Below are 144,179 nucleotides of genomic sequence, written 5' to 3'. Positions count from 1 at the left end.
AAACAATGGAGGAAATATAATACATATAATAAAAGAACATGAATTTAAGTAGCAGAATTGTAAAACTGTGATGCATGTGATACTTTCCATGAATTCTCATAAACAATATATATCATTTCTTACAACATTGTACCCAAGTGGATGGTCACGTTGCATTAACGCCCATACATTAGTACCTCGTGATAATTAACCTATTTATGCATTAGCTGGTCAGACTACTGCTCTAGTTGTATCTCTGACGTATGTCCGTGCACACAGTTGTACTCATACGCCGTACACAAATGAGACTTCAAAGGATCCAGTGGGTTCTAAGGTCTTTCACCCAATGGACACAATCACCCTACTTGCTGGCTTTAGGGTCCTACACTCTAAGGACACGATCGCCATATTTACTTACATTACATCCAACATATAAAAATTGATGCTTAATGAATGCTAGACTTACATGTAAGATGAATCATCATTTTGTAATCGAAAGTATCAATAATATAAATTTTTATTTCTAATTAATAATTATAGATATAATTTTGTTGAAACTTTAATAACTACAACTTTTACATAAAATATTATTATTATTATTAGTAAATTTAGAAATTACTGAAATGTATAAGAAATTTATTTTAAATTCTAACTTTAATTAAATTAATTTTTTTCACTTAATTAATATTAAATATCAGCATAAATATATTTATTATTTTTATTCGCTAAATTAAGTTTTTTTATTATCACATAAACTTAACAAATACATACATACATACATACATATATATATATATACATACATACATACATATATATATATTTATATATATATGTATGTATATATATATATATATATATATATTGTTCATAGTTTATTATACTTTTCTTCCACTCATATTTTCTTTAATTTGTCAAGGAAATATTTTCTTTTATTCACTAAATTCTAAAATATAATTTTTATTTTAATTATCACATGAACTTAACAAATATATATATATATATATATATATATATATATATATATTGTTATGATATTAAATTAGAATTTAATAAATTATACAAATAAAGTATCTTTACAATTTAAGAATTAATTTATATTTATGTATTATTTTATTCACTAAATTCTAAAATTTAAATTTTATTTTAATTACCACATAAACTTAACAATATATATATATATATATATATATTTATATTTATATATATATATTTATATTTATATTGTTCAGATATTAAATTGAAATTTAATAAATTATATAATAAAGTATTTTTACAATTTAAGAATTATTTTATATTTAATTTTAACTTTAGATTTAAATCAATCAAATTATAATCTATTTTATTAAATAAATTCTAAAGCTGATGAATTTGATTATTTTAATAACAATATTTATTTAAATTATTAATTCCTAAAAGTTTAGAATTAAAAATAGATTTTATTTTATTTTTATCAATTTATAATTTCAATAATTTATTAATTAATCTAATATAATTAAGATATATATATATATATATATATATATATATATTTATATATATATATATATATATATATATAATTTGTTAATTTCAAGGTGGGCCAAAAAAGATCTATGAACTAAAGATTGTCTTGGCCAGCCGAGATTTAGATTTTTATTTTTATCAATTTACTAATTTAAATTCAATTAAAACTGCCCACATCTCCCACTCTTCCGCCTCGTTCCTTATATTATTAAAAAGAAAGAAAAATATAAACAAAGTTTCAATCGTATCATAAGGGAAAAATAATTAGATTATGTTTATTATTATATATTATATTTATTTATAATCCTACTTATTTATGAATTTATATTTTATTTTTATTTTTATTATATATATATATTCTGATATTGATTGTTGTTATTAATACAATAAACCAATTATCTAAGTTTATATTTTGATTTATAAATTCTGTATATAAAAATATTTATGTTACCATATGCCACATTTGCAATTTCAGAGTGCGTGCATGTCAATCATCGTACTCTACCAGAGTATCAAATAACTCCTCATGAAAAGTCAGGAGATGTACCATGAGAAACTACTTTAATGGAGAAGGTTTCAAGTCCATCAAGCTGGACCACAAGTTACGATCCACCTAGCAATAGATTTATGACATACTAAGCTCATTCAACATCCAACCCACCCAATACGTTTAAAACAACATGAAACTACAATCTTACTCGTCTCCACATGCGGAACATAGCACACATCTGTAAGTCTGAGAAATCTACCATGCAATCCACATCTTCAACGTGCCCAGATAAATAAAATAAATAAATAAATAAATAAAAGAGCACGGTCTGTCCATTTTCTTAGGCACCATGAATGAATGAAAGCTAATAACGTTCCTTATTCAACTTACAAGTATAGTCCACCTATTTAGTTTAGCTGCTAAATTTTCAAGCAATGAGAACATAAAAAACATGACCTCTCAGATGAATGGAATAGATATCACACACGTGTCTTGTGTGGCACATGACACACGAGTAGGATTCAAATCCTACTCGCGCGAGTAGCTTTCCCATTTTTCATGAATAATTGAATGGTGGGGCATTGGAGTTGCTGCATGTATTCTAGAAATCAACCAACGGCTCTGGATTTGTGCAAGTGGTCATGACCCCTCCGGCTCTGTAGTATATACATTCATCATATACCTGCATTTTTTAATTATTACTTTGGGTTACACCATTTACTCGGTTTGTTGTATGGATTTATTTCCACAATCTGCCTCTTTGTTAAATAACAATGTCATGCTAGTTTACTACCATTTTTAATATGGTGGTGACTCCTCAACCGTCCACCATGAACAGCTGAGAATGCGAAGGTAACCATGAATTTTAGTAGGCCCAGCCATTCAATGTGAGATTTATTACTTAAGGGTGGAGCTCGTATAGAACCTGATATTTTAACAAATTTATGCACCTCATATAGAACTTGCATTATAGTGTAGAAATTGAATTTATTAAATTTATTTTTGTTGATATTAGAATTGTTCATGTTATTCATGCTTATCTATTGATTATTTAAATTGTAAAAATATATATATATATATATGGTTGTATTAGCAAGTAGGGCGATCGTGTCCCTTGGGTGAGAGATCCTAAAGCTAGTAAGTAGGGCAATCGTGTCCCTTGGGTGAAAGACCCTAGAACCCACTGGATCCTTTGGAGTCTCCTTTGTGTACGGTAGTTGGGCCAAAAAAAGATGGAGCGTAAATTGACCATAACTTTTGATTTGGGTATCGTTATGGGGCACACAACCTATCAATCTTTACTGAAATGGGTCATCCGAGGTGAACCGACCCACAATGCGGGTTGCATCTGTCCGTTTCGTCAGAAAAAGCGCGCTTTCAGCTCAAAAACGAATTTTTAGGAAAATTTTACTAATTTTAGTAATTTTGATTTTTTAAATTTTTTTAGAGTTTTAGATTTTCTTTCCTTTTAGAAATAACTTTTAGTTATACTAGGACTCTTTTAGGGAAAGTTTATTTGCAATTTTTATTTTTAGAAAATAGGCCTTAAAAGAGTTTTATTAGAATTAGAATTTTTATTAGAGTTTGAATTTTGCTATTTTTTGGTAATTACGAATTTTAGTTTATTTTTTCTTTATTAATAGTGTAAGGAGACACATTAGAGGATTATTAATTATCAATTAATCAATTTCGAATTTATTAGAATTTATTTCTATTTCCTACTTTCTTTCCTGTGGATTCGAGAAGTCTCTGTGAGGAGCCCAGAGAAGTTTCGTGGATTCGGAATAGTTATCCTCTTGAGGAAGACGGTGCTCGACCTCAAGTCCTCTCCTGCGTCAGTTTAATTTATTTCTATTCCCTGCTTTTTTTTCCTCGTGGATTCGAGAAGTCTCTATGAGGAGTCTAGAGAAGTTTCGTGCTAGACCTCACGTCCTTCCCTGCGTCAGTAATTAAATTAAATAATTAAATAAATTTTAAATAAAATATCAATCACATAATAATTAATTTAAGCAATATTACTATTAAAATTTTGGAATAAATAACATAACAATTAACTGAAAATGTTAAATTTCAAGTTAAGATTACATACCTAAAAAAAATCTAACTGGCATGTTTCAATCTCTCTTTCTTGATATACAGAGCTTTCTCTTTTTTTTTATTCGATTGTTTCTTTGTTTTTTTATTTTTTTATTTTTTTTAAAGGAAGTGAGTAACGGAATGGAAGAGTAAGGATTATGGACAGTTTCAATTTGGTGGGAGACTTCGGTACCCATTACCATACGAAAAAGAAGGAAACGTGCGGAAGATAATTCAAATTTTTTAAATTTTAATTTTAGATATGGTGGGTCCCACTAATGATAATATAAATGTATTCCGTCCATCATCTTGGCTTGCCCATGAGAGGATATGAAGCAAAAAATGAGATGGATCAAAAACTCAGGTGGGTCACACACAAGCAAACGATGGGGTTGATTCCAAAGAAAAATGAGTTGTTACATTCATAATGCGCACCATAATGTTTATTTGCCACCCAACTTATTGATAATATCCAGCGGGCCTGGATGAAAGTATAAACACAAATAGCAGCTTGATCCGAAACTTGTGTGGTCTACAGGAAGTTTTTAATGGTGCTCATTCAATCACCACTTTTTCATATGGTGTGGTGTGGTCCACCTGAGATTTGGATACGATTCATTTTTGGAATCATGTCCTAAAATGAGCTGGAAAAAGGATGAACGGCGTGGATATATGACATTTACATATAGGTGGGCCCCACGGTCAGGGACGCACCAAATAGTTTACCGTAACGAACGGACTCGATTTGTGAATAACCCTGACAAATGTACCGCCGTATCATATCCAGTTTTAATTTTAAGGAAGCGGATTGGCTGCTGTACCTCACACCCGCCGTATAGCTGCCGTATTAAAGTCAGCAAGTTCTATGGGTCTTGATCACGAGGTATGTGTTATATCCAAACCGTCCATCCATTTGGCGAGCTCATATTAAGGCTTGAGAAGAAAAATAAGCCAGAATTAACTATCAAGTGGACCACACCGAAAAAAGCAGTGAGAGATTTAATGTCTACCATTGAAACCCTTTTTGGGGTCACAGAAGTTTTGGATCAATATGAAATTTGTTTTTCCTCTTCATTCATGTCCTTTTGACCTCATGAACAGATTGGATAGAAAATAAACGTTATCGTGAGTTCTACAAATGTTTTAGCGGATAAAATCATTATCTCCACTGCTATTTATGGTGTGGTCCACATGATCTTTGGAAATGATTCATTTTTTGGATAATGCTCTAAAATGATCTCTAAAAATAGATGAACGGTGTAGATATAATAAATACATCACTGTGAGGCCTATGTAACTTTGATCTCTTTTGAACCGTCCGTATAACTCGGATCTCACGGCTACCGCTGTCTCCTGCTCGGACGTGGATTAGCTACTGATAGGCTAGCGAGACTCGCTACTGAAGTGACGCCACGCCACCAAGTTCTATGGCCCACCATGATGTATGTTTTGTATCCACACGGTTCATCCATTTGGAGAGATCATATTAGGTTATTTTCCAAATAATGAGTAAGATCCAAATCTCAAGTGGACCCACCACTGAAAAAAGTAGGGAGAGTAACGCCCACCGTTAAAAAGTTCTAAGGGCCACGAAAGTTTTCAATTACCCTGATATTTGTGTTTTCCCTTGTTTCATGTCTGCGTTAACGTAAAACAGTTTGGATATCAAATAAACATCCTGGTGGACCTTAGAAAGGTTTCAATGGTAGGCGTCACTCTCCCCTCTGTTTTCTGTGGTGGGATTCACTCCAGCCATGGATCTGTCTCGTTATTTGGATCATGCCTAAAATGATCTATCCAAATGTGTGGACGGTGGGGATACAACACATACATCATGATGGCCCCCACAGAGCTTGGTGACGTCACGTCAGTAGCTAATCCGCGTCCCTCCTAATCCTACTCGGAAACGGATTGGCTACTCCCCCTGCCACCAGCCAATAGCTGGTGTTCGGTGCTATGTGGGCCCCACCATGATGTATGTTTTTCATCCATTCCGTCCATCTATTTTTATAGATCATTTTATGGTATTACACAAAAAATGAGATATATAAAAATCTCAATTGGACCACATTACAGGAAACAGTGTTGAATGAACTTCAACCATTAAAAACTTTTTGGGGGCCATAAAAGTATTGGATCAATCTGATATTTGTTTTTTCCCTTCATCTGGGTCTTTATGACCTAATCAACCGATTGGATGTCAGATAAACAGTACACTGAGCCTTAGGAGAATTTAAATGATGGATATCCAATCACTATTGTTTTCCTGTAGTGTGGTCCATCGAAGATTTATAACCCTCTTATTTTTAAAATAAAGCCCTAAAATGATCTTTAAAAATGGATGAACGGAATGGATGAAACCCGTACATCATGGCAGGGCCCACAGAGCACCGACCACCAGCCCCGGGGCTGGTGTCAGGGGGAGTAGCCAATCCGTTCCCATCCTACTCCGCCGGCATCAAGATAATTTCCCAACTTAAAGACGCCTAATGGCCGTCTACTTCGGATGCGCTCAGAACCCACGCGCGCACGTTATCTGTTTCAGGGATCTTCTACTTGGAATGCGCTCAGAACCCACCCGCGGGGGTTATCTGTTTCAGGGCAGGAAGAAGAATAGCGAGCGAGAGAGAGAATGGCAGTAGGAGCGAAGAAGGTCTGCGTTACAGGCGCCAACGGCTTCATAGGCTCGTGGCTGGTCCGAACACTCCTTGAAAAGGGCTACGCCGTCAACGGCACGTACCAGAAGGGCACCGACACCTCCCACCTCCTCTCCCTCCCCAACGCTAACGTGCGCCTCTCTCTCTTCGAGGCGGACCTCCTCGACGCCCCGGCCCTCCAGGCCGCCATCGATGGATGCTCAGGCGTCTTCCACGTGGCATCCCCCTGCACCCTTTCCGACCCTCGGGACCCACACCTGGAGCTCATCCTCCCTGCTGTACAGGGAACCCTCAACGTCCTAGAAGCTTCCAGAACGTCCAAGGTCAGTCGCGTCGTCATCACCTCCTCCATCTCCGCCCTCGTCCCAAACCCTAACTGGCCTCACAGTACGGCTCCAGTCGACGAGAACTCGTGGACCGACCTCGAGTACTGCAAATCCCGCCGGGTAGGATTTCATGTCTATAATATAATAGAAGACTTCGTTTTGCCTCTGTTGCGATTGAGGACCCAGCACGTGTGACCGCTCACTGGGGCCCACATTGCGAGATGGTCCCTTGATTTGAACCGCCCATATTATCTTTACTAACGTAATTAAGCTATTCTCCAATGATCACGCTTCAGGGGTGATCCCAGCCTTTGATTTCTAGAGTTGAATTCGAGCCGTTGAGTTCATAACATGGACGGTTCCGATCATGGAACCACTCAGCACGTGGGCGCGTCATATCTTGAATCGTGACAGAGGCAAAATGAATTCATAATAAAATAGGGTTTTGTTTCCTAAGGCACATCACATGGATGGATTATGTTAAAAGTTCACCTAGACGACAATTTCATCCATCAGGATCATTCATCACATAATTCGCATGTTGGATAAGACATAGTCCAAAATTCACACAAAATCAATGCCTCTAAACTTCGGCAGGTGGACCTTTTGTGGTCCACTGCCAAGCATCCAAGCTGTAGCAATGATTGAGCAGTTGAGATGATGAAAGTTGTGTTCTTTTTTTTTTTTTTTTTGGGAGGTGGCCTGTCAATTGGATGGTTCTGATTCGATGTGTTTAACCTTTTGAGAATAATAGCACGCTACCAATGTGGATAATGTATTAAACATGCATTATCAGAAAAATTATACAAATAATCTAGTAACTAAAATTGCCAAAAACATTACAAGGAATAGACCTATTAAAACTGAAGATTTCTATAACTGCACGTTGTTGATGGACTGGACGTATCTTTTTCCATCTTAGAGTTTTAATATTCGGTGTTTTCTTAAAAATTTCGTCTAATCATGAATGTTAATTTTTATGGACTGGTAATAATGATAAAGACATAGATAATGTAATTCAAAACATATGTTTAAAACCCTTTGGTAGTGAATTCATGATCGTATCTCTTTCTTGATGCTAGCACCGAGTTTTTCTAGTTCAAAGATGTATCACATTGTTCTCGACATGGGATCTTTGACCTTAGTCCCCTCAACAATTTTGGTGTTTCAGAACTTCTTCACAACCAGCTGTGTATTAGACCGGGATGTTCACCCAACATCTTCTCAAATCTGAGTATCATTTTGATGCTGTGATCATGCTCTTATGATGGTGTTGGAGGACATTCGACATCTTGACTCCTAAACTGTGATTTTCAGGTTATAGACAAACCAAGAGGTGTTTCATCTAGTGAACAGTATAGATGGGCAAGCATGCTCCTTGATTGTGTCCATTGAACTTAATATTCCAGCCGTACATCTGATGGACGTTGGAAAAGAAAAGCCCATAAAACATTATATAGATTCTATTTTGGTTTTATGATGGACGTTGGAAAAGAAAAGCCCATAAAACATTATATAGATTCTATTTTGGTTTTATGATGGACGTTGGAAAAGAAAAGCCCATAAAACATTATATAGATTCCTTCTTTTTTTTTTTTGTATCCAGTGGCATAGAGCTCGCTGATGTTTCTTTTGTGGGTTCTACAGAAGTGGTATCCGGTGTCAAAGACAATGGCAGAGAAGGCAGCTTGGGATTATGCAGAGAAGCATGGCATTGACATCGTAACAGTACATCCATCGACTGCCCTGGGTCCGCTCCTACAAAAGGGCTTGAATGCGAGCTCTGCTGTGCTGCTAAACCTCCTACAAGGTTTTCTATCTGTCTATTTATAGCATGCAAGGTATTCCATAATGGTAACGGTGGCTGTAACGGCCACCGCCGTTACCATTACGATATGGGCTGTTACGGCTCCTTAAAAAAACACTATTTTTGGACTGTTACGGGTTCATTACGGGACTGTTACGGGACCTTTACAGGCCGTTACGGCTTAATCTTTTCTGTAATGGCCGTTTCGGCTCCATAACATGTAAGGGTAAGTGGGTTACGACTATTACTGTTATGTAGCCATGATGTAACTGATTTGGTATATCATTATAGTATGCATTTGCAGATTGATAGTAACTTGGTGTAGGGATTTCCCTCTGGATTAATTCTCTGCTGGGGAATGATATTGTTAGAATTCTCTCATGGAACCTTCACTCAGAAATTGTTAAAATCCTTGTGATTGGTCCATCCGATTTTTGGATGGTAATGTTGACTGCTGCTCTATTAACTGTCCATATATATGTCACTGATTGGATGGTTAGTATTGTCCAATTTGAGATGGATTTTTGAGTTATGATAATCCCATGGTTGGGCTCACCCAGTAAATGCTCTGAACTCTTTGATATCATGTGGGTTGGTCCAATCAGAGAGCTGAAAGGAGTGGACTGTAGAAGCTCTCCTTTATCTTCAAGAGAAGCAAAAGAGCTTGGTTTGGTACTCTGCTGGAGTTTGCCTTGGCTAGAACTAGTGAATATAATGTAAGAACACCTTGACACAGATGTGCTATGCGGCCAGTGCCATTATAGTTGTATGCTGATTTCCTCATGGAACATGTGACAAACATGAATGGGGCTTAGGGTCGTTGAACTGGTGACTGCATGGATGGGTTGTAGGCTGAAAATAGTGATGATTGCCTTATTGGATGGCGCTGAAATTCCCCAGTTGTGAACTTTGCTGGTTGAGTGGACCACTACGCTATTTTTTCATTTTTTATGCGCCAATTGTATGGATACCACAGTCCAATCCCCTTGCTCATGGGATATGGCCTATTCATGAGGTGGTCTGTCAGATGAACTGTTCCAATTACGATCATGTGCTTACCAGTTGTCAAACATACCATTAGGACGGAGTGTAGTGCATGTATGATTTGAGCTGTATAATGGCATTCCTCATATTGATAGTATCATAATGCATACAAATCTTGGAAGAATAACAAACAGTAAACTGCAATAGCTGCCAATTATTTTTTTATCAATAAGCTGAAGTGATTGCTCAACAAACGATAGTTAAATAGATTCACATATACAACAAAAGGTGCTCCAAACAATCAACTTGCAGCTTTGAAGTGGCTTCTTTCTGTGACACGAGGAAAGTGCAAGAAAAGTTCAAGAAAGATGATTTTATCGCCACGATTCTTCTAGTTTTATTTATTTGAACTATGTTAAGGGTGTTCGTGTTCGCAATAAATGTCATCTTCTTACTCCTTAGCGTCTCCATGTGTGCCCCCTTTCTAGATCACATAGTTTGTGGAGGTGAGCTAATTGGATAGAGGAGGTAACCCAGATGTAACTAGGGGTGGCAATGGGTCAGGCTGCTTGGCCTGGCCCTGGTAGATTAGCCTTGAAGGGCAGGGTTTGGGCACATAAACTTATCCCAAAGGCTGGGCTCGGGCTAAAATTCTAGGCCCTTTGTCTTGGTTGATCTGGGCTTAGGCCAATGACAAATAGCCCAGCCCGACTCTTAGGTGCTAGTGCATACAGTATGGATTAGTATATAGATTTATAGTGATACCCTGGTAGAGTGTTGTGGCTAATACAGAGAAAGAAGTTATTTATAAATCACATACTTTGCATAGAAATAATTCAAATTATAGTGTCCAAATTATGGACCCCAATTTAGATATCGTGAATTTTTTTACATATTTGATTGGCTAACTATATGATTGGTGGACATTTATTGGACGGTTAAAAATAAAACAACTTTGCATAAATCACATACTTTGCATAGAAATAATTCAAATTATAGTGTCCAAATTATGGACCCCAATTTAGATATCGTGAATTTTTTTACATATTTGATTGGCTAACTATATGATTGGTGGACATTTATTGGACGTTTAAAAATAAAACAACCCAGTTGTCCTATTTCAACAAACAAATGTTTACAAATCAGGGGTTAGAATTTATCAACCAATTTAATTTTCAGGTGTGACATAGAGATAGTAGGTCCCATGGTTTACTTGGTTTCATTTGAATTAATTTCTCCCATGTGTACAATTTCTGAGTGCTTTTGTATCAAGCGTTGTACGCAACTGGATTGTAAAATAATTGCCTATATACTAATATATACACCTATTATAGGGTAATGATCTTGTGGGCTAAGCATGGGAACTTTTCCATTGACATAGTTTCATTTGGAGTTGCTAGCATCCACATCACCTTTTAATTTTCACTCTTTTAGCTCTAGGCTAGAGCCAACCTTGGCCTAGCCCAGCACAGTTCCACCCCTATATGTAACCGTGTTCATATAACGTTTTATCAATGCTTTGATAGCCTAATTTTTAGTCATTCTGCCATGAGAGGGTTGGTGTCAAGTCTTTCTTTGTTCTTGGGGATCACTTCCTATTCTTGTAATCTCAGTCGTATAGCTTTTTTCTTCATAAAATATATTACTACAGGTAAAAAGATGTTCTTTCTGTACATGGTGTTTGACTTGGTGCGTATGTGGATGCACCTAGGGTTGGGCAAACGTACCCTATTGTTCATAATTACTCTTAGCATTTACTATCTAGAAGTCCAAAAAGAAGGAATTCCTAGTAGCTATCCAACTCAAACAATACATACAAGCCAAATATAATTAATCTTCTCTGTAAAGTTTCTTGGTTATTTAATAGACCAAGTAGGGAACTCTTTACTTAACCTAACAACTCCCAACAAAACAACCTTGACTGCTAGATCTTGATCCTAGGGTAAAACCCCAAATGAAGATTGTAACACTCATACGAAACGAACTGACTGCTAATTAAAGAGGTCTTATTTCATTTTATGTTTTTCTTTGAAGGATCAATGGACACTCAAGAATATCATTGGCTGGGATGTGTGCATGTGAGAGATGTTGCCAATGCGCATGTTTTATTGTTTGAGAAACCATCCGCTTCTGGAAGGTACCTTTGCACAAATGGAATCTACCAATTCAGGGATTTTGCTACGAAGGTGGCTGAGCTATGCCCAGAGTATCCCGTGCACAGGTAACCAACAAGAAGCCCCATTTCGTTCTCTGTTCCTCTTCTTATCGTAAAAATTACTGTCTTGAAGTTTGCACCCCTTTTTTTTTTTTTGTGTGTGTGTTCGATTTATTGAGCATGGCCTGATTTTTTGCTAGTTTTTTACTGCCATAAATAAATAGGTGAATGGTTTTAGGGTTTGTTTGGTGCGCTTCATGGTGTTGTGTGGCTAGCAATATCAGATATATCTATTTTATGATGATTTTTGCTGTGATGACAATGTATATCTTGTATTTGGCAATATTGCTGACCATTGGTGTAAGTTGTTTGGATAATGTTGTCTGCTGTTTGGATGACACAAATTCACATGCCATAAGTTAATGATGAAAATGTAAGTTATTTCTAACTTCTCTTTAAAAATAAGTTACATTGAGATTTTCCTAGTAATTTTTTTAAGTTTATTTAATACACCAAGAAAATTTTTAAAAATAAAGAGTTGGCAGTGCTGACAATAAAATTTTTGAAACAACCATCAAAATTTTTTTTCGGAAAGGTGATATTTTTATTGAAAGACATAAAGCAACAACCGGAAGACAAAAACAGAAAGCCAAAAACCTAAACTCTCCTAAAGCAGATACAACAGAAGCAAAAACAGAAAAAAAGGAGAAAAAATTGCTAGTGTAGAATTAAAAAATAGAGAAAATAGTAAAAACTACGAGTACAACACCCATCCTCTGTGGGGCCCAATGTGAGTGACATCAGTTCCATGTATCAGGTTGATTTCCTAATGTTCACCGTACGAAAAAGAAAAAAAAAGAAGAACAAGAAGAAGAAGAAGCCCAATCTAAAACTTAGGTGGGCCACAGCGTGGGAGCAATGTAAAATCACCTCTAGTAGAATATCCACACCATGGTGGCCCCACACACAAACCAAAAACTACTCTTGTTTGATTGTCTGAGTATCAGATTGGTGGACATTTATTGGACAATACAAATATCATGTGGTCCCATTTTAACAAAGCACCCACAAATCAGAGATTAGGATTCCCCAACTGATCTTAATCTGGGACTATGACTTAGATATAGAGTATTACACAATTTAAATGGTTTACTTGAGTTATCCTTAAAAGGGAAAAAAGTTTTACTTGAGTTAATATTTTCCACATGTAGAATTACTGAATGCTTGCATATCAAGCGTGCTACTTTGCCAGGGTATCACACAACTTTCCTAAAGAAAAAAAAATGACACGTTGTACAAGGTTTCTTTCCCTTTTATTCAAGAGAGCTGATAACGTACAACTAAAGCACCAAACTTTGTGGTACGGTGCTAGTTATAGGCCCTTGCCCGTCATGGCCTCATGTTGGCCCGTTATGGGCCCGTAATGGTTGTTACAGGCCCATTATGGGCCTATGGGCCTTTTTTTTTTCCCCAGATCAAATGCTACACCACTGTAGCGCCTAATGGGTCCCATCATTACCGTTACATAACTGTCGTTGTGGCAAGCTTTGAAATGGGTATATTACGTAACGTATTATTCACTACTAATACCGTTGTGTGTTGCCCTATAGAGCCTTGTATCAGGTTGTTTTGGGCTGATATGTCCATATCATGTATGGGCAGTACCAGTATGCATCGGGCGTAAACCGTGCATCTAATACGTAACCGTTTTTGAATACCTTGATCCTCACATGAGTGAGGTCCATTGTGTGAGCCATAGAATTGGAGGTGTATTCCTTACATTTCATATTGGTGTTTGGAACACTCAAAACTGAGCTTGGTCTTTATGAGACTTGATTTCCAATTTTGAGTACTCTAGTTTTTAAGTACTTGCTCAAGTTTCCTCAAGTAACATAAAACAGATTATACGGATACCTTTGATTCACATTTGAGTGGTTGATGTAAACTCTATTATGTTTTTGCATGCTTGATCGATTTTGGAAGTATCGTAGAGGAGATGACTTTGGAAAAAAGATAAGAAACTTTGCTGGCTTCGATTGAAGCATATAAAGAGTTGTTTTAGCTCCTATTAGTTCTAGGAAAACGGTTTTATTTGCTTATGGTATGCTCACCAGGGGGGTGGGATGGTTCTGGTGATTATACCACAGCTACAGTTTGGGGGCATTTCCCATACTATACATATGGCATACGCCTCAAATTCCTACAGCCCAAATTGTGTGACCTGCTGTAGATTGGTCTTGTTCCCAAAATCACGTTTAATTAGACAATACTAACCACATCTTTTTGTTTGAATGTTCACTATTTACTATTTATAGTCCATTGAATGTCCACAAATTTGCTAGTTAGGATCATGCTTTCGGTGTAGATCCATAACTCATGTGGTTTCATTTGAGGATGTGAGTAGGTAGATCATCTGGCTGTGCCAGTTCTCATGTAGATCCATAACTCAAATCAGGGGATTCTGCGCTTTTCATTATGTATTTCTTTCATTACATCCATTGCGGCGAGGTGGTTAACCTTCTCTCTAACAAGGGGGAATGTACCAGAATCTGCAATTTGGTCGCAGCTTCTATTAACTCCATAGCCTTCCTCTCTGTACATATTACTCCAGTGTCAGTCCCTCCACCTTTATCTTTTGCTTTGTATCATGTTTGGTTCTCTTTCTGTTTTAATGAAGTGCTCCTACAAATCATAGAGAGATAACATGGCGCATTTGTGGAAAGAAGCATGAGATCGGAAGAGGGATTATCCATAGGAAGAAGCGATGGAATAGGTGGATTTTCATCACAACAACTAAATTATAAGGCCAGGTATTTTGTTCCCTGTTGGAGATGAATTCCTCCTTTTGCCCTTTACTCATGGTACGTGGATGAATTTGCAATCCAGTGAAATCCTTTAACATAACAGCCTTTATTGGCATTCTAATATTGTTGGCCTATTCGAGTTTTGGCATGCTAGAGATGGGGGAATGTAGGTAGAAAGAAATGGAGGATTGCCCTTTTAGCTGTCCTCTGGGCTATCTGGGGTGAAGGAAACTTCCAGGTTTTCTGCAACAAGAGAGTCTCTTCTGCTGGGGTGTTTAATCAGGTCTTGCTATTGCTTTAGGAATTGGGTGCCTTGATTGTATTTAAAGAAAAGAAAACAGCCTTCATTGACAGATTGTAGAGGACTAAGTGGCTGCCGGCTCATTCAAGGCATCACCCCCCCATTTACACCATTCCTTTGGAGTCGGATTCATCATAGCCTGTGGTCTTTGTGTAGGGTAAAGGGGGGAGGTGAAAAACAATGTAAATGAGGGAAGTTGGAAAGGATTGAAATATAGCAAACTGATTCAAATGAGAGGAACCCTTCTAGAAAGCTTTCCACACTCTCCCTATATCAATAAAAAGTTTCAGAATTTCCCTTTTTTTTTAAAAAAAATAAAATAAAATTTAAATTATATTTTTTTATAAACTAGGGAAGGCCTACATCTTATTACGAGAGGCTGCAGGAAGTGGGATCTCTATGCAAAGCTATTCGACGACCGGAAGATCTTAGGAATTATGGCACTCTGGGTAGTACTTTTCACCTCAGTAAAAAACTTCTGCGACTGGAGGTTTGTGGGAGAGGGTGGAGCCTGTGTGCTTTTGTCTCCCAATCATGAGATTGCAGGTTTGGTCCCAGGTCACCTAAACGAAACAAACAGAAAAGGTTAGGAAAAAAAAAAAGACAACTGGAAGAAAATACATCTGATGACCTGGATTCCTTTGTCCATACTCTAGTTCATGCATCAATCTATGGCCATATTTGACCCCTAGGTTCTGGAAATGCAGTTTGGGCAGTTTCGGCACATGCCAATAGACCTCATAAAGTAAGATAGCATCATCTGTAAAGCAGAGATGGGACATGCAGTTTCATCTCATCAATAATTGAGTCTGTTATGCCTATCCATTCTCCTTTTCCTATTCTCTTCTGTGATTGTCCTTTGCTGTTCCCATACACAAGGATGCTAGCTTCACTTATTGCAACTCCATTCTCTTTTGTTCCCTTGGTGTGGGAACATACTTGGCAGACTTGGGTGTTCTTGTCCTTCTACTGGCCATCTTATGTTTGGTGCATTATCAAAGTGGGGCATATGTTGCCTTCTCTTATTGCTCAAATACGTCCTCATTCGCTAAGAACCAACTGCCAACTCATCATTTGTCAATGAGCTTTACTCTGTCCACATCCAATTCGTTATTGTTTTGTTCCATCATGAAAAAGAAAACGTTGTTGACAGGTATTGCCATGTAGCTTGCTAACCCTTTCTAATTTGCCCTCAGGGGTAATTGAACTTTCTATACCCTTGTTTCTGTACAGGCATGCCAGATGTAGATGTGTTTATATTCGTGTGCTATCTTCACCTTGCATGTCAAGTTGAAATTCTATGTAGAAATTTGTGATTTTGATGTGTTTCGTGGTTATGTAAGATGTGGCAGTTTTAGACATGTTAACCTTGGAAAACCCCAACACACTGACACAGTCATATGGAAAGATACATTATTTTGCAAATATTAGTTCGGAAAAGTACAAGATGTAGAAAGTGGATCTGGATAAAGAAAATTGAATTAACATCATCCAAACAATATAAACATAAAATAAAAGGACCTGACTGCTGTGCACCATTGAATTAATATCATCCAAACAATATAAACATAAAATAAAAGGACTTGACTTCTGTGGACCAAGTTCTTTGACATGCAGCACAATGGTCCATGATCCAGAATGCTTGTTGGGAGGTTGGACAGATGGTCACAAACTTGCATGGATCTCATGAGCTTGGCCATCTGATTGGTGTATCTTTTCCTCTTCGATGCTGACTGCTGCCAAAATTCAGATGGCTAAGATCATTTGGAGAGTGTTATTTTCTAGGTGGGCAGATCCGCTGTGGGGCCGACACAATGAATGTTCTGGATCATTGACTATTGTGCAAAGTGTCCTATTTTTGTGGGAGTTTACAATGTACATCTGTGCATGGAATAGATAACCTCTACATATTATGCCAAAAATCATGGAAAAAAATGCAACTTGAGGTTACTTCTAATAGCCTCATCAAAGGGTGTCTGGCACTTGTGCTGGACAGGGCAGAAATTTTAGAATATGAAGTCTCCATGTTACATTGGGGGCTGTTTGGGGTGAGAAATTGGACAGCACTGTTTTCTTGCTTCTGGAAGAATTGTCATCCAGTGTGCTGTCCTTTGAAACGGGAACGAAATAGCATGCAGTTATTTCTTAAAATGGAGGAAATCACTCAGTTCCCATTCCATTTTTTTTTTTTTTTTTGCAAGTGGGATGCTTTTAGATGACGATTTAATTGCTAAGTTGTTGTTTGGCTTGTCGATGTGGAGGCTGTTCTAACCAGATTTCTGCCTAATGGTCCCTTACTTTCCTTAGATTTGCAATTTTAACTCCTGGCTATTTATGCAAGGAAATCATGATTAGAGCGAATAATGCTAAATTGCTAACTGGCATTTTAATCTCCCAGAATATGGAGATCTACTTGAGAAATTTTGTAAAACCATTGATCTGAAATCTGTTGTTCATCTGCTCTTTTAAATCATACGGATGATTCAAATTAGAAAGCCTTTAATTACTAATTAGTTTCCTTCTGCATTTTTATCTCCCAGAATATGGAGATTTACTTGAGAAATTTATTTATTAGTTGATGCGATGGTCCAACCATGGATTTGGGGGGTGGGGGTTATACATACTGGAGATTTCCTGTTCTGAAAGATTATAATTCTTTACGATACGGGGTGTAATGGCTGTTACGGGCTATGACGCAGGACAATTAATCAATTGCTCTAAAAGCTCGAACTGTTAGAGCATGGTGAATCAATCCCAAATCACATGGGTACCGCCTCACATGAGCCACCCGCCTCGAGTGTGCCGCTGCATTCCACAGGCAACCTCACTTGAGCCTGGTGTGAAAATGCCCCTGCATTAATCACCCCCGGTGAGGAGTCTCGAACACGAGACCTCTCGCTTTAATTCTAATTTGACACAGGACAATTAACCACTTGCTCTAAAAGCTCGAACTGTTAGAGCATGGTGAATCAAATCCCTTTATCTCGTAGCCTAGGCCCCACATCGCATGGGTTAGGACCTCGGTCGAACCCCCCTCGTAGGCCCCAAATCACATGGGTACCGCCTCACACGAGCCACTTGAATTGCATAGGTGGGGCCCGCTTCTCACAAGCCACCTGTCTTACACGAGCCGCCCACCCCGACTGTGCCCCTGCATCCCACAGGCAACCCCACTCGAGCCCGGTGTGAAAATGCCCCTGCATTAGGCTGTTATGGTCTCTCTCTCTCTCTCTCTCTCTCTCTCTCCCCTATTGATAAAAAATCTAAAAAACCTGTATCGGCCCGTAACGGTCCATTACGAGGCCGTTATGGTCTTTATGTGGGGCGTAATGGGCTGTTACAGGGGCTGTAACGGCTTTTACAGGTCTTTTTTTTTTCCCATAACAGCCATTAGGGCCTTTATAACCTCATAATGTGTAACGGTTGCCACCGTTACCTTTACGTAATGGCCTTTACGGCACGCCATGGTTGAATGTGGACCTTTGCTGTAATGTTTTTTCACAACCATCTGTTTGTATTCTACCATATTGTACGGTTGACATCATTCATTCTGGATGGTTCCTGGGCCTCCATCCCTGGAGGCACCCATCAGATCAATAGCTGATCCAAACCATGGATTAAATACTTTCCACACTGAAAGGTACTAATCCTTTGTGCTCTTCCATTGAATGTAGACCTTTGCTGCAATTTTTTTTCCTTATTCGTCTATTTTAGGCTACCATGTCAAAGAGGTTGAGATCATCCATTCTGGAAGATTCCCATCCATTCCTCATCCACGGAGGGACACATCAGATCAACAGTTAGGATCTCCAAACTGTGGACCCCTGACGTACTGACTCCTCTGCATCAGAAAACACAACTTGATGTTTGCTGATGAGCATGACCATATAATTCCCTTTCTTGATTGCCTTCATATGATCACTGTTTTGAAGCCTTTTTTATTGCTAGTTGACTTTATCCATAACCGAGCTCCTAACATTGATGATGACAGGTTTGCTGAAGAAACTCAACCCGGTCTCATGGATTGTAAGGACGCTGCGAAGAAACTGATTGATCTTGGCGTAGTCTTTACACCGATTGAAAAAACCATCCAAGATGCTGTGGCAAGCTTGAAAGCTAATGGACTCTTGGGACTCCCAAACCAGTGACCTTAGACCTTTTGCAGCCGGAAGATTTACATTCCATGTATATATGCTAATAAATTTTGCAAATAAGCTATTTACTGCCTTTATTTTACTTGTTTTTCTTTCATATAATTGGTTGTGAGAGCTGATGGTGTCCCTTTTTTCTTTTTTTATTTAAAAAATCTTTTTTTAATTAATTAATTTATTTCAAATTTAATTTTTTTACCACGATGGTTTTGGAAGATCAAACGGGTGAACTCTCAATGTTAAAGTTTGGATCCTAGCATAAATTAAGAGTTAGTGCTGGGTGTTTCTTACAACAGCAAGAGATTTACATTGAATGAATGGTATAGATGCTTGTTTTATATTTCCGTCGTGTTGCAAAAGCTTGAAGGGGAAACTGGTTTTCAGTTTGGACAGTGGGGCCCATTAGCCAGTGACCCATATCATTGATCTGTTGGGCTCTGCAGTGGATGAAACATGCTGCTCAGATCTTCCAGATGGGCTCTGCAGTGGATGAAACATGCCGCTCAGATCTTCCAGATGGGCTCTGCAGTGGATGAAACATGCCCATATTAACTAGCTAGTTGCAGGCCACATGTTAAAAAAGTTTAGGATGGTCCAATAGAGGAGATTTTTGGGCATTTTGGATCCCCAATAGTTGCTCCCATCCAACTAACGTTATGGATCAGCCACCATGGGCCCCACTTGTCCAATTTGAAAATCTGGGTGTTTCTCATCCCACCACCACACCCGGTGACAAGATTCACAAAAAAAATCCTGGGTCCCAATCCAGAACTGAGATGATGAATATAGATTACATTATCACTTCGATGTATATTTATATGTAGGTGGGTAGGGAAGGATGTGGGTGGATGAGTAATAACAAAGGAGCACGAGGGTCCCACACAAACATTAAGATCCATGACTTGATTGCTCGGCCCCATGTAGCGTGGCGGCCTCTGATGAGGGCACGTGACACATCATCAGGCATTTGAGTTTTGAATTGGTTGTTGCCACTCCATCCGGGCAAAAGCAAGGATAGTATCAACGGAAGCCTTTTGGATTTGGGGTTGGGTTGTTTTAGTTTTTATCCTATCTTTGCTTTCAAACCCCACAAGCACTCCATGTGCTTAAGGTTCCCCACCCTTGCCTTATGATCTTTTACAAGGAACGAATCTTTCTTTTGAGAGAGAGAGAGAGAGAGAGAGAGAGAGAGAGAGGCATGTGCAGTTCCAATCATGGAGGTTCTTCTGTCAGTGCATGTGAATCAATCACCGTAGACACCTCTCTCTCTCTCTCTAACACACCCTTAAATCTCTATCTTCTCCCTTTCATGTGGACAGAGTAGAAGGCAATGTGCTAAAATGAGCACACAGACACCGTGCGCCCGCTCCCGCTCCTGGTAATCAACTCTGCAGCTAACATCCTGGCCTTCCAATCCATCATCTAATTCTTCTGTTAGAGAAGCACCTCCTCAACATGAATGTGGTCAAAATGTACGGTGATCAGTACTGTTCATCTAGTGGGTCACCATGTAGGTGGGCCATATACTGAAAACTGCCGTAAACAGACTACTCAAGACCATCCAGCTGCCAGTTTCACCTATCGAATTCGGAATGCCCTTTCTAGGTCATCTACATGGTGTCCCATCAAATCAACGATCCTGATCACCGTATGAAAGTACCACAGTGTACAATTGGGATGTTTTGGTGTCTTTGGCAACATTCATTCATCTTCTTCTGTGATCATGATGGTACTATATTCTTTTTGTGGGTCTTTTTGAAGGTCCATCAGCGACGACTCGCTAAGAAGGTATGTATATTTTGCAAGCGAGAATTGTATACAGGAGTTGCTGTCTGCTTCGGATCCAAACCGGGTCGACATCGGTGATAGATGGAAGGTTCTTGCGCTCGAGAATGGCGTCGAGATATCCAAACGCCGATCGGGCTCTCTTCACATCTTTCGCAGCCGATGGCTGCTCCAATCTGTCTCACCTCAGCAGTTCATAACAGTTGCAAATGCCATTGACGCTGCTAAGGTGAATTTCATTAATTATTATTATTATTACCAAGATACCAAGATCAAGCAATCTAAATTCAGAAAGCAAGCTTTTATTTTATTTTATTTTATTTTATTTCATGAAGATGTTGACAATGGTGGGCCCAAAATTCAGCAATCATGACCATCAATCAATCTGAGGGTCCCTATTGTAGGTAGGCCATTGCCTAAACATCTTCCAAATGGGACGATTCTAACCTTTCAATCTTTCGACCGTTGGCCTCGAGACAGATGTTTAAGGAAAAATTTCTTTTGCACTTCACATTTAATGGAAAAGCACAAAAAAAAATGGACCGTCAGGATGCTCCAATTGGGAAGATTTTTAGTGGGTGGCTTATACATAATGGAAGTCATCGGATCAACGGTATGGATCATCAAATAGTGGGACCCGCATGTGTGAAATCCATCGCAGGAGGGAAGTTCCCTATTCATCACCGATTGACTGAGAGGCGAGCTATGCATCTAAAAACGAAGGATATTTTTGTCCAACATGGGTGAGTGTTCACAGATTTAACAGACGAAAAAGGGTTTTTATGTCCTCCGCTTTTCATATGGATTAGGGAAAAAAACTATGGAAAAACGAGGATCATGTGTACGGTATCTGAGCCATTCATTAGGGAATCGCAACGGTTAGATTTCCATCTCTTAAAATCCAGATTGATATGATCATCAGGGGAACGGATTGGCTACTCCCCCTGACACCAGCCCCGTGGCTGGTGTTCGGTGGTCTGTGGGCCCCACCATAATGTATGTATTTCATCCAATCCGTTCATCCATTTTTAAAGATCATTTTAGGCCTTCCTCATAAAAATAAGAGGGATATCAATATTAGGTGGACCACACCACAGTAAAAAAAAGTGATTGGATATCTGTCATTTAAATCCTCCTAAGGCCCACCGTACTATTTATCTGACATCCAATCTGTTGATTAGGTCATAAAGGCCCAGATGATGGTAAAAAACAAAGATCATCTTGATCCAATACTTTTACGGCCCCCAAAAAGTTTTTAATGGTCGACATTCATTCAACACTTTTTCCTGTAATGTGGTCCACTTGAGATTGTGATATAACTAATTTTTTGTGTAATATCATAAAATGATCTATAAAAATAGATGGACGGAATGGATGAAGCACATACCTCATGGTGGGGCCCACAGACCACCGAACACCAGCCATTGGCTGGTGGCAGGGGGAGTAGCCAATCCGTTTCCGATCGTCAGATGGACTATACTCGTACAAAATATACGAAACGGTTAACAGAACCTAATCGGCGGTCCAATTTATCTGAGACCCGATAAATGATCAGATCAACTCTTTTTTTTGTCATTACTGTCTTCCTATGAACAGTGGGATTCATATAAAGAACGGATCAGATCACACATACGTGCTCTTCGTTTACACGTGTGAGCTAGTGCGTTAGGCACATCTCTTTTATAGGTAGTGCGCTGGGTACCGATTCTTCTTTAAATGGAAGTCACTTTACTTTATAACAGGCCCAGGTAAAGTTGTGTGTTCACCACTGCTTTATTCAGTGTGGGGACTCATCCACCATACACGTAGCAACATGCATGGAATCCTAGATTATAGGTGGGGTCCACATATCATGTCGATAGAGGATCTCAACCATAACTGATTTTCCCTTTGAGTATGAACACTGACCGTTTTGTTCCGTCCATCCTTCGATGGAGACTAATTGGATGGTTTGGATCATTAAAATGGTATAATTTTCGGGCTACGAGCAATCGAAAATGGGCCCCACGATTTGGACGGTCTGGGTTGGATTACGTGTGAGCCACTTGTGTTAAGGAGGAGTCACCATCATCTAGAAATTATCGGTGTACGCAAACCGCTATCTTGTCATTTTTAAAATAGGCTGGTGACCTCGCATCTTCTTCGCGCTTGAGAATCCTTGCGCTTGGCCCATCCATGAGCGTATCTCTGCACAGTGAGATGATCAAGACCGTCTATATGATGTACCCTACTCTTGATGGACGACTATACAAAAGTCACAACGATGGAACAAACCTAGCTACATTATTTTCCTATCAAATATGGACTACTGGTCATGTTTTGTTTTTAACCGTTAAATTAAGGGGTAGTCCAAATCACTTGAAGGTAACTCGTCCATGTGATGTCCTCCCCAAGTACAAGATCCTCAGACACGTCAGATCCAAGTGGGCCACCTTACCTAAAGCAAAACTGTAACCTTTTCTTTTTCCAAGTCCAAAATGCCCCTGATCTTATTTATTTATTTATTTTATTTTACGGATTATTATAAGTTCATACCATTCAAAGTTTAGTGGTTTTAATGCTTGATTATCCCAAAGTAATATGATAAATTAATAAAGCAACGTACACATACACATGTTCGCATTCATGCGCCCACTCAAACGGGCTCCTATACCATACATTAGATAGAATTTCTAATGTGGGCCACACCTGATGAATGCCCTTAATCTGGAACACTTAGCCAACTTCACATTGACCTTTGCATTTATAAGTTGTGTGGGTGCACACATACATGGTTTTGAAACACAAAATTTCAATTAGACTCGAAACCGAGTCGACTCGACTCAAAAACTCGGTTGAGTTCTTCTGAGTTCTTCAGTAATATTTAATATTTAAAAAGTATAAATAATGTCGAGTTGTGTCAAATCAAGTCGAGTTCTAATCGAGTCCTGACCAGATTGAGTTTTTCTCGAGTTTTGGAGATATCTAGTCGAGTTGAGTCGAGTCGAGTTGGATTTTTTTCCTTCGAGTTTTTAAACTATGCAAACACATGTGTGGATTGATTTGAACAGCAATGGGACCCTGATCTAGTAGAAGCTAAGTACATCAAGGACCTTGATGAAAACCTCAGCATAATCCGCCTCCGGTTCGGCGACGCCTCGAAACCTTTGTTCAAGAATAGAGAATTCATAGTCTACGAGCGGCGTGAAACCATGGACGACGGCACTCTGGTACTTAAACAAATCCAAGAATTAGAAACTAAACTGAATTAGCTATATTCTCTATTAATTCAGATTCCATGACACTTATATGTCTATTGGCTCCATTGGGTTGTAGGTGGTTGCGGTCGCGTCTCTGCCGAAAGAGATCGCCGCTGGATTGCAACCGAAGCAGGCCAACTCGATCAGAGGGCTGTTGTTGCAGTCAGGATGGGTGGTTGAGAAGCTAGAAGATGATTCTTGCATGGTTACTTATGTTGTTCAGGTAATTTAGAAGTAACTAATCACAACTAAAGGTTTTGGGCTCAATTTTCATACCTCACAAAATAGGCCCACCAGCATTTGTTGATAGATGGGGCCCACATGCCGCCAGCATGGGATGATCAGAACCAAGCATCTGCCACTATTACTGTATATGGCCTAAAATCCAAAAAATCATGCTGAACACACGAGCATTTGCTATTGATTGATCAATGGATTGGAAAATATGAAGGTTTGGATCATTCCTTAAGCATGGGCCCCCTCGATCGAACCATAGGTAAATATGGGCCATCCTAGGCAACAAGGTGGGCTTGTTTTGCATGTGACTCTCTTCATGTACATAAATTTTCTTTTATATTAACATAACATTTTTAATGTTATTTTTTAAATATATAATAATTAAAATGAATTGATAGACGAATCGGATGTTTCTCGTTTCAGTTGGATCCGGCAGGGTGGCTGCCTAAATGCTTCGTGAACCGGCTACACACAAAGCTCGTTATGATCATCGACAACCTTAAGAAGTTAGCGCAAGCGTGTCCGATCAATGGCGGTATATGAAATGTTTTTTTTTTTCTTTATAGTAAATACATGTAATAGTAATAATAATTATGGCTTTTGATTCCTTTTGTCTTTCCTTTTTATAATTGGGTATGTAAATTCAATGAGGAAAAGATAAGAACCCAAAAGAAAATGAGAACTCATCAAGTCACGTGGTAGGACCTGAGGTTTGGACATATGACACCCTGGACTTTGGCACAAAGGTGAATTTTTTTTTTTTTTTCTTATGAGTTATTATAAATCACTTTTTTATTTTTATTTTTATTTTAATATTCAATAAAAAATCCACCGTGTTATTAACATCCATCAATAAATGCGACTAACCTATGCTAAAATCATTTGATGGGGTACAATTTGGTTTGGATTTGGGAGAGAGGAGGGTAAGAATTTTACAAATTTGGGAGATGGGTTATATTGTCCTTTGATAAAATGGGCCATACCAATCATGTATATTGTTTCAATTCAAAAAATTAACAGCAAGGTGTTTCTTATTATATTTTGAAAAGAAAAGGTGTTATTTGAAAAAACACACTAGGGAGGGTAGAGGTGTACACGAGTCGAGCTGAGCTTTGCCCAGCTCATGCTCGACTTAGACTGCTCGAGTATCAGCTCGTGCTCGGCTTGGCTCGACCTTCGAGCTCAGAACAACAACTCGTGCTCAGCTCGGTCGAGTTCGAGCCCGGCCAGTGGTCGCTGGTTGGATGGGTTTTGCTACTCGGATGGCCGAAAAAAAAGGAGAGTGTAGAGGATAAGACTCACTTTCGTAGAGAAGCTCGTCCAAACAGACGCTTGAAGAAGGAATGTCGCCGGGCGGAGAGTATTGGGCGGAGCTCGTCCGAACAAACGCTGGAAGAAGGAAATGCTCGTCTGGACATACGCTGGAAGAAAGAAATGTCGCCGGACAGTTGTTGGAAGAAAGAAATGTAGCTGGACAGATGACCGATTTGAGCAATTTGGAGAGAGAAATGGGACGATTTGGGCGAAAGGGAGGGAGAACGGGTAGGGTTTGGGCATACTAGGTAGGGTTTTTTAAAAATCATCTATATACTAACTTAAAGTTGAGTCAAGCCGAGTCGAGTCGAACTTAATACCAAGTTGAGACGAGTCGAGCTATGTCCAGCTCGGACTCGACTCGAAATGTTCCGAGCGACCAAAATATGGCTTGACTCGATTCGAGTTGAGTCGAGTGAGTTACCAGGCTTAAGCTACTCGTGTACAGCTTTTAGGGAGGGTATTATTTTTCTTTTGGTAATAAAGGAAAGGATCTATATGTAAAAACCTCTTCTTCATGACACAGTAGTTTTGTTCTCTATTTTTTTCCTTGAGAATACGAGAAATGAACCTGTGGTATTGTACCATATTTTCAATCCACATGCCACTTGTGTAGGGCATGATTACAAAGAAAATGGTAGGACATACCAAGACAATCTTATGAGGCACGAATGAGGCTGTATACCTTATTTTTCTGGGATTGTAGTTCAATCCGTCAGAATACCGCCCTAACAGGTGGAAGCTGCAGTTTTTTTTTTTTTGGGTTAGCTTGTTAGTACACACCCATGTCTGTACACACACTCCATGTTAGCCACCCCCTGCTAGGGACCGATACCAAGACCTCAAGTGTTGAAATGAGGTATCTCCACTCAGTCTACCAGTTGAGTTATGGATTTGGGTGTGTGCGAAGCTGCAGTTGAAGCAATGATAATGACCTTGAATGTTGAAACCTTGGTGTGTTTGGTCCATGGAATTGAATGGTATTGAATTGTATCAAATGGGATTAGCATCATTATTGCACCATTGCATGTCTAGAAATACCATGGTATTGTAGCCATCCAATCCTATCTTTAGAATAAAAATTTTGTCACGGGAAAACACTAGATTAAGCAAAATCATTTGGTGCATCAACGGATATCGTTCACCTCTACACATATATAACCAAAATGTCACATGTAAACAATGTATATGGATGGACAACATGGATAAATGCATGTATCAATGTGGGGCCCACATGTGTAGTGGATTTCAAAATTCACTAAAATCCTACATGGGACCAAATGCAATTCCATCCCATCTAATCCCCACCTTTTCCATCCTCTCCAAATGTTGGATGGAAGTGAACGGACCAAATGCAATTCTATCCCACCTAATCCCAGCTAATATCCCCCCGCCAAATGGCTCTTAGGGCATACGATAATATTTGTTTGTCATCTAACCAGTTCATGAGATCACACGGGCTGCATGCAGGGAAAACATAAATATCAACTAAGCTTAAAACTTCTATAGCCATTGATAATTTTCAATGTTAAGAGTTTAATCAACATTGTTTCCTATGGTGTGGTCTACTTGAGCTTTGGATCTGCTCTAATTTTGGGCCATGCCTAAAAATGAAATGAAAAAATGGATGGCCAGTGTGGATAAAACACATACATCATGGTGGAACTTACATAACTTTGACACCAGCTAACTATACGGTGTTACACTTCTCATGTGGAGCTCCATGCTACCCAAAACTTAAGCAAATCCACATCTTCAGTGGACCACACCACTGGAAAAAGCGGCAAATGAACATTAAAAGCTTTTTGTAGGCCATAAAAGTTTTGAATGAAGCTAATTTTTGTATTTTGCCTTCATCCAGGTCTGGTTGACTCTATAAACGGGTTGGATGGCAAATAAACATGACGGATTCACTTACGGTAGGCCCTAGGAAGTTTTTAATGGTCAACATCCAATCACCACTATTTCTTGTGGTGTGGTCCACCTGAGATTTAGATCTACTTACTGTTTGGGAGAAATTCTTAAAATGGGCTGGAAAAACAAATGGACGGGGTGGATATACATCACATCATTAAGGTGGGCCCCACGTTAAGGGTAACACCTAATCAGCTCCCCCCAGCCAAACCGCATCCCTTAGTGGGCCAAAAGTGTCATGCTGGTGGAAAGATGTGTCCATACCACAAGTTGTGGTACATGCAACCTGTTATAGTTGAATAGTCCTCTACTTTCAACTTGTAAGATGGGGTCAACAGCTGTATTAGTTGTATAATTAATGTACATTTATGGTACTTCTTACCTGGTTTCAACCGGTCAATCAATTTGGGATTTGGACAGTAGTCTGTCTATCCAATAGGTGGACCTTCCGAATGGACGGATCACATTACTTTGATTAGACAATGCAATGTATTGTGGCGATGCGGCACACATCTCTACCGTACGTATACAGCAGGTGTTGCGTAATGGCAAAGAATTTACCATGACATTCGTTATTCAAAACATTTTAAATCAATATAAAACAATTGAAAGGGTATATTGGTAATTTTATATGAAACTGTGTCATTGTCCTCTCCTGCAAAAGAGTACGGCTGTTAATGATCCTAGCCGTGGGGCCCACCTTGATCTATGGGACTTACATCCACGCCGTACATCTGTTTTGAAAGTTAATTTTAGGTCATGATCCGAAAATTGAAGAAGATCCAAATCTCAGTTGGACTACACAACAGGAAAAAGTGGTGATTGACCATTAAAAACTTCTCGTGGGCAAGAAAAATCTTGGATAAATATGATATTTATGTGGTGCCTTCATCCAGGAATTTGAGACCTTATCAACAGGTTGGATGGCAAACAAACATTCAGGTGGCCCACAAGAAGTTTTTAATGGTGGGTATTCAATCACCACCTTTCGTGTGTTGTGGTCAACTTAAGATTTGGATTTGCTTCATTTTTATTTTTTTTTATTATCATACCATAAAATGATCTGTCAAAACAGATTGACGGCGTGATTTAAGGCATATACATCAAGTTGGTGGGCCCCACAGCCAAGAAACCACCCATAGACAAACCTATACAAAGAGATCTGCCTTTTGAAGCCATTCTCCTCCCTTCACATGATTTAGAAGCTATCTTTCTTTCATCTGCACGTGCATTGCACCTGCCAATTTGACTAGTGCTTATAAAGAAAATGACCTTTCATGGACAAATACAACCTACATTAAAAACATCACATGGGATGAAGACAGCTATGGCTACCCATTCTCTAAGAAGATGGCTCTGAAATTACTTTCACAGACTATGTGAGCCCCACCGTGATCTATGCCGGGCGCATCCGAACCATTAATCAGATGTATCCTTTCATGGTGGTCCACGGGCTTAAAAATTAGGCCATTCCATAACTTAATAGTTGAGAGTTGATATTCACCTATTGAAACACTCATGATCATTTATATGGCCCGTTGAGATGTGGTTTAGACATCCAACCGGTACATTGTGTGTGTCCCGGTGGGATGAGGGGTCACATTAAGTTTCATCTATATTAAAAACTTGGGCCCCACTAGGTAGTTTTAGATGTTCTAAGCACAGTTTCATGTGGTTTCATATGGTATGGCTTGCTTGAGTTTTGAATTAGGCTGACTTTTTACATATCTCATATTTTAAAGGCGACTCACGAAATGCACCGTGTGGATGTTCAATATAGATCATAGTAGAGCCCATAGAGCTTGACTTTAATTTCAATAATTTAATTTAAGATAGACCAATTTGAATGGCTAACTTAGTTGTGTGTGAGCATTTCTCATTATATATATATATATATATGGGAAAACGTACTATGCACTCAACCTCACGAGTCCGTGACGTGAGGTCAAGCTGTGTGGGTCACGGTAGCTTGACCTTAATTTCAATAATTTAATTTAACATAGACCAATTTGAATGGCCAACTTAGCTGTGTGTGAGCATTTCTCATAATATATATGTGGGAAAACGTACTATGCGCTCAACCTCACGAGGCCGTCCGGTGAGGTCAAGCTGTGTGGGCCCAGCTGTGATGCGTTTCGAACATCTACCCCATCAGTCAGATGCAACATTCCATCGTGGGTCTAGGTCTCAAAAATCAAGTTAATCCGTGACTTATGTGGGCCACACCACAAACAGAAGTGGGGAGGGGCCGTGTACCATTAAAACATTTATAATCTTTTTTGGGCCCACCGAGAGGTGGTTTGCAAATCCAGCCCATCCATTATGTGTGTCCCACTTGGATGAGGGTTCAGACCAAGTTTCAGCACCATTCAAAAGTCAGGTGGGCCCCACCAAGTGCTTATATATGTTTTAACAGTGTCTTCACATGATTTTAGATGGTATGGCCCACCTGAGTTCCATATACAGCTGACTTTTGGGATATCCCATAATTTAGAGGGGACCCATCAAATGCACGGTGTTGATGGTTGACATGCATCACGGTGGGGCCCACACAGCTCGACCTCATGGGAGCTTATCGTGAGGTCGAGCGCATAGTACCTTTTCCCCATATATATATATAGAGAGAGAGAGAGCTGTGCTCACACACATGACACAACTAGTTGAACCGTCCAACCAGCTGTCTGAATTAAATGCTAATTGATATTAATAAATAATGCTTATGGAAAAGTTAATTAAAGAGGGAGAGGAGAGTAGTTGGAGGCTTGGAATGGCCCCACCAAAGTGTTTATGTAAAATCCACCCCAACCATTAGATAATTTACCCCACGTTACACCCACAGCATGAAATTCAGCTCCATCTATGGTTCAAGAAGACTACACGATCGAGAATAACGTGCAGTAAAGCTAACCTTCAAAACTTTTTCCCTTGGAATGACCCACTTGAATCATGTATGGCCCTGCATGCATTTTAGCCATAAGGCGTAGCATTTGGTGTGGAGTCTAATGGATGGAATGGATTTTACATGCTCATCACGTTGAGCCTGGTAACAATCAAGGGTGGACGTCTATCTCAATTCTCTCCATTCGTATGGCCCACTTGAATGACACATCAGCCTGATTTTTTATTTTTTTATTTTCTTTTAGCCCTATGTAGAATTACACATCCAATGATTAGAGTGGATCTCACGGTACACATTACGGTGGGCCCAATACAAAATATAGGATGGGCTTTGCTCTTGGCTGTCAGTTCTTGCAAATGTGGGACATTACGGAGAAGTTTGGGATTGGATCTGTGTTTACCTGAATGACAAATAGTGGGGTGGTTTCCAGACCGAAAAGCCCACCTTCATGTATGAGTTGTATATCCACGCCATTCATCAGTTTTTACAAATCATCTTAGTGTACGGTCTAAAAAATGAAGCACATGTAAATCTCAAGTGAACCACACCACGAGAAATAATAGACATTGTGCTCCTGTAATGATTTTTTGCCATCCAACTTGTTGATAAGGTAGAGAGACAGGGATAAAGGGAAAACACAATATCGTCTTGATCCAAAACTTTTGTAGCCCCTATGAAGATTTTAATGGTTACTCACCCTTGTTTCTTGTGGGGTGGTCCATTTGAGATTTGGATCTATTTCATTTTTGGTATCATGTACTAAATTGATCTTAAAAAACTAATAGACGTCCTGGATGTACAACAGATACATGAACGTGGCCAACGGTTAATGAAACACCCACTACGGTGTGACTAGGTTACAAACCAACACCCAAGTTAAAAACTGACTCGGATGCAGCGACACAGCAACCCAGGCCGAAGCTGTGTTGACGTGGCAAATTCTATGAGCCAGCCATGATGCATGTGTCATATCCACATCGTTCATCCATTTTTTTTTCATATTGTTTTAGTGCATGAGTGCAAAAACCAGTCAGACCCAAAACTCAATTGGATCACACCACAAAAAGCAGTTGTGACAATGACCCCACCGTTGAAATCTTCTTAGGGCTGACCATGATGTTTATTTGCCATCTTAAATGTTCATATGGTCACGCAAACCTAGATGAAGGAAAAACACAAATATCAGCTTGATCCAAAACTTCTAGCTCTCTAAGAAGTTTTTACGAGCGGGCGTTTAATCCCCATGATGTGATCTAGTTTAGCATTGGATCTGCCTCATTTTTAGGTTCATGCTCTCAAGTGATCCAGAAAAATGGTTGCACAGCGTAGATAAAATCCATACGTTATGATACATTATAATGGGCCTCACAAAGCCCTCTCTAGGTTGAAGAGGGGTCTATTGGTTTTCATTTTTGCCGTGGGGACAGAGAACATTAAATAAGAGATGCATTCAATGGAGAGAAGGAAAATAAGAAGATTTTTTTTTTTTTTCAAAGAAAATGGGAAGACTAAAAAATTGTACACATGTAATGTATTTGGAGAAAGCGCCACATATGTAAAAAATCCAATCTATTAATTAGGCAATGCCCCTTGTAAGCATGTGAAGATAATTTTTTCTTTTTCTTTTTTACGATCAATAATATGGTATTCTTCTAAACAAAATTTAGGATGTTAGAAATCCATTCCAATGATTCATATTCAACTTGCATTTTAGTAGAAAAAAATTTAATTAATGAATACTACTTGATGAACCAACTAAATCTTTAATACATAATTTCAATCAAGCTGATGTAAGACTTGATGTCATACATACTCACGTGATGTATTACATTGAATTGATAGAGAAATTTATGCTATTCAATACATTTCAATTGTCCCATTAGTTATGTGTGTGTATATGTATATATATCCCAGTGCTCTGCGCATCAATTCACACGGTACTTGTGTGAACTTTTTTGAGAACTCATCATAAATGATGTGACTCTAAAATCTGAATGGTCCACGTGAAGTAGCACCTTATGAAACCACCTGGTTTCAATTATTATTTTGATCCAAAACTTTGGAAGGCCATAAAAATTGAAAACAATTTCCTTTATTGATTTGTATTTCTCTTTGCTATGGCCCATCAAAATTTTAGATCAGGTTAAAAATTTATCCCCTAGGCCGGTTTCATGGGATTCCGCATTACATGTCGGATTAGACGCCATGACACGTGTGCAAAGGTGCACAGGTGCTCTCTCTCTCTCTGGGGGGGGGTCAAGCTATGTGGGCCCCACCATGATGCATGTCGAACATCCACCCCCATCAGTCAGATGCATTGTTCCATGGTGGGCCTTGCACTTAAAAATCAAGTCAATACATGACTTTTATGGGCCACACCACATACAAAAGTTGAGAGGGGTTACCCTCCCATTAAAACATTCATAATCATTTTTTGGGCCCACCAAGATGTGGTTCACAAATCTAACCCATCCATTATGCGTATCCCACTTGGATGAGGGGTCAGACCAAGTTTAAGAAGCATTCAAATTTCAGTGGGCCCCACCAAGTGCTTTTATATGTTTTAGGCATGTCTTCACATGATTTTAGATGGTGTGGCCCACCTGAGTTCAGTATACGGCTGATTTTTGGGATGTCCCATAATTTAAAGGGGACACATCAAATGCACAGCCTTGAAGTTGGACACACATCATGGTGGGGCCCACACAGCTCGAACTCATGGGATGTTCCCTTGAGCTGGACCGTGTGTGTGTCTATATATATATGAAAAATGCTCACACACAACTAGTTGGAAAAAAATTCTTCTTCCATACATTACACGCAACGATATTGAAGGTAATTACTTATTCATTAATGTAAATAAATGCATTAGTAAATGCTACGTTAAAAACTTATTTCACTTTATGGAAAAGGGCTTATGGCTTGGTTGGGCCCACCATAGTATTAATGTGAAATCCAGCTCAACCACCAAGTGCGTCACCTCATGCTTGATCACCATCCCTAGTTTAGGTGGACCATACGATTGCAAATAGTATATAGGAAAGATTCTTGCACCAAACTCTTTCCCTTGCTGTGTCCCACTTGAAGTACGTATGGGCCTGTTTTTTGTGATCAAAGCCTACCCTTGGGTGTGGAATCTAATGGACGGAGTGGATTTTACATAATCATCACAATGGCCTTATAAAAAACAATGGTAGATGTCTCTCTCACCTATTCAATTAGTGTGGCCCACCAAAATCAAAAGTCAGCCTTATTTTTAGCCTCTAGATGTATAACGAGATTACACATCTAATGGTTGCAGTGGATCTCACATAGGCATTTGGTTTTACTGAAGCTTCCCGGTACAATGAGCTGGACTATAGGTTAAAGTCCAGCCAGCTTACAATTCCCAACCTTTCTTGTGCATATTACATCAAACTCGTCTAATAAATTGGCCATCATGATCATCCTCTTTTGAAAAATACATATGTAAAACACACTCATTAGTGGACCACACTTTTGTTTGGTTATTTATCCATGTGTGGAGGATGTTTTATAGTGTGGCCCAGTTAATTTGGGGGTAAGACTGACCTTTGTATTACATGATCCCTATAGTGGGGCTCACCTGTTGGAAGGCCTGGATGTAAATTTCACTCAATACCTCGGATATCATTACCATATAGTAGATTGTAGCTCTGTGTACAAACAATTGAACTTATACCTCCAGATGTATCTGTTTTATCCACTATGTTTATTTATAGTTTTAGATTATTTTTGGGTATGTTTGCAGAAAGAGGTAAGCCAAGAACCCAAGTAGACCACACGTTAAGAAATAACTTGGATTGAACAACTACAGTTAAGAACTTTTTGAGGGCCACTGAAGTTTTGGATCAAGCTGATATTTGTATTTTTCCTTCCTCTAGGTCTGTATGACCATATGAATAGGTTGAATATCAACCAACCATTATAGTGGACGCTAGGAAGGTTTCAACCGCAGGAATCATTGTTCCTACTGTTTTGTGTGATGTGGTTCACCTGAGCTTTAGATCTCCTGGGTTAATGCTCTTAAAAATCCGAAAAAAATGAATGGATGGCATTGATAAAAAGCATACATCATAGCTCGCCGTATAACTTTGCCACGCATACGTGTAAGTGCATAGTACCTTTTCCTATGTGTGTCTATATATATATATGTGTGTGTGTGTGTGTGTGTGTGTGGAAATTGTAATATGCGCTAGACCTTGGGATAAGCTCCGTGAGGTCGAGCTGTGTGGGCCCTACCGTGATGCATGTCGATCATCAACACTGTGCATTTGATGGGTCCCTCTAAATTATGGGATATCTAAAAATCAGCTGTATACGGAACTCAGGTGGGCCATACCATCAAATCATGTGAAATACCATTAAAACATATAAAAGCACTTGGTGAGGCCCACCTGAGTTTTGAATGCTGCTGAAACTTGGTCTGAACCCTCATGCAAGTGTGAAACACATAATGGATGGGCTGGATTTGCAAACCACATCTCGGTGGACCCAAAAAACTGATTATGAATGTTTTAATGGTGCATGGCCCCTCCCTACTTCTGTATGTGGTGTGGCCCAAAAAAGTCACGGATTGACTTGATTTTTGAGACCTAGGTCCACGATGGAATGGTGCATCTGACTGATGGATTAGATGTTTGAAACGCATCACGGTGGGGCCCACACAGCAGGTCGAGCGCATAGTACCTTTTCCTATATATATATATATATATATATATATATATATAAGACTTACTTACAATTAGTTGGACATTGCATATTTGTTCAGCTAGCCATGCATTTAATGAAAGTTTTTTCTCTTAATTAATGTAAATGTTTCACCGTGGTAATTTCGTTTTGGCATGGAAAAGGAGCCACAGCTTGGGTGGGCCTATTATTGTGTTAATGTAAAATCAACCTGACCATCAAGTATGTCACCCCATTTTAGACAAAGGTGTCTAATTCCACTCTCATCCTTTGTTTAAGTGGGCCACACGATTGGAAACAATGTACATGGAAATTTTCACCCTCTAAATTATTTCCTTTGGTGTGGCTTATATAAATAATGTATGGACTTTATTTTGGCACCCAAACTTACTTTTGGTGTGATATCTAATGGCTGGAATGGATTTCTTAGTTTTGTTAAGATGGGCCGTGTAAAAATCAAGGGTTCATGTCTCTCTCCTAATTCTTCCCATAGTTGTGGCCCATATGAATCACGAGTTAGCCTGATTTATTGGCTCTGGGCCTATCATTAGATTACACATCTACTGGTCGGAGTGGATCTTACATACATATAGAACGCCCCTAAAAGAAAAAATCAGAGGTGAGAGTATGCGCGGTACCTGTTCAATTTAAAGTGGTAATTAATGCTCATAACGCTAGGGGAGAAAGAAGTGACGTTATTCTGGTAATTAATCCTGCAACGCGGGCACAGGAGTGATTTAAATGCAACCATAGAAAAGAGTGGCTGTTCGAGTCGGCCCGCCACAGGGACGCGGGTTTCCTGTGAAAGCCTTTCGCAGAAGTTCCTGCGCTAGGATGCTACGTGGGGCGTACGTGAGGCGCACCGTGATGTTTGGGATAAATTCACCCGTCCATTTATTTTGAGATCTTTATAGGACGTGAGACCAAAAATTAGGCAAATATAAAACTCAAGTGGGTCATATGAGATGAAATAGTGGGGATTTAGTGAATACCGTTGAAACATTCACACGCTCACAAAAGCTTTGTATCAAGCTACGATTTCACTTCATCCCAATGAGAATAACCTTATAAAGGGTTTGGATGGCATATAAAGATCAAGTTGAAGCCCATGGAAGTTTTAATGGTAGGAAACTCTTTTCCTAATTTTTCCTCTCATATGCCTCATTGTTTGTCTCATGTCCTCAGATGATCTCACCAAATAGATGGGTTGAGTGGATTTATATCAAACATCATGGTAGTCCCACCTAGCATAGAGTGGATCACATGACTAAAAATAGTTGATAAAAAAAAGCTCACCCTCTAAACCTTTTTTTTTTAAATTTTAAATTTTTATTTTTTTACACACCCCACACACTCACACTAGTGGAATTTCACCACGTATGATACTCAAACCCTTGACCATGTGTTGAAACTCCCAAAAGTCTACCACTGGAGCAAGAGTAAGGATCTAAAATTTTAGGACCATTTCCTAAGTTTTAGTATGGCATCTAATGTTTGGATTGGATTTGGTATAATCTCCATGGTGGCCCTATAAAATTCGAGGGTGGACATCTCCATTCCAACTATTTGGTGTGCCCCACTTGAATGATAGGTGGGCTTGATTTTTAGGTTCCGTGCCTAACATAAGATTACACATTAATGGTTGGAGTGTATCACCACATACGTATCAAGATGAGCCTCGTAAGAAATCAAGATAGAGTTTTTTCAATAAAAAAGTCCAAGTTCAGCAGGCGCCATCACATGTCATATAACCTTTTATGTAAATATGAAATCTAACCTGTCTAATAGGTTGGCCATCACAAGCATTATTTTTTGTAAAACGCCACAACAACCCATCTAATTGGCTGGCTTATCACAAGCATTATTTTTTGTAAAAAGCAACAAAGAGCCCATCTAATAGGTAGGCCCATCAGAAGCATTAATTTGGATGGTTGTTGTGGTGTTTTACAAAAATTAATGCTTGTGATGGGCCAACCTATTAGACGGGTTGAATGTCATATTTACATAGAAGGTTGGATGATATGTGCTAGCTGGACATTAAACGGCACTCCCACCGAACTTTGACTTTTGGAAAAAAGAATTTCAGTGGACCTTCTATCTTTAAATTTTATGTGGCTCATCTTGATATGTACGTGTGATCCACTCCAAACCATTAGATGTGTAATCTAATGTCGGGCACAAAATCTAAAAACAAGACCTCCTAAGATTCTTGTGGGCACACCAAGGAAAGTACTTGGAATTGAGATGCCCACCCTTGAATTTTATAGGATTACCATGGAGATTATACCAAATCTACTCCAATCATTAGATGCTACACTAAAACTTAGAATATGTCCCAAAATTTAGGTCCATCCATCTTTCAAGGAAGCCACACCAACGTAAATAATTTGGAGGGTGAGCTTTTCTTTATCAACTATTTATAGTCGTGTGGTCCACATAAAGCGTATCGGCCTGATTTTTGAGTCCTAAGTGTAACGTGACGTGACTCATTAGATGTTAGGGGTAGATTTAAAATTAACACCATGGTAGGCTGAGTTGAACGGGCCACTCTTTTTCAAATTTGGTTTTAAATCACTCCTCTACCAGAGGATTAATTACCAAAATAACGCCACTTCTAGTGTCTTGGGAACATTACCACAGGGACTCCCACCTTTGATTTTTTATGGGCTCACTCTTACATGTATGTAAGATCCACTCCAACCATTAGATGTGTAATCTAGTGATAGGCCCAAAGCCAATAAAACAAGCTAACTTGTTATTCATATGGGCCACACCAATGTGTACAATTAGGAGAGAGATATCCACTCTTAATTTTTACAGGGCCCATCGTAACAAAACTATGAAATCCATTCCAGCCATTAGTTATCACACCAAAAGTAATCTTGGGTCCCAAAAATCAGGTCCATACATGATTCATGTGACCCACATAAAAGGAAATAATTCAGTGTGAACATTTCCATGTACATTGTTTCTAATCGTGTGGTCTACTTGAACTAAGGATGAGAGTAAAATTTGAGACCTTCATCTAAAATGGGGTGACATACTTGATGGTCCACTCTCTTCTTCTTTTTTTTCCTTACACACGCACATACTTGATGGTCCACTTGAACTAAGGATGAGAGTAAAATTCTAGACCTTCATCTAAAATGGGGTGACATACTTGATAGTCGGAGTTGATTTTACATTAACACAACGATGGGCCCACCCAAGCTGTGGCTCCTTGTCCATGCCAAAATGAAATTAGTACGATGAAAGCATTAGTAATCCATTGAACTAAAATGCCTCTTATAATAAATATTGAGAATAAAAATGTGTCATTGTTTTATGTTCATTTCCTGAAAATCGCTCGGATAGAAAAATCCTAAAATTTTGATGAAGTTGTTAGGAGAGAAAGTGCTGGGACATATGACAATGGCAAGAAAAGGCCAAAATATTTTATAGCTAGGATCTTCTTACAAAAGGATAATTGTTTTTATGCAATGGATCACTTCAACTATGGGACCCACCTTTACAAACTTGAAGGCTCCATTGGTGGGCGAATTTTCATATGTTTGGATGTTGCAACCTATGAGCTTGTTTGGGGACACACTCTTAAAATAGGCCCAATCTGTATTGTGTATTTGAATGCATTTGTTTTATAAACTCCACCTCAACCCTGCTTAATAAAATAGAAGCTAAAAAGTTAATTGGATAAAAACCATCCAAGATTGGTTTTCACTGGTCAACCAAAAATGCATGCTACAAAAACTCTTTTGTGTAAAACCCCTTTCACTTTGCAAAAGCAAGTCTATATCAGCCTTGGTGAATTTTATGAAAACCAATATAATTAGTTCTTGGTGAGTCGGCTTTCTTATTAGAGCATTTCTCCAAAATAATAATAAATAAATGAAAAGAAAAGAAAGAAAGAAAAATACTAACAATTTCTTTCACCTTTTCAAGTGTAAATATGGTCTGGGCACTGGAGAAAGCATTTATAAAGTTTTTCTTTTTCTACTAATTAAAAACAAAGTGTTATATTATGCTTTAGTCTCACATACATAGGAGGCTATTTAGAAGACACGAACTATCTAAGAAAGAGCGACTTAGTCAGTGCCTGGTTCCACCAAGATATTAGATTCGTGGGTTTAGGCGTCAAATGACCCCACCCTTTCAAATGAAAATATAAAAATAACGGTCCACTTAGACTGAATGGTGGGCTGGAATAATAGGATGCAGTCAGTCAAAAGATTCTTTACCAAATATTCCCTGACTCACATTCTTTTGTTTTAGGCAAGTTGGGATTAGAAATACGATAGATACCCTGCATGGGATTTTCGAAGAAATAAAAAAGAAATGTGTTATGTTCCTGTTAAACCCTCAATCCATGTTACAAATCAACATTTTTGGCTCAACAGACGGAGGGGAATGGACTGATTGTGGACCCCACCTGATGAATGGCTTTGATGTTGCACATGTGTGCAATGCCCCTTAAGTGGGGCACATGTTCGATCATCTAGACTCTCAATCTAAGAGACTTACTACAGATTGATTTATCCACGTAGGGAGATCCTAACCATCGAATCATTAGCCTTCTTTCCATAGAAGGTGCACTCTTGAGGCATTTTCCTTAGCTTACTTATCGTCCACTGATTGAAGGGATAGGATTGTCCCATCTGGGACTCCATCTCCATCCCATGCAGGTAGGCCCAGCAGAGTCGATGGACTGAATCATCAAACCGCGGGCCCCACTGACTTGTGAGGAACTATATCTATCACCAGTAATAGGATTGTACTCACACATGCAATGAGTGAGGTTTGCTACAATACATTCGGACTAATTACAACAAGGTACATGGGGACTTCAGCCTTCGAATTTGGGTTATAATCCAGACCGTCTATTTGATGAGTTTCACTTTGTACAATGGATAGACAACAGATGAAAACTCTCAAGTCAGATACTTCACCCCCTGCCTGTTTGGTTGGATGTAATTACCCATAAACGGTAGTAAACTAGTAATAATGAGAAAAGCTCCATGTTTGACACCAGCAAAACTCAAGATTTGGGTGTTTTCAAACCAAAATTCTGTGGGCTCAACCATGATGTATGTGTTTTATCCATGCCGTCCATTTTTATTTTTATTTTTTCAGGTCATTTTAGGGCATGAGCCCAAAGATGAGGCAGATCCAAAGCTCAAGTGGACCACACCACAGAAAACAATGGTTAGTGAAGCTTGCTATTGAAAACTTCTTAGGGGCTACAGAAGTTTTGGATCATGCTGATATTTATGTTTTCCCTTCATCCATGTCAGTGTGACCGATAAAAATCATGGTGGGCCCTATGTATTCCCACGGCTTCCGATGGTGTGGTCCATTTGAGCTTTGGATCTGCCTCATTTTTGGGTTCATAGCCTAAAATGAATGACAAAACACATACATCATAATGGGGCCCGCAGGGTTTTGGCACGTAGAGATAGTAAAGCCGTCACATAAATTGAGAATCATTTAGAGTCATTTAAGACGCCGCAAGCTACCCTTAAAAACAGGCCCAACCCTTTGATGAGTGGGCTCTTTTGCTTGAATATGGAGGGTGACCATAATCAAAGGTGTTTTTGGGCAAATCCCCCATCAAAGAGTAGCCTTACGCATTGACGGTTTGGGCCGTTGAGACAAACACAAATCCAATTGAAAAGCTGCCCTATTACATAAATGGTTTTGGTCATTGAGACTAACACATTCACCTGCTAGTGTTTGTGATAAGTCTATATGTTTTTTTTTTTTGTTAGCTTGTTAGTACAACCATTGTCAGTTTACACTTCACTGTTAGCCACCCCATTAGGGAATGGATACCAAGACCTCAGTGTTGAAAGGAGGTATCTTTCACTCAGTCTACCACTTGAGATATGGATCTGGGTGTGATAAGTCCATATGTATTCTAGCTAATATCCTGTCCTTTAGATCCAATGCTCGAACGAAATCATTAGTATTTTTGTCCCATTCTATACAGATCATGATGAAGAATTTCCATGATCAGATCACCCAGTCGTGGGCCCACTTGTTAGAGATGAAAACCCAATTATATTCGTCCTGGTCCTGCTCCTGCATCTGGTTTGGCCAACTTGTAAAGTATTTATCATGTAAAAGAGGCACATAATGGACGGGATTGGATGTCTTGAACCCGTTACAACCATTCTGTCATGTGGCCCACCTGATGAATTAATCAGTTTGTTTTTTGGGGCAATAGAAGAGCATCAAGGTACACATGGTAGATGGACTAGATGTACCATACACATCAGTAGGCCCCACACTATCAATGAACCCGCTTTGCTATGTTTAATGTCATTGCAAGTATTATCCATTTACCTGTAATCTGAAACACAAGTTTTTGTCAGTTAAAAAAAAAAAAAAGGTATTTTCAATTAGCAGACAGTTCAACACCCAAGTGTTCCTACGCAAATATTACATGTAAACCCACTGCGCATCCAAGCAACCCCTTGAGGAAGTGATACACCTTGAGAGCAGGATCCATACTGGTGGGGTCACAGGTCAACATGCCATGGCCCCACTTCCTATAATTCCTGGGACCATCGAGAGCAACAATTTTCCAACAATTAAGCATTTATCTCCTAAAATCCAACATCTTGAATGGGTGGCTACATCAATGAAGAGAGAATTACATCACTGACCAGAATTTTGGTGTTGTTGGAATTGGATGCACCAATTTTTGTAAGTGGATTGAAAATTTTGTACCGGATGTAGAGATGTGGTCCCTCTGAGGCACATCAGCATGCATGCTCACCTTCAAATAGGAGGTCGAAACCACACCACAAGAGAGGATGCATGAGATGATCTAACGCAGAGATCCAATTTCCTGTTCACTTGTGAAATCTGGGGTGGAGAACACACGCAACTCTCTTCTCTAGAATCCAACAGATAGTATGGGCTTAAAGCATTGGATAGAAAAAGAACGAGGAAAACCCAATCCAAAAATTAGAGGCTGATGGACCAATGTGCTCCCCACTGAAAACTGCACACGATGAAAAAAACAGAAAAGAAAAGCTTTCCATGCCAAATGCAAGGAAAGCACACATGATGAAAAATACCTGAGAATGCATACAGTTTGCCTTCCAAGAATGGAGAAACTGTTTGTGGCTCACTACTCTATATATGTCTTTTAAATATGTAAAATCTAGTCTACTGCCAAACTGTACAAAGAAAACAAGAAATAAGAACTGGCGGTTGACCACCATCTACATACAAACACAGATGGCAGCTTTACGACCGTGAGGGAGGTAAAAATGAAAGGAACAATGGAAAACCACACCACACGCATCAATGAAGGCCTGAAAGCCAAAGCAGAAAGACAGAAAAGGGTGCCAAACAGAACAGACTCCAGGGGAAACTGTTGCCCAGTACACATAAGAATCTCCCCTCCCAAGCCCTTTCTAATGATAATCGTCAGCTTGTCTTGTAAGCCCATCCATGCTTGTCTAGGTATGCTTGAACTGCTTCCTTGATGGCAAGGTTCGGTGCCAGCTGGTGTTGGTCGAGCGGCTCCCTCGTGATTGGATCAAACTTCCCCACCTATTCTCAATTAACATGTATATTGATTTTGAAGCATGAAGTAGATGAGGAAATGTAGGGGTCAGCGCCTCAGCAAATGTACAGTTTGCCGTCGCATGTGATTTTGCACATGTGGCGCTCATGGTTTAGTGATCCAGACAGCAATTGGACAGGACACCCACTGTGGATGCAGGATGCCCCAAATGTCTTACATTGCAAGCTCCCAAACCCTTCAATAATCAGGTTATTCCCCGTTGAATGTGAGATGTTGCTATATTATTCTCTTGATCATCTATTTGCACCCCATTTATTCTGAAGGATTAGGATCATCCAACCTGGGAGAGACTAGGGAGGCATCTGCCATCCATGCCGAGGTCCACCCATAAACCAGTCTAGGTCATTGAACCATAACTCCACATGTACTGAATTCTGGATATCAGTGCATTCCTGGGGCTCAGGACCCCTTTAATTAAGAGTAGAAAGACAGTACAGAGTAAGAACAAGGAGCAGCACAGAACCAAGAAATCACCTTCTGAAGATGATCAAGGAGCACTGCCCTCTCGTACGTGACCCCACTAGGAGTGATGACAGGATCGCGGAAGATGTCGAATGTGATTTTACAGCAGAGGTAATCAGGCACCTGAAGTTCTCAATTAGACCAAACTGACAAAAAGAGGAAACGGGTAGCTATTTGCAATGGATGATTGGATGTCCAAGGTCTCACCTCAGTCGGTCTATCCGCCTCCGCTGCTATCCTGAACACCTCCTCCAGAGATTTCAATTCTTCTGATTGAGCATTTGCATCTTCATCATTGCCATCTTGTGGTTGAGAAGAATCCAGAAAATGTTTCTCCGCTAAAGCTGTTTCGCACGCTTCTCTGGAATATAAACGAAAATAGCAAATGTAAAAATGATAATCAAATAGTAAAATGTGAGTAAGCTGTGTGCCCAAAAATCTCAGAAGGCATTAGAAATTGTGGAATTTTCTTCGTTGTCAAAGACTTCGTAGAAAAATATGGATACCCACTTTAAGGTCCGCAGCTTCCACTCTCGTTTACTAGATGCATCTTCCCACTCAAGGTACTTTGCTTTGGCAAGCTCCTGCCAGATCTCCTCCACCATGTAGCCATTGGGGTTTGCTCCCCTCCCAAGATCCAAAGCCTAGGCAAAGAAGGTCTGCATATGTTCAGTAGTGTTTCCTTCTAAAATGAGAACAGCCATATTCAAGAATATAGTAATATCATACTATAAACACATAAGCCATAGAATGTAAATGGAATTGAAGATTATTCCAAAAATCAAGGTTTCCTTTTCTTTTCTTTTTTTTTCCTTTGAATTTTCTTTCTTCAATTCTCTTTCTTTTCTTGAAAGAAGGAGACAGTACCATGATCCCTCAATTACTAACAGATAGATACAATGGCTTGAAACACAACCAAAAAGAAGACAAAACAAAAAACTCCTAAACAGGATCCTCTAAACCAAACATTTGTGATCTCCCTCCAACTTCTGATGTTACTCATTCGTAGAAACCTATCTTGAAAGAACTTAAGGACTTGCAGGACCTTCCTACAACCTGGAGTACAGATATGTGCTCATTGAGTCATTGTTGAAGGATAGCACATTCCACCCTTGGAAGAACTCAAAGACGTGCAGAAGACCTTTCTCCGTCCTGCACCACAGAGATGTGCTAATGATAGTCACTGTTCAAGGACAGCAGATTCAGGCAATCAACTTTGGTAGAAGATGCCTGGCAGAACAAACATAATGAACTAACACCAAACGTCGAAGAAGAACATTAGGGTTCCTTGTGTTTTAGATGTGAATATCTAAAAGGAAGAAAATGAGGAGAATGGACAGTTTATACAGGTTGAGAATCACAATAGAAGGCCATGCATTCAAGGGGCTATTCTCCCTTTTCATAGACTTTCCAGAGGAAAGAATTTTGCTAAGTTCAGCTGTGCTAAGGCCGTAATTATTCCAGGATGAAAGAACCTTTTTCATAAGAAACAAATATGACAATTTATTAATAAAGGATTACAAGAAATTTACAGAGGGGCTAACAAAGGAGAATTTTCATGAAAGGATGACAAGAGATTTACATAAGGGCCAACAATGAGTGACCCTTTCGTCCCTCCATAAGGAGGATACATGAAGAAGCATGATCTCCATGGAATCATCTTATCACTGGTAACCCACTGGACGATATGTTGATGTCTCCTTTGATTAAAAGATTATCGCCTTGCTGACAGTCTGTAGGTATCTCCTGTAAGAAGATTACTGCCATGCTGACGATCTGTTGCTTATTGGTGTCTCCTTCAATAAAAGATTACCACCGTACTTCAAGGTAAATATGCACATCCCCTAGAGAAAGAAGTTGAAGACAGACAGATGACAAAGAAATAGAAGAATCTGAATGGAGGACTCAAAATTCCAATAAGAACCCAATCGATGGTTGTGGAATCTATTATGCATTTTATGGCATCGATAATGAGATCCTACAATTTCTTTCCTTCCACAAACACCACAATACAGCATAAGGCATCATTTTCCAAATGGATCTAGTGACAGTACAGAGTAAAGAAACATATGAACCCCGTCTTTTTGTCGTTCCAGCATATAACACAAATGGTAGGGAGAGCTAACCGCACTTCTCAAGCATTAATATTTTGTTAGCTGTTGCAAGCCACACAAACAACAGAAATCTAGAAGGAATTGGAGCTTTCCATACTTTTGCACAAGGGGAGAACTGTTCATCATGACTGCTAATTTGGAAACCTCTCTTTCCAAATGAGAACTGATGCTGGATTTCCAAATGAGAAGAAAGTTCCAGTGGTCACAGTGGAGAATGGGGCTTTGAAGAAGCGTCTTCTTCTGACTCTTGTGTCTAGGGAATTGTCTTTGAGGAAGCGGGTTCAAAGATGAATGCTTTCATGTAGAACCTCTGGTGTTGATCACATTCAATGTGTATCTGAAGACAGCATGTTGCATGGCCCCATCGAGGATGGCTTAGTAGGTGAGAAGCTCCGATGGCTGAAGAAGAATTAGTTGGCCAGACTGACCTAAATAAGATCCACATCCTAGAGGAACACTTCCTTAGACCTGATACATATTAAGAATGACTAGGGAATTGTCTTTGAGGAAGAGGGTTCAAAGATGAATGCTTTCATGTAGAACCTCTGGTGTTGATCGCATTCATTGTGTATCTGAAGACAGCATGTTGGCATGTTGCATAGCCCCATCGAGGATGGCTTAGTGGGTGAGAAGCTCCAATGGTTGAAGAATGATTAGTTGGCTAGACTGACCTAAACAAGATCCATATCCTAGACGAACACTTCCTGAGACCTGATACATTATAAGAATGCTTAAACACTAAGAACATGCAAAGAAGATAGCAGACTTCCCAAAGAGGTATCGGATAATGAACAAGGTAGAATGACAGATAAAGATTCAACAATCATGAAAATCCCATTGATTGGCTACAGATTCAAATTGATCTACATGAGTTCAGAAAAATTCCCTGGATATTAATGGAACTACTGAATCTAATTGCCCAATTCATTTTTTCATGTTGGTGATCAAAGTATCAGGAGATGAAAAGATTTCAAATGCATGGAATATGTGATAGACAAGAACATAGCGACAGACTTGCTTAAGCTGAGCATAAGAAATCCAGAAATTATTTTAGTAGTTAGCATGGACCTTCCCTTACCTTGTCCAATTCCTTCACTCCTTCAGCATATTCTTGCCTCTCTAGCAGTGCAAGTCCCAGCATATAGTGGCCCTGCCACATATTTAACATCAACTCATTGACTGTAAATGATAACAGATTATTTTAAGAAAGAACACGCATGTCATAAAAAAAACAAATATAAAGTGAAACTTGATAGTAAGCATGGAAACATAAATAAATACACATGAAGCAACAAGACTCGCAAAAAAGGCAAAGAAATTCTAGAAGAGGAGTTCAGCACTTCACAGGAAACACCTCAAATTGTTTTCAGCCATAGCTATTGGCTGAAATGATGGCTCACAGGTTGGTCTCGTCATTGCAAGTGACCTACCAACAATGCCATTAGTTCCGTAGAAAACATAGCTTGGGGTATTTGACACATGATGCCATTTATTTCCCTTTTCCATATTGTTTTTGCCAGTGCATGTTATGCACTAAGTGTACTTTTGAAAGGTAAAGGATTTTGTTAAAGAAAAGAAAGCAGTATAGACAAGGAATCTACGCCGAAATTACATCACAATAGACCATCAATCCAGCGAATCTAACGAATAATCAGCAAAGAGATATGATCCAGTGCTCTTAGACCACTATTAGTTATAGTGCCCCTAATTGCATCAGTTTACTTGGACAGTTCAATTGATTGATCTGACCGTCTATCAAGTCTACAACACATTTACTTGACTACCGTGCAAAAATCGCATTGATTGGATGATCCAATCCATCCTTGATTTGGCCTTATTTCCTATAACCATCCCTTTTCTAAGCCAGGGATGGGATGGACCTATGGCTGCCTAACAAAGTGGTTCTTTAGAATCAGCAGAACTCCATGATGGCCCTAACAAATAGATGGACAAATGATTGGCTGGACCTATTTTTGTATAAACAATCATAACCATCCATATTAAAGGCCATTGATCAAATGGTTATTATTATTTTTAGATTGGCATGATATTTGCATGGTAACTCATGAAATGTGCATTGGGAATAATGATTAATGAACAATCTGGATCAACGGATTACAGAAGCATCTTTCTGCTCCAAATAGAACACAACCAAGCAAGGAGAGCAAGCTTCCATGACTCCCCAAGACAAGGAGCAAAGGTCCAATCATGTCCAGCATTACAAAACAACATTGGAAAAAGTTCATACAAGCATTCCCACACAGCCCTAGCATAGACAGAAAGATTATGCAAAAAGAAGAAGCAAACTTCAGCATAAGCAGGAATGTAGTCCCTCAAGAAAAGGGAGACTACAACCAAAAGAATTACAGGATGAAGAAAATCTGAAAATATTGATAGTAGTAGTAGTATGGTCAATGTCACCACTATTTGTGGTCGGCTTTGTTTGACCATTCACAATCTATCTAGGCCCTTATTCTTGATAGGTGAAAACACCTTCCTATCCCTACTCACCACCTCAGTCCAGGCCCTTGTATCTCTTCCTCACATCCACTTTTCAAGCCCTAATCAATGTTTCTCTCCTTACAGGAATCGCATGCAGTCTTTGTTGCAGATGACCAAACCAGCTCAATCAACTCCCGGTCATTGTATATCTTATTAGGGTTACTCCTAGATTCATGAGAAAAAGTTGTGACCAAAGTTCGATGCTAGCTGCCAACCTGATGCAATGCGAGCGCAAAATCCCACCGGTGGAGTTAAGAGTGGGATGGTGGAATAGGGTGTAGCTGACCCCAATTAGTTGAGATACAGCAATGATGATGATTATTAGGATTACTTCTACATTGCTTCAAATGACCTGTTCTTGATTCTACCCTTCCTAGTCTTCCTATACATCCATCTCAACATACTCGTCTTTGCTCATGTTTCCTTCTAATTGACCAAAAGTCTGCCCCATCTCAATTTTGCCTGGTAGCAATTGCACCTGTTGGTAGCATTTGCACCGGTCGATGCCCAGCTTGCAGAGAACAGGGGGGTTGATGTCTTGTAGTTGGTTATCAAACTTTCCCAAAACTACTATGTGAATGATGATGATGATGATATTAATTAATTACTAATAAGAAACCTAGTACTACATTGAGACCAGAGAGTTTTTGCAAGAAACATTGGTTACATTCTAGCAAATTAGTAATATGTACATGAGGTGATGCAAATGAAATAACTTGAAGAAGAGACTGAAGTAGGAAAGAGAACATAACAACATCAAGCACACACAAAAAAAAAAAAAAAGAAGACGAGGGGGGGGGGGGGGGGAAGAGAGAAAAGAAGTGCTCCCCTGCGAACCATAGCGCAGGAGAGCTATGTGCGAACTAAGATCTTAAAGTCCGCAGGCTCTTTCAAAAGAAAATTTCAGGGGAGCCTCTCTCTTAGTCCACATCTCTCGATTTGATGCGGACATCAGTGGTGCACCCTTTAGAGTGTACCAGAGCGGAGAAGTTGATGTGGATGGACGACGGGTCCATCGGACCCACTTTCTGACGCACTACAAGTGCAGGAGCGGCATGACCGCACCCCGACTATAGATCCATGGGTTGGATTTCACACCCTACCACACTGGTGTTCGCCCCGAATATATCCGTGGGTCGGATTTTACACCCTACCACATTAGTGTTTTAGTTTTAGACCTTTTTGTTATTTTCTTGTTTCAGGGACTTTATTGCAACTTTCTTTATTTTTCATCTTTATGTTATTTTTTTTGTTTCCAGGGGCTTTAGTACACTTTTACTTTTTCCATAGCTTATATATACATTGTGAGAAACCCTATTTTCATTATTATTGAATGAATAAGAATTCGTCTATTTTCTTCCTCTTTATTCAAGAGATTAGGGTTTCAGGATTGACCCTTGGGTATTAAGGATTCTACCCCGATTTCGGGTTTCCCTCTTTCTAAAATCTTCGAGGTGCAGGAAGAGGTAAGAATCATCCTTATCCTTTTCTTTTGACGACAAATGACCTATACCTTCTTCATCTCAAACCCCTCATCCTTCACCCCTATCATTTCTCTCTGGATACCCATTTCTAGTTCGAACAGAAAAGAGGAATGGTTAGTTGGTAGAATCAAATCCAAGCTTACTCGTGGACTAACTTATGCTAGATCTAGGATATCCTCATATCCCGAGGTCCTCCATTTTTACTGTTTACGTGATCTTATGCTAAAGGGCATGATCCTGACGGAATAACCTCATCTTTGTATTAAGATTCACCTAATCACTTTGATTGGAAACAGTTAGTTAATTAGTGTATCTATTTGAATATTCTTTAACCTGATTATACATGCATCTAGGGTTAGGTTATTACATGTCCCTGCATCAAATTTGATATCAAAGCAAGGTTTTAGCGTTAGGTCAATTTATTGTCAATTCGTCTTTATAGTGAAAATTTTCTACAGAAACCCTTTACCTAAAATTTAAAAAAAAATTACAACTCAACCCATGTGACCAACTCTACGTAGGGGTCATATTTTGTTGAGTTTAGTTAGCATTTTTTTCTAGGTTTTGTTGAGTCCCCATATAGATCCAGGCCATATAAGGTAGTTGCATTGCATTAGTATCATCGTGTTTACCCCTTTCTCGCACATAGACCTAGGAAAATTCACTTGTCATTCCTGGTGTATGCCCACGCGCACTGGTTGTGGGTTTGGTCTCCATTACACCATGGACTCCGATCAATTTACCAAGGCTATGGAGGGCTTAACTAAGAAAATGGATCAACAGCTTCGAACCTTGAGGGATAATATCGCGCAGCAGTTTGCGCATCAAGATGGTAGGTTCGCGCGTCTAAAGGAGAGAGTTGTGCATCTAGAGACTGGTATTCTAACTGCCACTGTAGGTGGAGCCCAGGCGACCTTCGACACTGGGGTTGTCGATCAGTCCCAAGTTGTGGGCCCTTATCCACCTAGGGATGGTTTGGGCGCAGACCAGGCCTGTGGGCCTGGCAATAGACACGATGTGGTGTATTCATTACCACCCACACACAATCGTGATCCTGTTTTTCCCGCCCAGTGGGAGGGCCATAATGAAGTGCGTCGTCAACACCCCAGAGATATCATGAGCATAAGGACCCTGCTTCTAAGGTCATGAAGGGCATTAAGGTTGACGCTCCCAATTTTGATGAGAAATTGGGCCCCAAAGTTTTTTCTGACTGGTTAGCAGACATGGACCACTTCTTTGAGTGGCACAGTTTGCCAGACCCACGACGAGTCAAGTTCGCCAAGATGAAATTGGTGGGCCAAGCAAAACTATATTGGGGGAATGTGGAGCGTCATCGTGAGCAATCTGGAGAGGGGTCAGTTCTCTTTTGGATTGAGATGAAAGAGTTGTTGCGAGAGAAGTATGTTCCTCTTTCTTACAGGCAGAAGCTGTTGGATCAATGACACATTTTGCGCTAAGGATCCATGACGGTGACGGAATACATCACCAAGTTCGATGAATATATGATGAGGTGCAATGTGGATGAGTACCCTGCTGTGGTTCTCTCCCGTTTCCGTATAGGCCTCAGGCCTGAGCTTCAGCGGGAGCTCACGCTTCACATGCTCACTAGTCTGGAACATGCTTACCGGGTGGTGCAAGAACTGGAGCACTATGTGCGCCAGTCCAATGTGAGGGGGATTGATTTTCGACCTACTATGCCTAGAGTAATTCCACAGGGAGCGAGACCTCAGGTCGAAATTCAACCCAGAGCTCAATCTAGTACGCAACCAGTCAACAAAAATCGAAGTAACAATATGGTTGGACCAAGTACTAGGCCCGCAATGCCAGGGCAGTGCTACCGCTGTGATGGCATGGGTCACATCACTGCCGAGTGTTCAAATAAGGGTGGGCGCATTGCCTTTGTTTCCGAACACCCCACAAAAGAAGTGGCAAATAAAGTTGATGGTAACCAGGGTGATGAAGAGATCATTATCCCCTCCCTTGACCCGGCTAGTGATGTCGAGGATGATACTGTGGAGACTATCCCACTTGCAGTGGTAAGGTGCGCCTTGACCCAGATGAAGGAAAGCGAAGATTGGCGTAGAACCACCATTTTCCACTCTTACGCCAAGTGCGGAGAAAAGATCTGCAAAGTGATCATAGATAGTGGGAGCTGTGAGAATATAGTTTCCCTAGTTACTTTGAATCGCCTGGGTTGAAGCTAGTCCCTCATCTCAACCCATATAGAGTTTCTTGAGGGGATGTGACATCCCACTCTGTGACCCAGCGATGCCTTGTTCCGATTGAGTTTAGACCATACAAGGACAAGTTGTGGTGTGATGTGATCGCGATGGATCTTAGCCAAATCATCTTGGGAAGGTCATAGCTTTATGAAAAAGATGTCACAATATTCAGGCACATGAATAATTGTGTGTTTAAACATGAGGGAAAGAAGCTTGTCTTGAGCCCGCTCCCTCCCAAATCATTAACGGGAGCGAAAGATGTTGCGCCCCCAGGCGTTCCTAAGAGTCAAAGGGCGCCTTAGTCGAAGTCTTTCCACATCATAGATGCTAAGGAGTGTGAGAGAGAGATTAAGGCAGGGACTATGGTGTACAGCCTACTAGCTAGGGAGAGTACACCTGAGATTGCTATAGGGATACCTTAGGAGGCTCATCCGGTCCTAGAGGAGTTTCGGGATGTCTTCCCTAAAGACCTCTCAGACGAGCTTCCACCGATGCAAGACATTCAACACGCGATAGATCTCGCCCCAGGAGCGACCCTACCAAACCTCCCTCACTACAGAATGAACCCCACCGAGCATGCCGAGTTGAAGAGGCAAGTAGATGAATTGCTTAAAAAGGGATTCATTCGTGAAAGTTTGAGCCCGTGCTTCTTACGCCCAAGAAAGACAGCACATGGCGCATGTGTTGATAATAGAGCCATAAACAAAATCACTGTCAAGTATCGGTTTCCCATCCCGAGGCTTGATGACATGCTTGACATGATGGCCACCTCTACTATCTTTTCGAAAATTGACCTCAAGAGTGGTTATCACCAAATTCGTGTTCACTAGGGAGATGAATGAAAAATTGTCTTCAAGACGAAGGACGGGTTGTACGAGTGGCTGGTTATGCCCTTCGGGTTAACTAATGTCCCAAGTACGTTTATGAGGATGATGACCCATGTGTTGCGACCCTTTATAGGCAAGTTTTTAGTTGTGTACTTTGATGATATCTTCATCTATCGTACGTCCCCTAGCCAGCACATCGAGCACTTGAGGCAGGTCCGCAATGCCTTGTGCGTAGAAAAGCTCTATGCGAACCTCAAGAAGTGTTCCTTTTTGACCTCCCGTGTCATCTTCCTAAGGTTCGTTGTATCGTCAAAGGGTATGTTTGCAGACCCTGAGAAAGTCAAGGCTATTGTCAATTGACCTAAGCCGCGTACCATACACGACGTGCGAAGCTTTCACCGCCTAGCTACATTCTATCGGTGGTTCATCCGTGGATTTAGCTCAATTATAGCTCCCATCACAGATTGCATATGAAAGGGGGAGTTTCAATGGACTAAAGCCACGGCACAGGCTTTCTCAGAAATAAAAAAGAAGATGACGGAAGCGCCAGTCATGCGTCTGCCTGATTTTACCAAAGCTTTTGAGGTAGCGTGTGACACGTTAGGAATTGCCATAGGCGAAGTGCTAAGCCAAGAGAGACATCTTATGGCCCTTTTTAGTGAGAAGCTGAACGAGGCTAAACAACGCTACTCCACTTATGATAAGGAGTTCTATGCGGTTGTGCAATCATTGTGTCATTGGCGGCATTATTTATTACCGCAAGAATTCATCTTATTCTCTGATCATGAGGCCTTGAAATATTTGAGTTCTCAAAAGAAGTTGAGCCATAGGCATGCCAAGTAAGGACAATTTCTTCAAGAGTACACGTTTGTGCTTAAGCACAAGGCTGGAAAAGAGAATAAGGTTGTCAACGCGCTTAGCCATTGTATCATGACGCTGCGGTCCATGAGCATTGAAGTTACAGGCTTTGAGCAACTCAAGGGTGAGTACTCAAACTGTCCTGATTTTAGGATCATTAATGCGTCATTGTCTAGTGACCCCCCCTCAAGGAGTGCGGAGTTCGTCCTTACAGATGGATATCTTTTTAGAGGGGACAAGCTCTGTATCCCACGCACATCCCTCCGCGATTTTCTAGTTTGGGAGCTACATGCTGGAGGGCTGGCAGGTCATTTTGGTCGAGATAAAACAATTGCCCTTGTGTCTGATCGTTTCTATTGACCTAATCTCTAGCGAGATGTGGCTAAGATTGCAGGACGGTGTCGGACATGTCAATTGGCAAAGCAGAGGAAGCAAAATAGAGGTTTATATACTCATTTGTCAGTTCCACATGCCCTGTGGCAGGATGTTAGTATGGACTTCGTGCTTAGGCTTCCCAAGACTATTCGTAAGCACGACTCCATACTCGTGGTTGTTGATCGATTTTCTAAGATAGCCCATTTCCTACCATGTTATAAGACCTTAGATGCCTCCCACGTCACTAAGTTATTCTTTCAGGAGGTTGTGCGACTCCATGGAGTACCTAGATCCATCGTGTCTGACAGAGATACTAGGTTCACTAGTTATTTTTAGAACTCTCTAGCATCTTTTGGGTACGAAGCTCCAGTTTTCTTCAGCATATCATCCCCAGTCAGATGGTCAAACAGATGTAGTGAACCGTAGCCTAGAAAATTTGTTTAGATGTCTAGCTGGAGACCACCACAAGACCTGGGACACTATTCTTCCCACAGCAGAGTTCGCGTATAATTCTTTAGTGAACAGGTCCACAGGAATGAGACCATTTGAAATTGTTTCAGGTCTTAGACACCGAGCCCCCATAGATTTGATCCCCATGGCTAGCCTACAGCGTCCATCAGATTTAGGAGAGTCCTTCGCCCAGCATGTACATGCATTGCATAGTGAGATCAGGCGGAAGATTAATTCAAGTAATGAATATTATAAACTTTTTGTTGACACTCACAAGAGATTTAAGGAATTTCATCCTGGAGATGACGTCATGGTTCATATTAGGTCTGATCGGTTTCCATCCGGATTCGTGAAGAAGTTTCATGCCCGTAGCATAGGCCCACATAAAATTGTGAAAAGGTTGGGGTCTAATGCTTATGTTGTTGATATCCCTACTACCATAGGCATCAACTCCACATTTAATGTGGAAGATCTAGTTCCTTTTCACAAGCCATTACCTCTATGCACTGGTTCCCCCCGAGACCTTGGCCACAGCCTAATCTTCCTTTACCCATCTTACCTTCTCTTCCACCTGCACCAAGAAGAGACTCAATCGAGGACATTTTGGACTCCGAGGCGGTTTCCACTCGCTCCGGGGGTTTCTAGAAATTCCTAGTCAAATGAAGGAATAGACCCATTACAAATAACTCTAGGATCACAGAGGCAGAGCTGCAGTGCATTGACCCCGATTTGCTCAAGAGATACAAGAGTTCACTTTCGCCAGTGGCGAATTCTTCCTACCCGGGGAGAATTGATGCAGACATCAGTGGTGCGCCCTTTAGAGTGTACCAGAGGAGGAGGCATCACCACAAAGTACCAGAACGGAGGAGTTGATGTGGATGGACAACAAGTCCATTAGACCTACTTTCTAATGTGTTACAAGTGCAGGAGCGGCATGACCGCACCCTGACTATAGATCCATGGGTCGGATTTCACACCCTACCACACGGGTGTTCGCCCCGACCATAGATCCATAGGTCGGATTTTACACCCTACCACATGAGTGTTTTAGTTTTGGACTTTTTTGTTATTTTCTTGTTTCAGGTGCTTTATTGCAACTTTCTTTATTTTTCGTCTTTTTGTTATTTTTCTTGTTTCCAGGGGCTTTAATGTACTTTTACTTTTTCCATAGCTTATATATACGTTGTAAGGAACCCTATTTTCATTATTATTGAATGAATAAGAATTCGTCTATTTTCTTCCTCTTTATTCAAGAGATTAGGGTTTTAGGATTGGCCCTTAGGTGTTGAGGATTCCACCCCAATTTCGGGTTTCCCTCTTTCTAAGATCTTCAATGTGCAGGAAAAGGTAAGAATCATCCTCATCCTTTTCTTTTGACGACAAAGGACCTATACCTTCTTCATCTCAAACCCCTCATCCTTCACCCCTTTCATTTTTCTCTGGATACCCCTTTCTAGTTCGAACAGAAAAGGGGGATGGTTAGTCAGTAGAATCAGATCCAAGCTTACTCGTCGACATGAAATAACCTCATTTTTGTGTTGAGATTCACCTAATCCCTTTGATTGGAAACAGTTAGTTGATTGGTCTATTTATTTGAATATTCTTTAACCTGATTATACATGCATCTAGGGTTAGGTTATCACATGTCCCTGCATCACGATCTCTCATACACTCTAAGCTCTGTGGGCCCGGCATATTCTATGTGAAACATCCACTCCGCCCATCAAGTTCTATCCTTGGTTTTAGGCCCTAGGAAAAGCATCGGCCAGATAGACAAATCAGCTGGGCCACACCATAAGGAACAATTGGGATGGGATTTGTGTGTGGGGCCACCATGGCATGTATCTTTCATCAAGCCCATTAATTACATTCAAATCACCAGCAAGGGAAGATGCAAAAAACAGCCTTGTCCCAAACTCATGCAGGCCACACTGACGTGAACTTAGAGGTTTAGGAGCAATTTTTCATTACACTCATTGGTATGGGCATCGAGTTTAATATCAGGATCATCTTCCGAGTGTACAGTTAAAATAATGGGTTTCACCTGATGGACAGAGGCGATTTACATATACAACATCGTGGGCCTCACAAAGCTTATGTATATTTGCTGTGTAAAACATGTGCTGTAGACAATTTTGGTCTGTTCGAGATAGAGGGAACGAGGATAACTCAGAAAGGTATCCTCTAAAACACCTGTTTTAGGCAAGGCATAAAACACTCAAGCTCTATGATACCCACCAGTTGTATATGAAAAAAGCCATCTGTCCATCAAGTTATATCCTCGATTCTAGGACCTGGGGAAAAATTAACCAAATCCACAACTTAGGTGGTCTACTCGACAGGGAACAATGGGGATGGAATTCCAACCAGAGGTTTGTTTGTGGGGGCCATCATGGTGTATATCTTTCATTAAACCCGTTGACAATGTGTAATTCACCAAGTGAATATATAAATATCATGCTGATCTAAAACTCAAGCAGGCCACACCACTTGAACTCAAGAGGTTTTAGGAACAATTTTACAAGGTTCCAATTGGTGTGGCCCATAGGAGTTTTTATTAGGCTGATCTTATGCATCCACTGTTGGTTTTCACCTGATGGATGAGGTGGGTTTACAAATACAACATGGTGGGCCTCACATAGCTTTTATGCAGCTGCGTAAAACAGGTTGTAATCTTGCATACAATTCTGGTCTGGAAACTCATGTGCGACTTCCGTAGAGAGTGCCTACCACTTCTGTGAGAGGAAAGACTATACATGCATGAGATGAACCTTGCTCCAAAAAAATCAGGCTGATTCAACACTCAGCAGGGCCACCCCAGAGGGAATTATACCCAAAAACCTCTAAATACACATGTTATGGCCCACTTGAGTGGAATGCTTTCATCATGATGATGCAAGTTGAATGAATAGATTGGATGATATATAGACAGTGTGTTGGGCCCTACAAAAAACTACTGATTTCTGTATTCCAAGGCGAACAAGTGGCATCATGCTTGATGAATGGGTAGAATCTCACCTACTTGGAGAGAGAGAGAGAGAGAGAGAGAGAGAGAGAGTCAGGGAGCTGCGAGAGGCTTGCCCTGAAATTTTCTTTCGAAACCAAAGAGCTAATGGACACTTATCTTCACCATTAGATGGATTAGATGATCCAGATCATAGTTCACACATAGCTCCCCTATGCTACAGTTCGCAGGGGAGCAATCTCTATTTGAGTGCGTTTTGAAAGATGAACAACAATTTTATTGAAAAAGCATGCAAAGCTCAAAGCAACAAAACAAACTTTTTTTTTTTGAAAGATACAACACATAATTACTTCTCTCATATGCACCCTCCTCCGAACCACTCTCGTTTTGGAAGCACCAGTCATTTCTCTCCCCCAAGTAGCCCATAGTACAGCCATCATAACTAATTTCCACAACGTGACCATCATTGATTCACCATCAGGCCAAGCTAGTAAGAAGCCCGCAATAGACCCCAGCATTGAAGTTGCTCCATAACGATAACGGTGGCCGTAATGGCCACCACCGTTACCATTATGATACACACCATAACAGCCCCTATAACAGTTGTTACAAACCTTTTTTTTCAATATATTTCTGAACCGTTACAGGGCCGTTATGGCTCTTTTTTTTTTTATAATGGCCACGCGTAGCAGTTATGACCGTTACTATTACGGCCATCATGTAACCGATTCTTAATACCATGTCAGCATCACCCAAGAAATGCCAAAGAAAGTGATGAGCTTTTCCCACACCTTCTGGACAAAATGATAATGGAGAAATAAGTGATCCACCATTTCCACCCCCATAATACAAATCATGCGACAATAGGGATTACTAACGATCCCTTCTCAAGGTTATCACTTATCAATAGTAAGGATCTTGTTCATTCTCACCAACCAAGGCCGCTACTTTGGGAGGTACATTGCAAGACCAAACAAAAGCCGAAATATTGCTTCCCTCACCTGAGGTTTGATCCAAACTGAAAATCACCCCGATTTTTCCCAGGACCACAACATTGAATCCTCCTCACCCAGAGCTGACTTGAGGCAATGGAGCCACTCCAAAAGCCGAGCATATGCCTCCACTTCCTCATCTAACAAATTTCTTCAGCAAAGGGGAGACCAAACCACATAATCACCAATGAACGAGTAGCATCAATTGACAATCACTGTCAAATCTATGGCTACTTTGGCTAGAGTCCAAAATGAGGATCGGAGTGAGCTCTCCCCGATCCACAAATCCTTCCAAAACCGGTTACGTTTCCCATCATCTTGAGAAAAGCGAATCTGCTCCTTAAATTTGTGCATCAAAGATGTGATCCCCAACCATAGTCCGGATGTCTTGTAGAGAGACAAGTCCTTCCCCCACCATCCCCCTTCCTGGAGGCTGCATTTGCTTGCAATTACTTCTCTCCACAATCTTTCTTCCTCTGACTTAGGCCCTGCACAACCATTTTCCTAGAAGAGCTTGATTCATCTGCTCCAGGATCCTTACATCAGCTTCTCCCTCATTATGTGGTTTGCAAACCTCTCCGCATTTTAAGAGGTGGAATTTATGCTTTGCCTCAACTCCTTGCTATAAGAAATTCCTTCTAAGCCTTTCAAACCTATCCACTACCTATGTCACGCACTTACAAAGCAAAATTTAGCGAACTAGTAGATTTGACATGATTGTTTTTTATCAACGTCAACCTATCCCCTAATGAAAGATGTTCGCGTTTCCACCTAGATAACTTCCTTTCGACCCTTTCAGTGACCTTATCCTAAAGATGTTTGGACCACTTACCAACACACAAAGGAAGCTCAAGATCCATAGATGGAAGAAACCCCACCCTAAACCAGAACACCTTCGCCAATGAAGCCACCTCTTCGCTAGAAGCGCACACCCCAAACAATTCACTCTTAAAGATGTTGGCTTTTAAATCCAAAACCACCTCAAAACATCTCACCAACTTCCTCAGATTATCCACCATTTCAACTTCTATGTTGCAAAAGAGAATGGTGTCATCAACAAACTGAAGATGAGAGAACATAGGCACGAAACCTTCCATCTTAAAGCCTGTAATCAAACCAATTGACTGAACTTTATCGAGCATCTTGCTTAGCCCCTTGACCACCACCACCACAAATAAAAAAGAGGATAGTGAATCCCCTTGCTTAACAGCCTAAGGGCTCTCGAAGCAGGAAGAAGCCTTTGGAGAGCTGTTTATCATGACCGAAAACCTTGATGAGCATTCTTTCATGTGCTTGTGAGCAATAATAGCGCTATCCATCTGTATGTGTGCGCACGCAGGGGCACCCGTGTGTGTGTGTGCGCGCACATGGCAATGCCCCTTCTACTTGCAAGTTATGGAAATTCCAGATAAGGTCCCTAAATATCCCACAATGACCTTGTACATCAACCATCACATTAATTTTGACAATGATATAAAAATCCCTAAATTATCCCTAAAACCTATACACAATCAACATGATTGAACTAACCTAAGTTGCCAGTTTTTCTTAAGCAACCTATCTTAAAACCTAAACTTGTATGGGGGTGGGGGTCCAGAGCAAATTAGAATTCCCCTAACCAATCACACAAAATTTTTTCCAATAATATGTTTTTCCGAAATAAAACTAAAATATAAGTCGCTTTGTTGTCCCGATTACAAAAATAGAAGACTAATCAAAGAACGATGCTAAATAGATAAGAAAGATCTAATGGGATTCTATTGCATCACTGGCTGATTGGTTTTGCATAGATGGTTGATTGGATCATGTTGCCTAATTAAGAGGCTTGGGCCTCTTTGCCGATGAGTCAATTGTGGAGCTTGGACTTGGGCCTAATGGATCTAAGCCTGGCCCATGGGTATTGGGCCTAACCAATGTGGCTCGGCCTACATCAGTTCTCCCAGGTTTAAAAGGACTTGGACTTCGGCAGGTTAATGGACTAATATTTCTCATAAAGGTCAAGATTCATATGTTGGAATTCTCTAGTTGTATTCCACGTAGCATTGGAGAAAGTAGTCCTTGCCAATGGACATGAAATTTTTGTTAACCACCTTGGCACGTGGAGATGATCTGGTCATCAAGAACATTGATGATCATGTTTGCACGTAACAAAATAGTCGAGGGTGTGATAGCTTGCTCCTCAATACCATCATCTGTATGGTTCCCACAATATATAGAAAGATCTTCCTCATTTAAGGTTAACACATATAGGTAAATCCAGTGGGAGGTCTAAAACAAAAGCAATGGAACTAATCTTCTTTATGATTTTGAATGGTCTCATATTATAAAGATAGAGCTTCTTTGAGGACCTGGGTGGCAACCGTTTAAGTCGAATAAGGACCATAACCATGTTGCCCCCCACAAATTCTACAAAACATCTTACATCTGCATGTTGCTTATAAATTTCATTACTTGCGGTGATATTACGTTGAACTTCATCATGCATCTACCACATATGTGGATGAAATCATCAACTTTTGCACTTGGCTTCGACTCTATAGATAGAGCCAAATTGAATAGAAGACGTGGACATATACTAGGCATTGCTTCAAAAGGTGACATCCATGTGAACCCATTGACTGAGATATCTTGGGCAAATTGAGCCCTAGGTATTACAAGGTCCCACATAACTATATGATTGTGGACAATACACCATAATAACTTAACTAAGCTACAATTGACTACCATTGTCCCATCATTCTGAGGGTAGTAGGCACTAGAGAACTTAAGCTTGGTCTTCATTATTAACCAAAAGTATTCCAAAAATAGCTCATGAACTTGGCAACACGATTTGACACAATCATCTTCAGAAGCCCACGAAGTCAAACAACCTCTTCGAAAAAATAATCGAGCAATCTTGAGGGCATCTGTTGTAGTCAAACATGATATGAATGAGTCGTCTTTTAAAATCGGTTAACCACCACAAACACGTAGTCAACTTTTCAACCAGTCTTTGGCAAACCCAGAACAAAATCTGTGCTGAGATCTTCCCACGAAGCATGTGGGATCAGTAGTGGTTGGAACGATCCATTGTTTTTCTTTTGACCTTTAGTGAGTTGGCAAACTATACATAACTAGAAAATTTGCAATATCCGATTTTAGATGAGGCCAAAAGCATTTATCTCCAACAAGGGCTAGGGTCTAATCACACCTTTACGTGACCACTACACCCATCGACGTGTTATTCTCTCACAACATGCTTGTGGATGGATTAGTAAAAAAAGTTGTGTCATGCTGAAATTTGAATGCCTCGCATGCCTTTTTTTTACAAATGCCCTTGCATCCTCACCACTAAGAATGTATGTATAAATACTTACAAAATCCTTATCTTCCACGTACTGATGTCATATTTCGTCAAATTCGGAACAGTGGCAAACATCTATGGCAATAAATTTACATGGCGGCTCAAGGCATGAACAACATAATTGTCCTTGCCATACTTCTGATGGATAACAAAGGAGAATTCATGTAGATAATGCTTTATTTCACACGATGAGCACTCATCTTTTGTTGAGAGTTTAGATACTTAAGTGATTCATGATCAGAATTTAAGATAAACTCTTTGCCAATCAAATAGTGGCCAATGCCATAGAGTCATAACAACAACATAGAACTCAAAGTGGAGTATCGTTGCTTCGCATTGTCAAGCTTCTTGCTGAAAAATGTTAACAGATGATCCTCTAGTTAAGGACCACCAATGCAGATGTTGGAAGTATCATAGGTCACCTTAAATACCTTCTCAAAGTCTAGAAGGTGCGAAACTAAAGCTTCAATTATCTTACATTTGATTATATCAAACACTTATTGCTGTAATTGACCATCAAAACTCTTTTTGTTTTATGCAATTGGTGATCGAAGCCATAATGCTACTAAGTTCCGCAAAATGTTTGTAAAATGTGGTGAGGACATGAAAACTACAAACTTCGGAGATAGTGGTGGGTGTCAGCCTATCAACAATGGCTTTCCCCTTGCCGGGGTTCACTTTTACACCTCATGATGAGACAATGTACCCTAAGAAGATCATAGGTGTACTCATGAAGGTACACCTTTTAAAGTTGATGTAGAAGCACTTACAGCGAAGGACTTTAAAGACAAGATCTAGATGATTGAGGCACTCCTCCCTTGACTTATAATAAACAAGAATGTAATTGAAGTATACATGATAAACTTGCTAGTAAAGGATTGCAACAACTGGATCATGACACACATGAAAGTGACAGGCGTGTTTGGAGGCCAAATGGCATAACTAATCACTCATAAAGACCGTCCTTCATCATAAATGTTGTTTTCCATTTGTCATCCCTGCTTGGTCAAATAAGGATCTGGTTATATCCATTGCGAAGATCAAATAAAGAAAATGGTAGCACCTGGCGTCAAGTCTAGCATATAATCAAGCTAAAGAATGGGGAAGCGGTACTTCACTGTGATTTTATTAATAGCTCAGTTGTCTACACACATACACCATCTCTCATCCTTATTGGTGTAAGGAAGGCCATCACGACACATGGGCTTAGACTCTCTCAAGTATAGCCCTTTTTAGCAACTCATCAACTTAGCATTTTAACTTGATGTGCTCAGTTGGACTCATTCGGTATGCTAGTAAATTCGGTAACGATGCTCGAGGGACCAAATCTATGGCGCGCTAAATAACCCAAGGCAATTCCTTAGGCAAATCATCAGGGACTACATCTTAAAAGTCATGGAGCATGAATTTGACTTCATTAGAAATAAACTCATCCTTATCAGTAACAGGTTCTTGCACATGTTTTGTGACAAAAGCGAACATTATGCCTTTCCCCCTACTCTCTTCCTTAAACTTCTGCATAGTGAGAACATAGGAGTTAGGAATAATAGATGATGTTGACTATGAGGGCATAGAGAGAGTCGACATGGGCTACAATGGGCAAAGATGGATTCGATGACCTCAGCATAGGAAGTATGTGTGTTAACCTCATCGTCGATTTGCACCTTTCAATCAAAGCACCAAGGTTGACCAAGAAGGATGCGGGTGACATTCATCGGAATAATGTCACACCAAACACCATCCTCATAAACGTCGATTTTAAAAGATATCAAACACCTTTAAGTCATGAGGATGGCAATGTCATTGACCCACGCAACCTTGTATTGTCTTGGATACTTTTCAATTGACAATTCGAGCTTATTAATTTCCTCTTGTGAGGCAATATTTATCGCACTACTACCATCGATGATCATGTTACAAAACCTACCCTAGCACTTTGCGTACGGAAAATAGTGGTCCATCACCAGTGTTCTACTTGCTTCTCAATGTTAGTAAGAAGTCAGGGTATGATAAGAGTGGGACCCTCAACTTCGGCTTCAGCTACAGTTTTAACAAGGAGTCTTCTAGCTGTGATGTAGATTCTATATGGGGTTGTTCCATCTTGATGTGCTCATCGTAATACTCAAGGCCATCCCGATAGGAGGGCTCCTTGTCATTGTAGTAATGGAGTTTCTTGGCTTGCAGACACTCATTAGAAAAGTACCCTCTCTATCCACAACAATAACTGCCAAAATCCTGCCAATCTCGCCGAAGGAGAAGCTAATATTAGGATCTCGCCCTCATGTGTGATGCAGGACATGAAAATTAACTATGATATGCAAGATCTCAGGCTTTAGATCAAACTAATTTAGAAACATGCACATAAGATTTCCACATCCCACACAAAAGTTCAAACATTCATACAAGAGGAATCTGTGCGAGTCCAGGCTTACACATGCTAGGGCTAGATCAATAAAAATTATTAGCCAAACGATATTCAAAGGAAAGTGAAAATCATCCACACATGCACAGCAATCAGTCTCTAACCCAAGGGATTCCCCAATTTCAGTTCAGAAAACTCTAGGATTAAAAAATGGACAAATAAGTTGAAAGTAATGCAATCTAGGGTTAGGGTTAGGGGAAAGAGGTATGAGAGGGGTAAAATAGGCGAGAAATCTGAACCTAGATATAGTCCTCGCGCCCGGACGGCGAGCCAAGCCTGTCGTACATGCGCAAGGGCCTAGCCACACGTGCGAGGAGGCGCCGAACGCTAAAAGCGCCTCCCTGGCTCTAGTTGGCCAGGGGAGGGCTTCAAAACTCCCGAGTTGCATGTCGATCGGATGCGCAGTCTGTGTGTGGTGCTCCGCTAAAGTTTCAGCTCTCCTACAGGGCCAGATTCTAGAAACTGGCTGTAGGGAGAAGAACTGCTGCAAAAACTGACGAATTCGAAACGAAGATGGTTGTAGAAGGTGAGAAGTATGAATGATAGAAGATATGGGCGGATCGGGATAGATGTAGCTTCGCACCACGGTAGTTAGCCCTTCAATGAAGGGAGGGCTTCGCACCCAATTGGATTTTTCCACAACTCGGGAACTCAGAGAGAAGAAAAAAAAATGCAAGAATTTTTTATTAAACTTCAATGAATCAAAAAGCTACAAGGGGTGCCTATATATATAAAAAAATCTATACCCCATACTCGCACCATGTGCACAATCTATTAATTGGCGATGAAGTAAACCAAAATAAAAACTAATCAAAGAAATCTAAACCATCCATGATATTCTAAATAACATTAATAAGCAAAACCTAAAACATGAGATTAATCAGACTAGTGGGTCACGATCATGAGATCCCATGATGGGCTTTACTTGACTATCGGGCCCACTCCAACAAACCAAAACTCAGTCTTCTAAGTAGGAGGCGCTCCCTAAATGTCATCATCAATCCAGATCGATGGTGGGGCCCTCCTTGCGTGCGTGCGTAAGGGGGGGCGTGCGTGCGTGTGCGCACGTGATGTCCCCATCGATGTGTCATGCCACTGCATCTAGTTGCCTCTAGTATGAATTTTGTGGTTAAGGATGCTACAAGGGTGATGGTTGCCTTATAGGCAGAGAATGCATTTGCAGGCGCGGCTAAAAAGGGTAGAGATGTGGTTGGCAGTGTTATGGTGTAGTCCGATTAAGATGTGGATCCAGACCTTTCCTTAAGGCTCCCCGGCTGGAGTTGAAGAGTTCGTTGTCGTACTTGTTACTCAGCTCGTCAAACCTTCCAATGAATATCGTCGACAGACTCGAAATCATACATTGATCATCTCGCACTAGATCTCCTAACGTAACCCTACCCAATAGTGGTTAACCATTATACAGTCGGTCTTTGTGCGCATACAACGGACGATAAGCGCTTGCCAAATCAATGTAGATCCTTTTACAACAAGATTGAGTCTTCTGGGGAAGTCCCTATTAAAGCTAGGAAAAGAGCAATATCATGGGCCTTCTGCCTCAAAATTTTCTCTGGTTGTAATAGGGATTCTATTATTTCTAGGGGCCTGGTCTGCCACTTTTTTAGTTGGATGATTCCTCATCATCTCAACCTTTTTCGTTTTTTTTTTTGCAAGCCTTTTGGCCCCATTCTTCTTAATAAATTTGTATTGCCATGCAAAAAAATTGGTACCATAGCAAGTTCTTTCTTGCGGCATGTTTCCTTTTCTTCTCTTTGCCCTCATATCTACCCAGCCATATAACCTCACCCTAACACGAAAATAACCCCAATTTCCCCAATCACATCGCCTAAATCCAAGCCCTAACCTTAATCCCATTCCAAAACCCAACCATAGCCCTCTCCCATACCAAAATCCAAACAATCACCATTATTCAGCCCTAGTTACCCATTAGCCATCCCTATTTAGTTCCAAGATCCTGATTTTATTACGAGAAGGAGAAAGAAAACAAAATAGAACCAATGTCTTGAAGCTTAATTTTGCACAACCTTTTTTTTCCAAATTGTAGTGTTCATCCACAAAAGAATCAAGACAGCAGAGGAAAAGGTGGTGAATGGACTGCTCATCCATTTTGCATATTACACATCTGTTAAGGAAGCAAAAACCCCTGCACTTCAAGTGGTCAACAGCGAGGAATTTGTCTTCCAAGGCCATCCCAATAAACACCACCACTCTTGGGGAGCCTATGACTTCCAAATTGAGCCAAGGAAAGGGGAAGAGTGCGTCTCCACTGCATCTTGGAAGATCAACATTCCAAAATTTCCAAGATGCATTCCATTTCCAAATCCAAGAAACAGAATTCTCTTCATTAGGTGAGAGGAACACATGTTCTAGTTTACACATGAGCTCCTGGAAGGGCTCAGTTTTGCACTTATAAGGATTCTTTTGAATAACATGTACCATACCACCTACCCCTATTTGCTCAGTAAATTCTTCCAGGATGCATTCCATTTCCAAATCCAAGAAACGGAATTCTCTTCATTAGGTGAGAGGAACACATGTTCTAGTCTACCCATGAGCTCCTGGAAGGGCTCAATTTTGCACTTCAGGGATCCTTTTGAATAAAATGTTCCACACCACATGCCCCTATTTGCTCAATAAATTCTTCCATTGTCCTGTACATGTTTGGATATCTTTCTTGCTAACTGGATGTCTTTAAAGCAAATATCTTCCAAAAATCAAACTCTATCACTTTTATTTACCACAAATGCCGATCCCTCCTACAAGGTCATGCCCCGAAGCAGTGGATCAACCAGAGATAATACCTTTCCAAACCTTGAAAACTACTCCCTTTTCAATGCCTAGATCCCTTACTCTGTTGGTTGTCCCATGCTTTCTGCTAGCCACTCTCCTCCAAAGGCTTGCTTTCCTTTCCAATTATCCACCAACATTCGATTTCTCTCCCTTCCGTCCCCAAACCAAGGGACCCTACCCTTTTTGGTTTTTTGGACCTCACTCCGCTCGAGGAAATGGAATTTTCTCCATTCACCTTTAACTTCCCATAAAAAGTCCCTTTGAATATTTTCAACCTTCTTGGCTACTGAACTTGGAATTTTGAAAAGAGATGTGAAATAGATCAACATGTGGCAGGGTTGCTATTTTTAGCATTTTACAGCCTCCCAATGATAAGTAGCTATTCTCCATGAATTTCCTTTCAACCTTTGGTCTGAGGTAGATGCTTATTACAGATTGGCCCCAACCAGAAGGTTCAGATTCGTAAGCTAAAGATTCTTAGTCTTCGCATCCTACAAAATCTCTGCCAGGCAGCATGGATCCCCCTCCACTTTCTTCACCAACATCACAATTTTTACCAGATTACGTTTTTTGTTTAAACTGGCTTAGTAAGCAATGAGTGGCCTTTCAGTCAAATTCCAAGAATGGTGTGTGCAAGGCCACAAGTAGGGAATACTCCATGGTTACTTGTTTACAAAGACTCTATCGTTTGAAGCCCATGACGGGTTACTTTGTAGGGTTTGATGCTCCCAAAACTAGCCACCCAATGTTTGGTTCTATCCTTTCTAATGGTGTGGTGCCTAGAGGAAGATTTTATGTTCATTCAACAATCATAATTTCTACCTTGTGGGGGTTTCTTGGAAAGAATTTCCACAACAATTACTTCAAAAAACTGGTAGCCATATCCAGTGTTTTAAATATCGACGATATCGACCGATATATCCCACGATATATCTTGTATCCCACTTGTGCGATACAAAACACACAAGTGGTGAGATATATCCCACATGTTCGATCCGGTGAGCATTTTTTAATTTTTGATTACTTTTTTTTTCCGTAAATCATGTTAAATTGATGTCAAATTGTTACAAAACATGAAAAATCATGGATTGGGAGCTTCGATTTCGAGATTTGGAGGAGAAGGGCGAAGTTCAGAAAATTGAAAAAAAAAAAAAAAATCCCAATTTCTCGCAAATCGGTCTCAATCTTTGCGTCCAAACATAAAATCAAACATGAATGTAACCTAATCTAGTGATTCTTCTTTTGCTTTTGAATGTATTTGTTGTGTTTCCACATGTCTTCTTACATTTATAAATTATATGAATATACTCGCATCAATTCAGTTAGACAACGCATAGATTAGGACCATATACAAAGAAAGCCTATTATGTGCACTTGTTTTTTTGTAATGTTTTGATTTATAAGTGTGTATTGATGTCTTTTTTAACAATCACTGAAATTTCATTAACAATTCGACCAATTTCCAATGTTTTCCCATGTTTCCAACAACAACGATACATTACGCGATACAACCGATATATCCCATGCGATAACCAATACGTATACATATCCCAAGGGTGCGATACATAATGCGATACCGATATTTCGAACACTGGCCGTATCTCATATTGAAATTAATTTCAATTCGGCTCAATTTCCAAACCGCCCTGCATCCCCTAATCATGGTAATATGGGCACGCACCCTAAAATTCAATGTTGAGGGAAATAAAGAAAAAGCAATTCAGAAAACCCCAGTTAAAGTAGAGAGACGGCAACAAGAACCAATGAGATCATATACCTTGACGGAACTGCCATCGAGTTCAATAGCTTTCCTGCAATCCTCCTCCACCTTCGTCCAATTGCTACCAAACCCCACAACAAAAGGAGAAGAATAAAAAATTTAAAAAAAAAAATCAAAAATCAAAACCCATTAAAATACGGCGAGAAATTCTCAAAAAAGGATGAAAGAAACAGGAATAGAATAGAAATGATCTGTAATTACTTCTTCTTCCGATAGCACAATGCTCGATTTGTCCAATAAACCGGCACATCTGGGCAAAGAGTAATAGCCTAATAAAAACACAGAAAAGCAAAGATTCATAAAAATAATAATAATAATAATAAAGACAGATCCCGCCCTCTCAGGAAATTCAACAAACAGGAAACGTACAAAACAAAAAACCAAAAAAGAATATTAAGAACCTCGGTGTAAGCATCGATGGCGGCTCCGAATCGATCTTTCTTGAAGCACAAGTTCCCGTCTTGTTTCAGAAGCTCTGCTTGCTTGGCCGCGCTCGCTACCACCGTCGCCATTTTTCTCTGAGATCTCATGAATGAAGATGAAAATCAGAGAGATTTTTATTTATGTTTTCCAGACGCTTTTAGATGATGTTGTTGGAAGGTTCCAGGAGAGGGAGAGTAAGCAACGAATTCCACTGAACTAATCGCATTTCCTCTGCATTTCCCACGACGGAGGAAATGCCTTGGAAACTCATCTCAGAAAAAGAGGCAAAAAAGAATAGAAAAGAAAAGAACAGGAACTCGAATTGCTTGTGTGCCCTCACTCTCCACCCCCACCGCGCTGTCCTTAAGAAATCCTGACCGTTCATCAATTTCGCAAGTTTACAATAGGATGATGACAAAAAAGAGACAGATGTAAAACTCAGGTGCGCCACGCTACAGAAAACAGCGAGAACGGGTACGACCACCGTTGAAACCGTCCCGGAGTAGGTCCTGTTGTTTATACATTATCCAAACCGTTCATGAGGTCATTTCTAATGGATGAACAGAAATTACAAATATTAGTCTGATCTATAACTTCTATCGCCCACAAACGTTTCGATAGTACGCCATTTGCAATTTTTCCTTCGGTGTGGCCCACATGGGTTCTGGATCTGCATCATTCTTTAGATCCTGTCCTATGGTAAGCTTGTGGAACTGATGGACGGTTTGGATTTTGTACGGACATCAGGGTGGGCCGCATATAGGTTCTACCTACGAGAACTTCGGTTGGCGAGGGGCACCGGCAACTCGCGCAAACTGGACGCGGATTGGGTAACATCCCAGACCTGTCCCCAGGGCACAGGCAGGGCCTCTGAGGGGCCACCTTGAAGTATGGGTTGTATCTGCACCGTTCATTCATTTTTTAAATATCATTTTAGTTACAGATCAAAAATAAATCAAAGGCTCAAGTGAACCACTGTGTGAATTGAATTTCTACCGTTGAAAACGGCCACCGAAGTTTTGGATCAAGCTTATATCGGTGTTTCCCATTCATCCAGATCTATGTGACCTTCTTAACAGGTTGGATGGCGAATAAACATCACGATGAGCCCTGGGAAGGTTTCAACGGTTGGTGTCATTATCAACGCTGATTCCAGTGGAGTGGTCCACTTAAGATTTTAAACTGCCTTGAATTTTGTACCATACATTATAATTACGTGGAAAAATGGATGGACGGTGTGGACGAAACCATACATTACGGTGGGACACTCATAGCCCCTGCCTTTGCCGAGCTTGGACAGGCGGGGGTAGTATCCGATCGCATCGCAGTACTAAGAAGCAAGGAGAGATTTTTTCCTGCCGTACGACTCACTTATAAAGCCTCGCCATGCATAGTTTCCAACAGAACGCGCTTACTGTACGGACACACGTTTACTGGACCAAAATGCCCTTGCTTTGTTGCAGTGTAGCTAGGATGCCACATAGCTACGAATTATAACCGTAGCAATAAGCGTAGCCATTTAATGAAGCCTTCCTTTAGCAGAAATCCGATTTCTGAAAGCTAAGGCTCCCTATCCCTATGGATTGCAGCCGTAGCCATTGACTAAATATGTATACATGTACATGTAAAAAAATTTCTCTCTCTTTTTATTCATTTTTGTATTTATTTATTTAACAAGCATATCTCCTAAATCATAATGAATTACTTGACACACCATATATGATTTTGAGGTAGGAGAAGCTACTTTAGCCAACCATCCTAGTTATTTTCCAAGATTCCATTAGGTAGATGGTCAAAAATCCATTTCATTTACTTCGCGGTCAATTTCATTCACTTCGCTTTTAAGTTCAATTAGTTCGCGGTCAATTTCACTCAATTCACTTTCAATTTTAATCAGTTCACAGTGAATTTCATTCAGTTTACGATCAATTTCATTCAGTTCGCGGTGAATTTTATTAACCTCGCGGTTAATTCCCTTCACTTCACGGTCAATTTCATTCACTTCACGGTCAATTCCATTCATTCCGCGGTCAATTCCATTGACTTCCTTCACTTCACAGTCAAATTCCTTCACTTCGTGGTCAATTTCATGCATTTCGTGGTGAATTTCATTCACTTCGCAGTCAATTCAATGCATTTCGCGGTCAATTTCATTCACTTCCAATCACTTTGCGGTCAATTCCATTCACTTCGCGATCAATTCCCTTCACTTTACGGTCAATTCCATTCATTTCATGGTGAATTCCAATAAATTCCCTTCACTTCACGGTCAATTTCATTCATTTCGCGATCAATTCTCTTCACTTCGTGGTCAATTCCATGCATTTCACAGTGATTTTTGTGAATCCCCTTTACTTCATGGTCAATTCCATGCATTTTGCTGTCAATCCCTTTCACTTCATGGTCAATTCCATGCATTTTGCGGTGAATTCCCTTTACGGTCAATTCCATGCAGTTCGTAGTCAATCCCCTTCACTTCGCAGTCAATTCCTTTACTTCATGGTCATTTCCATGCATTTCGCGGTCAATTCCCTTCATTCACGGTTAATTCCATGCATGTTATGGTATATTCTAGCGAATTCCCTTCACTTCGTGGTCAATTTCATGCATTTCACGATCAATCCCCTTCACTGTGCGGCCAATTCCATTCATTTCATGGTGAATTCCAGCGAATTCTCTTCACTTCACAGTCAAATCCATTCATTTCGCGACCAATTCCCTTAATGATTGGCTAAATACTTTCTGGAAATCCATGTCTCAGAGGGAATTCAGGAACCTGCTACTATTATACTTATAATTCGAGTTATGAAAAGTATATTTGGGTGGTGTAAGTAGGATTGCATTGAAATTAATTATAATAAATAGGGAACTCTTATCCAATATCCTTGTCGGCATAACCTGATTCATGTCACAAGTTCAAGTTTTTCACTAAGGTTACTTTCAGTCAATAAGACATTCATTTCACGGTGAATGCCCTTCACTTCGCGGCAAATTGTCTTCACTTCGCGTTTAATTCTTTTCACTCTGCGGTCAATTCCATTCATTTCGCGATCAATTCCCTTCACTTCACAGTCAATTGCATGCATTTCGCGGTCCACATCCCTCCACTTCACGGTGAATTCCATACATTTTACGGTCAATTCCCTTCACTTCACAGTCAATTGCATGCATTCCACATTGAATTCTATGCATTTTTCAGTCAATTCCCTTCACTTTGCAATCAATTCCATTCATTTCACGGTGAATTCCGATGAATCCCATTCACTCCACGGTCAATTCCATGCATTTCAATGTCAATCTAGCGATTCTCTTTCACTTCACGATTAATTCCCTTTCACTTCATGGTCAGTTCTATGCATTTCGTAGTCAAACTGCCTTCACTTCATGGTGAATTTCATGCATTTCACCGTCAATTCCGACGATTCCCCTTCACCTCACGATCAATTCCATTCATTCTGCTGTCAATTCCCCTCACCTCACGGTCATTTGATCGCGAAAAATGCATGGAATTGACCGTGAAGTGAAGGGAATTGACTGCGAAATGCATGGAAATCACCTTGAAGTGAAGGGAATTAACCGCGAAATAAATGGAATTGACCGTGAAGTCAAGGGGAATCACCGGAATTGACCATGAAATGCATAGAATTGACAGTGAAGTAAAGGGAATTGACCATGAAATGCATAGAATTGACCGTGAAGTGAAGGGAATTGACCGTAAAATGAATGGAATTGACTGTGAAGTGAAGGGGAATCACAAGAATTAACCGTGAAATGCATGAAATTGGCCGTGAAGTGAAGGGAATTGACCGTGAAATGCATGGAATAGACCATGAAGTGAAGGGAATTGGCCGCGAAATGCATGGAATTCACCATGAAGTAAAGAGAATTGACCGCGAAATGAATGGAATTGACCATGAAGTGAAAGGGAATCACCAGAATTGACCATGAAATGCATGGAATTGACAATGAAGTGAAGGGAATTGATCGTGAAATGCATGAAATTGACCGTGAAGTGAAGGGAATTGATCGTGAAATGAATGGAATTGATAGTAAAGTGAAGGGGAATCGTCGGAATTGACTGTGAAAGGCATGGAATTGACCGTGAAGTGAAGGGAATTGACTGTGAAATGAATTGAATTGACCGGAAAGTGAATGAGAATCACCAAAATTGACCGTAAAATGCATGGAATTGACTGCGAAATGCATGGAATTTACTGTGAAGTGAAGAGAATTGACCGTGAAATGAAATGAATTGATCATGAAGTGAAGGGGAATCGCCGAAATTGACCGTGAAATGCATGGAATTGATCATGAAATGAAGGAAATTGACCACGAAATGCATGGAATTCACCGTGAAGTAAAGGGAATTGACTGTGAAATGAAATGAATTGACCATGAAGTAAAGGAAAATCATCGAAAATGACCATGAAATGCATGAAATTGACGGCAAAGTGAATGAAATGAATGAAATGGACTGCGAACTGATTAAAATTGACCGCAAAGTGAATGAAATAGATTTTCAACCATTATTCTTATGGAATCTTGAAAAATAACAAAGTTGGTTAGCTAAAGTAGCTTCTCTTACTTCAAAATCATATATGATATGTCGAGTAACTTATTTTGGGTCAGAAAATATGCTTGTTAAATGAATAAAAAAAGAAATGAATAAAAAGAGAAAAAAAAAAATTTATGCGCTCATGTATGCATATTATATTTATATAAATATGTATAAATATGTATTAGAGAAAAATATAAAGGAAAAAAAGTTCTCCATGTAAAAAAAAAAAAAAAAAGCCCTTTTATTTTCCTTGGTGTAATTCTCCACCACTGTGGGTCGATCATGAGGTATGTGTTATATCCAAACCGTCCATCTATTTGGTGAGCCGGTATTAAGGCTTAAGACAAAAAATAAGAGAGATCTAGCTATCAAGTGACCACACTGTAAAAGGCAATGGGGGATTAAATGCCTACCATTGAAACCCTTTTAGGAGTCACTGAAGTTTTGGATTATTATGAAATTTATTTGTCCTCTTCATCCAGGTCTTTGTATCCTTATGAATAGATTGGATGGAAAATAAATGTGGTGGGCCTTACAAAATTTTTAAAGGTGAAAATCAAATTTTCTGCTGCTTTTCGCGGTGTGGTCGTTGATCTTTGAATATGATTTTTTTTTATATTTTTATAATGCTTCGAAATGATCTCAAAATATGGATGAACGGTGTGGATATAATAAATACATAACTGTGGGCCCATGTAACTTTGATATCTTTTGACCCGTTGCTCGGAGTTCGAAGAGCGTCAGCGCCTTCACACACCAGCCAATCCACTTCCGGAAGGAATGGAGGGGGTATTTTGGTCCGGTGAAAAGTCGTCCGTACACCAGTGGTTTCGTTCGGTACGGTAAGCTTGGACGGTTACCGGCTTAAAGGTGAGGGAAACGGATTGGCTACTCCCCCTGACACCAGCCCCGGAGATCAAGTAAGAAGGCAGATCATACGGTGGAGTCAGGAGAACTAAATTATCGTAGATCCATCGCTGTACAATATACACTGCAGGGTGATATGCAAATCGGAGCCGTCCGTATGAAGGGAACTACGATGGATGGTTTATGTATAATGTCCATTAATGTGATGGTTGAAAAAAAAAAGTCAGTTCATTTTCAAATATCATTGGGAAGGACTGTAGAAGAAATAATGGATGGGATCTCAAAGGATTTATCTTTGAAATTCAGGCCGTCCGTCCTGGTGCTAGTATATGGCGGACACGTCGATACACCATCATGCCACATGTCCTGTGGAGAAATGGATCTACAGTATTCTGATTGATCTCGCCCTACCGTATCAACCCGAGAAATTTTTTACACGCGGCTTTCATCTCTACGCTGTTTAGGCGGCTTTCCGCCGTTGTTACACGCAGGCGCGGATTGCGTGGTGAACCTGCCATCACGGAAGTTGTCATGTGTGAACCACTGAACCGTGGTTCGCTAATCCGGACCGTTGATCCTTTGATTCCCACCGTAGACGCATGACCTAAAATCTACGAAATTGAAGGACACTAGCGAAGAATCCGGGGGCGTGGTCCATTTATGGTGGGACGCAACTGAGAGACAGGTAGGGCACACGTGCAAGAGACAATGGACGGTCCAGATAAATAAACTCCAGTGTTTCTGGACATGTTCGGCCTACCTGCATGGTGCGTGCCATTTGATGTATGAATTGGATTTTATACACGTGCGTCTGGCACGTGTATCCGGATGTAGAGGTCTTGTGGGTGGCAGGGGAAGCGGATTGGCTGGTGTACCAAACACCACCGGCCTGGCTGGGGTGTGTCGTGCGAAGACAAGCGTTGACGGCGATCTCAAAACTGTGAGAGCAGTTAAAGGAGATCAAAGTTGTATGGTCCCCGCAATCATTGTATCCACACCGTTCATACATCTTTTTTGATCATTTTATAGAATGAGATAAAAAATGAGTCATACATAAATCTAAAGTGGACCACATTACAAATAGCAGTGGTACAATGATTTTCACTGTTAAAACATTCTTCGGTGCCACTATAACATTTATTTTTCATTCAACATATTTAAAAGGCCTAAAATACCTGATTGAGAAGGATAAATAAATATTTTATTGATCTAAAACTTCAGTAACGAAAGGGTTTTGATGATAGACGTCCAATCTTCCAACTTTTTTTTGCAGTGCGGGCACTATCCATCTTATTTTTCGCATAAAGCCTTACGACAAGCACTCCAAATAAAGGGATACACAGTTGGGATATAACATATACCTCTGATACCTTATGATAGGGTGACGAAACTTAATGACATCATCACATCAGCTAAGCTGGTGGTGTGTGGTACACCAGCCACCATCGTGTGAGGCTACGGTGCCATACCTCGAAAAAGGGAAGCGGATTGGCGTGTACCACACACCGGCTATATAGCTACGTACGTACGTGTCGCACGAAGACGAGCGCTGATGATCATCGAGCTCTGAGATGTAGGAACGGTCCAAATGAGATCAAAGTTACATGGGCCCTACGTTAATATATTTATTATATCCACATTATTTATCCATTTTTGAGATCATTTTAAAGAATTATTCAAAAAAATGAATTATGTCCCAAGATTAACTGGAACACACCACGAATAGCTGCGGGATAATGATTTTCACCATTAAAAAATTTACAGGGCCTACCATAACATTTATTTTCCATCCAATATGTTCATTAGGTCACAAAGACCTGAATAAAGAGTAACTTTTTTTTTATATTAATCCAAAACTTCAGTGACCCCTAAAGGGGTTTCAATGGCCGACGTTGAATCCCTTATTGCTTTTTGCAGTGTGGTTCACTTGATAATTAGATCTATCTTAATTTTCGTATCAAGCCCTAAAACGAGCTCGCCATAATGGATGGACGGTTTGGACATAACACATACCTCTTGATGAGATTCACAGAACTTGTTGACTTCAATACACCAGCTATAGCTGGCGTGTGGTACGCCAGCCAATCCGCTTCGGAGAAAGGGCGAACGTATTAAAGCTGCACAGCATTTTCGTGCCTCCACATTGTGTACAACAAACGTGGCACACGTGTGTGATAATCCGAACCATGCATGACGCGGGATTAGCTATTGATTATCCTACAACGGAAAATTTCTTAGATCGTGCCATTTTAACCATCTAATAAATGGGCCACTCCTCAGTTAATGGGAACCGTTGCCTTTCATGCCTTCTAGTGCTTATTTCGTATGGCACAACGACAGCGCTATTATCATCTAAACGGTCTGATTTTTGGACAGTGACCAGATTCACTGTATGAAATACTAAATTGACGGTTAAGATTTAATACACGTCACATCGAGGCATCCACACTCATAAATAATATCATTTCTGAAAAGTGAAAAGAAAAGAATCGGGAAACGCGCGTCGCTCTGAGGTTTTACTTCGGCAGCACTCTGTCCCACGTGGGACCCACCTTTCTATCGTAGCCATCATCATCTGGGGGTGGCCCATCGACGCGGCAGAAAGTGTTGCGTGGGGTAATCATTGTAATCGATTTGCTGGCCTGCAGGTATACCTTAAGAAGGCAATAAATCCAACGGCCCAGATGCAACGGCGGGAAGAAATCCACCGATCAATCGTATGGTTGGAGGTGGAGTAGATTTTTGGTCTATTATCAGCCTACGTTGCATCACCGTATCAACGGTCTCAATGCAATATTGGCGCATGTCAAAGTACAGTACATATGTTTGGTCTCGTTGATTGATGGTGTAATCTCAACCGTTGCTCCGTCGACCATCGATCTAGATAAGTTTTGGAACATGACTGATATAATATAGATTACCCTAAACCAATGGTCCCGATTGATAGATCAGCATGCCACGTGTACCGCTGAGAGATAACTCTGTCGTATTACGGTTCTACCGCACCTGCCGTATGATCTCCCGCTGTCGTATTTCCTGGTACGTAAGCTATTTCCCGGTGACATCATTTTTCCTCCGCCGTGACTAAAAGTCAGCGTGCGTCCCATTCCAGTGGGACCGACATAGAAAGTTATTCAATGATCTGAACCGTCTATATTTTTCAATCTATACCTCATGTATCACCATAAGAAAATTACACTGAAAATATTATTTTTCCCATTACCATTTGTCAATGAATTAGAACTATGAAAAGAAAATTTCAATGACTTGCATTCAAATCTAAGACCCTGTCTGAAGCGAGATTATGGAAAATAACTTATTCTAGTAGCAGAGGTAAAATGGACGATTCAAATCATTGCAACAGTCGGCATTTGGGCCCTACTGGGTGGCGACGCACACTGGAACCGACTTACAACACTGACGAAACGAACCATTTTACAGCAACCCTCTTCATTGCTCGTAGAAGAGCCTTTTTGACCCGATTGAATCCGAACGACCTCTCGGGCTCGGATTCGGTGGTGAACCTCGATTGCCGGGGAGCGGATTAGGTAAGACCCCGATCTCACCCAAGACGGTGCGGCCCTCACCGTGGCGCCCACCTTGATGTATGTATTTTATATCCACGACGTCCATCCGTTTTTCCTATCATTTTAGAGCATTATCCCAAAAAATAAAACGGATCCAATTATCAAGTGGATCATACCATAGAAACAGTGCTGATTGGCCGTTAATGGGCTACAAAAGTTTTCCGTTCATCCCAGCTTATGTGACCTTATCAACAGATTAGATGGAAAATAAATACCAAGGAAATATTAATATTCACCTTAAGAAGTTTTTAATGGTTGGGCATTAAATTACCACTGTTTCTTAAGATAATTGGATCTGCTTCATTTTTGGTATAATGCCCTAAAATGGTATGGACGGTGAGCCCCACCGTGAGGGCTGCTTCGTCTAAGGTGAGTATGGGTCTCCACTAATATGCTCCCATACAAAGGAAAAAGCTATGTCGTCCCACCATGATGTGTGCTTTATCCATGTTGTTCATCTATTTTTCCAGCTCACGTTAGGCATGAGTATCAAAATAAGGTACCTACAAAGCTCAAGTGGACCACGTAATAAAGATTAAACACCCACATTTAAAAAACTTCTAAAGTCTGAAACTTTCACTCAAGCTGATTTTTTTATTTTTTATTTTTCAATCATTAAACTTACGAACAAGTTGAAAGGCAGATAAACAAGGTAAGCCCTATAAAAGTTTTAAAGCATCAGTATCTGCTACTTCGAGTTGTATAGTTCACTTTAGCTCTAGATCATCACTTTTTTAATTAGTATCTTAAAATGATTGGGCAAAAGGGATGAATGTGCGTGGACAAAACACTTTATATTATGATAGGGCCTACAACATGGGTATAAATGTTCACTAAATGAGTCTGTCTGAATTGTAAACCCAATCTCAACAAAGATATTTGGCTTAAATTTCAAACATTGATACAAGTGCATAACCTTTGTCATATTAAAGCCTAATATGGCTTGATGGAAACTGAATACCTTTGACTTCAATCGTTGAGATACATTGAGAGATTGACATTTTAGCAATTTGGCCATATATATATAGTATACAATAGGCAATTTACAAAAATGAGAAATAGTTTTTTTATTAGTTTTTTTTAAAATCTTGTTGGGGACAAAAGATACGGAGTTCGGAGACTCGGACTCTATGCCTCGGGTCGCGAAAGGATGTGTCAGACTCGAGGCATGGTTTACTGAGCCGAGACAGAAGTTGAGTCGGCTCGGACTACACATCAGCAATCCGGGCATGCATCGGGCCGATCTTCTTATCGGATCGGCCAGCGCAAGATAAAACCTCATCCCGAATATCTTGGGACAAGATCCCCGACCCCGAAGCTCACAGGATCGGACGAAGACTGGAGATAGGCACGATCCTGTCTCCGTGATACCAGGAGAGGATCCCGCACACGATATCAGGAGAAGAATCCTCGTACAAATAAATGCTCCAGCAGCTATAAAAGAAGGACCTCCCTCGTCTGGAAGGGTAAGGCAAAAAATTCCATCTCAAAACCCCTCAATACGCTTAGACCCAGAATCCAGGCCTGACTTTGGCATCGGAGGGTCCCCTGCTTAAGCCAGGGTATCCTTTGTCCTCTTTTTGTGCAGGTACACGAAGGTTTAAGAAGGCAAACCAGATATTCGCATCAACAGTTTGACGCCGTCTGTGGGAACCGTACAAAAAAGTCATCTCATATTTCTATATTGAATTCCATGGTGATGACGAGAAGGACGGTCCCAGAAGAAGATTTGAACGAGATTGCGATTACAGGGCCAGCGGGTCCAGTCGCGGTCCCCGCAGCCCAGAACCCACCTAACAACCGCCAACGAGGGGCGGCCAGAACAAGCAACAATCAGCGGGGTCGCAACGACGGGCGGTTGGACCAGGAGGTTCAAGAAAACCGGTCTGATATGAATATGATGAAGCAAATGCTGGAACAAATGTATCAGCAGCAAATGCAGCCACTCCCGCATCCTCAAGGGGAGACAGCGCACGTACCGACTGCGGCGGTTGATCCTCAACCTTCCGCGCCGCAGTCTTTGCGGCCAAGCCAACCCCAAGGCGAGTCAGAACCATCTCCAGCGCAGTCAGCCAACGCTTCCTTACCCCCGACCGATCTTCGACACGAGATAGAGCGAAGAAGGCGCAACCGCCCTTCCATGGAAGGCACGGCCGAGAGCAGTGAACCTTGGAAAGTCGATATTCAAAATTTTAAAAGAGAAGTGCGGGAAGAAATGGCGAAAGAGATGGCAGACATAAAGCATGGCCGGAATATGTACTCGGCCAGATCCGAAGCAAAGGCGTCCCCCTTTGTGGACTCGGTAATGAAGGCTCGGTTGCCCGAGAGGTTTCGCTTACCTCAAATCACTCCTTTCACCGGCAAGACCGACCCGACGGAGCACATCGAATGCTTTAGAACCTATATGGAGCTCCACGATGCCTCGGATGCAGTGATGTGTCGGACCTTTTCTCTTACATTGACCGATGTAGCTCGACTGTGGTTCAAACAGTTGAAACCAAAGTCCATCAGCTCATTCGTTGAGCTGAGCGACGCCTTCCTCACAAACTTCATCGGCGGAAAAAAGAAATTGAAGCCCCCTGCACATTTGAACAACATAGTTCAAAAGCAGGGAGAGCTATTGAAAGATTATATCAAGCGTTTCAATTTCGAATCCCTTCAGGTTCGAAAACATTCAGAAGAAACGGCTCTCAATGCGCTCATGCAAGGAGTTAGAGATAAGCCATTCTGGCATCTCTAGACAAAACTCCGCCCGATACTCGGGCAGAATTTATGGCACGGTCGGATAAGTATGCAAACGCCGAAGACGCGAATTCTGCGTGAAACCAAAACTTTGGTCAAAGAGTCGGCCAAAAGGAAGCCGACTCGGGAGGAAGGAAACGCAAGGATGATCAAGCGCATGATGAGCGAAGGTCGTAAACGGCCAGATCGAAGATTTTCCATATATACCCCCTGAACAAACAGGAGCATGTATTGATGGAAATCAAAAGCGAAGGCTTTGTCAACTAGCCCAGTAAGCTCAGGAGTAATCCTAATCGGCGGGACAAGGATAAATACTGCCATTATCACCGTGATCACGGGCATAACACAAGTGATTGCCGACACTTAAAGGAAGAGATCGAACGACTCATAAGGGACGGCCGACTCAAAGAGCATGTGGTTAAAGCTGGGGTAGCTGAGGGACGTCCGACCGAGAGTCAGCCTATGGAAGAAATCCGGACAATTATCGGCGGCCCGCGAGGTGGAGGCGACTCAAACAATGCTCGCAGGAATCACGCGAGGAAGCTCAGTCAGCCTAAATCCGAGCTTATGATTATAGATCGGCCACCAAAGGAGAAGAAAAGAGAAAGATATTGCATCTCGTTTACAGAGGAAGATGCCCGAGGTATCTATCATCCCCACGATGACGCATTGATTGTCACCCTGACTATCGCTAACCGAAAAGTGTTCCGGATACTCGTCGATACGGGGTCATCTGCAGACGTGTTATTTACACAGGCGTTCGACAAAATGGGGATCGAACGGTCCATGTACGCCCAGTTCGGACCCCGTTGATCGGTTTTTCCGGAGGACAGGTACTGCCCGAAGGGATTATCTCATTACCACTCACTGCTGGTAGTGCCCCACATTAGACGACGATGATGGTTGAATTCTTGGTCGTCGATCAACCCTCAGTATACAACGCAATACTCGGCCGACCTTCATTGAGTCTCCTCCAGGCCGTGGTATCCACATACCATCTTTCACTGAAATTCCCGACTGAGTCGGGAGTAGGAATTGTCAAAGGAGACCAGCAAGATGCGAGGCGTTGTTACATGATAGCTGTAAAGGGAACCGCCGACAAATGTCCGATCAACATATCAACGATCGAATCATTGGACCCCCGGGGCGAGAATCATGAACGAGGGCAACCGGCCGAAAACCTTATCTCAATCCCCTTGGTCGAAACAGATGGATCCAAGACGGTACGAATTGGCTCGTCCTTACAGTCCCCCTTGAAAGAAAAGCTGATAGCCCTGCTCCGTAGGTACGCCGACGTATTTGCCTGGTGTCATGAAGATATGCCCGGGATCGACCCCTCTGTGATGACTCACCGACTCAACATCGATCCGTCGTATCGACCGATCCGACAGAAGCGACGACCGCTCGGCCCTGAACGATACGCCATCATTGAAGAAGAAGTCAATAAACTCCTCCAGGCTAATTTCATAGAAGAAATACACTATCCAGAATGGGTCGCGAATGTCGTGCTTGTAAAGAAATCTAACGGGAAGTGGCGAGTCTGTATTGACTATACTGACTTAAATAAAGCCTGCCCGAAGGATAGCTTTCCGCTTCCGAGGATAGACCAGTTGGTAGATAGTACCGCCGGACATGAGCTTCTTAGCTTCATGGATGCTTATTTAGGGTATAATTAAATTGCAATGCATAAAACAGATAAATCAAAAACTACCTTTGTCACCGACAAAGGCCTTTATTGTTACCGAGTGATGCCATTTGGTCTAAAGAATGCCGGCGCAACTTATCAAAGATTAGTTAACAAAATCTTTGCTCGGCTTATTGGCCGAACCATGGAAGTATACATTGACGACATGCTCGTCAAAAGTATACACGCGGCAGATCATGTGAATGATTTGGAAGAAATGTTTTTCATCCTACGGAAGTTTCGGATGAAGCTGAATCCGAGTAAATGTGCTTTTGGGGTGGGCTCTGGAAAGTTCCTCGGTTTCTTGGTCAGTCAGCGAGGAATAGAGGCAAACCCTTAGAAGATAAAGGCTTTGATTGATATGGAATCCCCTAAGACCATTAAGGACATCCAAAGGTTGACTGGACGAGTCGCAGCACTTAATCGGTTCCTGTCCAGAGCCACGGACAAATGTCTCCCTTTCTTCAAACAGTTGAAAGGAAGACAAACAATGGGTTGGACTGAAGAATGTGAAGCGGCATTCCAACAATTAAAATCATATCTCGGTTCTCCACCTCTCTTATCAAAACCCGAATCAGGGGAGTCCCTGCTCCTTTACCTAGCAGCATCCGAGGGAGCGGTTAGCTCGGCTTTGATACGAGAATCCGAAGGAAAGCAACTGCCGGTTTATTACGTCAGCAAAGCGTTATTACCAGCAGAAACGAGATACCCAAGCTTGGAAAAAGTGCCTTGGCTTTAATAACTTCCTCTCGCTGACTCAGGCCGTATTTCCACGCCCATACCATCATCGTGATGACCGATCTTCCGCTTCGCCAGGTATTGCAGAAACCAGAAGCTTCCGGCCGACTCACGAAGTGGGCTATCGAACTGAGTGAGTTTGACATTCAATATAGACCGAAGACAGCAATCAAAGGGCAAGCCGTAGCTGATTTTATTACCGAGGGTACACCACCAACCGAACTCCCGGTCAACGATATGCCAAAGGATGTTGCAGTTCCAGCAACGACCACTCCCCCGACCCTTACCTGCCCTATTCCCTGGAGACTGTTTGTCGACGGTTCTTCCAACTCGAAGGCAAGTGGGGCCGGGGTTGTGCTGGAGACCCCCGATCATACCTATATACAGTATGCCTTACGACTTGGATTCCAAGCATCGAACAATACAGCAGAATATGAAGCATTGTTACTCGGCCTCCGACTCGCCGCTAGCATGGAAGTCACGCACCTAAATGTTTTCAGCGATTCTCAGTTGGTTGTTAATCAAGTTACCGGTATATACCAGACACGGAAAGAACAGTTAAGAGCATACATGAAGAAAGCGAAAGAACTTATCAATGGATTTCAACTCTGTCGTGTCACTCGGATCCCTCGAACAGAAAACGGCAAAGCCGATTTATTAGCAAAGCTCGCCTCCGCCGATGTAGATGATATACCCAGGTCCGTCCCTGTCGAATACGTCGATAAACCGAGTATAAATGAACCAATTAGCGAGGCCATCAATACAATCGACTTGAAACCATCCTGGACCGATCCGATCCGCCAATACCTTGACAAGGGAAAGCTGCCTGAAGATCGTGCCGAGGCTCGACGAGTTAAGATCCGGGCCTCCCGTTACACCATACTCAACGGAACCCTTTATAAGAAAGGGTACTACGCCCCGTTGCTACGGTGCCTCAAACCCAGTGAGGCGAACTATGTATTACGTGAAATCCATGAAGGAATCTGCGGAAACCACTCTGGAGGGCGATCTCTCGCCCACAAGGTCCTACGACAGGGATATTATTGGCCCACTATCCAATACGACGCTCGCAAGCTCTTCCAAAAATGCGACAAATGTCAACGGTTCACGACAATTCCGAGGCAAGCCCCCGAGGCACTGACGCCGATGACTGGTCCCTGGCCCTTCGCACAGTGGGGTGTCGACATCATAGGTCCACTCCCTATGGGAAAAGGTCAGACCAAGTTTGCTGTGGTAGCAGTGGATTATTTTACGAAATGGGCCGAGGCAGAGCCATTAGCTAAAATAACCGAGCAGAAGATCACCGAGTTTGTGTGGAAAAACATTATCTGCCGATTCGGAGTACCCCGTACCATTATTACAGACAATGGAAGGCAATTTGATAATAGAAGCTTTCGCGAGATGTGCGACAACCTCGGAATCAGAAACGTCTATTCTTCGCCTCATCATCCTCAAACTAACGGATAAGTAGAAGCGGTTAACAAGATTATCAAGCAACATTTACGGACCAAGCTTGACCGGGCCAAAGGAGCATGGGTCGAAGAGCTCCCAAAAATTCTCTGGGCTTACCGAACTAAAGCTCGAACCGCCACAGGAGAAATGCCCTTTTCACTCGCGTATGGCTCGGAAGCCGTCACTCCCGTTGAAATCGGATTACCCTTGGCTCGAGTCACTTCGTTCAATACGGAAGAAAATGAAGAACTCCTTGCACTCGGGCTCGACCTTCTGGACGAACAAAGGGAAGTGGCGCGGCTGCGCACGGAGGCACGACAATGACAAGTGGCTCGGTTCTACAATACCCGAGTTAAGATCAGGAGGTTTCGAATGAGAGATATGGTTCTCCGAAAAGTATTTTCCAATACCAAGGAATTTGGATCGGGTACGTTGGGACCCAATTGGGAAGGACCCTATATCGTCTCGGGCACCATCCGACCAGGAACGTATCGGCTAGAAGATTTAAACGAACAATCATTGTCTCATCCTTGGAACGCTGAGCACCTCAAGATTTACTATCCTTAGCTCGGTACTCAATGTTTAAAAACTCTGAATTAAGAAAGATTGAAGCCAAGTCAAATGAATAAAACTAAGTGTTTTCTTTCATTCATCAACCACATGCGAGTATAACATGTGAATACATCGATTTAAAAAAAAAAAAAAAACAACACAAGGGGCCCTGGTTACTGTCCTCCGGAAGGAACGGTACCCGAAGCATTCTCGCATGTACCGGCCTCATCCCCAGCAGTGACTTCAGCGGCGGCGTCCGGATTCTCGGATTCTGAGGCTCCTTCTCCCTCGATTTCTAAGAGATCAAGGTCAGGAAAAGATTTCTTTATGTCTTTGACACATTCCAGATATCCGCTTTGGAACAAGCGATCCCTCTCATCCTCGAACTCCGCTGACTCAAGGAAAGCTTGGACGGCTTAGTCCCTAGCCTTCTCAACCTCCCGAGTCTTCTCGTTGGCCTGCTGAATATGTTCCGCCGCCTCAAGCTTGGCCCGAGCCAAGTCATCTGCACAAGAAGCATGGACTGCGAGAACTCGTCGGTTCTCCTCTTCAGCTCTGGATAGGAGAGCCAATACCCGAGTAACCTCGGCTTGCGCTTCATCGAGGGCTCTCCTGGAGGAAGCCGCCTCTGCTCCTTCATCGGCAGCTTTTCGGGCAAGGGCCGCCTCGCCTGTCAGAATGCCGACCCGAGTTTCGGCATCCTCGCGTCGCCCTTCGGCTTCCGACAGAAGAGTCTGCAGCCGATGAGTCGAAGATAACTCTTTGCTGGCCTTAATCAAGTAGGGAGCGAGTTCAAAAAGCACCCTTGCTGCATGGCCGGCGGTTTGCGACGAAGGAGCGTTGTAGAGGCTGATGAACTCTTTTTCGCCCCCATGGGCTAAGGCCCAGGGAACCATCCCCGACACCACCTTCTGCAGGACAGACGGCCCTTCTTGGTTCGTTTCCTCCCCTCTATAGGATGCAGTCCTCGTCTCTTCTTCCCCTCTAGAAGACGCAGCCCTAGCCTCTTCCTCCTGTCTCGGAACATCCGTCGCAACGTGTCCCGAGTCGGGTGCCGCCTGAGGTTCCGAGGCTGCGGCCACCGTCGCTTCCACCCTTTCTTTCGGGTCAGAAATTACGACGACAGAAGGGGCGGAAGAACTCGCAGGCTCCTTCTCCTTCCGCACCACTCTTTGCCTCTTCGGCAGCCGAGGCTCCGACAGAAGAACTGATCGCGGAGGAGCCTTTAACTTCGTAACCGCCCTAAGAGGAGGACGAGCTCCAGTCATTTCCGAGGGAGCCGGTTCGGGAGCAATCCTGAGATTGGGTCGAGCTTCGGGCAAATCTAAAAATAATAATTAAAAAAAAAATGAAGTAAGTCAGGGAAAATTCAGAAGATGCATGAAGATGCATTTTCAATTACCTGTGACGGCCGAGTCTAGACCTGCGAGATGAAGACGCTTCGGCTGTAAAAGCACCTTCCAGGACCTATCTGCTGGATCCAACGCCCTCAACTCTTTGATCCGAGGTGAAGCACTGGAGCCGAGCTTTGGCCGCTTCTTCGGAATATCTGTCAGACACAAGCCCGTCAGACTCAGAATATTACGAAAATAAAAAAGGGCAAGAGAGAAGACCCAAGTCACCTGCTCTCTGGAACGCCCGAGGAACACGAGCCTCGCAGGACCCGGACTCAGCCGTCTCCCAGCGACCACACGCCCAAAACCAACGTTCTCTCCAATGTTTGTTGGAAGTGGGAGGGTCAGTTATTAGGGAGCCGCCTCCGCCCCGCCAAGCAGCGAAGACATAAAAGCCGGGGTAGTTCGGGTTCACGCGCACTTGGTACAAGTGGAGAAACTCGTCGACTGTTAGCAGTGGCTGTTCCATCTCAGCCCACAACACCGCACACCCGAATAAGTTCCTCCACCCATTCGGAACTATTTGCCCCGGGGCAATCTGAATCCAAGATAAAACTCCCCGGACAATGGCCTGAAGGGGCAGACGCAAGCCTCATTGCATTGAGACTTGGTAGATCGCGACCGCCCCAGCAGGAGGATGATCCGGCAAGTCATTCGGACGGGGGAGATAAGTGATAACCGATTCGGGGATATGATACCCGATTCGGATTCTGTCTAAATCCGCCTTAGTCAAAACTGAAGGAACCGGGCCGCTTGGATCATCCCTCGATCCTTCTCCTTCAGACTCGGCGTGTGCCGACTCATCAACAGGAACCGACCCAGAGGTTCCCTCGACAATCAACATCTCCTCTTCTTCCTCCTCTTCTTCCTCCATGCCCCTTGGAAAATTAGGCCTTCCCGGGCGGGTCAATAAAGACTACCCACCACGAGAAGGATCAACGGAAGCAGGGCACTCCGCCGGAGCTTCAGTAACCCTCTCAGAAAGAAAAGCAGCGTTCGCATCAACTGCTATCTCTGTCAGTAAGGAAGGCGATTACGCAACATTCCAAAAATGTTGCGCTTCGCCTTCATCTCCGGAAACTCCCTCCTGGAGACTTCGAGGACCTCTAGCCGCCATTATCGCTAAATAAAGAGGAAGGAGAGACTCACCGGAGGAAGAAAGGAAAACGGAAATGGCGAAAGGAGGCGCTGGCAGTTAAGAGAGAGGAAAGGAAGAAGACGCAAGACCGAAAAAGCTACAAAGGAAAAGCAAAGCGGGAATGGCAGTAGAAGTTCGAAATGTGGGACCCCCACCATTTTATAAGATTGCCATGTAGCAGAAGCAATTAATGGGAAAATGATTCGACGCCTGCATCGACTCCCCCACTCGACACGTGGCGCACGTCTACTGACGACAATAATGCCCTTGCTACGTGTCCAACCCTCATTGGCGGGGTGAGCGATTTGACGGCTGACGGCGCATTCGATGTCAGAAACTGAACCGTCTCCCGTCAAAGGCGACACAGAATGCATTAAATGACTACTTATTGTCTCGGACTGAGCTATGAACCGACTCAAAACTCGCTACTCCTAAGTGTCATATGAAACACACGGAGTAAGGGGGCTTACTGTTGGGGACAAAAGATACGGAGTTCGGAGACTCGGACTCTATGCCTCGGGTCGCCAAAGGATGTGTCAGACCCGAGGCATGGTTTACTGAGCCGAGACAGAAGTTGAGTTGGCTTGGACTACACATCAGCAATCCGGGCATGCATCGGGCCGATCTTCTTATCGGATCGGCCAGCGCAAGATAAAGCCTCATCCCGAATATCTTGGGACAAGATCCCCGACCCCGAAGCTCACGGGATCGGACGAAGACTGGAGATAGGCACGATCCTGTCTCCGTGATACCAGGAGAGGATCCCGCACACGATATCAGGAGAAGAATCCTCGTACAAATAAATGCTCCAGCAGCTATAAAAGAAGGACCTCCCTGGTCTGGTCAGGTAAGGCAAAAAATTCTATCTCAAAACCCCTCAATACGCTTAGACCCAGAATCCAGGCCTGACTTTGGCATCGGAGGGTCCCCTGCTTAAGCCAGGGTCTCCTTTGTCCTCTTTTTGTGCAGGTACACGAAGGTCTAAGAGGGCAAACCAGATATTCGCATCAACAAATCTTTCAGTTGAAATGATTTTTTCTTACTTTGATAGAAATTGTCAATTGATTAGCATAACATGAAAATGATTAAAAATTAAAAAGAAATTATATTTATTAAGGATAAATACTTATAAATTAAAAAAAGAAAATAAATTCAAGCAATCATGAAAATACGACATGGATGGCAAGATCCAAAATTAGAATCCTTTTTGGTCAAGCCACTTGGGCATAAACAAAATAATTACATTACAAGCTAGGCTAAGTCAATCCAATGTAGCGATATAAATAAACTGAATATTATTACTCCTAAGCCCAAGTTAATTCAATGTAGTAGTGTAGACAAACTAGATTACACAAGTAGCTAGCTAAGAGCTAAACTATAATAAACAACATTATACCGTAAAGTTTTTGTGTGTGTTAGGTTGACAAGGGACTCAAACTTTTCAGTCTTCTTCCTATTTATAAAAAATTTAAGCAGCAGCTAGAAAGTAACATGAATTGGGTACTACCCCCAGTAGGACTCAATCAACGACCAACAATTCTATTGGGGCTATGTAGAGCCTAGCTTGATGTATATCTATTATCCACTCCATCCATCTATCTTCACATATCATTTTAGGGTATGAGCCCTAGGGAATGAAAGCTCATCGTTGAAAATCTTTTCGAGGCCACAAAAGTTTTTTATCGAGAAGATATTTATGTTTTCCTTTCATCCAGTTCCATCTAACCTTGAGAATAGGTTGCAAGGCAAATAAACATCATTGTGGGCCTTATAAAGTTTTCAATGACAAAAGTTCAATCCCCATTGCTTTCCATGATGTAGTCCACTTGAGCCTTCAATCTGCGTACTACTTTTTGGGCTCATGCCTTAAAATGATCTATCAAAATAGATGGATGGTGTGGATAAAATACATACATCATGGTGACCCCACAGATCCCTAACATGACTGTTCATTTCTAACTAGGCACTAAGGGGGTAGTACCCGATCTGAATACTTTCAAAATATATTTTCATAGCATCTCCTCACGTTTGTTGATTTAAAAATATTTATTCATGTTCATAAACAATTATAACATATTTTGCAACGTCACATATATTAGTTATTTGTCACGAGTTAGTCATTAGTTTGCTTACACTTCCAAGTCCATTACATAAGCAAGATTTCTTTGTAAGGCACTACATTTATATAATCTTTATCAATTTTTTTTTGTTCGACACGTCCTTTGTGCTATGTGAAAATCAGATGCTACCTCTACGGTCCTTGAGTGGTTTTCAATTGCAATAGTTTCTTTTGTATAATACTATAGCGCATCATTCAAATATGTCATTAGTGTTGTGACTATATTTCGATCATTGCTCATTACTAGTCGTGAAGCCACTGGGTGAATAGTTGACTCTGTCACATGAATGTAATATATGACACGCTTTGCATGACAATATCCAATTGATTTACTCATTTTCAATAACCGGTGACTTTTTTAATTATGATCAAATTTGACTATTAGAATAGCCAAAAACATTTCCATTATTGAGATCTCATTTTTGCATAGCATCACCCGAGTCGCTAGGTCCGAGACAATAAGATTAGGCCTAAACAAAAGCATGCACCGGTAATTGTGCCAATCTATCAACGTTAATCATTTGGTTTGCCCCCATTGAATTTTTTTACCATTTATCACGTTGATTTCAATCGACCCTTCTTAAAACTACTGTAATATCAACCGGAAAGGAATCTGTGTAAAGGAACCCCACATCTATTGAGCATATCTTTGCTATTGGCATGATCGGATCACCATCGTCGACATGCGACGTTTAACATGACATCTAGTTAAAGGTTTTCAGACTAATTAGTTTCCCACTGGCTTGACCTTTGTCCGTACATTTGGACTGGAGCATAGTTCAACATACTTGACGAGAGTCTATATTTGATAAAAATCAACATTAGCCTTTTCAAACTTTCATAAATTTGTTGAAATACACATAATAACCTTTTTAATTCATTTTAATTGACCTTTTGACGTCACCCCATTGAATGGTTATTATAGCCAAAATTTACGGATATACTTCAATTAAAATAGACCAAAAAATTAAATGGTCTAAACCTAGACATGTTAATACCCAATTTGTACAGTGAATGAGTTACCTCCAAGGTGGAAATGAACACCTTGCTAGTTGTTACACTACCGGGGAGATAGGAAAAGAGGGAGTAGATTTGTCTGTAACCGTTAGTTCAAAGGAACCCCCCCTGGACCCGAAGTTCTATGGGGCCCACCGTGATGTTTGTGTTACAATACTCTATCCATCTAATTTGCTAGTGCATTTTAGGACATAAGATTAAATACGAAGGAGATTCAAAACTCAAATGGACCACGCCACAATAAACACAGAAACGCCCATAGGTGAAACCTCATTGGGCTCCGTAGGGCCGACGGTAATGTACTTCTTTTGTCCATGCCTTTTATCCTTTTTTTCTAGCTCATTTCAGGATATAAATCCAAAATTAATCATATCCAAAGCTTAAGTGGACCACACCACAAAAAATAATGGAAATTGAATGCCTACCGTGGAAAATTTATTGGTGCTACAAAAGCTTGGGATCAACATGATATTTGTATTTTCCCTTTAAAGGAGACTTCTGGGACATGGTCTATCCAGAGTAGAAAGAAACACTTCATGAGTCTAGATTAAAGGCCCATTCATCACACTTGTTGGAGTCGTAAACCCTTAGGGCCTGTTTGGCCGGACGGATCATGGGATTAGGAGGGATGGGATGGGTTTTAAGGAAATGATGGTGGTGTCAGTGGATTGGTTTAAGATTCATGTGATTGTTATATCTTGGGACAAGTTCACCGAGTTTGTTTGGCACGCTTGGCATATCTCGGGATTTTACCCCTTCCAATCCGTCCAACCAAATACACCCCAAGCACGATTGAGTGGGATTAGGAGGGATGGGATCAATTTTAAGGTAATGATGGTGATGTCAGTGGCTTGGTTTAAGATCCATGGGTTTGCTATGTCCTGGGACAAGTACATCGGGTCTATTTGGCTCGTTTGGCATATCTCAAAAATTTACCATCCCATCCCTCCTAATTCCTATTAATCCACCTAGCCAAACAGGACCTTATAATCCAATCCAAGAAGGATTGGATTATAAGGTCATGATGCATCCATGTGACCCAAGTGGGGCATGAGCCCAAAAATGAAGCAGATGACCATAATGTTTATTTGCCATTTAAGAGTCTGTAAGGTCACATGGACCTGAATGAAGGCAAAACACAAACATTATCTTTATTTTCCATCCAACCTGTTCATAAGGTAACATAAACCTGAGTTGAGGGAAAATACAAATATCAGCTTAATCCAAAACTTATGCGGCTCCCAAGACGTTTTTAACGGTGGCTGTTCAATCCCCACCGTGGGGTCCACTTAAGACTTGGATCTGCCTCATTTTTGGGATTACACCCGAAAATGATCTGAGAAAACAGATGGATGGTGTGGATAAAACTCATACATCACGGTGGGCCCACGGAACCCTGCCCAGACTGAATGCGAGGTGTGGCCCACCTGGGTTGATGTGGGTCTAACTCATGGGACCCAAGTAGTTAATAACTAGTCTCAGATGATGGACGGATTGGATATGGGATTTACATCAGTGTGGGGCCCATCCACAAAGTACTGTAGAATAAGCTTATTTTACAACGTTGCAGAGGAACCAACCTCTGTTTATTTTGCTTTTGTCAGCTATTCCCACTTGAAAATTATGTTAATACAGAAAAAAAAAAATCAGTGATAAGCACAACCGTCCAATATAATACCGTTCGAAGGTTTGCCTCATGAGTTCGAGTCGAATGGTCTACAAAATCCACACACGTATTGGAGCCTTGCCTGTCCACACGCATGCACACGTGCTAATATGGGACACGTGTGCTTACCAAGATCTTTCAATCAGGGTGGCCAAACTGTTTCACACTTCAGTGGGCCACAACATACAAAACGAATTGACGAACTAGAGATTTTTTTAACCATCAGCTTTCTATCGTACATTATGGTCCACCTGATGAGTAAAATTGCATGAGTTTAAATGCAGAAGATCTAAGCAGTGTTTTCAAGAACATGGAAGCTTCGGATCTCGCACAAGCGTTTGATGTAGACACGTGTGCCTGCTTGAAATGGGCAGGTCTGCACACGCGCGTGGAACTGGGAAAAAACAAAATTGTGGGAGCTGTTTGGCTGTTCCATCTTTAGGTCAAACTGAATTTTATATGCATGCCTTCACTTGACTCATCTGAAACGCTACTGTACCATGCGCCAGTAAAACAAGCACGTGGCGAGCACGTGAGGCAAGGAGAAGAAGAGAAAATTCCAACTGTACGAGCAGTATATGGCCCACAACCTTTTAAAGCCCATTTCTTTTTACTAATATAAATAATTTTCCCCTTTAGTCTTATTATAAGTCAGGTAAAAAATTCATTTTATGTAAGCTCGACATTGAGAAGGCATAGGACCATGTCGACTAGGAATTTTTACAGTATCTGTTGAGTCGCATGGGGTTTGGTGTTAAATGGAGGCAATGTATGAAGTCGTGTGTGGAATCAGCTCATTTCTCAATTCTTTTAAATGGCTCGCCAAAAGGTTTCTTCCCTAGTTCGAGAGGCCTCCACCAAGGGGACCCACTATCCCCCCTCCTCTTTCTACTCATAGGTGAAGCCCTTTTCCAGATGCTCTGCAAGGCTCAAGACGCTGGCCTCTTCAGCAGGATTCCTATGTGGGGTGTCTTTGCTCCGGTCTCTCATGTCCAGTTCTCTCATCATGGTGGAAGCAGAGGCCGAAGCTATCAATAATCTTTACACGACTCTCAGGTGCTTTGAAGCTGTTTTCGGTTTGAGAATAAATATGTTTAAATCCAAGATTTATGGGGTCCATATCTCAGATGGTGAGCTTTCGTCTTTTGCTGAAGCCCTGGGCTGTTCCTCCACTCAGTTTCCGACGACGTTTGTGGGTTTACCGCTTGCCATTGGTCCCCCTCCAACTTCGATGTGGGACAAAGTGGTGGTCAAATCTCAGAAAATGCTGGCTAGATGGAAATGTCGGTACTTGTCTATGGGAGGTAGGATTACCCTCATCAAAGCTGCCTTATCTAACATCCCTATTTATTTCATGTCCCTTCTTCACTGCCCGTCTCCTGTGTTTCATCGGATCGACAAGCTGCAAAGAGACTTTATGTGGTGTGGCAAAGACAATCAGAAGAAATTTAATCTTCTTGACTGGCAAGATGTTTGTAGTCATTTTCAGGATGGGGGAGCGAGCATCAAGAAGCTGAAGACTATGAACCGGGCCCTTCTGGGTAAGTGGTCCTGGAGGATGGGAATAGAACCCGATTCTCTTTGGTGCCGAATCGTTAAAGGTAAATATGGGTCCTCCCCCGGGTGGTGGTAGACGAAGGATTCTGCTGCCTACAGAGCTTCCCCTATATGGAAAGGTATCCTTTGGTCCAAAAAATTTGTCGTTGACAATTGCGAGTTCCAATTGGGAAGTGGCTCCGCGATCCGATTCTAGGACGATCTCTGGTTGGGGGAGTTTACCCCGAGGGTTAGATTTCCTACTATCTATCACATCACAGTCAATAAGGATAACCCCATTGCGTGCTTCTATACCTCTTCCGCTTCAGGCACTGTCTGGAACATCTCTTGCAACAGAAACCTGCATGATTGGGAGATTGGCGTTTACTCTAACCTTCTCGATTGCCTAAATGCCGCGTCACCGACTTAGTTGGAACCCGACAGAATTGTCTGGCCTCGAGACAAATCGTCCCGTTTTTCAGTGAAATCTTTATATACAGTCTTGGATTCTAGTCCCTCCCCTACTCCTTTGGCTTCTCCTTTTATTTGGAAATATGCTGGCCCTTGAAGTTTATCTGTTTTGTGTGGCTTACTTCTAGGAATCGGATCCTCACGATTGACAACCTAAAAAAGAAAGGTATGCAGCTCCCAAATATCTGTCTTTGTTGCATGGGTAATGAGGAATCTGTCGATCACTTGCTGCTTCACTGCCCCTTTATCTACTCCATTTGCGCGGACTTCTTCGTTAGATTTCAAGTCAGTGGATGTGTACCAGGTACTGCTCATCAGTTTTTGGCTTATTGGCATGGGTTCAAATTGAGCAAAACCAAATCCAGGATTTGAATAATGGCAATTATTGCTATTTGGTGGGCAGTCTGGAAGGAGAGGAATGACAGGTGTTATAACAATTCTCAATCCTCAGCTAAAGCGGTGGGTTCGGTGGCTAAGAAGTTACTTATTGAATGGGCAGCTAATGTTTCATCCCTCAAGGATTTTAATTTCTTATTTTTAGGTTTATAGCTTTTTCCTTCTGTTCGTTTCCTGCCATCTAGGTAGCCCCCAATGTATCTTTTTCCTTTTTAATATATTCCCATTGCTTCTATATATATAAAAATACTCCCCAGGAGTACGGATGCCCTTGCACATGACAAAAATGCCCTTGCTCTAAAACAGACGATCAATCGCGGGATATGGTTATAGCTACGGTTATAATCCGTAGCCATAGATAACCGTAGCTCGGCGATCAATCGTGGCTCCCGCGATTCCACCGCAAGTCGCTGTCCCGATCAGTGATCAATCGCGGATTCCGCAATTCCACCCCCGATCTATGGCTACGGATTATAATCGTAGTTATAGCCGTATCCCTATCCAATTTTTATTTTTATTTTTTTACATGGAGAATTTTATTCTACCTACATTTTTCTCTAACACATATTTATATAAATATGTATATATAAGCATATATAAAAAAATTATCTCTTTTTTTCATTTCTTTCTTTATTCATATAACAAGAATATTTTTTAAACCAAAATTAGTTACTTGACGTACCACATATGATTTTAGGGCTGAAAGTTGGGCGGGCTCAACCCGACCAACCTGTGATCGACCCGACATTGGGTTGGGCTTGGGCAGGATGTATTGAGTTTGGTCTTGGGGTTGGGCCATACAAACACTAACCTGATAAAACTTGGGTTGGGCTCGGGTTGAGGTTTCAGGTTACCTGACCCAACACGAACCCAATTAATATATAAGTTCCTTATAAATTAATTATAATTGAGTGTAAATCATTTGTGTTGAAGGCAAAGGAAATTCCAATGCCTCCCCTTAAGCTAACAAGATATGCCGGATTTCCCTCTCCTAAATAAATTGCTTGATACAAAATACGACTTGTAATGGAGTAGTTGTCTTATATTTTAGCTTGTTTGTTTAGAAAAAAATGCATGAAAATGATCGTGAAGTGAAGGGAATTGACCGTGAAATGAAACGGAATCACCGAAATTGACCGCGAAATGCATAGAAATGACCGTGAAGTGAAGGGAATTGACCGTGAAATGCATGAAAATGATCGTGAAGTGAAGGGAATTGACCGTGAAATGCATGGACATGACCGCGAAATGAAATGGAATAGCCGGAATTGACCGTGAAATGCATGGTAATGACCATGAAGTGAAGCGAATTGAACGTGAAATGTATGAAAATAACTATGAAGTGAAGGGAATTGACCATGAAATGCATGAAAATGACCGTGAAATGAAACGGAATCGTCGGAATTGACCATGAAATGCATGGAAATGACCATGAAGTGAAGGGAATTGACCGTGAAATGCTTGGAAATGACCGTGAATCAACACGGAATGGCCGAGAATGACCGTGAAATGCATGGAGTGAATTGACCGTGAAATGCGTGGAAATGACCGTGAAGTGAAGGGAATTAACCGTGAAATGCATGGAAATGACCATGAATCAACACGGAATTGCCGGGAATGACCGTGAAATACATGGAAATGACCGTGAAGTGAAGCGAATTGAATTGACCGTAAAATGTGTGGAAATAACCGTGAAGTGAAGGGAATTGATCGTGAAATGCTTGGAAATGACCGTGAATCAACACGGAATGGCCGGGAATGACCGTGAAATGCATGGAAATGACCGTGAAGTGAAGCGAATTGACCATGAAATGCGTGGAAATGACCGTGAAGTGAAGGGAATTAATCGTGAAATGCTTGGAAATGACCGTGAATCAACAAGGAATCGCCAGAAATGACCGTGAAATGCATGGAAATGACGGTGAAGTGAAGCGAATTGACCGTGAAATGCGTGGAAATGACCGTGAAGTGAAGAGAGTTGACCGTGAAACGCATGGAAATGACCGTGAATCAACACAGAATCGTCAGGAATGACCGTGAAATGCATGGAAATGACGGTGAAGTGAAGCGAAGCGAATTGACCGTGAAATGCATGGAAATGACCGTGAAATGAAACGGAATATTTGCTGGGAATGACCATGAAATGCATAGAAATGACCGCGAAGTGAAGGGGATTGACCGTGAAATGCATGGAAATGACTGTGAAGTGAAGGGAATTGACCGTGAAATTCATGGAAATGATCGTGAATCAACATGGAATCGCCGGGAATGGCCGTGAAATGCAGGGAAATGACCGTGAAGTGAAGGGGATTGAACGTGAAATGCATGGAAATTGCATGGTAACGAACATCTCGTGCCTTCGGTATGAGATCCTTTAATTGTTTCTCGGCCCACGGTGTCAACGGTCCAACGAATGATTATGCTGATTCTCTTCTCTTATAGAACATCTCTTGAATTTTCAATTTGATCGTCTCTATCAGCATAGTTACGGGATATTCTCGCGCTTCTTTGAATAGAGCATTAACACACTCAGTTATGTTTGTAGTGACTAAATTGAATCTTTTTCTTAGGAAGTGCGATGATGCCCACTTTTCATACCCTATTTCCTTCAACCATGCATGAACCGGGGGATTGACAAGTTCGATATCATGCATTAACTTTTCGAACTCAGCCTTCTTACAAGTCTTCACAGCTTACCAGTAGTATATTTCTAACGACTTGTCTTTGAACGTGTCCATTAAGTTTCGGTATATATGGTAGGCGCAGTAGCCATGGATTGCTGCTTGGAAGACCTAAGGAACTTCTTTCATTAGACCAACCTACTTATTTTCCAAGATTCCATCAGGTCGATGGTCGAAAATTCATTTCATTCACTTCGTGGTCAATTTCAATCAGTTCGCGGTCAATTTCATTCATTTCATTTCACGGTCAATTCCATGCATTTCACAGTCAATTCCCTTCACTTTCATGGTCAATTTGCTTCATTTCATGATTAATTCCATTCATTTCACGGTCAATTCGCTTCACTTTACGGTCAATTCCATGCATTTCACAGTCAATTTGCTTCACTTCACGGGCAATTCTGGCGATTCCCCTTCACTTCAAGGTCAATTCCATGCATTTCATGGTCAATTTTCTTTACTTCACGGTCGTTTCAATGCATTTCACGGTCAATTCACTTCACTTCACAATCAATTCTATGCATTTCACGGTCGATTTCCTTCACTTCACGGTCAATTCTATGCACTTCACGATCAATTCCCTTCACTTCACGGTCATTTCCATGCACTTCACGGTCAATTTTGGCGATTCCTCTTCACTTCATGGTCAATTCCATACATTTCACGGTCAATTTCATACATTTCACGGTCAATTTCCTTTACTTCACGGTCAATTTAATGCATTTCACGGTCAATTCCCTTCACTTCACGGCCAATTCCCTTCACTTCACGGTCATTTCCATGCACTTCACAGTCAATTCCCTTCACTTCACGTTCATTTCCATGCATTTTACGGTCAATTTCGGCGATTCCCCTTCACTTCACGATCATTTCAATTCATTTCACGGTCAATTCCCTTCACTTCACGGTCAATTCCGGTGAAATGTATGGAATTGACCGTGAAGTAAAGAGAATTGACCGTGAAATGCATTAAATTAACCATGAAGGGGAATCACTGGAATTGACCATGAAATGCATGGAATTGACTCTGAAGTGAAGGGAATTGATCGTGAAATGCATTAAATTGACCATGAAGTAAAGGGAATTGACCGTGAAATGTATTGAATTGACCGTGAAGTAAAGGGAATTGACTGTGAAATGCATAGAATTGACCGTGAAGTGAAGGGGAATAGCCGGAATTGATCGTGAAATGCATGGAATTGACCGTGAATTGAAGGGGATTGACCATGAAATGCATGAAATTGATTGTAAAGTAAAGAGAATTGACCGTGAAATGCATTGAATTGACCATGAAGTGAAGGGGAATCACCAGAATTGACCGTGAAATGCATGAAATTGACCGTGAAGTGAAGGGAATTGACCGAGAAATGCATTGTAAGTGACCATGAAGTAAAGGGAATTGGCTATGAAATGTATTGAATTGACCGTGAAATAAAGGGAATTGACCATGAAATGCATAGAATTGACCGTGAAGTGAAGGGGAATCGCCGGAATGGACCGTGAAATGAATGGAAATGACCATAAAGCGAAGGGAGTTGACCGTGAAATGCATGGAATTGACTGTGAAATGCATTGAATTGACCGTGAAGTAAAGGGAATTGACCATGAAATGCATAGAATTGACCGTGAAGTGAAGGGGAATCGCTGAAATTGACCGTGAAATAAATGGAAATGACTGTGAAGTGAAGGGAGTTGATCGTGAAATGCATTGAATTGACCGTGAAGAAAAGGGAATTGACCGTGTAATGCATAGAATTGACTGTGAAGTGAAGGGGAATCGCCGGAATTGACCGTGAAATGAATGGAAATGACCGTGAAGTGAAGGGAATTGACCGTGAAATGAAGGGAATTGACTGTGAAATGCATTGAATTGACCATGAAGTAAAGGAAATTGACCGTGAAATGCATGGAATTGACCGTGAAGTGAAGCGAATTGACTGTGAATGTGAAAGGAATTGACCATGAAATGCATGGAATTGACCGTGAAATAAAATGAATGAAATTCACCGCTAACTGATTAAAATTGACTGCGAAGTAAATGAAATAAATAAAATTGATCATGAACTGATTGAAATTGACCGCCAAGTGAATGAAATGGATTTTCGACCATGGACTTAATGAAATCTTGAAAAATAAGTAAGTTGGTTAGCTAGAGTGTCATCTCCTACCCCAAAATCTTTTATGGTGTGTCAAGTAACTCATTCTGGTTTAAGAAATATGTTTATTAATGAATAAAGAAAGAAATGATTAAAAAAAGAGAAATTTTATTTTATATGCTTATATATAAGTATTTATATAAATATATATTAGAGAAAACTGTAGAAGAGAAAAAGTTCTCCTCTACATTTTTATTTTTTTATTTTTAAGTACACAGGTGGGACAGCGAGTCGGGGTCGACCAGGCTAGGCTGTTTTTTTTTTATTTATTTTTTTTCCCTCTTGTAATCCTAGTACTTTTTATGGGTTACATTATGATGTATATGTTATATCCAAACCGTCCATCTATTTGGTGAACTCGTATTAAGGCTTGAGATGAAAAATAAGACAGATCTAGCTATCAAGTGGACCACACCGTAAAAGGTAGTGGAGGATTGAACGTCTACCATTGAAATCCTTTCAGGGGTCACAGAAGTTTTAGGTCAATATGAATTATTTTTTTCATCTTCATCCAGGTCTTTGTGACCTTATGAATAGATTGGATGGAAAATATATGTTATGGTGGGCCCTATGAAATTTTTAACAGTGAAAATCAAGTTTTCCTCTGCTATTTGTGGTGTGGTCCAGTTGATCTTTGGATATGATTCTTTTTTTCCGCTAATGCTCTGAAATGATCTCCAAATATGGATGAACGGTGTGGATATAATAAATACATCATTGTGGGCCCATGTCGAGGAGCGTCAGCGCTCGTCTTCGCACACCAGCCAATCGGCTTCGGGGGTATTTTGGTCCCTTGAAAAGTCGGCCGTACACAGGGGAGTATTCTTGGAAGCTTAAAAAGAGGTGGGCTTCAAATGGCTGGTGGGCCATAAATGGGTCGCACAGTAGGAAATTTCTCGGAGAAGAAAAGCAAAAGCTCAGAAGAGGTGCGCTCGCATGGGACCGGCAACAGCACCACCTCTGCTGGTACTAAGCTGCTGCGGAGGATCTGTCAACGTTTCATTGGATCCACACCGTCCATCTTGTTCTCCAACTCAATTTCACTGTAGAAACAAAAAAGTAATCTGACCGATCCAAAATTTAAGTGGGACACAGCAGGGGAAAACGCAAGATCACATGGAACACCTCTAAATTCACTTGGTGGGGTTACTTAGGGTTTTCAATGGCCTGATTTTGGTGTTTCATTCATCCTAGTGGTTCATATATGATTAATGGATTAGATGGAATATACACAACATGATGGGCTCCACAAACAGCAGGAAATGTTTTAGTGGTTGGTTGTACCCTTCCAATTGTTCCTTGTGGTGTGACCCACCTGAGTTTCCTTTATGCCTGTATTTTCGCCTCTTAAATTAACATCGAAAGGCTCATCTAGTGGACTGTTTGGATCTGATGCACAGCCTACATATGCCCCACAATATCCCTACACCACAAGTTGTTGTGGTACAGGTAACATTAAATTTTTTTTTTTTTTTTTAAAAAAAAGAAAAAAAAACTCATAGCATAGGCAAAGCTTCACGTTCCTTAGGAAGAGGGGAATTCCCTGTAGGTGTGGGGCCTATGATTTGGTTTATCCAAGCCATTTATCTGATGTGTCCCCTCATGGATGAACATTGACAAAGAGAAATAAAATCTCCCAGATTGGAAGATTCTAACAATCAAAGCTTTTGTCTTTTCTCCATTGATACATGAAACTACAGGAAATGAAAAGAAAAATGACCCCACCAACTCAAATTGTGGCCCACATAAATCTCTAAGTCAATTGGAACCGTTAATTTGATGAGGTCCACTATGCATGGCCATGGGGAAAAATCACGAGCTTTGCCATCTCTACCTAAGAAGGCGGTGGAAGATTAAGGTCTTTTTCTGAAGCCATCAATACATTGACGGTAATACCGGTTGGGTGGTTATAATATCATATCAGTACAGTGCAACCATTCCCCCACCCCCAACACCAGCCAGCTAGTTGGTGTCAAAGCTCTGTGAGCCCCACCACAGTTATGTATGTGTTTTATCCATACTGTTCATCCATTTTGCCGGCCCATTTTAGGGCATGGGCCCAAAAATGAGGCAGATCCAAATCTCATGTGGACCACACCACGGGAAACAGTGAAGATTGATTGCTTACCGTTGAGCAAGACACTTGGTGTAAAAACATGCCGATCCACATAGAGTGGGACTCAACGTGGATATCAATGGACAGATGATGATAGAAGAGCTTAGGAGCTGTTTGGTGGTAAGAAAAGTTTGGAGTCTTATTACCTTGTATAAGCTCTCAAAGCAGCACACCTTGATCCAAAGCTCATGTGGTAGACTGAGTGAAAGATACCTCGTTTCAACAAAGAAGTATCGATCATCGATTGTCACCCCCACCAAAAAAAGAAAAAGAAAAAAGGAAGCTCTCAAAGCAGCAAGAGAGAGAGAGAGAGAGTTTGAAATTGGTTTAAATATTGGGTGGGTCACACAAGAAAAAACACTGGGGATGGAGACATTTTGATAAGTAAAAATTCAGTTGCCCTACAACAGTCAGTTTTAATTAAAGGGTTTACTCATAATTTCACTTATTTTTCCTATTGTATGGCCCAACTGAGTTATTTATTTATTTTACAATGAATACAAGGGGAGAACCCTAATGGATGGAGTGGATTTTTACTCTGATAGCCTAATGGGTCCCAAGAGATCTAGTGTTTTGAAGAAGAAAACAAAATATAGATGGACTTCAACAAAAAGGCTTGTGCTTGCCTCATCTTACCCTATCTACACAAGACTAAGATGGGCCCGACCTAGACAAGCTATTTAGGCGTGAACTCTTAGTGCTACCAAACAGGCACTTTGTGTGCTGGTGTGGCCCATCCAATGAATTGACCGACCTCACAACAGATGATCATTATGGTGTTTATATAAACTTATATAGAGGCATATTCTAAGTAAGGAGGCATTACTTCTGCCTTAAGTAAATTATATCTTGATTTCTACTTATTAAATTGAAGTGATTAAGTAACTTTAAATAAATAAAAATACTTATAATTGATCACAAACCAAACTTATTTCAAATAAGTTACTTATCTATTGTATTAAGTAGAAAAAGTAACTTATTTGGTGGTATTTGAACGTTGCCTAAGAAACAATGGGGGCAAAAGAAAAAGGTCGCAACGTAACTCCAGATAAAACCATGTTTATGACCATCTCTCCAAAGTCCACAAAAAGTACCACTCAGCATAGAAATGCAAAAAACATGTAAAGTAAGCGATAAAACATCACATCATGACTTTTTCTTTTTTATTTTTTCTTTTACCGACTACCAGCAACGTGACGTGCCGCATGCAAGGCACATGAAGAGAGGAATGGAGAGATTTTGAGAGAGAAAAACAACCCTAGAGTTTAAGAGAAAAAAAATCAACTTTTTGCGAGTAAAATATAAGTAGTTCATAAGCATTTATGGGTGAAATCTAAGCCATCCAATGGACACCAACTATATTTTTAAGTTTCTAAAATACATTTTAACTTCAAATATCTTACTATGCCCTTAAAATAGTTCATATTATCCATTCAGAAAAAATAATTGTGGGGGCAAAAATGTCCAAGACTTAACTAGCATTGTATATGGTAGAGATTGTAGGAAAAATTACAGCAGACGACCTAATATTACTGGGAACAAATAAAAATAAAGTAAAATTATATAAAGGTCTGCTAATGACCGGAAAGAGTTAGATGCGTTGAGGGAGCTGGTGTAAAAAGTAAGTTTCTTTTCACGGTGCGACACTCCTAGGAATAGTTCACCACCACTTTAAAACTGGCAAAACCCTTCAACTGTGCAAATGGAATAGTTATAGGTTCTAGACCATCCACATTGCTGACATAATTGTGGAAGGACCTAACAACTACACCAATAACATAATGGCTGAAATCATGATTACGAAAATATAATGTCTGAAATTCACCGGCACAAAGCTAATAAATTGCTTAAATTTCACCCACAATTTCTAATACAGGGGCATTTCACACCGGGCTCGAGTGGGGTAGCCCCTGGGATGCAGGGTCACTCAGAGTGGGCGGCCTATGTGATTTGGGGCCCACGAGCCCACGAGGAGGTTCGACTAAGGTTCTAACCCATGAGATGTGAGGGCTGAGCTATGAGATAAAGAGATTAATTCGCCACATTCTAACAGTTCGAGCTTTTAGAGCAAGTGGTTAATTGTCCTGCATCAAATTAGCATCAGAGTGGGTGGTCTTGTGTTCGAGACTTCTCACCGGGAGTGATAAATGAGAGTGTTTTTCCTCTATTTTTTGGTTTTCCACACCAACATCTAGGCCCATTGAATCAATGTTCCATGTGCCCCACTTCTACATACTGCAAGCATCATGCCGGCATAAGCCGAGACCAATGATGCCTCGTGCCTAGATCGCACAGCTTGCAACTCAAGCCAGCCCAAGCAGCAAAGAAGCTCACTTTCAAGCAGCAATAGCTAGCAATTTCGCATCTGAAAAACGGATATCAAAATAAAGTTCTCTCTCTCTCTCTCTCTCACACACACACATACATATTCTCTATAAGGCCATGTTTGGAAACCAAGGATTTCATGCCAACAAACGGAAAGGGTTTTACTTTGGTGTGCGACTCAAGGGCTTGAATTTCAACATGTATTTGTCTAAACAAGTCTTCGTGACAAGTCGGGTGCAACAGTCAACATGGAAGCTACTGGAAAATGTGTTCTACCAGTCGCGATAGTTGCCTAAGCAGTGAATAAGAAATTGAATGCTTGGATTCTTTGGGAAAAAAAAAACTGAGTGAACATTGTGAAATGAGATTTCCACTTGCTACCTGAACAAGAACTCATAATTGAAATTGATATTTCAATAGTTCTCATAAAAATCATCATTACATAATTATTGTTTTTTTCCTTTCTTTTACCTTGGATTCCATGGAGGGTAAAGGGATCATCCAACTAATCCAAAGACGACTACCCCCCAGCTACCCTGAAAAGCCTCTAAAGGGCAATCTAAGAAATCACTGGTCATTGTTTGGACTAATGCCATGTGGACAGATCTCCTTTTCATTATTAAACACCATCTGGACTAATACAAACTAACACTGTAGATCATTATACATGAAAGGGGAGCTGAACCTATGGTTTCAAGGCATCTGGCTGCACATCTGGCATAGCTGCGCAGAATGCCGGTAGCTTCTCATATGCTTCATGGAGCTTGCTTAGAAGAGGGAACTCGGACTGCACAAATGCAAAAAGACAGATTACTGTGGGAAGATGTCATGTGTGGATGCAGTAAGCAGTGAAGCAAGCACAAACCAACATGGAATGCAGATGCAATACAAGTATCAAAAGAAACACAAACCATAAGATTTAGTTAATTGCAAATGCAAGTCCTTCAGTGGAGTTGCCACTAGAATCTGGTTGAATAAACTATTGGAGTCGATTTATTTAGATATCATATTGATAGAAACTTATGGTATTGTAGGGAATTTAAGAAATTCAGCAGAGTCTTGTAACGGAGTAGAAAAGTGGCACATGTAATGCATTGTTGAGAGAGGAGATGATTTGCAAATCGTGGGAATGAGGGTCATGCTCCCTTGTTTTTTGAAATTTGAAAAACTTCGATACTCAAGCAGAGTACAGTGGTTTGTAGGCACCGAGATATTGTAAACATAGAAAGGGCCTTAGATTCTCTTAAACCAAAAAATTATATTTGCTTTAGTTCTTAACTAGCTAATTAGTGGATATTTAGTAGGATAGTTAAAATGAAAACAGCTAATGGTCCAAATTCAACAAACAAATCGATGAGGACATCACGTCACATACACCCTTACGTACGTATCAGAGGAGGAAGAGGGCTGCGCCGATTTTCTTGTGGCTAGGCGAGTATCCGTGATCGTGCTAAAGACCCTATGTGCATGTGCAGGCATCTGGAAGACCCCATGTTGGGAACATGCACATGAGTTGCTTTATGGAGTGATCTAGACCGTTGGACCGGAGGGACGCGACGATCAGGCTATTGGATCTCATGGATCACATAATCAGGCCATTGATCGTTGATCGTCCACATCAGTTTTAGAATTTATCTTTTTTTAGGTTTTGATTTTTGATTATTTTATATTTGGACACATTCAAGTGTTTTAGTTGATTTTATTTAGACTATGGATATTTTCGTTAAAGTTCACAAGACGGAAATTTTTGTAATTTTTGAAACTTCTTAAATCTATAAAAAGAGGAGGGCATGTGACCTCTCTCTCATTGAATTTCGTGATAAAAAAATGAGAAGAGAAAAGCTCTTGCTTTCTTTTCCTATCTTCATGCGATTTAAACATACTTTCATACGATTTGGAAGGAAGATTGGTGCAATTTGAAGAAACTTCTATGCGATTTGGAAAGAAGATTGGTGCAAGGCTAATCTTCATCAAGAGAGGTGCAAGATCCCCATCTATCCCCACACCATCTTTTATTTTCTTCCCCATTTAGGTATTTTCTTCAAATTCTTAATTTTCTCATCCCAAATCTTTGTCTTCTCCCAAACCCAACTTTTTCATACCTATCTTTATCAAAACCCATTTCTTCCTTCCATCTTCGAAACCCTAACCCTAAACCTAAATTCCCAATTTTCATATTTTCCCAAATTATCCAAACCCTAATTTTCACCCTAGATTGTATTAGGTTTGCTATTTGGAAATAGACTATATCCTATGCTAATTGGATGTCCCTACATTCATTAGATCCTAGTTTCTTTTTATTTAATAATCTTGAGTTACGATGTTGGTAACTTAGGTTAGGATTATGCATGGTTTTCTTTTGATTTTCATGATATTTGTGATGATTATAGCGTTGTTTGTATTTTTTGTTAAATATCTTAATTCGAGTATTTGATCTCACATTTTACTTAGTTCATGCATTGGTCTTGCATCACAAATGCTTGCTAATTAGAGGTTAGGAACATTAAATCAATCCAAAATTTGAAAGACTGCCTATCTAAATTGGGTCCCACGTTTGGTGGAGTTAATGAATACTATGTTTATAATTTCAAAGAGCTCGAGTATCAACTATTAGTCTGCTAGAGTCTCAAATAACTCCATATTTACAGCTGCTTCTCCAACCTCCCATGACTTGTAAAACACTGCATCTGTAATGCAAGGGCATTTTCACACCGAGCTCGAGTGGGGTAGCCTATGGGATGCGGGGACACACTCGGGGTGGGCAGCCCGTGTGAGGCGAGTGGCTTTTGAGAGGCGGGCCCCACCAGTATGATTCGGGTAGCTCGTGTGAGGCGGTACCCATGTGATTTGGGGCCCACGAGGGAGGTTTGGCCGAGGTCCTAACCCATGAGATGTGGGGGGCTTGGGCTATGATATAAATAGATTAATTCGTCATGCTCTATCAGTTCGATCTTTTAGAGCAAGTGGTTAATTGTCCAACATCAAATTGGCATCAGAGCGGGAGGTCTCGGGTTCGAGACTCCTCAGCGAGGGTGATTAATGCAAGGGCATTTTCACACTGGGCTCGAGTGGGGTAGCCTGTGGAATGCAGGGACACACACGAGGTGGGCGGCCCGTGTGAGGCGGGTGGCTCGTGAGAAGCAGGCAAGCATCTATTATGAAACAGTTGTCAAAAACTGGAAGTGGAGGATTATGAGTCCAATGTCAGTAAATCATTGTATATAGCAATGTTTTCAGTATCGACAATATTAGCCGATATATCCCACTTGTGTGATATGAAACACACATGCAGTGCCGATAAATCCCTTTTTTCAATTTTTTATCCTTTTTTTATACTATAAATCATGTTAAATTAGTGTCAAATTATTACAAATCCATGATTTTTCATGTTTTAAAAATCATGGATTTGGAGCTTTGATTTCGAGATTTTGGGGAGATGGGCCGAGTTGCAAAAATTGAGAAAATTTGAAATTACCCAATTTCTCCCAAATGGGTTGTAATCTGTGTCCAAACACAATCAAACATGTATGCAACTTGATCTAGTAATTCTTCTTTTGCTTTTGAATATATCGTTTGTGTTTCCATACATGTCTTCTTACATTGAAAATGATATGAATAGACTTTGAATATACTTGCATCAGTTCAGTCAGACATATCATAATATTAGGACTCAATACAAAGGAAACCTATTATGTGCACTTATTTTTTGTAATGTTTTGATTTCTAAGTGTGTACTCAAGGCAGACACACTCATGTGTTTCAACACTGAGGACATGGGTTCGAGTACCCATGCAGTGTGTGTGGGTGTGTGAGTATAATAAAAAAAGGTGTATTCAAGGCATTCCGTAACGATAACGGTAACAGTGGCTGCAACAGCCACCACCGTTACCTTTATGATACGACGGTCGTTATGGCCCCCATAACAGCCATTACAGTCTCGTTTTTATCTTTAAAATAAATAAATAAATAATAAATAAAAACTCGAAAAACCTGTATTGGCCCCGTAATTGATTGTTGCGGGGGTGATACGACATTTACGAGGAGCATAATGGGCCATTACGGGGGTTGTAACAGCCATTATGGGTCAAATTTTTTTTTTTTTCTGTAATGGCCGTCTATAATGCTTAACGATTGCTACCATTACCTTTACGTAACAACCTCTACGGCCCCATACACCATGTGTGTATTGATGTCTTTTTTAACAATCCTTGAAGTTTCATTAAAAAATTAAATCAATTTCTCAATATTTTCCTATGTTTTCCAAAAACAATGATATATTACGCGATACAACCGATATATACCATGCGATAATTCATATGTATTCGTATCACAAGGGTGCGATATATTAAGCGATAACAATACGGAAAACATTGGCCTATAATGAATAAAATCTCCTTTATTTCTCTCTTTGGTATACCTCTTTCTTCCTTTTCTCCTTCTAGCATTGTTGTCATTGCTATAGCATGTGGGTATTGCTGCTCTAGCTTTCAATTGAGGGAAAACTAGCAATCAATCCTAAAAGAGATGAGATAAGTACTCTGGCGGAGCATGATGGTTGATACTTACGTATCTAAATGTTCTACATATGTGGCACTCATACATGACTATTCAGATCAACCAAATGGTGGGGTACATTGTGGATGAAGCATGTCTCTAAAATCACACCAATGAAGCAATCCTAACCATCTAAATGATGGTTATAAAATGGGTGGTTAAAACTAAAATAGTGAATGATTTAAATTCCAATCATTGTTTGAAGTATCCCTGATATCATTGATGTATCTCCGATATTATCCATATCTCCAGCTTGACGATACCGATAACATTGGTAATATCAAATATTCTAGGTATCGGCGATGTATCGCTAAATATCGCTGATGTATCAATATCACCAATGTATCACCAATATTTTTTACTAAATTCCGAGTGTCACTTGTATTGCCATTGTATCGATATCGCCAATGTATTGCCAATAGTTTTGACAATGTAAGTTCTAGGTATCAGTAGCGTATCAACAATATTTCAATAATATCACAATTGTATCAATAGTGCCGAAAAATTGATTGTTAAAAAATTTCCATTTCAATTTTTTTAATGGGTGCATGGTTGAATGCAAAGTTCAATTTGACAACGATTACATTGATAATATCACAAATATATTATCATTATCGCAACATGGGCGATATCGAGACCACAATCTTTCATTTCCTTTCCAATTTTCAATGATATCTCGCGAAATATCGTGTTGTCAATATTCTGAAATATCAATGGATATTTGGATGGTTGGATGGTTAGGTGGGATGGATGGAATGGTTGGACTGATTTCTTGAGAAAATACATGCTTTTAGGCCCCCATTAAATGGAAACTTATTATGTTTGCATTTATTTTCTTGAATTTTTTATTCACAAATATGCAAATATGTGTATTTTAGTATCTCCTGAAGTTTCACTAAAAACATTCACCATTTTCCCCATGTTTCCCCATTGTTTCCCCGCATTTCTGGTTATCGGCGATATCGTCATTGTTTCCATATCCTTGGCCAACAAAACTTGTAGCGATACCAGTACTTCGAACATTGATTTCAGTAATAATAAGAGGGTTTCTACTATCTGCACAACATATTTTTTTGGTTATGCTCTGTTTATAATCAGGTCAGTGATTTGGATGGTTTGAATTGGCATGCAACTATGCCTTGTACGGTGGATGAATTCCCACCATTTTTAATTGGTGGTCCAGTAGAAGGGGAGAGAAACTTTGGTACTCTGGCAGAGTGTGATGGATGGTATGCACAACTTCGAATTACTTAGAATTGCACAAGTGGGATCCAAGTAGTCAAATTAAACCATCCAGATTATATTACTCAGTGTAGGTGTATCATGCACCAAAAAATCAAGCTTATTTGATCATCTGAATATCAGATTTGTGGACATTTATGGGATGGTTAAAAAAGAAAAATATCCAACTGTCCTATTTCCACACACAAGTGTCCACGAATCTGAGGTTACGATTATCCAACCAATCTGATCTTGGGATTGTGACTTGGAGACAGTGGGCTGCACAATTTGGTCGTTTTTATTTGACTTGATATATGGCATGTGTAGTGTCTGAGTGCCTGCATGTGAAGTATCATGTATAGTAGCCTGAGTATCAGATAACTCCTCTGAGAAAGAAGAGCAAACGGGCTTCATTGCTGCACGCTAGTGGGCATGACCAATTAATACGCAGGTGTAGAACTTGTATTTGACACAGGGTCTTAGAAATTGTATATGTGGCCTATGCTAAATCAAAATAAACTGTTCAAAATGCAGGTCCCATTGAAGATAGGTCATTGTGTTGAAATTAGATGTATATAAGCATTCTAACATCTGATTAATTGAAATTTGTTAGTTAATTTTAAATGTCCACCAATTAGCCAATTGAAAATTTGAATCCTTCTAAATTTAATTTGTGATCCATCTAAAGACGGGCCCAAAATTACAAGTTTAATTTAAGTTTTTTGTATGCCATGCGTATGATTTTTAGTGCATGTATCAACTCTGATACATTGAAATAGTACTGAAGTGTTTCCCCAAGAAGGCTAAGGTACTCTGATATTTTAAACAGAGGTATTTTAAATAGGCCAACATGACAAGGTTCCTCATCTCAATAGTATGAATTAGTTCCCAATTTTACAAAACATGATTTGCCTGAGTAATGTTTTATAGGTCAACCAGTTGGGTCTGAGCCCCAAGTTTGCCAACCTTGGTTTGAATATCTTACTTACCAATGCATATTAGTGTTTGAGTTTTTTATAGACCTGATCTGATTGGTTGATGGGTGTTTTTCAGTAAGCTGTGGAGAATGGAGACACTAAGGTGCTAACCATGGGTAAAACCCAAGGTATTGTAAATGAGAGGTGTACCATGGATGACAGGACTTGCACTAGAAATAGAAGGGTTACCTTATCGAGCTTTAACCCAGTAAATACTGCATGAATCTGGGGAGCCAAAAACAAATCCGCCTGCGAGTAATAATGACACACATTAGGTTCTGTCAGGTGCTTGATAGTAGTGTAGATCACTCTGCATAGAAAGAATTAAACGTGTAGTGCTGAAGCTCAATTATTATTATAAAAGTGCAGAAAAAAAATCATAAGATAATGTGGAAGAGATGGCAGCTTATTCTAGGTAAGAAACCTTACATGCCGTTGAACTTTCCTTTTTTCCTTTGGTAATAACATTCCATTGCTTTATTAACCAAGTGTTTGACTATCAAAGGTCTAGAAAGAATTAAAGTAGAACCCATACGTTTTTTACAAAAACACAGAAAAGTGAGAATATTTAGGAACAATCTATATATATGCATCATACACATCACGCTCTGGTAACTCTGCCTGGAACGGATGGGCGAGCCAGTCCAAAGTCCAGGTAAAGGAGAAGGGTTGGCGGGTAGCAGGCAGGCAGACAGCCAGTCATATAACTTTTTGCCAAATAGTCATGAGAATTCCATGTTTTGACTATGATTTGTGAAATGTGATTCATAAAGCCAAACCCAAATAGCTAGGAAAAAACTATGAAGAAGATGATGATATAGAGAACAATCCCGAAGAAAAGGTAGAAAAATACTTAGCTGCAACTTTGGGCAATGATTACTAGGGTATATGATGCACAATGTAAAGCCTACCGGATAAATCGGCTGATCTACAGATGCAATCGATATGCATCAGAGGTAATGTTATTTCATGCATTCATAGTAAACGTTTTTGGCCAATCCATAAAAAAGAAAAAAAAAAAAGAAAAGGCTTTGGACTACGACCCAAATGGCTAAATGTCCAACAAATGTGTTTTGAACATGTTTCTAAATATCATCCAACAGGACTCGGTTTTGCCCGAGTAGTATCAGTTTTGGTTGAAAATGAAACAAGACTGAAACAGAACAAATAGGGGCGCATCATGTTGGTCTCAGTCTCTAGGTGAGTCGCACTCCTTAACAACTATTTAAATTGATGGTTCTGCAATTAAAATTGATGATCTGATTAAAGAATAAAATCATTATAAGGAACCACCATCGAAAGGAAAATGTTCAACAACTAAGAAACCAAAATACACTTCACGTGTTTTGAAATATACATATTGAGGGAGCAAAGGCCCCCAAAAACACAGCATAGACCACATGCAAAGCACTTGTCAGTGCATTGGGCATCTAGGGAGGCAGATGATGTTCGTTCTAAAGTGCTTCACCATACAGGTACAATAAGAAGGGCCAGAACGAAATCTTCTCATTTATTCTGAAGAAACCTCAAGAAAGATGTTGGAACATTATGCAGTTTTATGTTTTTAACCATAATGACTCATCAAAAGCTGTGTTAAAGATAATGGCAACAGTATACCTAATATAGATAAATACACAAGTCAATCATACGAAGCTAGAGTCCAATTTTATCAAAGAATGATTTCATTCATCTACATGGTATGGTCATTAAATGCAAACAGGCAAAGCATGGAGAAACAAACCAGGAAAACCTCATCTCCTGTCGCATATTTTCCAGAAAAATCTTTTAACAGCTTCTCGAGAGCTGAAACACAGGGAAACATTATTAGCTCAGAACCAAGATAAAAAAGAGGCAAGTCCCCATTGTTGAAATATCCAAAACTTAAGAGAAATAACAATGATAGCAAACTAATAGAAGAAATTGTCATGAACTAGAAATTATTGGAACAATCAACGATATCAAATAAGTATCTTTTGTTGACCGTATGTAACTTCATCGTTGTCGTCTTTGTCGTCGTCATCATCTATGCATTATCCCAATTAATTGGGGTAGCTACATGAATCCTATTCTGACATTCTACTCTATCAAGGGCCAGACCTTCAATTAGACCATAGGTCATCGAGTCTTTTCTTACTACCTCCATCCACGTCTTTTTGGGCCTTCCCCTTGCCCTTTTAGAGCCTTCAACTTGTACTAACTCACCCCTCATAACCAGCGCAGTTCTTGGTCTCCGTCACACATGACCAAACCATCTAAAGTCTACTTTCCCTAATCTTATTACCTATTGGTGCTACTGCTTTGTTACCTCGATTGCATTTGTTTTTAATTATGTCCTTCCTCATCCTGCCAATCATCCATCTCAACATCCTCATTTCAGCTACACGCATCCTATGAACATGTTCTTTAAATGCCCAACATTCTGTCTCCTAAAGCATGTATCCTGCACCATTCCCAACATTCCTCATCTTGCCACCATATATAACTTCATCCTTATAGATTACATGGTCCAATTCAAGGTAAATGGGCCACCATCCCTTCGTAAGCATTAATTTTTTCATGAAGATCGTTGAAGGGATTCCCTTGCACGAGAAAGCATACACATACCTATGTAGTATAGAGAAACATGATAGCCTAAGGGACTGTTTGGTAGACACCTAAAAATGAGTTCATTTCTTTTAGGGCCTATTTGATTTTTCCGATTACATGGTAAATGCCTGCAAATGGGCTATTCTTACTTGTCAACATTGTTTGGTTGAAGAAGGATTAGCTGTCTTGAAAACCGTGTAAATCTCATGTAAATTCCTCTGTTTCTACACACGCAAAAAAATATGGGGCCCACCATGATGAATATGTCATATCTATACCGTCCATCCGTTCCATAAGCTCATTTGAGGGCATGATTCCAAAAATGAGGCAAATCCAAAGCTCAAGTTAACCACACCACATGAAACAATGGTCCTGACGGAACTCAACCATTGAAAGCTAAAACCTTCCTAGGGCACACACGGATGTTTATTTGTCATCCAGCCTGTTCATAGGGCCATACAAACATGGATAAAGGGAAAACATAAAAAACAGCTCAATCCAAAACTTTTGTTGCTCCCAAGAAGTCAACAACGGTAGGCGTTCAATACCCACTGTTTATTGTGGTGTGGTTCACTTGAGCTTTGGATCTGCCTCATTGTTTGGGCTCATGCCCTAAAATGAGCTCATGGGACGGGTGGACAGCATGGATATGACATATACATCATAGTGGGCTCCACAGTTTTTGCACCCAAAATCTTTTCCCGCCACTGTTTTGCGCCAAAACACCACACTTGTCAACATCAGCATTGGGACAAGAGCTGTAATTACAAATGTAAATAATGATGACACTTTACCACGTATTTACCTTGTAATTTGAAAATCAAACAGGCCCTTAGTTAATTGCAATTATGTATTAGATATCATAATTCTTTTTGGGAAGGACTAAAAATAATCATGATAACCAACCATCCTAAACTCTAATATGTAATTACGATTAAGTAAAATGAGATGCACTCATTTTTAGGTGTCTACCAGATAGGCCCCAAGTTTTTACATGATGTAAATGCCAAAGACAACCCAACTGCATTACATTCACTTTCAAGGGTGTTACGGACCATCACAAAGGCCATTTCTATGTGTTTAGATCTATTTATTTAGCCTATTTTACAAAAGTTTAGTTGTAAGGCATGTTGGCCATTATAGTGAATATCGAAGAGTCTCTTCAAATAAACCATGAGAAAGTGGGGGACATCCAAACCCTAGCTTTCTCTTCTTCCCCTAACTTTCTCTTCTTCCTTTTATTCCTTTTATTCCTCAACATATATGGTATTAGAGCCTACATGATCTGGTTTTGATATCTTTGTCATCTAATACATCTTCTTCTCCCCTCTTTCTTTCTTTTGTTTGAGGTGGAGATCTAAGATTGTTGGAGAGGTGATCTACACAATTCTCTCATACCCATTGTATGGTTGGTTGGGTAATCGTGGTTCGTGAAGGCGTGTGATGCCCTCTTTCACCTAAATCCATTGTAATGGATAAAAGTAGGGTATCATACGTTTGTGGTTAGATTTATGGTCAGATTTCAAGAAGTTTAGTACTTGAACGTGGGTGTGACAAGTGTTGAAGAGGCAGTGTGCATGTCAAGGTGTTGAAGCAAGAAGCGGCATCAAACCATCATGTCCGTTGGTACTTGGTATGCATCGGATTCTAATATACTTGTTGAGTGAGTTCAAGTCAAACATTCTTCCCTTGATTATTTATTTCATTCCCCTAAATATAAGGATACAAAGAATGACGCCAAGTCAAGTATTTCGTCTTTATCCGAGTCGATGAACTTCCAGATTACATTGACCAAACTCAATAGATCAAATTGCTGGCAATGGGCTACATCAGTAGAGGTATTTCTCACAGGCGAAAGAAGCTGAAAATTTTGACTTCTGCCAAACCTGATGACGGTTCATTGGAATATGAAGATTGGATGGCTGAAGATGCTCTGGTTAGAGCTTTACTTTGGAATAGTATGGAGCCTCGAATCAACACAAATGTTATCTTTTTTCAAAAGCACAAAGGAAGTATGGTAAAATCTTAGAGAAATATATTTGGATGAAAAAACTTAATGCGATTCTATGAGTTGTTTCAAAACATATTTGTTGTACAACAATGAGACAAGAGTGTTGGTAAGCATTATTCATCCTTGAGAGGCATGTGGGAAGAATTAAATGTATAACAGCCCTTGACCACTGATTATGACACTATGAGACAACAAAGAGAGGAATTCCGTGTTGCTAAGTTCCACTCTAGATTTTGTCCCAAGTTTGAGCCTATCCAAGCCCAGATTCTTGAAGGTAGTGAGATCCCCTCTATTACCAAGACATTTTCTTGTGTTCAACATGCAGTTAGTGTACAAAGCTCATCTCCTTCAAATTGTTCAACTGTTGATTCGACGTCTAGAAAAGGTGATGGAGGAAGTTGAGGTCATGGACATGGTGGCCGATTTGATAGCAGAGATTCAAGGGGAGGAAGCAATAACTAGAAAGGTCACATAATAGATTTTGGTAGTAGTTGTCTTGGTAACCATTAGTGCACTCATTATGGTCTTAGCCACCACACAATTGATAAATGTTAGGATCTTGTGGGTAAACTTGTTTGGGCGAATCAAGTTCACTCTTTCTGAAGGTGACACTGAAAGCTATGCTCCTAAGCCCATTCCCTCTATTTCTAAGACGAGTACCTCAGGTGAGATAGTTACTTTATCCAAGGGGGAATATACCAGACTTCTAAAGGATCGTTCCACTCGCATCACCCTCTTCAACAGCTTTTGCTCAGTCAGTTACAATGTCTTGTGTAAAGTGATGGTACCCTTTGGGTCATTGATTCAGGTGCTTCTAATCACATGATTGGCAAACAAAATGCATTGTCTTAGTTGGTCAAATCGTCATCTATTTCTTCTCTTACATTAGCAGAAGGCACATCAACCCATTTGTTTGGGTTGGGTTATGCCTGTCACTTTCACTAATGTTAGTTCTTTACATTTATAAATTTCTTTAAGTTTATCATCAGTGGGTAAACTGACCAAGTCTCTAAATTGTTGTCTTGTTCTATCCCTCACAGGGATGATGATTGATGGAGGGTGTGAAGAAAATTGATTGTACTATCTTGATCGTGCACTAACTGGAGCTACCATACAAGCAAAAGTCCCTCCACATCAATAGCATTCTAGGCTTGATCATCCGTCTTTAAGTAGTTCAAAAATTTTAGTTCCATCATTGTCACGTGTCTAAGTTACAATGTGGGGCTTGTGAGTTGAGATAACACCATAGAGTATAATTTCTTCCTTGTGTTGACAAAAGAAGTGATAAACCTTTTTATTTAGTACATTTGGATATTTGGGGCCCAATTTATTTTACCAGTTTATCAACATCCAAGTATTTCGTTATATTTGTGGATGATTATTCCAGAATGACTTGGTTATATTTATTGAAAGATAGATTATAAGTGTTTTCTTGTTTTAAAGATTTTCGTATGTACATTTGGACAATTTGATTCTAAAGTGTGTTCTACATTCTGATAATACTAGAGTATCTTTCTTCTCATAGCATCATCCATCAAACATCATGTGCATGCACACCACAACAAAATGTGGTAGCCGAATGTAAGAACCGTCACTTGCTTGAAGTTGCTAGGACATTGGTATTAAATATATAGGTTTCTAAAATATTTTGGAGTGATGCAACTGCATGCTAATTAATACATAGGATGCCTTCGTCTGTCTTAGATGGAAAATCTCCCCTTTCTGTTTTGTGTCTCCACATCCATAGCTCTTCTGTCCCACCAAAAGTATTTGGTTGTGTGTTTGTGCATCAGCTTGATCATGCACATGACAAGTTTGAAACCAGGATAAGTGTATCGTTCTTAGGTATTCTCATATTCAAAGAAGATAAAAGTGCAACAATCCTATTTTCCACAAAAGATATGTGTCAAATAATGTCACATTCTTTGAACAAATTCTGTATTTTTTTGAGGGAGGAAAGTTTCTATTGGTGTTAGAGAGAATTCTACTACTACTCAACCTGTTATACCAGATGTTTCTATTGGTGTTAGAGAGATAACTGTGCAACATATAGATAAACCTTTACAGGTTTACTCCAAACATTCCAAGCATAGAGAGGAAGTGCATTCAAGAATGCCTTCTACCAATCCTTGTAATCTCTCGGCGGATCATTACCCTTCAGAGTCCCTCTCTACATCACCTGATGAAGGTAATTTACCTATTGCTCTTTGTAAGGGAACACAATCTTGTATTCAACATCTTATTTCTAACATTGTTTCATTTATTGGCTTATCTCCTTCATTCCATCAGTTTTCCATGTCCTCATCGTCTGTCTCCATCCCTCGCTTTAAATCGTGATGGGTGGGAATGAGCTATGGAAGAAAAAATACTTGCACTTCATCAAAATCAAACTTGGATATTAGCTAATCTTCCTACTGGAAAGCTTGTTGGGGGATGTAGATGGATGTATACAGTGAAGCATAATCTTGATGGTTCAGTTGATCGATTGAAAGCTTGGCAGGTTGCAAAGGGATGTTCTCGGACTTTATGTGTTGACCACTTAAAAACTTTCTCCCCAGTTGCGAATCTCAATTCTATACAAGTGATTGTGTTTATTGCTGCAAATTTGTATTGACCTTTATATCAACTTGATATTAATAAAAAAAAATGCGTTTCTTCATGGTGATTTGGTTGGAGAAACATATATGGAGCAACCACCCGGATTTGTTGCTCAGGGGGAGTCAAACAAGGTATGCCGCCTTAAAAAATCAATCTATGGTTTGAAGTAGTTTCCGAGAGCTTACTTCGACAAGTTTGGTAAAGTGGTACTTGAATTTAGTATGAAGCATCGCCAGATGGATCATTCTGTGGTTGTAAGGAAGAGTGAGGTACCAGAATGGAAAAGCCAAAGAATTTCTTGAGGAAACATGTCTATACAAAGCACTTTCGTTGTCTTCAGTTCTTCTTAGGCATTGAAGTTGCAAGGTCTAAGTTGGGAATTAATCTGTCGCAATGAAAATGTGTAATGGATTTATTGGAGGAGATATATCTTCTAGGAGCTAGGCCCACTAAAAGTCCTATGGATACCAGTTAGAAGTTGAGTATGGATCAAAGAGAGTCATTTGATGATCCAGCAAGATATTACCGTTTGGTGGAAAATTAATCTATTTAACCATTACTCAACCTAATATTACATATCCAGTTGGTGTGTGTGTGTGTGTGTGCGCGCGCGCAAGTTCCACGAGTTCCACATGAATGTGGTGTTTTGTATTCCGAAGTATTTGAAGGGAGATCTTCATTTACGGGATGGATAACGTAAGGGCCTTTTTTTTTATAACAAACACTCACACCCCCACACACACCCATGCACTCACACCACAGTGGAATTTCACCACAATGAGAGCTTAAACCCATGACCTCGTGTTTAAACTTTTGTGAGTCTACTACTGAGGCATGAGTAAGGACCCTCTCGAAATTTGCCTAGCTATCCCCCAATTAATGGAAATGGGCACATACATGACATCCATCCCTTTCTTTCCCTCCAACATGTCATTTCCGATCCCCGAGAAAAGAGCTATAATGTAAGAATCACCCAAACCAGTATAGTTTGCTCATTAGCTGGGCTTCACCATTGGAATTGATGGGGAGCCAAACGTATGACTCATTTTATGGTTGTGGCCCACCTAATGGGCAGATTGGCCCAATTGTTTCCATTATAGTGCAGCCCACCTTTTGAACAGCTTGGATGATCCGCGAAAAAAAAATTGATATGTTGGCAGGAGACAAATTATTGTACAGAAAGTTCACATAGGAGATTTTGCATGTCAACATTTCTCAACCAGGAAATGTTTGGACAAATTGGCCCTATTTTTGTCCTTTGCACCCCCAAAATCAGGCTGATCGGCCATGTTCACTCCCCAAGTATAGGGTTGTGATGTAGTAATAAACTCGGTGAGACCGAGGTCGAATCCCAAGGGACTGAAACCTGTACGTAATCTGAAACTAAATAGAACTAGAACTAGACTAAGATGAAATCTAAATCAAGTGAATTTGAGGGAATAATGGTGAAATATTAATCTAAAACTTAAAGAATTCAGAGGTAAGAAACTAGGGATTCAGAGGATCCACTTGTAGAGATCAGGGAGATCTACGGTCGATTCATGAACTCAACTGGACTTCGAGTCCCATCTTCATCCAGTTGGAAGGTATAATCTGAAAATCAATTCTTAACTTTATTTAATCTAAGTTTCAAGAGATCAAAAGGGTGTAAATTAGAATGGATTCCATCACAAAACCATGCCCATGAGACAAAGCAAACAACAGAATTAAACCAATTCACAGTCAATCTGAGTGATGTATGAATGTCAGGAAGAGTTCTGTCATCCAACCATGCCCAGGAGACGATGGTGAACAACAGGGTTCCCAAATTCATAAACCCTATAATGCTAAGAACATGCTCAAAGCTATCGCAGATCTATTGTAATTTCAGTCACAACAAACCATTAAAAACTGGAAGCATTCCTATTAATCAAACTAAATTAACATCAACTTAGTCTAACATGAAACAAAGCCATAGAATTGTTCCCATCACACCACAAGATTCACCTCTTAGCCATAGCTAAGAGGTTTAGCCTAGAAAAGACATGATTAGGCTAATCTCTCAAAAATTAAAAAAGAAAAACATAAAAAAAATTCCTAAACAAACACTTCTCTGTTTCTCTTCCTCTCTCTCCCTGACGTCCCAGCCAGCTGAATGCCTCCACCGCCGATCCCTTAATCTCTCTCTTTTCTTTCCTTTTATAGCATGCTAGGGCCGATGGAGAGGCTGGATTCGGCGTGCGTGAAAAGCTTCCGCAGCAACAGCCGCGTGCGCAAGAAAACTTCAAGAAGCCTTGCGTTGGACCCACGTTTTGGAGTTCTTGACCATCCATCGATGCAGTCCGACTTCTTGGGTGTGGTCTAGACCCCCTTTTCCATCATGTGAACGGTTTGGATCATGAATCCGACCGTTATTATGATCACGGAATGGCCCACAGTGGCACGCTGCGTCCGGGTTTTCCGGACTGCGAAACAGAGCCAGCGCTTCTTGCGTTGGCTGTCGGTGGGGCCCACTCCTTTATGTTTCTGAGAAATCCACTCCGTCCATTAATCTTGTTACAACATCTTAGCCTGGAAGTATAAATTCCGGGAGAATCTTTGCAGTAGATGCAGAGTTCTTGAGGTTTTCTTCAGCTGCACACGTGCTGTTCTCCCTTCATCCGTGTACGTACACGTGTAAATAAGTCTGTGGAGATTTCATGGTACTCGTCATGCCATTTCTCCAGTTCGAATGGACGGTGTGGATCAGCCATCAAAATGCATCTTGGTGGCCTACTGAGATCATCCGGATCTCCCTGCTGTGAACAGCGAAAACGGCTATTTCCGTTTTTGAAGGAGATCGGGTCAAAGTTGGTTTGACCCGATCTGTAGTCCAGTGCACTATAGTGTGCTGTTGTGCACCATGCACTCTCAACATAGGTGGGATCCATGGTGACGATTCTTAAAGATCTACTCTGACCATCTGCTTTGTTACCCCATAAAATGGGGTGAGACCAACTTTGAAGCGTATATAGATCTCAGGTGGGCCCCAAACACAGATTCATGGGCTGTTCTGTCCGTTGGGCCACTTCCACAGGGATCCGAGGGATGAAAATCGACGTGAACGATTAATTCATGATCATCAGGCCATATATAAAGTTGGGAGCCAATCAGATGGTGGGAACCCTGTGATCTTGCATTATGGACGTCTTTCAGGCCTGTTTAAAGTGGGTGGCTGGAATTTCTCTGATCTCCGGCGTGTAACTCCTCTATCTTGGTCCCAATGGAGTCCCGTCCAATGCCTTGGTGATGCTTGAGCGTTAAATCCATGCCTTTAGCATCCTTTTCAATCCATGCTCGTCAATTCTCCTTGCATTACAAACACGATTAAAATAGCCTGTTAAAACATTATCATGTTTGTAATTCAGGTAATAACTGGGGTCTAATATGTAATATTTGACCCTCAACAGGCCACACCATAGGGAGTGGTTGGGATGGGATGCAGACCATTAAAAGCTTTCCAGATTGTATTTGGGGCCTACTGTGTTTTGAATATTACATCTAATCCATTCGGAGAATGCATCCATTCAGTATGAATGATGAAACAAAACATCAGGCCATTCGAAAACTCAGGTGGGCCACCAAGATTAGGTTGGGGCATCAAGAAGCCAATAAGATGGGCATCAATGAAGGACAGATAAGATGCCACTAAAACATCAGAATGAGCCCCATTCACAGGTTTGATCTGGCCTAAAAAAATGTTCATTTCGCCTCCAGTGCAGCTCATTATACAGCATGTAGATGAACGGATGAATGTTATCATCACGGTATATAGATGAGTTTATAACGACGGAAATAAAATTCCCAGCTACTAGCATTCAATTGTAAAAATTGAAGTAAGATCCTCTCCAAAGCTTGATTATGGACCAATAGCTCGTTGGTCCTAGCAAGAATATGGACAGGTCAAATCGTGCCACTCAGCATGTGGGCCCAGGAGGCAGCAAAAGGAGGTGGCATTGGGAAACAAAAGCCCAAGAAAAAGAAAGAGATTATAAAGGTAAAGAAAATAAAGCAAGGAAACAACGAAAAGGCACCATAGAAAAAAGGAAAAAGAAAAAGAAAAAAAAGAAGCAGGATATGCGGATTTCCTCCCTAAGGCTTTGTCAGTAAGTTCCTGCACTCGGAAATTAGGTGGGGCCAACGTGATACTTGTGATAAATCCACCCCCTCCATCCATTTTGCCAGCTTATTTAAGGACATGCGCTCCAATATTTAGGCAGATCCAAAACTCAAGTGGGCCACACAATAGGAAACAGTGGAGATTGAACGAACACCATTGAAACATTGTAATGGCCATGTAAGTTTTGTATCAGACTAACTTTTTAGTGTTTTCAGTTCAACCCAGTGGGAATGACATTATAAAGGTTTAGATGGCATATAAACATCAATGTGGATACACGAAGGTTTCAATGGTAGGCATTTCTTTTCCCTCTCGTGTGGCCTACTTGATTTTTGGATCCGCCTCATTTTTTGTCACATGTCCTTAAATGAGCTGGAAAAGTGGATGGACAGGGTGGACTTACAATAAACATCATGCTGGGCCCCACCTAACTTCCCAGCTTTCGCAGGTAATCCATCTCCTGGATCTGCTTCATTTTTGGATTCATGCCTCAAATGTCATAGTAACCTATATAAGAGGAGTGGTCATCTGGGTTTAGAAGGATATTCAGATGCAGATTAGGTTGGCTCTCCATTTGATAGGCGGTCACTACTGGCTAGTGCAATTTTGTAGGGGACAGTTTAATGCATGGAGAAGTAAAAAACAGATTGTGGTGGCTCGTTCAAGTGTTGAAGTGGAGCATGGGGCTATGGGGCTATGGCTCATGTAACATGTGAACTCATGTGACTAAAGACATTAATCGGCAAGCTTAGATTTGTGGTGGAAATCTGTACGCCATTTGTCAACTCACAGGATCAACTGGCAGATAATGTTCACTAAAGCTCTTAGTCATCCTCTCTTGGATTGTGCCACTGTCAAGCTGGGCATTTGTGATATATCATATATATACTCTAGCTTGAGGGGGGCTGTTATGAACTATCACGCGACCCATTTCTATGCATTTAGCTCTCTTTATTTATCCTATTTATGTAAGTTTAGTATTAGAACATGTTGGGTATTCTTGCTACTAATGGCATTATTGCAAATATTGAAAAGTCTCTTCAAATCAAATGTGAGAAAGTGGGGGACATCCAAACCCTCTCTCTTCTTCCTTTCATTCTTTTTCTCCTCTCTCTCACTTCTTTTCTTCCTTCTCATCCAAACGTACAAAGGGAAATGATAACATGTAAAATCACACTAAAGAAACTATACCCCTATCCATAAAGTACAAACCTACTATGAACAACGAATGCAATGTCACCAACAAAGAGTTGGTAAATGCATAAATATCTTAACACACCACGCAAACTGCACAAGAAAAATAGGCTTTTGCATTTCTGGAATGATGCGATGGACCATGTATTCAGATGTGAAATTTCTAGAAATGCAATAAAAACAACGGTTTTAGCATTATACAAAAACAAAAATGATAAACAGTAAACCTAATAGATCTGTATACTCAACAAAGTTGGGAAGAGTTTGTCATGTTCCTAGAGGTGACTAAACATCAAGCTGTAGCAGAAGCTTGCCTGCAAAGCCTCTTCCTATATGATATTGAGCCCATACAAGCTTCTCATCGGTATTAATTTTTTCTTCTATGTAGTTCTGCATAACAGATTTTCAAAGAACAAACATCAAGCAATCAGCAAAGACAATGGAACTCATAGGAGTAATCCAAATAAATTAATAAACAAATAAACTTACCATGACAGCAAGCTTCAGAAAAGGCTGAATGTTGGCACAGACAATATTTGCAGCCTAGAGAAAGAGACCAATTATAAAAACTTGCATCAGTATTTCAAGACAAGGACTTGGAATTTTTTTTCAGGATAATTGACAAAGCAAAAAAGAGACTACCTGGTGAACTAAAGGCCACAAGCAGATTTCTGCTAAAAGAAGGCAGGAAGAAAAATGCAATCTCTACAAATGCATCTGCGTGTATATTGGACAAGATAACCAGAAGATCCCAACTGAATAAAAAGCCGATAAACTGAGGAACGATCAGATCCAGGTGACTTCTCAAAACAGCCATCATACCCATATCGAATTGCATCATCTCCTGCCTTCTAATCATTGGGCATTAATCTTATCTGAGCTGACCTGTGGCAAGCTCCAATGACAGAAGGAATTCCAGCACTTCAAAGAATTAGGAAGTGAATTCATACACTGGCCGCAGAGTCAAGTTCTCAAAGCAAACTTCACTCTCCTGATCCGACCGCACCATTCAGCTCTACTGCCGGTTTTCTACTCATCAGGCATTCTTGTCCTAACTGCAACTATCATCTGAACGCTGCAACTTTGCAGGCACTGCCAAAGATACCTTTTTGGCAAGCCACAATGCCGGAACAAGTTACAACCCCTTAATGGAATGGGATGTGAACTTCAGTTCCTAGTTACTTGGATGAATGTCATGCATAGTCACAACTCGCTAAATATGCAAGATTCAGCATCTTTTTTCTTTCCTTCTTTCTTTTGAGAATTAAACAAAATTTTATCAATAGGAGGGTGGGAGAAGATGCTTCATGTAACAGGGAATGAATTCCCAATAAAAAGCAAGGTTGGTGCACAGCGCACACCCTCCTAGGCCAATGCTCTGACCATCTCATTTGCACTGTTACTGCATGGGTAAATGGAATGTTTATATGGGAAGCATTCTTACAAATTTCTGACAAGATCGAGCCAACTTTAACCTCGGATCACTTTTCCGACACCTAAGAAATGACAGCAAGGTTTAAAACATTGTCCGAAACCACTACATATCGCCCAACACATACTGGCATGGAATACAGATGATACAATACACCCAATTCACACTCAACAAGCATGTATCAGGCCAACTCAGCCGAATGGGACCACCTCAACCCAATACACAGGCGTAGAACCCGGTGGTTTAAACTTAAGGACAGCTGTGTGGGGCCCACCCATGGTGTTTTCTGAGATACATTCCATTCATCAGCTGTGCCCACCTATTATTGGCCCTTAGACTAAATTTTTACACCAAAACCGAACCCAGGTGGACCACAACAGTGGAAACAATATGGGAGAATGCCCACCATAGAATAATATCCAACTGTGTTTTGGGCCCACCTGTGTCTATCTACCCTACAAACCATTCGTAAGGTGCAGTCTGTGAAGATTAAGGGATGTCCAAAATATCAGGCTGATCCAAGCGTTGGATGGGTCGCACCACTTGAATTTAGACGTTAAGGGCGAGTTTTACAATGTTTCCTTTGGTGTCTCCCACTAGAGTTTTGGATCACCTGGATTATCAGGGTTTCATATCTTTATGGGCCACACATGGCACACGGTTCAAATTGTACACATACAGCAATGTGGGTCCACAAATGACTTGATGTCGTGGCATGTGAATGAGCTGCTGTTTATGACGCCTTCGCATCTCTGCAACTTGCGAGTTTGTAATTTTAACAATGGGTTGTGAATGTGAAATTTGCAGGAGAATTATTTCGTACTGTGACAGAGTATGACATTTAATGCAGGATTAAAAAAAAAAAGTTGTCCACATGGCATACATTAACTTAAACTAAAGCAACCGAATTCTGGAACCAACTGTTGCTCAGTCACAATCCCAAAATCAGATTACTTGAACAATCCTGGCCTCTCATTTATGGATAACTGTTTGTTGAAATAGGATGTTAGACCACAGTGGTGACTTGTCCTTCTCAAATGTGACATGTACACACACCGTCTAAGCCATCTAAATCATAGGACACGCTAGGATGGAGCATATCATTAAGATTACAATGATCAAGAAATCCTAACCATCTAGTAAGTTTAGATGGAATACGGACCAGATGGCTCATTTCATACGATATGCATCGATTTTGATGGTGACTGATACGGTATACCAAAATTGAATTTTAAACCTTGGAGGGCAATCCTCGAATCTCTTTCAACAACCCCCTCTCAGGGAAGCTCTACTCCAGAGATAACCATAGAGCTAACAGGCTGCCACCTCCCACCAATCCTACACATTTGATCAAGGGTTGTCACAGCCCCTTGAAACTTTCCAAGAAAATTCTCAGTCCATCTCTAGGAGCAGGAGCCTCTGCTTTTGTACCCAAAAGTGGCAATCAACAGCATGCCTTGATTTTGATGAAATCTTAAAAAGTTGTCAATCCCAACACCATTCATACGGTCCTCCCAGTGGTTTTTTCACATCCCTGGTCAGTTTAGTAACTATGATGTTGAAAATGACTTCAGATGTGTCCCGCTTCAGAAAGAAGTCCATATATACCAAACCCAAGGATACGAAGGCCCTGCTAATCCAAATCAGGTCCATACAATATCAGAACTTATCCATAGGCTCAAACAAGCACCTCAAGCATCCATTCCGAAATTCAGTCTGCTCACTTCTTGAGGCCTGTTCTGTATAGAGCAAGCTAATCTTTCAATATTTGTCAAAAGAACTCTATGTTTGCAACTACTAAACATCTATTGTACGTTTGTGACATTATCCTTATGGAAGTAGTTGTCATATGCTTGATGATTAAGTTGGGAGTCACTTCTTGAGGCCTGTTCTGTATAGAGCAAGCTAATCTTTCAATATTTGTCAAAAGAACTCTATGTTTGCAACTACTAAACATCTATTGTATGTTTGTGACATTATCCTTACGGAAGTAGTTGTCATATGCTTGATGATTAAGTTGGGAGTCACTTCTTGAGGCCTGTTCTGTATAGAGCAAGCTAATCTTTCAATATTTGTCAAAAGAACTCTATGTTTGCAACTACTAAACATCTATTGTATGTTTGTGACATTATCCTTATGGAAGTAGTTGTCATATGCTTGATGATTAAGTTGGGAGACTTGCCAGAGATGTATTCATGTTAAGGTTGTAGGGCCACTGCAATATCTTCTTTTCAGGTTGAAGATTGATTACATTGCAGAGTTTCCACCTCTCTCAAACCAGGCAAGCCATGCAGTTTTATACTAAGCTCAATCAAAGGCTTGATAGGAAAGGCATTAGAATGACAGTTAAGGTTGGCTTGACGCTTCTTTGTAATGAAGGCACTCTGTTGGTTACCTACACCTTCGGTCAAGAAGCCTCGAGCCAACCTTCTGGAAACGTGGAATGGCAATTGGAGTTAAGAGAATAAATATTTGGAATTTTGAATTCTGATGTTTGGGAAACCGATGCATATGATGGAGAATAGTCAGCAAAAGTCATCTGAAGCTGATGGAAGAAGGTGGATCCATGATCCATCTGGAAAGTTCTCATTGAAAGCCTTTTCTAAAGCATCAATTTCACACGAGCCCAAAAGTCTCACATGCTCAAGAGTTTGCTAGAAGTGGGTTGGTCATTGTCATGGTCATCGTAGCCTTGTCACAGCTATTTGGGGCCAGGTTTCTGATTGATTGGCAAAAGTTCAAAAACTGGAAGTGGGTTGGGCAGCAACAGAAAAGCACAACGAAAATATATTATCATTGCAGTTTTACCTGAAAATTAATGGCCCTTTTGTGAAGATCTTTAGGCAACAGTGGATTCTGAGGGTACTTCTCCTCCAAATACTGTCCCATTAAAATCAAACTCTGAAGCATTAGAGGAAGTATGCACATCTTATATGGCGGAAACTACTCCCACCAATTCTATTGTCGAATAAGAGTGAAAGAAGTTCACAACATTACAGAAAAGAACATAAAAGAAGAAGAAGAAGAAAATGGAGACCAGAATTCACTGACCAGGATGATGGCTAAAGAGTCGGCAATTACTATGTCCTCATCGACCAGCACCGGAACATAATTAAGAGGGTTGAGCTTTGAAAACTCTACAGTTCAATAACAGAAAATTTCTAAGATCCCAATCCTATTATAGATTTATATGATAGGAACTAAGAAGGACCCAGTGTCATAGTTAGTGATCCAAAGCCCTTAGTGTCTTGCGGTCAAGAAAAGAAAAACAATCCATACAAAAGAAAAGATGGAAGCAAAAACATGGGTTTGTGCTTGTATATAAACTAGCCTCACATGGTGTATTAATATCAATGTTTTAAACAGCGAATAGCATGTAGCATAGTGTTCACCCCTCTGAAGCGTGAGGCATAAGCTACATAGGCTGTAGCGTAAACTACATGTTACTTCTAGATTTCTAATCAAGGTTGTGCTTGGTTGTACCGATTTCATGATCTTCTGCACCAAATCAGACCGATTAATAATGAAATTTAACAAATTTTCATGATATTTGGCACAAACAAACGCAGTTTAAAGTAATAGGAAAGGGGGCAATGATTAAGTATAAAAGTAAAGAAAGAGCAACAAAACTGATTTAATACTGTTAATTATATTATTTTACTTTTATATATATATATATATATACACACACACACACACACACACTAATTTTTTTATTGAAAATAGAAAAATGTAACGATTATTAAAAACATTAATTGATTTAAATATTGTAGGGAAAATAACTTGTAATGTGAGCTATATAGCGTATAGTGTAAGCAAATTATCACGTAGCATAGGCTACACACAACTTAAGCTATTTTCATGAGCTACGTAACGTTAAAGCTATGCTATGCTACATAGCATAAACTACACACTGCATAGCGTAGCTATTTAAAACACAGTAGTATTCATCCCACTCATATTTGCTTGCATGTAAGCATGAGCACGAACCTGTAAAGGAACTAACAGGGTCCACCAACGATTGTGTTGTTTAACTAGTATGTACGGACCGTACAATATGTGCCATGTAGAAGGCCCGACAGGCATATGAGCTCATAAATGAATACATAGACACGCATATTCATGCATAAGTTCAGAGGAACCGATATTCAAGTATGTGCATAACATAAATAAACACTAACAGAAACATACTTCTATAGGCAAGTCAGCCATGATCAAATCCATTGCGTTTTCATGCTCGACAAAAATAAAAATAAAAATAAAAATTTTAACAAAAAAAATTGATGCGATTTTCACCACATTGAAGCATCATTTGGTATTGTAACCAAACAGACATGCATACATGCTTGTATGCCATGCCACTTGTAGCATAGCACTATAGCTAGGCATGTCACGCGAATGCCATGACCCATTATTAGTACAGATGTAACTATAATACCAACTTCAAAGTGTCTGAGTAACATACTATGTATTAAAATACAACCGAATGTATTCATGCATGTCAAGAAGGCAACTTCCAATAAACCCAGCACCAAAAATAAAGATTTGTTGTAGCATGCAAAGCCTCAGCCTGCGTGTTTATGTGTGCATGCACATTTATACATGTATGCTGCATGACAATGTCAGCCAGATGTGACATGCATACATCATGAGTATGTCCATTGTATTGGAAAGTGAAGTGTCCCCTACACAACTATAATACCCATTTTGAATTGTCGGAATAACATAACTTGAACTATATGCATCCAAGTAAAAAAAAAAAACTTGTGCGTACTCATAAGAAGTAAATGCATGCAGGCTATGGTCTCCTTACCTGGACTGAACTGCTCTCCTTTCAACAGGTTCACTGCCTTGTACTCATAATCCAACCCTTTCACATCCCCAAAACACAGTTTTCCGCAATCAGTTCCAACAATAACCATACAACCCATGACAAGTTATATAATCCTCCGCCCATATGTATGCATAGTGTCCTTGGGCCCTGAGTTCCTACGAATCAAACCCGCAATTAGGTGATCCGGACTGATGGTCTTTTAGCGTTAGGCCCCACCATGGATGGACCCAGTCCAAAAACTTCTCTTATAAGACCATCCTGACCCTTTTCATCAGTGGCTTGGAAATAGACATCTAAGAAGTAGAAAATAGTCCAAATTCAGTGGCAAAAAAGAGCTAAAAGATGGGACAGGTAGGATCTTCCAATCTGGGAAATTTTTCAGGCATGGCCCACCAACAGAACACCATCAGATCAACAGTTTGGATCACTGAACTACAGGATCCGCTCATAGGAAGATTCTATACATGTCCTCAGGGGAAGGATCATATGATACCTCATGAGTGTTTTAGGATTTATGTAAGGTACAGTATTTTCAAAGGAGGAATTATTTGATCAATGATTCGGGGCTTTCAACAGTATTCTTGGGTTTTTCAGTTCTGGCAAGTGGGGTCCACGATCAACATTCCAGACCATTGATCTGTCTCATATCACCTAGGATGTACCAGTCCTCAAAAAAAATCCCAGAACAGAGGGCCCAAGCTACCAATTTGTAGGATATATGTAGAACGATTAGGATTATTCTTCCCACGAAATCGACCATCAATTTATAGGATATATGTAGAACGATTAGGATTTTCTTCCCACGAAATCATCAGGGGCATTGTCCATCGACTGTGGAGGATCCACGGACTAATCTGCACCGTCGAACCATGGGGCCCACTTGTCAGAAATGAAAACTGTGTTGTTGGGATTGTTCGACCATGGGCCCCATTTTTCAGTGAAACGTCGACAGTCCACTGAATTTCTCTTTTCAACCGTCTATTTGTAGGCCATAAACAGTTGAGCTTGGTATTGTTCTATCGACAACATTTAAAGTGGCGTGGTCCATCCATGGCCAGGCCCAGCAAACCAACAGTCTGGATCACTGAGCCATGGACCCCACATGTCAGAAATGAAAACCCGAATACAAGGCTCAAAGCTTCAGGTCGCAGATAATATGTAAATATATAATTCCTCTTTTAAAAGCTGGAAGTAGGCGAAAAAAAAAAAAGTAAATCGCAAGAATCACGATTCTGATTTTCGCGATTTTCAGAAGCGAAGGGGGAATTAAAAGAAGAAAAGAAAAACTAAAAACCTTTCAAATTCAAAGCAATACGTACTCGCCACGCGCACGAGCTCCGGAAGTATGAATAAAGCTGCAGCTTCGAGCCACTGGAATTCGCCTGAAATTTCAAAAAAAAAAACATTTAGACATTGAGAGAGAGAGAGAGAGAGAGAGAGAGAGAGAGAGAGTCCTTGGAGATTGAGAAAAGGAAGGAGTGGTTGAAGATGATCAGCGTTTGGAAGATCAAAAAGAGGAGGAGAGAAGTATACTCTGGAAACGGATGCCATTGGGATTTCGGAATGCAGCTGAAGCGATTTCCCGTTTATTTCTTCGAGAGCCAGTGCATGTATAAACACTCCCGAGTGGCTTGTTTGGTAGCACGCGGGAGGACGGGAATGCGTAGTCTGATGGCCCTCCAAAGTACGGAACAGCGGTGTGCTGGGGGATGGGCAGGCAGAGCCGGAAGTCTGAACGAGGAGATTTCAGGGAGCAGATTAGGTGGGACGCGGATTTCCTTCGAAAGACTTTAGCAGGAAGTTCCTGCGCTGGAACCCAGGTAGGGCCCACTGTGATGTTCGCGAGAAATCCTTCCCGTCCATCCGTTTGTGAGTTTATTTAGGACATAGGAACAAAAATAAATAGTACCTAATGCTCAAGTGAGCCGAGAAAACGTGATAATTGAACGTCCACAGTTGGAATATTCATGTGGATACAGATGTTTTGAAGCATGCTAATATTTGTATTTTCAGTTCATCCCCGTAGTGATGACATTATTAACGGTATGGATGGCATGTAAATATCACTGATAAACTCAGGAAGGTTTCAACTGTAGTAATTTCCCCGACCACCTCCTCCTTTAGTACAGCCACTTTAGTCTTGGATTTGTTCACTTTTGGCCTCGTATTCTAAAATGAGCTCGGAAAACGGAATGACAGAGTGGATTCCCGACGGACATCACGGTAGGCCCCACCAACGTTTCCAGCGCAGGAAGTTCCTATAGCAGGATATCTGCGTCCGATCAGTGTTTGAATTATCTATGATATCATCCTTCGTTCCGTGGATACTGTGAGGGGCTGAATTCACTTTATTATTGGTACACGTCACTGTTAAGTGCCATGTCACCAATTTATTAAATATATTAAAAAATTGCATTTCACGGAAAGTTCAACCGAAACGAAAATCGGATTGCGCACTCTGTGCAGTACACTCTTAGGCGCGTTTGGGCGGCCAGATTAGGTTGAGTAGGTGGGATAGGATTTTGAAATCTCATCCCGTATCCTTCCGCAAGTCTGTTTGAGCGGCGCCGGTTCGACGATGGATGGGAGTGGTCTCTGAATTTGGGAGAGGATCTGTTGGATTGTGAAATCCCGTCGACTTGAAATCTTGCCTTTTCGCTATCCCTTCTCGATCCCATCCTTAGCCTGTCTGCAGTCCAGCGTATAAACTACGGGATGAGATTTCACAGGCTTCTGATTTGACGGGAGAGATGTTGGTGGCAGGGTTTCGTTTTGGCGCGAAATGGGGTTTATAACAACTACTGTAGGGTCGCGATGACCGTCTTCATCGATCGGTTGTCATCGCGAGCAGAAGGTCTGGTCGTCCTGAGGTAGGTTTTCTTCCTCGTACACCGAGCATGAAACGTTGTTCTGTACTATCCATAGGTCTTGCATGTTCCAAATATGGATGATTTCTATAGCGTCCGAGAGGGTCATGAAGGGTTTTCATGCATCTGATGTAAATCTGTGGATTTCGGCAAAACAAGCCCTCCAATATGGAGTTGGCCTATTTGGCTGGCTGCAATGGCTTCTAATCCAGGTCTGATATACATGTGTAGTTGGATTTCTTCTCCCTTGGTCCAATCTGCCTTGTTTTTATTCCTATTGCTCCTATCTTTCTTACAAAAATCTGTGAAATGGAGGTCACCGCATCGTCTCATTCTCTGATGAGCTGTTAACTCAGATGGATGAGATGTTGTTGTAGAATGGCCGTGTGGGGTTTCATCTATATCGATTGTCAGGTTTAGGCATTATGGATTCAGATTATAAAATGTCCTGGCAATTGCATGATCCATGGGGTTTTGGGTTCTCTGAATATATATGAGGAATTTGACTCTCTTTGATTATTTTTCGGATTCGTAAATCTCAAATGGTATATAATCTGCTAATATATGTACTATTTGTCATAGATTGTTCATCTGATAATATCTTCTTACTAAATTGGAGGTGTTACAATCGCAAATCTCAGATGGATCTACTTTGGTTGGTTTTCATTGGAATCGAGATATGAATTTCTTTTATGGATACGTATATTAACTACTGTTTAATCAATGCTATCTTCATTTGTAGATCCCTGTTCATGCATATCTTCTTTTGTTTTCATTTGAGATGAAAATTTTCTTCTCATTGAATGTATGCCCAGAAATTTTCCTTGTTTTCACATTCACTTTATACTATGGATTTTCTCAGAATATCGTTGTATGTTTGATCATCTACTATTAATTTTCCTGTTTTTTACACTTGTTTTTGTTTTCTACTTGACTGTTTCTTAGAATGTGGGCCTATGGATGCTTACTTTCATATTGTGTGGAATTTCATTTAATATCGATTGATGAGTCATCTGAATATGTTTGAATGTTTTGTCGTTTGGGTTTTCTTCGAATTACATAAGGTGGAAATTTGTCTTCCTCTCTACAATTTTTTGACAAAATGTGTGGTTTCTACTTCATGTATTGTTGTTAATTTCTCGGAGAGTTACTTTGATTGAATCTCATGTGTCGAATAAACTTCCTATTCAAACTTATTCTGTTCTCTCTGTTACCAGTCAATCCAAATGGATTTAGCGGTTTTGGTTTCCTTTGAATCAAGTTTTGAAAATTCATTTAAAATAAGTATATGAATCTTCAGTTACCAGATCTATCTTCATTGTTTAAAATAAGTAAATTGCAGTGAACTCGTATGTTAGCTGGAATGTATTCTCAGTAAATTTCTAGATATTACATTCCCACCCATCTACCATATGGCATGGAATGATGCTGGTATTTTTCACTTGAGGTAAATTTGTCAAGCGGCCTGTGTGTGCAAAGATTGTTATGTATCGTGCTCTTCACATTCAATTTGGATATGGAGATTGTTTCTTAGTTCATATACAGGAAAGAAATATACGTACAGGAAGAATTGTTTTGATTTTTATTATTTTTTCAACAGTGTTGATAATTGTTGTCTTCTGTGGTTTCAATGGTTTCCTTTGGATTCAATCCAGATATATTCAGTTGGATACCTTCTCAAAGCAAGGAATATGCTTATTCTGTTTAACTTAAAGTCAAGTTCTTTTCGTCGAATTCTGTTGGTTCTTCGCAGCCTGTTCTCATTGACTTGAAGTTCACTGGTTTCATCTCTTGGATTTCTCAAACATCTCTGGTATGGTTACTCTCATATATTGTGTTGTAGTGTTTCTCAAAATGTGGGCAAATGGATTCTTTGTATAATAGTCCGTGTAATTTCATTTACTATATGTGTGGGCAGATGGACTCTTTGTTAAGCATAGCTATGTTCCTTCATGCACTTTCCCACCCTTGAAATCTTATGGTATGGGATGATGTATATAAATTCATTTACTTGCATCTGCCAAAAGCTGTATTTGTGCAAAGATTATTTCATATCCCGTTCTTCACATTCAGTTTTCCATTGGAAGCAGTTTCTTGGTTTATATATAGAGGAAGATTTGTTAGGATGTGGGGTAACTGATAAAATGAAATACATACTGTTGTTTTCTAATAATGCTCATGCTTCCCTCATGGTTTTGAAACGACAATAATTCGTTCTCACCATTTTTTGTTTCAAATCATCAAGATAATTATCTTGATGATCAGAAAAATACAATCTTCTTTCATAAATAAAAACTTTGTTTTAGTATCTTACCTTATGAATTTTTTTTAAAGTCTAATTATCTAAAAGCATAAACAAGCAGGCCATTTTTGTGCAGGCCTCTTTTTTCTTCCTAGAGAAATACTACTTTCGGATGCATTTAGATGCTTGATCGAATTTAATTATTGAACATTCATTTATCACTAGTTAGTAATGCTCCCACATCAGATCATTGTAGCTGCTTGTTTATTTATTCCATTTAGAATTGTAATTAGCAGGTATTCTCGTATCCTCAAGTGAACGGCATGGTAACATTAATCCTCAAGTATCCTTTTCAATATTCTCCATTGAAAGCATGATATTACGATTCTACATATTCCTTCATGCCTGTATGTAGTTCATTTTTAGGATGTGGGTATCTGAGGATTATTTTTTGTTATATACTTATTGAGTCCACAACTATGAAAGCTACTTTCAACTGTGAAAGCAACTTCCTAAAAATGTGCATCATCATAAGAACACGAAATTTTCAAGATTGTGGATGCACTCATAATATATTATTAATTTTCAGTTCTATTGTAAAACTAATGTTTGGCTTTCAGTCATTTGTTGGTGCTGTTTCTTTACTTTTCCAAGTATCCAATGGAAATTATGAAAGTAACTTTCAAGTATTAAATGATATTATGATTCTATGTTTTCCTTCATGACTATATGTAGTTCATTTTTAGGATGTGGGTAACTGATGACTATCTTCATTTGTTGTGGACTTATTGAGTCCAGGTGCACCATAATGCGAACAATGTCATAATGTGCCCACTTCAGAAAGCACAGATCCATTATTTTCCTGTTCCACAATCAGTCTTAATGTAATTGGAAATGCTCTATAAATCTACCAGATTGGAAGAGTTCATCCCTTAGATCAATAGATTGTAAATATATAATTAAGAAATATACAACATTGTCCTAGAAAGAAAAAAAAGAAGGAAAAAAAAAAGCACCAAAACTTAGATGGCTACAATCTTTATGTGTGCAATATCTGTAGGTCATTGACATTCCACAATGGGGCCATCAGATTAGTGGTTTGGTTTAATGATCCATATACCCATGGCTACGGGTTGGGGGCATAAGGATGCTAATATTTTTTTATTGCTGATTTTTTGGTTTTCTTAGTTAATGCGGAATATTCCATTCAAAATTGCAGTAGATATACAAAAAAAGAGAAAAAAAATTCTTACCTGAATTTATGGACATGATACTATTTAATGCACCGGTTTAATCGTGTTTGTGATGCAAGGTGTATTTACGAGCATGAACTGAAAAAGGGTGCTAAAAGCACGGATTTAACGTTCAGAATGCACCAAGGCAAGGGACGGACTCCAAGGGACCAAGATCGACGGAATTACACGCCAGGAATCCGCGAAAATCGAGAAACTGAAACTCAAGCGGCATGAAAGTCACAGCAGCGCTGAGGCTTGGACGCGTGGCAGATCATTTTGGAATTTTTGTTCATCTTCATTGTATTTCCCTTTATGCTCATTGTACTTGTAAAGTTTTTTATCATAGTGGAAATGTGATGGAGTTTGTGCAGCGTGTGGAGGTGGCTTGGGTTTGGGCTGGAATGGGAGCAGAGGCTGGACGAGTCTCGGTTTTGAGGATTGAAGGAGGGAAAGCCTTCACGGGAGAGAGAGTTTGTTTGTTATCTTTAGTTTTTTTTTGTTTTCTTCTTCTTCTTTTCTTTTCTTTTTGAGATTTAGCCCAATCATAATTATGTTGGGCTGAACCTCTTAGCTAGGGCTAAGAGGTGAAACTTGTAGTCTGATGGGAGAGATTTTGCTTGTGCCCCATTGTTTAGATTGACTGATGTTTGTTTAGACTGACTGATGTTGATTTTTAGTTCAATTAAAAGGAATACTTTCAGTTTTTTATAATGGTTTGTTGTGACTGAAATTACAATAAATCTGCGTTTATGACGTCAGGAAGCCCTGTTGTTCACCATCGTCTCATGGGCATGGTCGGATGACAGTATCCTTCCTAACTTTCATGCATTGTTGATTGGTTGCTAATTAGTTTAATTTTGTTGTTTGCTTTGTCTCCTAGGCATGGTTTAGTGATGGAATCCATTCTAATTCATATACCTTTCATCTCGTGAAAACTATATCAAGTAAGTTCAGTTTAATTTTCATAATTCTTGATGCAGGCATAAGATCTCCCTGATCTCTACAAGTGGATCCTCTAAATTCCTAGTTTCCTTCCTCTGAATTCCTTAAAGTTTTAGATGATTATTTTACAATTATTTCTTAAATTCTATTTGGTTTAGATCACATCTTAGACTAGTTCTATTTCTACCTAGTTTCAGGAAACGTACAAGTTTCAGTCCCTGTGGATTCGACTTTGGTCTATATTCCATTCAAAATTGCAGTAGATATACAAAAAAAGAGAAAAAAAAGAGGTGAAGTTGCAAACTGTGAAATGATCTGGTAGTTAATATTAAACACTCAATTCAAATTTCAAGCCAATGACATATATGCGAACAATGTCTAATTTATATTCAATGGTGTATGAGGGACTTGCTTATTATGGTCGTTTGTTATTCTATCCGAATGAATATTTCCATTATATTTTGTTCCATTTTACAGGAAACAGTGTTGAGCACATCATTACAGATACGTGGAAGAGGTAAGTTTCTGCTATTCTTTTCATATGGGAAAACAAAAATTTCTTTTCTTTTTTTTTCATTTTAGGCGATAGGATCTCTGTGAAATGTACTTGATTAGCAATCTAGGATTAGCGATGAATACTTCAAGATCTACAACTGGTTGATATTATTCTAGAATATGCATGTCAGTGTGGATCTGCCATATCACTGTTTCTGCCAATCATCTGATGTGTTACTGCCAGGACATCTGATGTATTGTTGCCAATTAGATGACGTTTCTGCCAATCACTATTTCCACTGTTTTCATATGTTGTGGTCCACTTTCGCTTTGGATGTGCTTAAAATTTGGAGTTGATACGTGAAATTTTCTTTAAAAATTTATGGACAGCGTGGATAAACTACATACATTCACTGTGTGCCTAACAGAGTTTAATTGGTATGATAAAAGTGCATTGAGTGACTATTAAATACTATTTCTTGCCATACACAGCTGTATCCAGGGCCGTGTGGGTTCACATGGATGTACGTAGAAAATCCTCCGTGTTCATCTGTTGTGAAAGATTATTAATTAAATACCTCACATGACACATTTGGAAAAATTCAACATTTTTCTTCTTCTTTAGTTCTTTGGTTTCTTTTTGGGACAATTTTACCCTTAGTCTTATGGGTGGATGACAATAGATCAGTTCGGGCACAAGTAAACCATGTTAGTGGAGAACCCACGTCAAGGGCGTATATATGTGTGGTCCCAAGTTTGTTCAACTCATAATATTTTCAATGGGTTACATTTGGGTATATGGATGGTCCAATTAATGTACTACACTTTGCAGGCTATCCAACAAAAATCACACAACACATTATTCTAACCATCTAATCAATGGCCTATAAAATTGATGGTCACAGTTGTTTTTAAAAAATAGGTTTGATCATCAATCTGAGTCATTCATTTGGTGGCCCCAACTTGGATTGCTTCTGACGATCACCTCAATCAAACAATCCCAAACATCCCAATTGTGTCTTGGAAAACAAGTGAATATACAATAGAAGGTCAATATTTGGATGGAATGATTATTTGATTACCGTGATATTTGTGTGGTGGCCCATGAAGTGTGGACCAGACCTATTGGTGCGTCTAAATCAATTGATTGGGTTGCCTGTGCATCTATATGCAACTTGATGCACTATAACTTATTGTGTTGTGAGAGGGTTATTCATGACCTAAGGCATGAGTGGTTTACTACTATTTAGTAATTTGTAACATGGTGCTTTGTACTTTTTCTTAATTCATTGAGTTTAGTTATTTATTGCATTTGCTTATTCACATTACCACTTTACAATACTATTATAACACAAATCAATCAATTACATTTCATGTGATAAACTACCTTGTTCTGTGTGCCTTGCACGACCATACTTCATTAATTATTTACAATTTATATTTCAGTTGTTTTAATTCTGTTCAAAGTTTTCTAATTTTTACTATTTTTCGTTCTTCCAAATATTCTTTTTTATTTATGTTTTTAAGGCTTTTGTGTGTCTCGAGTCTTATACCTTGCGTCATAGGGCTCAATTGCAGGATAATATGCATATAATGATACATAATTCATTCTTTTGTTATTCCAAGAGAGAATATGAACAGATTTTATCTTAATTTATTTTCTACTTTCTGCCATATATCTTATTTGTTTTAACCCTCAAACAATCTTGTGAGACTATTACAAGATAGATTGGAATGAATCTGAATTTTATACTTTTTACCATATATCTTATTTCTTTTAACCCTCAAACAATTTTCTTTTCGTTATGTTAGGATTTTCAATTGAAATCCTTAGCTTCAAAATTTCTTAAAGAGAATCAAATTTGATTGCTGATCTTGATAAAAATCATCATATCTGAAATTTTTAATTTGATTGCTGAGACATTAACAAAATCATGGTATTTGAAATTTTTAACGTGCAATCATACTTCAACTTATCCCACCATTTAAATTAATCAATTTGTTGTCGAAGAGGAGATGGAAGGACTTCAGATGTTCCCAAAAGCCTTCCATGTAAGAAAACTCGACTTATAACCAGAGTCAAATTGAAGGAACGATTGACTGTTTAAATTGATAATAAATTTATAAGCTTGTAGAGTTGGTTTATTCCCCATATCATAGGAGAAATACTATTAAATACTGTCAATTTGAGTACACGAACCTGATAGTGTTGGTTATCAGTTGGCGATGGAGAGTGAAGATTCCGGAGAAGATACAGATAGTGTCATAGTTGCTCGGGCGATGATGGCTTGTGTGGCGGCTATCGGAGAATATTGTCGTGAATACATGTTCAAACAGCTGGCTCGTCATGGAGATGATGAGCGAGCCAAGTTCATTAACTCTATCATTAGGGCCAGTGACCGAGATTGTGTCACGCAACTTAGGATATACTGGCGGCTAGCGGGTTTGCATGGGACAGTGAGCAGATGGTGGTGATGTCTCCTGATGAAGTCTGAGAGGAATATCTTAAGGTATGAATTTTGACATATACAGCTTCCGCCATCTAATGTGTTATTAACTTGCATACTATACTTACAAATGCTCATTGTGCAGCTGCAGTCTCACCCGCATGCGGAAAGACTCCGCGGGAAACGGATCGAGAGAATGGATGATTTTGCAGTTATTGTCTGTTCAGACCAGGCAACGGGACGTTATGTCTGCAGTAGTAGGAGTATAGCCGCATCAGCATCAACATCATCATCTCGTCTTCAACGAGAACTCAATGATGCATGGAGAGAGCTGGATAATGATATCGACGATATAGTTGACTTGTCAGATGATTTTGTCATAGACTCCACAGGGACCATCCCATTCTCGCCAGACAGTCCTTCGATGGGACAACACGGCTCACATAGCACTCTCACTCATAGAGCTGATTCCAATGCTACTCAAAGTGAGAGTGCAGGAAGGAAATGATCGCGCCCTCCTCGTCCCTGTGAAGTACTCGGGGCCTCTCTATAGACCGTCGCCAATTCAATGCTGAAATTTGGCCTCGAAAAGTCAGTGAATCACACTTCCAAAGTACTTGATGTACTAGAAGAGGTCCAGGGCCTGACCAACTCAGAGTTTTTTGAGGTTGGTTAACTCTTGAGTAAGGACAAGGGGCTGGCATCATTCTTTGTGAGTCTGCGACCTGAGCGCCGCATTAACTAGTTGAAGAAAACACTCCATGACCACTTTGGTGATCAAGGTGTCGGATCCATCTGAGGATTTAATATATTTGGTTATGTTTTCTTGCTTGTTAGTTATTGGCATGTAATAACTTTGATTTACTTGATCTGGTACTTTTTTTTTAGATTTATTTCTTTTGACTGACAAATATGGTGGTATATCCGTAGTATATTAAAATATGACTTTTGCGATGGCGACAACTTTTATGTAGTTAACATCTTTTATATGGTTTCACATGCATGCATTGGTAAGTTTATTTTCTTAAGACAGATAAGACCATACAATCCGCCTGCTTGGAAGGGTACGTACTTACAACTGGATTTTGTTTTCATTTACTAAGTCTATTTGTACTTTACGATGCTACTCGATAGGACAGTACTGCATGTAAACTTCGTTTGCGAATTTCTATTCAAAGACATGAATCTCGTGCCAATTACGTCCATGTCATTACAGATGGGAAAGGAGTTATTACGTAGTATTGGTGGGACATAGGCTTGGAATATACATGTGTTGGGATGACGCGAGGTTGGAGGTGGAGAGATTTAGTGGGGCGAGACACCGCGCATTCAGGAACTGGAAAGAGGCAGTTGTATGCTGGGTCGGTCACTTCAGTAAGGCATGTGCACCGTCAATACCTTGCACGGATTCTCATGCGGTTTAGTTTGCTGCATTTTCTGATGAGCTAGACATCCGCCATTCTTCGTCATTGTCCATCCGACAGATGATACAGATGACACCGGCGACTCCGACCATGGTTTCTAGGGCCTTGTCGACCGATGATCTTCCCCGATCGTATAGAGAGATATTCTGTGCTCTTCTAGTTGGCGTCGGTGTCCTTTTTCTTGCCTTCCTTATTATTTTTAAATTCTATCCTAACACGGATGACTGTATATCTTTATATGTTACTTGTTTCTTTTTCTCTCTTTTTCCAGCATAACTTATGTTTGACATTGTCTTTTGTTTCTCATGTTTTCATATATCTCTATTTTTGACTGCCATACACTTGTCTTGATCGTTCTTATCATACTACTGTCACATGATGTGGTCCATGCAGATACACGGCTATGTTCCATGGTGATGGTAATATTGATTGAATAAATTAGATATTAAAGGCGTTGATGACACATATGTCATGTGGGCCCCACACAATTTTATGACCCCAACAATGTATGGGCATGTCCAAAAATCATGTGGACCACATTACAGGAAACAGTGTTGAATGAGGGTCGATCTTTAAAAACACTAGTGGAGTCCACATGCAGTTAATATATATATGAGTGATATCTATGTTTTATATCTCCATCTGGGCCTGTATGGCCTAATGAACAGATTTGATGTAAAATTATCTGGTAAAATAATGGGCATTGCGGCTATATCTTAATGTGGTGTGGTCCACCAGAGATAAATCGCGCCTCCAATTTTTAGGACAACGGTGTAAGATGATATGTCAAAATGGATGAAGGGCATGGATGAAACATTTACATCATCACGTGGCGCAGAGAGCACAGACAACCAGCCACATCGTTGTCTGCAGGGGATGTATGCAATCCGTCCGTTGGCTGAATGGGGTTATAACCGTCCCTTTCTAAGTACTGTTGGCACAAGTATATCAATCTCATACAATCCCATGCCCGGCCAAACACACTCTGTCCATGCAATCCCATCCCGTCCGCCCGTCCAAACATGGCAGTAGTTGGGCCGCTGGATATAGTAATCCAGTGGGATTGCATGTAATCCACTGACGCTTTCATTTATGACATTGAAAGCCGTGTAATCCACCCTGATACAACCCACTCCCACCTAATCCGCCCGTCCAAACACGTCCTTATTGTACTCAGTAAACTCAATTGGGCCTACCTTGTATGTATGTGGTCTATCCACACCGTCCATCCATTTTTCCATCTAATTTAAGGGGTTGAGCTCAAAATTGAAGTATATCCAAATATCAAGTGGATCATAACACAGTAAACAGTGGGGATAATGATTTCCACCGTTGAAACCTTATTAGGCCCCACGATGATGCTTATTTGTCATCCAACTTGTTCATAAGATCATACAGACATAAACAAAGAGAAAACACAAATTTGGGAACTTTTATAGCCCTGAAGAAATTTTCAACAGTAAACGTTTAGTTCAAATGTTTCCTTTGTTGTAGTCCATTAGAATATTGATTATGCTTCATTTTTTGTCTCAAGCATTAAAATTATTGGGTAAAATTGAGAAATATAGTAGATAAGTAGCAAGACTTGCTACTAAAGTAATGTCACCTAATTATGTGGGTCTCACCATGATATATGTTTTGTATCCACCCTGTCCATCCATTTAGAAAGATTATTTTGGGGCATGAGCCAAAGAATGAATAAAATCCAAAACTCGAGACATAGAAAACAGTGGAGATAGTCACACCCACCATTAAAAACTTCTAAGGGTCTCAAACATTTTCGATCAAGCTTATATTTGTATTTTCCCTTCTTTAATGTCTATGTTAACTTATGAACAGGTTGTATCTAAGATAAAAATCACAGTGGACCTTAGGAAGGCTTCAACGGTGGACGTCACTCTCCTCACTATTTTTTGTGGTGGGGTCCACTCCAGCTTTGGATCTGCCTCATTCTTTTGATCATGCCCTAAAATGATCTCTCCAAATGAATGGACGATGTGGATACAGAACATACATGATGGTGGGACCGACATAACTAGGTGACGTCACTTTAGTAGCAAGTCTTGCTACTCAACTTGTGGGCTGAATCCCCATATAGAACTTAAACAAAAATCACGGTGGACCTTAAGTTAACACAAACATTAAAGAAGGGAAAACACAAATATCAACTTGATCGAAAACTTTTATGACACTTAGAAGTTTTTAATGGTGGGTGTGACTCTCTCCACTGTTTTCTGTAGTGGGGTCCACTCGAGTTTTAGATTTGATTCATTCTTTGGCTCATGCCCTAAAATGATCTCTCCAAATGGATGGATGGTGTGGATACAAAACATACATCATGGTGGGACCCATATAACTAGGTGATGTCACTTTAGTAGCGAGTGTCGCTACTCAACCCATGCGCTGAATAAGGAAGCGGATTGCCCGGTGAGTAACTCACTACGCTTAGCATACTAAGTAAACTTGGTGGGGTCCACCATGATTTATGTATTTTATCCGCTCCGTTCATCAAATTTACAAGATAATTTTAGGGCTTGAGACCAAAAATGAAGCATATACAATGTTCAAATGGACCACACCATAGGAAACAGTTGAATTAAATGTTTACCGTTGAAACTTTCTTAGTGGCTACAAAAGTTTTGGATCAATCTTATATTTGTGTTTTCCCTTCGTCAATGTCCTAATGATCTTATAAACAAGTTAGATGACAAATAAACATCGCTATGGGGCCTAGCAAGGTTTCAACGGTGGAAATCATTATCCCCATTGTTTACTGTAGTATGATCCACTTGATATTTGAATATAGTTCAATTTTGGGCTCAACCCCTTAAATTA

The 144,179-nt window shown here is 40.4% G+C and overlaps 4 protein-coding genes across 6 annotated transcripts; 2 read left to right on the top strand and 2 right to left on the bottom strand.

Annotated features, from left to right (window-relative positions):
• Positions 1–6,533: 6,533 nt before the first annotated feature.
• LOC131242704 (cinnamoyl-CoA reductase 1) lies at positions 6,534–19,321 on the top strand. The gene is made up of 4 exons (XM_058241529.1): positions 6,534–7,154; positions 8,682–8,844; positions 11,860–12,046; positions 19,077–19,321. Exons 1-4 carry the CDS (start codon positions 6,684–6,686, stop codon positions 19,231–19,233), a joined length of 978 nt encoding a protein of 325 aa, XP_058097512.1. The 5' UTR covers positions 6,534–6,683; the 3' UTR covers positions 19,234–19,321.
• A 1,084-nt stretch (positions 19,322–20,405) lies between these two features.
• Positions 20,406–25,262, top strand: LOC131242703 (uncharacterized). The gene is made up of 5 exons (XM_058241528.1): positions 20,406–20,614; positions 20,998–21,250; positions 24,072–24,230; positions 24,337–24,483; positions 24,921–25,262. Exons 1-5 carry the CDS (start codon positions 20,577–20,579, stop codon positions 25,038–25,040), a joined length of 717 nt encoding a protein of 238 aa, XP_058097511.1. The 5' UTR covers positions 20,406–20,576; the 3' UTR covers positions 25,041–25,262.
• A 17,093-nt stretch (positions 25,263–42,355) lies between these two features.
• Positions 42,356–69,265, bottom strand: LOC131242702 (E3 ubiquitin-protein ligase CHIP). Its single transcript, XM_058241527.1, has 8 exons — positions 68,931–69,265; positions 68,731–68,798; positions 68,527–68,590; positions 46,580–46,651; positions 43,898–44,031; positions 43,595–43,748; positions 43,400–43,510; positions 42,356–42,891 (listed from the first exon to the last, which is right to left on the bottom strand). Exons 1-8 carry the CDS (start codon positions 69,057–69,059, stop codon positions 42,766–42,768), a joined length of 858 nt encoding a protein of 285 aa, XP_058097510.1. The 5' UTR covers positions 69,060–69,265; the 3' UTR covers positions 42,356–42,765.
• Positions 69,266–104,535: 35,270 nt separating this feature from the next.
• LOC131242701 (glutathione S-transferase 2-like) lies at positions 104,536–131,447 on the bottom strand. Of its 3 annotated transcripts, XR_009169694.1 has the most exons (11): positions 131,226–131,447; positions 130,987–131,074; positions 129,672–129,728; positions 127,910–127,995; positions 127,667–127,738; positions 123,916–123,969; positions 123,741–123,816; positions 112,641–112,702; positions 111,089–111,148; positions 108,565–108,662; positions 104,536–104,934 (listed from the first exon to the last, which is right to left on the bottom strand). XR_009169694.1 is itself a non-coding variant. In XM_058241525.1 (10 exons), exons 1-10 carry the CDS (start codon positions 131,241–131,243, stop codon positions 104,833–104,835), a joined length of 675 nt encoding a protein of 224 aa, XP_058097508.1. In that variant the 5' UTR covers positions 131,244–131,445; the 3' UTR covers positions 104,536–104,832. The 3 variants fall into 3 exon arrangements, 2 of the variants coding, with proteins under 2 accessions (XP_058097508.1, XP_058097509.1); XM_058241525.1 differs by lacking the exon at positions 108,565–108,662 and having other exon boundaries at positions 131,226–131,445; XM_058241526.1 differs by lacking the exons at positions 108,565–108,662; positions 111,089–111,148 and having other exon boundaries at positions 131,226–131,443.
• Between the last annotated feature and the right edge of the window lie 12,732 nt (positions 131,448–144,179).

This window comes from Magnolia sinica, chromosome 4 (genome assembly GCF_029962835.1).
Source record: "Magnolia sinica isolate HGM2019 chromosome 4, MsV1, whole genome shotgun sequence".
Taxonomy (NCBI): domain Eukaryota; kingdom Viridiplantae; phylum Streptophyta; class Magnoliopsida; order Magnoliales; family Magnoliaceae; genus Magnolia; species Magnolia sinica.
Note: the sequence above shows the minus strand (reverse complement) of the source record. Positions and strands in the feature narration are given on the sequence as shown.

What these genes read in the sequence shown, in the direction of transcription:
- LOC131242703 (XM_058241528.1), top strand. Translation starts at nt 20,577, where the DNA reads ATGAGCACACAGACACCGTGCGCCCGCTCCCGCTCCTG. An exon ending in TGCGCCCGCTCCCGCTCCTG is followed by an intron (nt 20,615 to 20,997) that starts GTAATCAACTCT and finishes GTCTTTTTGAAG; the next exon opens with GTCCATCAGCGACGACTCGC. An exon ending in ATGCCATTGACGCTGCTAAG is followed by an intron (nt 21,251 to 24,071) that starts GTGAATTTCATT and finishes TGATTTGAACAG; the next exon opens with CAATGGGACCCTGATCTAGT.
- LOC131242702 (XM_058241527.1), bottom strand. Translation starts at nt 69,059, where the DNA reads ATGAGATCTCAGAGAAAAATGGCGACGGTGGTAGCGAGCGCGGCCAAG. An exon ending in TCGATGGCAGTTCCGTCAAG is followed by an intron (nt 46,652 to 68,526) that starts GTATATGATCTC and finishes AATATGTGGCAG; the next exon opens with GGCCACTATATGCTGGGACT. An exon ending in AGGCGGATAGACCGACTGAG is followed by an intron (nt 43,511 to 43,594) that starts GTGAGACCTTGG and finishes TGAGAACTTCAG; the next exon opens with GTGCCTGATTACCTCTGCTG.
- LOC131242704 (XM_058241529.1), top strand. Translation starts at nt 6,684, where the DNA reads ATGGCAGTAGGAGCGAAGAAGGTCTGCGTTACAGGCGCCAACGGCTTC. An exon ending in AGTACTGCAAATCCCGCCGG is followed by an intron (nt 7,155 to 8,681) that starts GTAGGATTTCAT and finishes TGGGTTCTACAG; the next exon opens with AAGTGGTATCCGGTGTCAAA. An exon ending in GCTGCTAAACCTCCTACAAG is followed by an intron (nt 8,845 to 11,859) that starts GTTTTCTATCTG and finishes TTTTCTTTGAAG; the next exon opens with GATCAATGGACACTCAAGAA.
- LOC131242701 (XM_058241525.1), bottom strand. An exon ending in AGGAGAGCAGTTCAGTCCAG is followed by an intron (nt 127,996 to 129,671) that starts GTAAGGAGACCA and finishes ATTGAACTGTAG; the next exon opens with AGTTTTCAAAGCTCAACCCT. An exon ending in CAGGAGATGAGGTTTTCCTG is followed by an intron (nt 111,149 to 112,640) that starts GTTTGTTTCTCC and finishes TATTACTCGCAG; the next exon opens with GCGGATTTGTTTTTGGCTCC.